Genomic DNA, 114,907 nt, shown 5'->3' on the forward strand with positions numbered 1-114,907 from the left:
AATCTACGTCGAAGCTAGATAGCCCTGGGCAGATCGCTCCATTCCTTTGAGCCTCAGGTCCTTGTCTGTAAAATCGGGTTGGTATTAGTACCACCCTCATAAGATTGCTATTGCTGTGAGGATTAAAAGAGATACCAAAAGGCAAATGCCCCATAATGGTGGCTGCCTTGCCTGTGCCCTTGCTGGGACTGGCCTTGGGTCCACTCTGCTTCCACCCTTCTTCTCCTGCCCACATTGGACCTTCTCCTCTCCCCTGAGCCCAGCAGGCCTCCTGGGTGAGTTCACCTAAATTCTGACAAGCACTCCAGTCTGTGTATTTATTATTATTATTATTATTATTATTTTGGCTGTGTTGGGTCTTCGTTGCTGTGCGCGGGCTTTCTCTAGTTGCGGTGAGCGGGGGCTACTCTTCGTTGCGGTGTGCGGGCTTCTCACTGCGGTGGCTTCTCTTGTTGCGGAGCACAGGCTCTAGACGTGTGGGCTCAGTAGTTGTGGCTCGCAGGCTCTAGAGCACAGGCTCAATAGTTGTAGTGCACGGGCTTAGTTGCTCCGCGGCATGTGGGATCTTCCCGGACCAGGGCTCGAACCCGTATCCGTTGCATTGGCAGGCGGATTCTTAACCACTGTGCCACCAGGGAAGCCCTGTATTTATTATTCATTGGATGAATGTGCCATCTTTTACTTAGGTAGTCTCCTCTGATGGAAATGTTGGTTGTTTTCCAATTTTTTATTGTTTCCAATATTGATGTAATAAGTATCTTAATGTATATGGCTTACTCCATCCTTTAAAAAAAGTATTCCTTAAGAACAATCCCCAGGAAAAGGATCACTAGAACAGAGGTTAGAAACATCTGAACAGCTTCTGACGTATATTTCCAAGTTGATTTTCCAGAAGGTTTGTACCTGTTATTCCGCCACCAGCTCGAGAGAGAGGACCACTTGGACTACATTACAGGCTCTTGGATTCTGGCCACAGACTCTCGTTACTGCTCATTTTTCACCATTTTCTTCCCCAACGTCTTTCTTTCTTTCTCGCCTCCCACACTGCAGCCACACAGGACAACTCAATATCTTCCCTCCAAAATAATGCTTCCATGCTTTTGTGCCTTTGTACTTCCTATTATTTCCCATCACCCTTGCCTGAGAATATCCTTCCCTTAACATACCCTCTCACCACAGAGCTCATCTTTTGTGGAACCGGGAACTTCTATACTATCTTTAAGACCCAGCTCAAATACCCCTTCTTTGTGAACTAGTTCCAATCCTGCTAAGCGGAGTAAGTCACTCTTGCCTTATGTGGTGATTGGAGGGACCCTTGGCATCCAAGTGCTCACCAAGAAACTGTCATCCTCTAATCCCAGCTTACACGCCCAAATCTGTGTGAGTCTCCTCCCTCTCCCCCTCTCTCACTCTTTGCACCAGGCAATTACCAAGTTATGCTAATTCATATCCTAATTATAATTTTGCATCCACTTATCTCTCTCATTGCCATCACCATTGACCATCACCTCTCATCAGGATTCCTGGAATAGTCTCCTAAAAGAAAAAAAAAGTAATATGTACATGGTTCAAAAGTCAAATTTTCTTTAACGCTTATGATAGAAAACAGTAGATTCTTGTCTCATCTCTCTCACACCAAGCCCTTCTCCTCAGAGACAACTAGACACTTTCAACTCTTCCAGCTGTTTCTTTTGGTATTTACTTCTGTTTTCCAAATAATATAGCTCTACTGTTATTTCTTGATTTTTAAGTTCAGACATTATATATTGACTTTGAACAATGGAAGATTTCTCTAACACCACTTCCCTGCCTATCTTCCAATATAATTATATCACAATTTTGGGTTACATCATTCTGTGGTATTTACATATTATGACCAGGAGTACCATTAAAAATATTTGCCATCTGAGATGCCAGCATTCCCTCCAGGACTGCTATCTCTCGGGGGTGAGGTCTGAGCCTGCTGGGGGAAGGCGGAACATTCAGGAATGGGGGTTGATATGTGGGAGGTGGGGCAGGCTGGCCACCGGCTAGTAGCCGGGTGTCTCTGGATGGTTCCTATGCAGGGCTCCCTGGGCCCCGGTAGGTGTAACAAGCAGTGCTGAGTTAAGCCTTCTGGGGAAACCAAAGGCAGTGCCCAGGAGGGGCTGTAGGCTGCTGACTGACACGGACACTTGACGGATCCAAAGAGATGCTGGCCTTTCCAGCAGGGTCTAGAGCCCCAGTCTGTGCCAGGTATTGTCTCTGTAGTTGTGGATCCTGAGAAGGTTCAAGGAGTTTTAAGATGGGGGGCAAGGGCAGCTGGAGCAGTGGCAGTGGGGTACTCAGGGAACTACTATTGATATTTACTAACCAGTATAGAAAAGTGTCAAAACGTTAACAACTTATAAAGTCTAATATAACTAATACAGTTCTGTTGACCCTGATTACAGCTATGTAAATATTATTCATAGTCAAGCTGTGCAGGGCTGTGTGATAGCATTTCCATTTTGCCAAGATTTTTCCTGGAGTTTTTCCAAGAGTTAATAATTGCCTTGTTTTCTTTTGCTTAGTTTCAATATACCCATCACTAATAAATCTTCTCCCAAACTCTTTGGTAGAACAATATGATTACCAAATCCATCAAGTAATTTCTCACTTTCAGCTATATCCCAGGCACTGTGCTAGGCACTGGGAACTCAACTGTGAACAAGAAAGACATGGTCCCTGCTTTCATTGAGTTTAAGTCCAGCAAGGGATCAGATATAAGTAATTACAGTAATTTTAAGTGTCACAATGGGAGAAGTATGGGTTCCTCTTAGAACACATAGCAGAAATACCTCACCCAGCTAGAGAGACAGGAAAGATTTCAGACCTTAAGAATGGATGGAAACTATTCATTTAGACAGTATATATTTACTGAGGGCCTCTTACATGCCGGCCACTGTTCTAAATGCTGAGAACACAGTATCAAACAAGACAGACAAAGCCCCTGCCTTCCTATGGCTTACATTCTAGTGAGAGGAGACATAGTAAACACAGAAGATAATTTTCAATTGAAACAAGGACTATAAAATAAACAGGATGGGCTTCCCTGGTGGCGCAGTGGTTGAGAGTCCGCCTGCCGATGCAGGGGACACATGTTCGTGCCCCAGTCCAGGAGGATCCCACATGCCGCAGAGCGGCTGGGCCCCTGAGCCCCACTGAGCCTGCACGTCCGGAGCCTGTTCTCCGCAGCGGGAGAGGCCACGGCAGTGAGAGGCCCGCGTACCGCAAAAAAAAAAAAATAAAAAATAAAAAAAATAAACAGGATGACTTGATGGCTGGGGCAGGAGGTAGAAGAGCTGAGGCTAGTTTAGACAGATTGGCAAGGTCATGGAAAGTCTCTCTGAGGAAGTGATATCGGACCTAATATCTGAAGGATGGGAATAGCCAGCTATGTGAAGAGCAAGGGAGAGCGTGTTCCAGGCAGAAGGAACAGTATGTGCAGGATCTGAGGAGGAGCAATATCATAAGGTTTCAGGGCAGAACTGAAAGCAGTGCCATGTAGCTGGAACATAAAGGGCAGGGGGCAGTTGCTAGAGATAAAGGAATGGATGTGAGCTACAGGGTGGGATTCCTGGCGTCTCCTAATAATATTATTATTATTGATAAAACCCCTACTCTGCAGTTATTTGTCTGTTTGCTGTAAGATACATTTCCCCCCATCCTTTGCTCTCTTTAGTACTACAAGAAGTATAGGAACTCACAAATTATTTTTTAAGCCTCTCTTGCCAGATGGAAGGTATTGGCAGGAGACCGAAAGGCAGGAGGAAGGAAGAAGGCATCGTTTTGTCCTGCTTTTTGGTGGTGCCCCCAGCAGCGACACCCCTAATAGATCAGTTACCTACTGTGGGCTGGCTTCTCCCAGGGTGGCGGCACCCTCTTCATGTCCCTTTTTCTCTTCTAACCCTCCTAAGCCCTTTCTTCCTTGGTTTACTCCCATATGCTTAACAATTTCCTGTTTTAAATCCCTTTCTGCTTGAAATGATCTGGAGCAGTGCTGTCCCATAGAATGTTCTGTGATGATAGGAATGTCCTAATTGCGCTGACCAGTACAGTATCGACTAGGTGTATGTAGCTACTTGAAATGCGGCTAGTGTGACTGAGGAACTAACTTTTTAATTACTTTTGATTTTAATAATTTAAATGTAAATAACCACATGCGGTTAATGGCTACAGTACTGGACAGCACAGACCTAGAAGGATTTGTTTTTCTGACTGGAAAAACACTGGCTGATACAGTAGTTGATATGGAAAGTGGTTGGGAAACTGACTCTCAGAGATGGGACTCTGGGATTGTTATATGACCTGATTGGGCTTGAATTCAGCTATAAGGTCTTTGTCAGTGGAAAATGGGATACTGGTCAGGGAAGAACCCCAACCTCATGGAAGATGGCAAGCAGTAACAAGACTCCAAGTTGGCTTGCTACACTCCAGAGGTCCCCAAAGTAGACAAGTTCAGTGGATCAGAGAAAGACTGTATTTCACAGCACTGCAAAGAGCAGGAACAACAGCATGGTACAGCTGGTTTCCTTGCCCTCAATTCCCATGGGGCAATGCAATGGGCCCAGATGGCAGCTACACATGCAATGGGGTTGCACTGTCACTGAGGAGCCCTGGACAAGGGCTCAGAACCTTTTACAACAAGCAACCAACAAGCCAGTCTCCTTCCCCAAGGGAGTGAGTGAATAGTTGTACAACAGTCATGCTGTGGTCACCTTGGTCTACTTAATTGCCTTTGAGACTAGTTACAGAAATGACCCAGGGTCCAAGCATGGTTAGGCCTTGCAGTTTGGCACGCTCAACAAGGGTGTAGAGTGGGCTTCCCTGGTGGTGCAGTGGTTAAGAATCTGCCTGGCAATGCAGGGGTCACGGGTTCAAGCCCTGGTCTGGGAAGATCCCACATGCCGCGGAGCAACTAAGCCCCGGCACCACAACTACCGAGCCTGCGCTCTATAGCCCGCGAGCCACAGCTACTGAGCCCGCAGGCCTAGAGCCCGTGCTCCACAACAAGAGAAGCCAGTGCAGTGAGAAGCCCGAGCACCGCAACGAAGAGTAGCCCTTGCTCGCCATAACTAGAGAAAGCCCGCACACAGCAATGAAGACCCAACGAAGACCCAACACAGCAAAAAATAAATAAATAAAAAACAAGGATGTACAGGGACCCTTGGGGCCCGTGGTGGACTGCCTCTTCCAGTAATTAGTAATCCATGACATGTAACAACAAGAGTTACTTAAACTATCACCTGTGAAATTAAACAAAAAAATGAAAAAAAATGATTACCTGTGAATACCTGGGATGAAATGCCTATTCAAGGCCAGTCTTTGGGAGACCAAATTTCTGCTGAAATGACTATTGTGGTGGGAATTGTGACTACAAGGATTTTGAGACAGGTTGGCTGCTTCTGACAGCACCAGAAGGCTTATTGGAAGAAAATCACAAGCTCAGAGTTTACACTCTCAGTTCTAGGCACATTAAGAGAAATGGAGAGCTTCTACTATGGCTTGAAAATAATTTTTTTACCTATTACAACTTCAGGACTAATATAATTGAAAATCAGACTCAAACTTTGATCCTGTGGCTGCCCAATTATAATGTTAGTGGAAGTCACAGGTTCCCCGGGTTTCTTTGATGAAAGTTAGGGCATGAATGAGAAGGAATGGAATCCTGAGACATGGAATGGAGACATTTGGTTTGATTCAGACAAATAGGAGAATCTAAAATGCCTAAATCCTCCTGAGATCCAGAAAAATAAAAAAGCTTATGGGTCTCTTTTCTATCTATCTAATTTCTTGGGTAAGTATGAGAAAGTGATCAAGTTTTTTAAAAAAATCAATCCTTACATATAGATGTGTGTGTGTGTGTGTGTGTGTGTGTGTGTCATGAGACAGAAAGAGAGGGAGAGCAGAGAGAGAGCACACGTGTGCATAAAGGCATCTGTACCCCCCTAAGACCATTTAGGATCCCTGTGTTTGAAGATGGAATGTAGAAACTCAAAGCTGTTTCCAAGTCAGAAGAATCTAGGTCTCCTCTCCTCAAATCACTTTCACTCCAGCCCTGCCTGTTAGCATAATAGAGGCAGGCAAGGTCCACGTGGAAACACAAAATTCCCAATCATAAATCTATCAGACTTAGAAGCATTCACAGCCTCTTGCCAAGTCTGATTTCAATCCTCCTCTTGAGGGCCTACATTTTCCCTCTCCCATTTGTTCTACACTTTTATTGTTTGTTTATTGAAATGCTCCACTTGCTGGAAGGCTCCCAAGGAAGTAAGTCATCATGCTATATTTTGTGGTTGGGATTCTGGGGGTGAAGAGGGAGGGAAGGTGAATGTGGTGCTATGTCGGGCTCCACACGACACCCATGGCAACTTCAGTGGAAACTGCAGAGCTCCCCTTCACTGATAAGACTTCAGTGCAGTGATAACACTTCAACACGCTACTCATCAGAGGGTAGAGCAATGAATAAGTTGGGGAACCCTACCCTCAACTAATGGTCTTACAATCTCGTGGTAAAGATTGAGAAGAAAAAGACAGTTACAAGTTATCAATCCAGGGAGATCAGTGCAATGATAGAAGTAAGTGCAAGGTGCTTCCGGATCACTTGAGTTGTGAGTAGGAGGTAGAGAAAGAGGGGGTGCTTTCCTGAACCTCATCCTGAAGGATGAGGAGGGGTTTTCCAGGCAAGCCTGAGAGTGGGGTTGGCATTGATTCCGGCAGAGGAAGTAGCATGTGCAAAGGCTTGGAGAGGAGAGACAGTGTGTCTGTTCAGGGACGGCAGGTCATCACAAGAGACCAGCGACCAGAATTTGAAGGGAAAGTGATGAAAGATGAGGCTGCGCAGGTGAGCAGGGACACCTGTTCTGAAGGAGTTTTAGGTGTATGAGTGACACGGTCAGCTTTCTCTGTCAGAAATGTCATTCTGGAGAATGGCATGGGGGCCAGAGAGACCAGTCGAGAGGCTGCTGCATTACTCCAGGCCGTATTACTCAGAGAGATGTTGGAGGCTTGAAACAGGGTGGTGGTAGTGGGAAGAGAGAAGCATGTAACGACTTCAGCGTTATTTAAAAGGTAGAATTGACAGACATTAGTAACCTATTAGACATGAAGAGTGAAAGAGAGGGAAGGGTGGAGGGTGAGCCCAGGTTTATGGCCTGGCTAACTGGACGTACTCATAAGTGTGAACCAATGGAAGGTTCAAGCAAGTGCTCTCAGAACTCAGAGGCTAAAGAGACCACTGTGGGGACGGATGTGGAACGTGTGGTTAGTGAGGGTCACTGCCTTCAAATGAGCAGGGTAAGAGGGAAAGATGGGTCAGTGGAAGAGTATGGGGCTTTGGCATCAGAGATACATGGGTTCAAATCCCTGCTCTGCCATTAACTTGCTTTGAGATCCAGACTAAGTCCTTATTCTCTGAGCCTCAGTATCATCATGTATAAAAATTAGGCCCAGGCTAATTTCTACCTCTACTGGGAAAATTTAGTTTGTAAAAGTATAAGCATTGGACTTGGGTTAATTATCACTGTCTTCAAGTGCATATGTGCACGAATTCACCTTCTGTAGTCAATCAGCAAATAGTTATTGAGTACTTACAAGAACACAGGCACCATTTATTAAGCTTCACAATTTGACAAGCATTATGTATAGCTACCATCTAATTTAATCTTTACCATAACTCTAATGGATATTACATGATCATCCCCATTCTACAGATGAGGAAAATGATACTCAAAGAGAAATAAAGAGTTCGGCCTAAGGTCACACTGCTAGTAAGTGATAGAGCTGGGATGGGAATCTGGATCTGACAAAGCTATAGTCCTAAGTGCCGTGGAGAAGATGATTCTTGCCCATCAAGCTCCCCTCCTAAGCTGAGGACTCAAGGCCAAGAAGTGAGATCTACTCTTGGTGGTAAATGGGTTGTTAATCTTAGGCCATCAAACCCTTGAGTAGGGGAGGCCTCTAGTGCCCTCTAGGGGCAAGGGCACCAGCACAGTGGGTCACTTAGCAGAATCATGTCTTACAGGGTCTCCTGACACAAAGGCATACGTAACTGTTCCTGAAGGATTAGGGCTGGCAAATTAACATGCACAATCACAACTATAGAACATTAAATTTGAACTGGTTCTAGTGCTCTAGTGAGGTCATCCCAGGAAACTTTGTTGAAGATGGTCAGCCTGCTGCCCAAGTCCTCTGGCAATAATTATGTACCACTACAATAAACAGCTACATTTACTAAGCACCTAAGGCTTTACATATGCCATCTCATTTAATTTTATAACCATCCAACAAACCAGAAACTTGGCACTCTAGGAGATATGTGACTTGAATAAGTTTGCACAGCTAATAATAATAAATAACAACAATAGCTAACATATATTTAATGCTTACCATGTGCCAGATTCCATGTGGTAACAGACACTGTTGGTTGTCTACATAACAACCATCCCACTCCTTCTCTGCTCACAGAATCCTAGTTTTGTCCAGATATCCATCCCTAAGGAAAGGGGACTCTATCTCCAGTATGACTGGCCAAGCCAATCATGGTGATTCTATCCCTTTTGTCAGTGATTGGATTAAAGGTAGGCTTGTGACCCAGCTCCAGCCAAAGATGTGAGAGGAAGTAGCATATATAGACTTCGAGGAGAGAGACAGTGTGTTCTGTGATAACACCAGGGAAAGGTTTTCTTACTCTTAAAAAGAAAACACAAAAGAGATGATCCTCTTCTACTTTTGCATATTGTAGTGGATGTGATGTCTGGAACTGTGGCAGTCATCTTATGTTCATGAGGAAGGCCAGCCTAGGAAAGCCTACAAGCTGAGGTTGGAAGAGCATAAAGACGGAACAAATCTGAGTCCTTGAAGAATAAACCAATCCTGGAACTTTCCTACTTCTAGACTTCTTGTTTTGTGAGATAATACATTTTCCTAATTGTTTCAGCAATTTTGAGTTTTTATTTGTTACTTGCAGCTGAAGACATTCTAGCTGATACACATGTACTTTATCATTTGTCACCAAAAATCAATGAGGCTGGTGTTATTGTCCCTATTTTACGTATTAGAAAATGAAGGCTCAGAGAAGTTGAGTAATTTGTCCTTAGTCACAGAGATGGGAAATGGTAGAATAGTATCTGAACCTAGCTCTGCCTAACTCCAGAGCCAGAGTTCTTAACCACATCATACTATGCAAGACAATGAAAACCCAACGTGGTCTGGCTGGCTCCAAAGACCAGGATTGTTCCTCCACATTTCATTGCTTCCCAGTCTCTGGGATGAAATTCTCAGAAACTTGAATCCATGATGTGTGGTGCTTAAGATATGCTGGCACCCATTAGGAAGAGGAGGGGCAGCCACAGGATGCAAGGCAGTATGGTTGCAATTGAAAGGGACCCAGACACATGTATTGGTTTGGTCTGAGTCCCCTGTTACCAGCAGACTGGGCCTTTTCTGCCACTGTGGCTTGAGAACATCTGTTGTAAGGGATAGCCTGGCCTCCAATAAGACACAACTGGACTAACTCTAATGCTTTTGTATATAAAATCTCTCTCTTGCCCCAGGTTTAGTTCTACCTGGATGGACCTAACCACTTTCCAACTCCCCCAACAGGAAATTACCTTGCATCGTCCCCTGGCAGTGAAGCCGGGATGTCACAAAGAGATTCTTATCATCAAATTCAGGATTAGACAAAATAACAGCTAAGGTCCATTCCTTTGCTGAAGAGTCTAGGATTACCTGAGAGGTACCAAGAAGCCTAGAAAAACATTTGGGATCATCCTGAGAAAGTTCCAGCATGCCAGGGCAAATGACTTGGTTCGAATTTGGTAGGAAATGAGCCAATGAAGGCTTTTGATCAGAAACATAACATCCTCATGGGAATACCCTAGTGGTCCAGTGGTTAGGACTCCATGCCCTCAGTGCCGAGGGCGAGGGTTCGATCCCTGGTCGGCGAACTAAGATCCCACAAGCCACGTTGCATGGCCAAACAAACAAACAAACAATACCACACACGAGCATGCTCAGCATTAGGCTTTAGTGTTAAGTTAATTCAGCAGGTACAAGCAGAATTGATGTGGGAAAAGATGGGGAATCGGGGAGATCAATTTGAAGATTTAAGGGATCCCTTCTCCCTTACCACCTAATGAAGGCACTCCTTTCCTACTAGCAGAGACCAAGTGTCTTGCATACCACGGAAAGGCAGCTTCAATGGCCTGGGAAGAAACTCACACTTCGCTCTGAGGGTTCCCTCCCAGCTCAAGGCTCACACACGTCACGGTGCACTCAGCAGAGGTGCTGACAGAGCCAGAGGACCAGGATCAGTTACACAGGGAGAGGAGGTAAGACTGCCAGAGCCAAGCTGCAGAGAATTATCACTGAAGACAGGAGGTCTCAAAGGAGCTCAAGGCAGCCTCTCAGCCAGCTGTGAGGAGCCCAGAGGAGGAGTTCCAGGCTCTGGGAAAGCTGGAGGCCTTAGATAGTACTTGGAAGTGCAGCGCCGTCAGTCCCAGGATGTGAGGACTAGGGGGGTTTCTGAAGGATCCAGTAACCCTGTTACTGAGAAGCTGGGCCAGTTCTGCATGATTACTGCGAGCAGCTTGGTTTTCTGGCCCTGGATCTGGAAGCAGGGGTTGCACAGCATTTCCTCCACGCTGTCACCAGCTGCAGAGAACCCCTGCCATTAGCTGCCTCTGGGCCATGGACAAGCACTTTTCTGGGCCCTCTCAATCTCTTCCTACTTGATTCATCACCTATTTGAGGCTCTGAAAGTCAGTGTTGGCTTCTCTTCGACAGGCTCTGGCCAGACATGCACATGTCTCCTACACCTTCTTTAAGACTAGCACTCCTGGCACATTCCTTCTTGATGGCCTGTGAACATTGCAAAGTTTTATGAAAAGTAAGGCAGCCCCATGAAGTCATCGCTCCTTATATAGCAAACCCTGCAGGTAACATAAATGAGTGAGGGACCCGGGTTTAAGAGAAAGTTGCAGTTCTCCAACAGATACACATTTCTTCACGTCCACAAAGAAACATGCTATTCCTCGTTGCTTTTTTTTTTTTTTTATTGCCTGCCCCTTGTGATCTAACCTCCATTTCCCCACTTTTCACAGAGACATGGGTACTAAGAAATATTTCTTCCCTTAAAGAAAAACAAGAGTGCAAGTGTGATGATAAAACGGTGTGGTAGAGACTTGCAAGTTATAAAACACCCCTGGCATCTAAGAAGGACAAACAATACTCAGCTAACGTGAGAATGAGAGCCTGGTGTGGCCAGATCTTCTGATTTTTCAACAGAAGCTGGAAATCCAGGATTTTATGTGAAATCTCTGAATTTTAAAACATTGGCTCATTTCCCTCCACTTCCCAACTGTGCTTCCAAGCCCTTCCCACCACACCAACCCGCCTGCAGCCCCCCCAGAACTTGATCTCTCCTGTCTTCACACCTCTGCATTGTTGGTCTCAGTCTGCAATGCATGTCCTCCCTTTTCTCTGCCTGGGAATTTCTTAAGCAATTTCTTAAGACCCAGATCAAACTATACTTCCTTCTAACAGCTACCCTTCTCTTTGTAAGATTAGGTGCTCGTCATTCTCTCTCTGCTCCCACAGTACCCTGCACATACTTCAACCAGACCTCTTACTACACTGTCCCGGAATTGCTGGTTTCCTTGTCTTTTGTTCGCCAGCCTGAGAACTCCTTGAGGGCAGGAACTTTTGTAGTCTTTGACCTGAGAATCTAGGGTTCGGAGGGTGAGAAATATGTCAAGAAAGTAGAAATAGTTTAATCAGAGGGGAAAACAAGATAGAGAGCCAAAGCCCTGAACATTTCAAGTAAAAGTCCAAGAGGTGATTGCAGGTAGTAAAGAGAAGACAAGCCCAGGAGCTAGGAATCGGGATGATTAAAACAGGCTGGGAAGTGGAATGGTTTAAGATAGAAGCTATGGATGAAGTAAGGGTATCTGGAGCCTGTTTTTACAGTGTGCTGAGAGCATGATAGGGACAGAGAAGGGTACACTTCCTTAATGTCTTTGTGCCGGACTCCACTATTAGCTTGACAGTCTGATGAGTTTCTCTTCTCCATTTCAAGGATTCATTCTCAGCAAGCATCTGTGGAGCATCTATTCTGTGCCAGGTTCTGTTAGGTACCATAACTATAGAGCAGAATCAGATATGATCCCCGTGCTTGAGCTTGTGGTCTGGTGGAGGAAATGGAGGCATAAATAGATAATGACAAGAAAGTGAAGTAAATGCTACAACAGAGAGAAGCAGAGAGCTATGGTAGCACAGAGCAAGGGCTCCTGATCCATTCAGGTCCAGAAATGTAATTTACCTGAGAACATACAGCTAGGGAGGATTAGAACTCAGGTCCTGTTAGACTTAAAAGGACACTCTTTTTCCATTGTAGAAAATTGGGAAAAGACAGAAATGACTTTGTGATGATGGAGGCAATTTATGTGTGTCCGCTTGCTTAAGCTGCAACTGTATGATTCTAGGTTAAACTTGGTTTAAAAAGAACAGTTGCTTGAGATTTGGGAAGCAGAAGTGAATCAGCAGCCATTGCTCTCTGAAGTCATGGGTCTGACAGCAGACATGGAGGTGCCGGCAGGTGCCAGCTTGTCTTCACTCTCCTCCACTCCACATCCAGCTCCTCCCACTGCTGACTCTGCTGGCCCATCATAGCTCCAAGCCCACCACCAGACACTTGGCTGAGCACCCACAGACTTCCCCCTTAGACTTCTCCAGGAGCTCCCCCATCACAGCCCCATTCTGCAGCTGGGTGTGCTTGCTTTCTTCTGGTTGGTGACTTCACTGATCCCCGCCCCCCTCCACTTTCAGAGCTACACTGCCCCAGCTTCTCCCACAATTGTGCAAGTTCCAATTCCTATAATAAACCCCTTATCCCATAATTCATAAGAGTTCTGCTTCCTTAGGTGAACACTGACTGAAATACTGTGTTTTTCCCAAGGATGAAAATAATTGAGTGAATAGAAGAACAGACTAAGGTTAAAAGTCTATCTTCACCATTATCTCCATAAATCCAATGCCCTTGCACTTAGCAGTTCAGTAAATATTTGTTGAATTGGACTCAATTTTTAGGTTGCTTCCAGTTCACTGGTATAGATATCACTGCAAAGAATAGCTTCTGGGGAAGAGATTTTTAAATTTTTTTGCTTTTGCTTCTGTTTAATTCTTTTCCTAGGATCAGTGCAAAGGTATGGAGTCCTTTATGGCTCAGGCTCTGAAGTTTTGACCCAGGACAGTATCTGATGTGTTGACTGTATGTGTTCATCTCCTGGGTTACAACAGATTTTCCTCTGGCTTCAATTTTCCTCTTTCTCCCTCACCTTCTATCCCTTGTGAAAAAGAAGAAAACCTCACTCTTGTGCATTTTCTCCAAAGAAAATATTTCACACTCTAATCAGATCAGCAAAAAAAAAAAACAACAACAAACAACCACCATATATTGAGTTACCCTTATGGGAATGCTCCTCTGGCCGGGCTGAGTTGGAAGTGAGAGAAACAAAGACATCTGGAAGTGGAGGCTCTGCTCACTTGGGCTGGATGGACAGCAATCAACTCTGAACCACTTAATTGCAGGGGAATTTCCTCCTTGCTACTTAGACCATTCAACGCTGGTTGAGAGAAGACATGTTACATGCTCACTTTGCCTCCTGGAAAGCTGGGTTAAATGTTGTTTCAATTAGATAACCATTTATGAAATGTCTGTCCTAAGCTAGTCCCTAATGTAGTTGCTGGAGATACTGCCCTTGAGGCATTTTCAGCCAAAGTGGGAGGGAAACACAATGAGTTACAGCACACGTCAGTTTATACTAAGTGCTAGAAAACAGGCATAAACAAAGCACTACAGAACAGAGGAGGGAGCAGTTATTCTTGATGAGGGAGTTGGGGTTGGGGAGGGGGAAGAAGTCTAATGGAAACCTAAAGAATGTATGGGCAGCGGGACCTAACATTTTTAAAGAACTGAGCTGGGTTTCAGAGAGCTAACACTTACTGATAATCTATCCTGTGCTGGTCACTGACCCAGGCACCGTACATACGTTTTCACATTAAATCTTCCCCAAAGCCCATCTGGAGGAAACAGAGGCACAAGGACATGAGGTAACTTGTTCAAGAATTTGAATGAGGTAGAACTGGATTCAAACCCAAATCTTTCTGACTTTCAAGAACATGCCCTGCTCCTATCTGTGCTTGGAGAATTATTTTCAAAAGACATTTTGAGATGGACTATAAAGAATAAGAAGGATTTTGATAGGCTTCAAAAGGCAAGGGGGTGGATGAAGGGACAGGGTAAAAGCATTCCAGGCAGAGGAAGAATGGAAGGAGAACAGCCCTAGGGCAGAGCATGAAGGTGTAACGCCTGCCTGGGGAAACTTAGGCAGTCTGGGTGACTGTGGGAAGACATTGCCACATGCCCACACCACTGTACTTTTGGGTTCAACACACCATTCAGTAATTCAGTCAACAGTGCTGGGGACTCAGAAGCCAAAAACCTCAGTCCTTGCTCTCAAGGAGTCTCCAATCTAATGAGAGTCTGGTGAGATAACTGTTATCAGCACTGATTGCCTTGTACACTTCAGCTCAGGGTGTGTGTGTGTGTGTGTGTGTGTGTGTGTGTGTGCACACATGCGTGCGCACATGAGCACACTCACACAAGCGTTATTTGGACCATTTCCTTCCCACAATCATTTCTCAACACATATATTCCTCAGGCTCTTCATAAGCATGTGTTCCTTTATTATCTCTCTGCCTTTAGCAAGGCTTGGATTTGAACTGCTGGCCTTGATGTGGTTAAGTTTGTGGGGTTTTTTTTCATGTGATAAGTTTAAAGCCCATAGCATCTCAATAAGTGCCCTTTCACCCGTGAGAGACCTGACTTGGTCTTCCACTAGCTCACCTAGAAAATAATGATCAATCCTAGGGTTACAGGAAAAAAACCTTCACTGGAACTGACAAGAAAGCAGACACTTTCTACCATTTCTCTGAAGACTTCACAAGTGCTCAACACTTTTTGAAAGAGACTATGGCTCCAAGGCTTTCATTCTGCTGGCTGGAGCAGAGTTTTAAAAAATGCATTTCATCTCTGGCAAATCACAGCAAATGTCATAAACAGCTGGAAACTCTCTGAGATGAAGACAAGTTGAATATTATGTTTGGATTTATAGCCCCCTCCCCCATGATAGCTGATTTCCATTTCCGACAGGGTTATTATTTCCATCTTCATGAAATATTTTGGATCTCACCTTGGATAATCACTGATTATAATCAGCTCCTCACCTGAGGCACCTTAGCACTTGGGTGAACCTGAATTTTTTTTTTCAAAAATGAACTAGGGAAAACTTAATGTGTGAGATTATGTCTTTATTTCTATTTTCATTTGCAATTCCCTTTGGCTTTCTAATGATCAAGTCATTAATCAGTGTCAAATCACCGTCCAGAGCAGACAGTATTTTTGCCACTTGGGTTCCAACGAGGATTAAATGGCAATAACTTGTGTTATTAGGTCTGGTGCTCTCTTGTGAGGTACTGTGGTAATTATTTAGGGTACGGACAAGATCTCAGTGGCCACCTAAGGCTTTTAGCCAAGAGTGTACATCACAATCTTCTGAAATTTGATAGAGCTCCCCAAGTTGTTGTGACAGGTACTCCCAGTTGAGGACCACTAAGAATCCAACATCTCTCATTTCACTTCTATGTGTCCTTTTATGCTTCCATGCCTTTGCTTCTCCTATTTTCTCTGCCATGACACCCTTGATACCCTCTCCTTACTTCTCTGCCTGGTAAAATCCTGTTACTTTGTGAGGCCCAGCTCAAATGCTACCTCTCCTTAGAAGCCTTCTGTGATGGAAACAATCCTTTTCTCCCTGATCCCATAGCACTCCTTAAATGCTTCTGTGAACGTTCTGTGTTACCACAGTCTCCTATGGTATATAGAGCTATCGGCATGTGTCTAACTTCCCCACTCAACTGTGAGCTCCAGGAGGATAACTGTTGTATCTTATTCATCTTCATAATTTCATGGCCTGACATTCATTGAATGAATAAGTTGATACCCAAAAGAAGTAAACATTGGCCCATTAAATTTAGCCAGATCTGGGCTTCCTTTGTATTTATTCACTAAGTTGTTTACAAAGAAAGAGTGCAAGGATGTGAAAGGGAAGGACCTAAAGGGCCATGATGTTAGTTTTTAATATTCTTTTAAGAACACCACTTTCCCAACAAACACGGTAACTGCTTTAATTTGAATTAGGAAGGCTAGATATCAACTTGAACTTGAGGATGGGTTTTCAGAAAAGCAGACAATCTCACCAAAATCCAAATCTTAATTGATTGGTTCAATCTACCTCTCTGGGTCTCAGACACCTCTCCTGTAAAATGGGGGGGGGGGGTTTAAACTGAGTATCTCTGAGGTTTCTTCTAACTCTGAGGATCTATGACCTTAACCACAATCACTAGCCAACTGATGTAGCAGTTTGTTTATTCTGGCTCTACTCCATACTTAAGAGAAAGAAATATTCTTGGTAAGACACTAAGGAGTTTTACAAGATACATTAAATCATAACAATAATATAAATACTAAAAGAAGACTTGGAAATACAGTGAAGGGAAAAGGATCGTCCATGGTTCTATCACTCTAGTATGCTATTGTTTTGGTGTGTTTTTCTTCCATTATTTTTTTGATGTTTATATGTACATGGTTTTACCACTTATCATAAGCATATTCCTTGATGTTAATTATTTGTAATTTTCATCTTAAATGACTACATACTGAAACAGATGTATGGGGTATGTAAATACTCTCCTATTGTAAGATAATTAAGTTGTCAATCTTTTTAGATAGCATTGAAATTAAAATCTTTGTATATGTAAGTGTTCCCATATTTTGGATTATTCCCACAGATGGGAATCCTATATCTAAGGGTAGGAACATTTTTATGACTCTTATCACATTGCCATCTTTTACTTTAGTAAGCATCTGTGATTTTGCTGTGCGGCATTCTTTTATTTTCCTCTGATTATAGTACTCTAACTTTCCTAAGGGAAGCCAAGCCCACGCTCACACCCACTCCCTGTGCTTTGGGAATAACTGACTTTACCCACACCCTTCCTCCTTTCCCAGAGAGTAACATGTGGTTCAGGCCTGGCAAATCAGGGCATTACATTCCCCTGGCCACAGTTCAGGGATTGGCATGTGACTCAGATGGAGTCAACAGCAACAGAGCAAGAAGACTTTTGTTAAGACTGCTGGAAGAAATGACATGTGCTCTTTTCTTCTGAGCCTATAAGCAGGCGGATCATATTAGCTTGGAACTGCTGGGAGCCAACACATGTAGCCTGAGAATGAAGCCAACACAGTAGAAGACAGAGCTGAGGGATGGAGAGATACTAAGACTGGCCCTGTTAGAATCCTAGATTCAGTAATGCCTGAAGCCAGAACTACCCCAGCACTCACTTTTAAGTGAACCAAAAATTTCCATTGTTCCTTAAATCATTTTACTCATTCACCCATCCATGTATTCATTCATCTATCATTTGTCTCTCGCTCTCTCTCTCTCTCTCTCTCTCTCTCTCACACACACACACACACACACACACACACACACACACACACGGCCCCTAACTGGCACAGATACGTTTTTTTCAATCCTTTTAACTTACGGCTTTTAAAAAAATTTATTATTAATTAATTATTTTTTAGAGCAGTTTTATGTTCACAGCAAAATTGAGTGGAAAATTCTCATTTGCCTCCTAACCTCCCTCACTATCAACATCCCACACCAGAGTGGTACATTTGTTACAATCGATGAACCTACACATCGATTATGATATGATAATGACACATCATTATCACCCAAAGTCCACAGTTTACATTAGGGTTCACTCTTTGTGTTGTACGTTCCACAGGTTTTGACAAATGTGTAATGGCTTGTATCTACCACTGTAGTGCCCTTTTACTTTTTATTGAGGTATAATCTACAGAAAGGACACAATTTACATGTGCACTTGGTAAACATGTACAGCTTGGTAAACTTTTACATGTGCATATCTATTTATATAATTCCTACCCAGATCAAGATATAGAACATTTATAGCACCCTGGTACATTCCTACAAGCTCCATTCAAGTAGTTGCTCCGCTAAAGGTATTTATTCTTCAACTTCTATAACTACAGATTTTATTGCTTTTGAACTTTATATAAATGGAATTTCACAGTATGACTGCAACCTCCTAGTCTCTGAACAGCCCAGGTCTGCTGTCATAATGGGAAGAGACTTTGGGTTTTGCAGGGAAGGAATGAGTGTGTTTTGCATGTGAGAGGGATTATTGTGGACAGAGGACATTTTCCAAAAATGGCCACAGCAACATTTCTGTTCCCACATGTTCTTTCAGAACGCTACCACTCTTCTATCTAGCAATGGAATCTATTTCCCTTCCCCTTGAACCCGGGTGGGCTTGACTGTTCCAATCAGGAGTATGGCAGAAATAATGCTATGACTTCCATAGCTTGATTATGAAGATGATATAGTTTCCTTCTCTCCAGTCACTCACCCTTGGAATCTGGCCACATGTTGTAAGGAAGCCTAGGCCACATGGATATGCCACATACAGATGTTCCCGTTGATAATCCCAGCAAAGATTCCAGGCAACAGCCAACATCAATTGCTAATCATATGAACGAATGAGCACTCAGATGATTCCAGCTCTTAGTCTTCAAGTTGCCCAGAGGAGTAGAGATGAGCTGTCCCCACTAAACCCTACCCAAACTGGAGATTTGAGAGCAAAATAAATCGTTTAAGCCACAGCAATGGTTTGTTATGCAACAATAGATAACTAGGACTCTGTAGTATCTGTGTGTTCTTGGGAAGTCTTCTGGGGATATCAGACTTTGGATAATTTCTTCTCTCTAGGCCTTGGTTTCCTCAGTTGTAAAATGGAACAATAATTACTACATCATGGGAATGTTGTGAGGTTTAAATGAGATAATACACACAAGGTGCTCTTTTTATAATGGGACTTAAACAAATGCTACCTAATATTATTTCCACTTACTTCTGTCAAGTTGTTCTAGATTTACTGCTTTGTACAATTCCCTTTCATGGTATGTGTCATATACACACAACTATAAAACCTGATTTTGTATATACACACACAGGCACATCACAATACTGCAGTTTCTACATTGCTCTCTTGGAACACTTGTTCTAGGGGACGCCAGCTACCATTTCATAAGGATGCTCAAGCCGCCTTATAAGGAGATCCATATAGTGAGAAACAGACCTCTTGACTCACTAACTTGCCAACCATGTGAGTGACCTACCTGGAAGCTGATCCTCTAGCCCTAGTCAGCCTTCAGATGACTGCAACCTTTTAGAGATCCCAAGCCAGAACCACCCTCCTAAGCCACTCTCGATTCCCATAGAAACTGCAAAAACTGTATGAAATTAAAAAAAAAAATTATTGGTTTACGTCACTAAGGTTTGGGATAACGTATTATGCACTAATAGTTAACTAATAGATCAGTCATCATGAGGAGGGATGCAGGGAAGAAACTGATTCAAGGTTGAGGGCTGTTTCAGGGTCAATGTGGAAGGGCAGAGATGGCTGAATGGACTTGAAAGTGTTGATGAGACTGAGTTTGAAATAAATCATCATGGAGTCCAGGGTAGAAAGGGAAGAAAGCAAAACCAGATGAGGGAACAGATTTGGAACTGGGAGACTGTAAACTGCAGATTTCACTGAAGCTGAAGAGCAGGTTTGGTGAGGGTAAAGGAGTAAGAATATGCAAAAAAAGAAAGTTTTGTTTTGAATGTGGAATACCTTGCTTACTGATTCAAAGGTGGAACGGGACTTCCCTGGTGGCGCAGTGGTTAAGAATCCACCTGCCAACGCAGGGGACATGGGTTCGAGCCCTGGTCCTGGAAGATTCCACATGCCGTGGAGCAACTAAGCCCTTGCACCACAACTACTAAGCCTGCCCTCTAGGGCCTGCAAGCCACAACTACTGAAGCCCACGTGCCTAGAGGCCGTGCTCTGCAACAAGAGAAGCTACTGCAATAAGCCCGCGCACTGCAACCAAGAGTAGCCCCTGCTCACCACAACTAGAGAAAGCCCGCACACAGCACTGAAGACCCAACGCAGCCAAAATAAATAAGTTTATTAAAAAAAATCTTCTCCTTAAGATCCTTTCATCCCTAGAGTGATGGAATGAGGGTGAAAGGGAGTTTGAATGGCTTAATGGTGAAAGCCATAAAACAGGGGTAGACGACCTTAATACAGATGTAGTGACAAGTTAGGAGAATGCCAGCCTTTATTTCTGGTTCAGGATATTGAAGATGGGGGGGGAAGGAAGAACTCCATTTGAAAGGGCTTCAAGGGAAGCAGTGAACTTAAGGAAAACATTAGATTTTAGACTAGATTAAAAGGTGACAGCAGTGCTCTAGGAAAAGGTTAGATGTGTAAGGATGTTTCTTTGAATTAGCATGGGTTTGCTTATAAAAAAGCTAAAACTTTATTCTGTTAGCATCTGGGAGCCTCCCAAGTTTTATGCAGGGGACTGACAAGTGCTTTGAAGTTCAGAAAACTCACCCTGACAGTAGTGGCAGTATGGTAGATGTACTGGCAAGGAGTATAGAGAGGTTCCTTTGGAGAAAAACTGTTGGTATAAAGGTCCATCTCACACAGGTGATGAGGCCTCATCATCAGCCTACTAAAACAATGGGGTCAGCTACCTAGGAAGTAGAGACTAGAGAACTGAATGGACAGTGGGGGAGAGTAAGGGACAGTGGACAAGGCAGTGGCCAGATCTTTTACCTTTCTGAACCTGTTCTAGATTATTCCAAGCACTTCTAATCCTCTATTGAGCCTGGATATGTAATTGTCAGTTATCTCCAGTTTACTTTCCTTCTTTCTTTTCTGTCCCCCAAATCCACTTATTTTGATCTACTATTTGATATTCTACTTGTATATTTTTAAAAAATTTTGGTCTTGCTATTCCCTTTTAGTACACCTTCTGGCTATACCAGTGTGGTAATAAAACTTTCTGATGGTAAGAATCTAACGGCAGTGTGATACAGTGGAAAGAGCAGCAGCCTATAAGTCAAAAGGGCTGCTTCCCAGTCCCAATCCTGCCATGAAATTCTTGTATGACTTTGGTTAACTCATTTCTTCTTTGGACCTCACTTTTTTTAATTTAGAAAATGAATCTCTAAGGTCTTATCCATTTCAATTTGCCTACCTGTACAATACCATAGGAGCTATTTTCAGATATTTTCATGATAATGGTGAAATCCACCTTCTCCAACAGAGTACTACAAAATTAGAATGGTGGATGGTAGGCATCTTGAAGTTTGTTCCAAGAAACCTGCTTAATCTGCTTTGTGAATAGAAGAATAAAGTTTGAGATAGGCACTATATTCCAATGCATTTTCTCAGACCAGAGGTAGAGGAGAGTGGTTCTTACTTTATTTACCATACATTTCCTGGAGTCAAAGTGCCTTCACTTGAATTCATGGCTCTGCTACTTACTAGCTTGTTACACTGGGCAAACTACTTGAAATCTGTGCCTTAGTTTCTTCATCCATAAAATGGGGGTCATAATATATCTCATAAGGCTATTGTGGAGATTAAACAAGTTTATTAGGTGTGTAAAAGCATCTGGAACAGAGAAAGCCGTCGATAAGTATTAGCTATTATTCTTATGTGCTAGGCACAAGAGTGTACAGACTCTTGTGCCTCCTTAAAGAGCTCACTGCCTGGTCAGAAATATTTTCAAGCAAATGACCATAACTCAGTGTTCTGAGTTCTGTAACAAGATGTATAATAAGTGGTGTAGGAGCAGAGGCAAGAATGCCTGTCTCATCCCAGAGAGAAAGGCAGGGGCAGGACAATATTCTTGAGGGTAAAGTTTGAGTCTGATTCTTAAAGAAGAGAATTCAATGTTGGGAACATTTGGGAATATGGAGCAGTAACCGACAGCATGGGGAAGGCAGTTTCTTGCTGCAAAAGACAAATCTGGTTCCAAGGAAAGGGAGGATGTGTGGTAGATCAGAGGTAGTAGTTGATGCCAGAGCATCAGCAGTTGAGAGCTTGATAGAAATACAGGCTCTTAGGCGCTACCCAGACCTACTCAATTAAAATTTGTATTTTAACAAGATACTCAGGTGATTCTTTGAACATTGAAATTTAAGAACCACTAGGCCAGAGCACACGCTGGAGCCAAGCTGCTTAGGTTTCAATCCTGGCTTTACCATTTACTTATTATCATTATTATTATCATTATTTGGTCATGCCACTGCAGCATGGGGGATCTTAGTTTCTCGACCAGGGATGGAACCCATGCCCCCTGAAGCGGAAGCGAGGAGTCTTAACCACTGGATCACCAGGGAAGTCCCACCACTTACTTATTCACTTATTTAAACATCTTTATTGGAGTATAACCACCATTTACTTATAATGTGTAACTTTAGGCAAGCTATTTCACCTTCCTATGCCTCAGTTTCCTCATTTGTAATTAGATAATAGTTTCTACCTCATAAAGTTGTTTTAAGGATGGAATAAATATTTTAAATGCTTAGAACAGTACTTGGCACCTACCAAGGCCAAGCATAAGCGGAAGGACTATAAGATATTCGGGGGACTACAAGAAGAGAATTCAGCCAAATCTATAGGATTTGGGTGAATTCCAGTCGAAGATCTGGAGTTATAAAGCCCAACTCCCTTCAATTGGGTGAGTTCTTGAACATGTTTTTCTCACTCCTAGTGGGGGGTAATCTTAATTATACCTGCCTCACTAAGATACTCAAATCAAAAAATATATGTTCAACTACAAAATCTTCTATTAAAGTTTCATTTATCATCTTTCCAAGAGTTAAGTATCTGGCCAGAAAGCGGTGGTACCTCAATTCAGTAGGAAATAGATGGAAAAGAATGCATTGGAAGATCAGGGAGGGAGTGGTGGGAAAGCCGGGAGACTATTTGTCCCACTTCCTGACTTTCTGAAGGGGCAGACTTGGGTTTCAACAATAATTTTCCTGGGCCTCAGAGAGGATTTTTAGCTAATGGGCAAATAGTACACAAATGCCGTTATTTATTTTTTCTTCCTAGCCTAACCTACAATGGAGATTCAAGAACATGAACAATCTCACACGTTTGTATAGTGGTCCAAAATTTACAAATAACTTTTCTTTACTTTGTGTATCACAACATCCCTATAGGGTAATATTAACCTAACATTTTATAAGAAAACTTTGTTAATATCATAAAGCACATTAAAAACTCCTTTCCATTTGAGTATTTTTACCATATCCGATGTCTCCCAAAGTACAAAATTTAAAAGGGAGAGCAATCACAAAACTTGATTGGATCTTCAACAGTAGCAGTTACTGGCTTCCATCTTATGGCCGCGATTATTTGTATATTGGGCCCCTTTTCTCATCCGTAAAACAGGGGCAACAATACCCTCTTCACACAACTGTTTTGTGATTAAACACGAACAAAGGCTGAAGGGTGAACCTACCACGTCGCAGGGCCTCAAACACACCCCTTCTCCGTCTTGCCTTTGACAGATATAGCACTATCATTCCTACTTCACACGCGGAGAAACCCAAAGTCGAGAACGCTTGGGTTCCTCTTCTCTACTTGCAACTCCGCAACCCCCAGATCGGGTACGCGCAACTGCGAGGTCCACTGTGTCAGGTGTCGTAGCGTGTATTCTCTCTCCTCGAGCTGCGTCTGACGGGGCTGGAGGCCGCTGATAATTGCTCCCAAGACTCTTGAGGAATCCGATCCTAATACTCAACGGCGCTTCAGGGACTAACGTGCTTTCCCACCGTCCCTCACCCGCCCCCCCCCCCCCCAGAATAAAGGTCGCGGGGAACCTTCAGCTCCAGCTACCAACGCCATCTTGACCACTACGTGTGACGCCGCACGTAGCGGAGAGCGCAGCCCATTGGCTGGGAGGCTGCAGGCGGAGGCGAGGCGCGCGAAGCCGGAGAGGAAGGTGTAGAGGACAAGCCAAGGAAACTACAATCCCAGCCTTCCTTGCGCGTGCACACCAAGAGCGAAAGAGGAGGGAGTTTGGGTTCGGACCACAACTCCCAGCACCCCTCGCGATGTCTCTCCTTTCCTTTCAAAACGTGCAGGAAAAGAGGGACAGAAGAATGGAGGCCTTCTGGTGTCCGTTCTCCGAAAGGCGGGAAAGGCGAACTACACCTCCCGACTGCCAGCGCGCGGCTGCGCCTGCGCCTTGATACCTGTCGCCATCTTGCCCCTTCTGAGGCACAGCAAACAAACCCAATTCCTGGTGTCCCCTAGTCTTGGCGGAGGAGCCTTTTAGATGAGCCCAGAAAGGCCGGGCAGGTGGGTGATTCTTAGACAGGGTGCTGGGAAGAACTGGCAGGATAGCCAGTCTGGAAGAGCGCCGGGCCAAGCATTCGGAGCCCGGCTTGGGGCGCCCAACCCCATCCTCCGTTGTCTCCTAACGGGATCGTGGGGCTCCCGAGGTGGGCTGAGGGGGACTCTGGCAGGCCTCTGAGATTGCTGGGGTCCAGCTTTGGGGGCCTCCCAGTGAGTCTCGGTCGTCTGCCTGGCTGTCCGAGCGTCTACTCTTTCTCTCCGTTGTCCTCTCCGCTGAGGAGGGAGAGAATCGCTGATGCCTGCCGGAGCCCCTGACTCCGGCTACTGGTCTTGAGAGGGCTTGGGTCGTGAGCTTGACATTGGGGTGAGCGCTGAGCGGCACCGGTGAGGAGGGTGGGCGGGCTGCTCTTGTTGTGGTGCTGCGAGAGAGTGCGTGTTTGGGGAGGGGGCGGGGCGGGCTTGCCTCCTTGATACTTGAGTGGGGGAAGGATTAGACAGGATTCCGGTTCTCGGAGCGGGCTCCGGCAACCTCTGCCCAGGTTTCCAGTGCGATGCGGCCCCGCAATGGGGTCCGCCGGTGGGGACGCGTCGGGATGCTGTGACGTGGTGCTTGATTCCGGCTGCCGCCGGCCGCCTCCAAGATCCTGTCGGGAGGCGGGGACTGGCTTGTGGAGGGAGCGGATTCCTTTGGCTCTGCCCCTTCTTCCTCCCCACCCCTTTTCTTTATGTCATTCTGCCGGCTGGGGCGCGCACTCCAGTTCTCCTTGCTCTGGGTTGGTTCTTAGATGAGAGGACTATGGGAAGTAGGGGGAGGGGGTTCAACTTCAGGCGTGGAGTTGGAGTTAGCAGTCCCAGCTCTTGGAACGGGAGATAGCAGTTATTACGGGTCGATGCCTGACTCCTAGACGAGACACTGAGCTCGCTTATTCATACGTTCACTCGCTCATTCATTCATTCATTCATATTACTTGCTCTTCTCAGTCATTTATCTGTTTATTTAACAGATATTTACAGCGGATCTGCTGTGTGCTAAGCAGGTATAGTGCAAGGGCCCAGCGCTGTTGTCTTTTTCTCTAGACCAGGGAATTCCCAGTACCAAGTTCCTGACATCTAAACTTTTGGTAAATGTTTTTTTGAGGACTGCTGGGTGTAAATTCATGTTTCATTGTTAAGACTCGAGGAGAAAGTACTATATTAAGTTCCATTAACCCACTTAACGTCCTAGGAACTTTACGTATTTTATTTCATGTAGCTCATAATGAGAAAGCCGGCAGAAGTCAAGTGACTTGCCCAAGGTTACACAGGTAGTGGCATCTATTTATGAAATAATGTGTCAGCCACTAGGATAAGAACTTCACATACACTGTTATTTAATCCTCATAACAAACTGATTCATAAAATCCCTGTTTCACAGATGTGTAAAGTTTATGTTCAGATAGGCCAATCTACCCAGGATCACACAGCCAGTAAGTTGAAAGATTGAATTAGAACCTATATGTGTCCAACGCCTATGCTCTTTCCACTATGATAGGCTGGAATAGTAAGCTCGCATATGGTTAAATTCTTCATTTGTCAGAAGTTGGAAAGCATGGAGGTGAAATAGGATTGTGAGATATTCTTACTGGTTTTGCTTCTTAGCGTGTGGATCTCCACGTGAGTGGGCTTTTGAATGTACTTTCGTAATTTGAGTTTTTGGTTTTTGTTTTCGTAGGGAAGACAAGCTCTTTGGGGCTACCAAAAAGAAGCAGCAATGCCTGTTGTGTGGCCAACGCTTTTGGATCTCAGCAGGGATGAATGCAAAAGGATTCTTCGAAAATTGGGTATGATTTTCATTTTTGATGTTTCATGCCTCCCTGTGATCCTTTTCCCTTTCTGTTTGGGTCATGGCTGTTTGCATGGATATCATATTTCATGATGGTTAGAAATTCTTTAGAGGTATAGTTCTTGTCTTACTCTGTTATTTCTCTACTGCTTTGTATAGTGCTTTGTACACAGTAGATGCATGAATCATATTAATAATAATAGCAGCTAAAAGTTCTTCAGGGCTACTGGGCTATTCTGAGTCCTTTACATTCAGCACCTCATTTAATCCTCATTCAAACCAAAAAGATAGGTATGTTTCTTCTTTTGTCCCCGTTTTACAGATGACAGACCTGAAGCTTAGAACCCGAAGTAATGCTGATAGTAAGTCATGGGGTCAGAATTTCAACCCAGGGAATAGGATTCCAGTCTCATGTTAACATACTTTTAACCTTCATGAATGTATGTGTGAATTACATACTGTTTCTGAATTCTAAGTTAATGTAAGCTATGCTGACTTTAACAAATTATATTTTACTTTCAGTAATAAAACACCATTTACGCCTGTAATGAATTATTTAGTGCTTCTTTTCCTTTAGAGCAGCCTTTCTCAACTAGCATTTAGGGAGAGAATTAAGCCCTAATACTAAGTTATCCATTGTATGTAATGAACTAACTTTTCTTCATGCATCTAGAATGGTATGTATTATCCTTGGGAAAATTGAGAAAAAAAGAGTTATTCAAATCATTTTCTTTATTCTGTGCTTTACATGAGTATCCTTGGTTGAGAAATGCAGCCTTAGACTGTAAGGTCCAGGAAGGAACCTTTTTGTCTTATTTACCACTGTAGTCTCAGGCCAGCACATAGTAGGGACTCAGTAAATGAAAAAGTAATTTGAAAAAGAATATTAGATGTTTTGGCAGTGGATAGGAATTATTTAGATATCTCTGACTTTGAAAGGGAAAGTGTGGACCTTGAATTCAGATAGACCTGGGGTCTTGGTCCTGTTACTAATGACCGACATGATCCAAGGACAAGTTGTTTAATCTCCCTAAATTTATTGACACTTTTGTAAATGAAGGACAATAGTATCTGCCTCATAAGTTTAAGTGGATTAAGTGTATATAAAAAGGGCCTATCACAGTGCCTGACATATGAGTATATAGCGTTTTAAAGCAGTTGCTTTCAGACATTTATTTATTTGCAGGTGAATCTTTTCTTCAAAGGAAATCTTTGTTGGGAATTCCTATGCATAAATCTGAATCATAGCAAATATGGCCCTGCCTGCTAATAACCTTTGCCCTTTTATTTCCCCTTAGGCCACTATGAGGATTTCTATATTTTAAACTACTTCTTAGCATTGTATTTTGGCACCTCTAGAGAGGTTTTTGTTTTGTTTTGGGGTGGGTTGTTTTTTTGGGGGGTCAATTATTCTTTTTTTTTTTTAACCTTATATCCAAACTTTTAGTAATTCGAGGGTGATTTTCTACACACTTATATGCAATTGCTCTAACTTGCTAGCTACCAGTTATAAAGTTGGATTTTTATTTATTTCATAGCTGAAATAATTGCAGATCACAACTGAAGTTGATTGCATTAGAGTTTCTGGGCTTTTGGGACCTTGAATCAAGAGATTATGTTTGAATATAAAAATTGTAACCTTTAAGTCTAAATTTATCCTTAATTTTAGTCAGAGTTGTGTGGGTAATATTGCTGAAGAGCTGCTTCTATACAAAAGAAAACAGCCTTCCTAGAGGGTAACATCATCATCTTTTGGGAGGTGAGCCTTGAGAGTGATTTGCGGAAAGACTTCCTCCCCACCCGTTGGCTCATTATCATAACAGTGAAACCTTTGAATAGCTTTCAAACACTAGCTCTAGGTCCGAAGTTTAGAGAAGGTACTGCATTTAAAAATTAGCTTAAAATATTTTAAGAATTAGCTTTAAGGGGCTTCCCTGGCGGTGCAGTGGTTGAGAGTCCTCCTGCCGATGCAGGAGACACGGGTTCGTGCCCCGGTCCGGGAAGATCCCACATGCCGTGGAGCGGCTGGGCCCGTGAGCCATGGCCGCTGAGCCTGTGCGTCCGGAGCCTGTGCTCTGCAACGGGAGAGGCCACAACGGTGAGAGGCCCGCGTACCGCAAAAAAAAAAAAAAAAAAAAAAAAAAAACATTTTAAAACAATTCTTTTTAAAAATGTTATAAATTATTTTAACATCAGATGCTAAACATTACATTTTACTTAAGTGTAGAGAAATTGGGATAGAGAATTTCTTTATGACACACTGAACATACCAGTGATAGATAAATGCTTCCTTCCTTCTATCCTGCCTCTCCCCTGCCCTATTTTTTTATGACCATTCCTGAACTGTAACTCTTACATGAGGCTTTATGAACTGTAGTATAATTGAATGGCTGGTTTTTTTAAATGGAACGGGTTGAGGGCTTTATAAAAATAGTTTGGCAAATCTTTTGTTTTCTGTGTTTTTTCGTGTGTTATTTTGTTATACTTATGCGTCATTAGAGTTAACACTGTAATAGAATGGTACCAAAAATAATACCAGAAATTCAACTGAGTTTGATATTTGTCAGAATCTTAGGATTCTCATCAAATGAAATCCACAAATGTGAATGAGGTTGGGAAGCTAGTAAAAGTTCTTTACAATGAGTGAGTTTCTCATTGAATGAAGGGAGGAGGTATGCATTGGATTGTGTAGCTATGAGAACTGTGTTCTGAGTTACAGTTTTGTGTGAGGTTGCCACCTCTTTTGTGCATGACTTTTTAGTTGGACTTGGAATGAGACTTGAGATGTCAAGAATCTTTGTCTTTCTTTAGTTAATTTCACTTTTTTTGAAATATTGTGAAATAGTGAAATTTTGATCATCATAAATTCCACAGGCCAAAAGTGAAGATTTTCCTCAAACCACTTCCTCTCTCTGACCTCTCCATTTCTTTTTATGGTATTGCCATTCTACTAAATATCTTGGAAACTGAAAAACCTGATTCTTTTCCTTCTGCCATTCCTTCCACATTTAATCAATCACTGAGTTCTATCAAAAACTTTTTAGACTGGAAATGGTGGCTTTTCTTAGTCTGGCCCCAAACAGTTTTTCCATTTTTATCCTTGTTGGATTTTAATCACCTTGAGGATAAGGACTTTGTTTTGTTCATATAAAGATTCTCCATGGTACCTCGTAGTAGTAGTGTTCAATTAGTAGTTTGGTTTGAATTAGCAACTAACCAAGTATGGACATATTTTTACTTTCCCTAGTGTAAAACTCTCAAAATAGTCACTATTACTGGAAGTTTAATGTCTCTGTGAAACATTATATGCTCTTTTACTCTCTCTGTTCCTTTTGCACATTTGCATTTCCCCCACTGCCTGCCTAGAGCACAGTTCTCTTTCTGATTAAAGCTTATGCTTCCAGACTAGATGATGTGTTTTTCTTCTGTGCCTTTACCACTGTATTAGAATTGTCTGATGACTCGTTTCACTGTAGCTTTATTCTAGAGTTAACTTCTTAAGGGCAGGATTTAGCATACTATCTGGTATATATAATAGGACTCAATACTGATTTGTTGAATAAAATATTCCATAAATGGGGCATAAACATTTAGATATAGTGGTTTCTTAGTTATCCCCAGTGTCTTTCTGAACTCTACTTTAGGTCCTAATAAAAGCTGAAATATGTGTTTCCTGGAACAAAGTATTTCCTTCACTACTCCAGAGAAGCAGAGTTTGGCCTTCCAGAGAGACCACATGAAACATCTATGTAATATCCAGCCTAGATTGAACATGCAGGATGTTTACACATGGGATAATTCAGTTGGACCAGACATTTCTATTTAAGCTCACTCTTCTATATAAAGTCTTTTCCTTTGATAGAACTGTGAATAATATGAACTGAATGAGGCTGCTGTTTTATTGTTGGTGTAGTACCTTGGATGCAGGTATGCATGCCTTAATTATTTGGCTAATATTCAGTATCTGTTGTATGTAAGGCGTTGGCAAATACGGTAGCAACTTGAATTGAGTAAGAAGATAACTGTAGTCTGGACACTTATTTCCCATCATTTTGTTTTGCTCAGGTATACTTGTCTCATAGTGTTAATGGTTTGAAACAACTATTTTATTATTTCTCATGATTCTGTGGGTTACTTGTCTTGCCTGAGCTCTCTCATGTGGCTCTATTCAGCTGGTAGCTTAGCTGGTTAATTGGGCTCAGCTGAGGTGGCTGGGCCTCTCTCTCCATGTGACCTTTCATCCTGGGCTTCTTCATAGCTTGGTGATCTCAAGCTTACAAGAGAGCAAGGTCCTGTGTCCAAGGTTGCTATTTGCCTCATGTATGCTGATGTTCCATTGGCCAAATCAAGTCACATGCCAAGCCCAGAGTCAGTGTGGGAGGGACTATTGGAAGGTGGTACACGAGGAAGTACACTGAGAGGCAGGCATGGTTCATTGGGAGCCATTGAGGGCTTTTTGGTTTTATATTTTAACCACTACTAGGGACTGACAGTTTCATTAAATAACAGTTGTTGCTGTGGAAAGTTAGTGAAATGAAACTGTCTGGCATTAGGGTTCAGTGTATTATGTCCTGATTGCTGTAAGAGCAATTCATGTATGCTAATCTGCCTTAGTCATTTTGCTGGTGGTTTTTATAGATGCAGAGGATCATAGAAATGGAAGGTACCTTCAAAGTGTCTTCTAGATAAAGAAACTGAGGATCAGAGATGAGAAAGGACTTGTCCAAGGTCACACAACTAGTGTCAGTGCTGGAGCCAGAATCTGGTCATTTGACTCTTGATCCAGTAGTTTTTCACTTGCACACTATTCACAGATAGAATATAGGTCAAATTCTTAGGCAAGCCTAAGGAATTATTTCAAAGTTTGGCCAGTAAAGGTACCTATCAATAATGCTAAAAACTTCTCTCATCAGCCTTATTATATCACTTGGAACCTGTTCCCAGGTGTTGGTAGCATCTGAGTTGAATGTTCTTCAGGATGATGCATAAGACGAAATATTTACCATTAGATTTTTCTACCTAAACTTTTTATATACATGACTTCTGTAAGGCAGTAAAAAAGAAAATAAGATTATAAAAGCCACATTTTAACCTATGGTTTTAGATAAAATTTTTGAGAGGACATTAATGAAATATTTGCATATTGATTTTTAGGTTTCCTGCCCTGAAGTTTCACTCTATGTAGCCATAGTACTTAAATATTGATGGCCTATCTTGATAAAATAATTTTCTTCTTCTAGAATTGGAGGCATATGCTGGAGTTATCAGTGCACTTCGGGCACAGGGAGATCTCACCAAGGAAAAGAAAGATCTTCTTGGAGAACTCTCAAAAGTTCTTAGGTAAATTATCATAAAAGTTTGTGAGAGATGAGTCTAGAAATTTCATTTTGAGGTGTTTCAATACTTTTCACTCTTAAGGTGAAGACAGAGGTGTCAAGTTGTTGGTGTTTAGAGATCCCATCCCAGTTGTGTGCTTTGTTACAGAAAATTTTGTAATTTACCATTTATTATGTAATCTAATCAGAAAAGGTTTAAGGCAGGTTATCTTAGGTTTGGGCCGCTTGGAAAAGGAAGGTATTTTTGACCTGGGTGAAGGAAAGAAGAGCTGGCAGTGACTGGATAGGAAGATCTAGAGTGGCCCAGTGGCATTTGTTAGGGGGTAGAAGGAGACACTAGGAAGTTGTTGTCTTAATTTATAGAAATGGGTGGTGATTAATAGTCATAGCCTTAGGGATAGTTTATCCCTTCAGCTTCCCACTAGAGTTAAAAAAATTCATTAAAAAAATTCTGGTGAAAGGGATTCTTTGATACTTTGCCTTGATCCATTCTTAACATCTTGAGCTTTCTCAGTAAATTCAGTTCTAACTGAAGTTTCCTTTCTACATTTAAGACCATTTTGTCCTATTCTTTTTTTAAGTGAAAATAGGGAAGAGATTTTATTCCTGCATTTAATTAACATTAAAATAGGGATGTTATAAGCCAAATCATCAGTCTTATTGCCTCCATACTTAACAATTTATATTTTTTGTTTGTTGTTTACATTGCCTCGTAAATTTCTGCTTTCCAGCCCCTTAAATATTTTAGTCCGTGGTATAGATTTAACTTAGCAATAAAGATTACACTTTTAAGGGTGCTATTCATTTTATTGAGTATTTATGAATGGAATGGGTATAGCCTTTTTTCAGTTGTTTAGATTTAACTTTACAAGTATTTAATCAGGATCAACATAAGTACATTTTTACTATAGTGGTAACATGATACAATGTAGAAGACACACAGCTCAAGTGTTGAGTAATAAAGGAGTAATATCCTAGTGTCAAGTTTCATAGCGTATATCTACAGGAAACATTATCTTGCCACTTTCATTTCTTTATTATATTCACTAAACATAAAATTATAGACTCTTAAGCTTTAGAAAGGACTTTAGAAGACTTTCTTCCAAGTGCCAAAATCCTCTTCTCAGTAACCATGTTAGGGGTCATTCAGTGGCTTTTTACATTTAGATAACAGGAACCTCTGCTAATCTTGAACATGGTCTGATATTTCTGAGTTTTGGATGTAATGACTTGATATCAAGCTGAATTTGTCTTCCTGTGATTTCTAATTTGTAACTAATTCTCTCTGCAATTACACAGAATCATTCTGAATCCTTTTCTATGACTTTAATTAAAGCATTTGAAGATATATATTAGGCCCCTATCTATATCTTTTTACAAATCAATTTTGCCCCCCCCACAAGCAAAATGTTGACTTAAACATTAATAAAAGTATAGAAAAGAGCTGCCTGCTTGGCAGAGTTCTATAATGGCTATTTTTTTTCATAGCATCTCAACAGAGCGCCACCGTGCTGAAGTTCGGAGAGCAGTAAACGATGAACGGTTAACAACAATTGCACATAAGTAAGCCATTAGTCATACCACCCCTGATTTTTCATGACGTAGTATACCGTAGTTTTGAAAGTCTTCCTATTGTGTAGCAGATTCCTGAGTCTTTTATCTTGATAGTAATATCTCTGTACTCAGGGATCCTGACCATAGCTGTGTTAACTATTTATTCAATTGGTTATGTTTTTGCATTTGGTTAGGCAAGCTTTAAGTACTCAGGTCAAATCCTGTTGCAATGTAATCTCTGTATAACTAAAGGCCTCCACAGTTTAGCAGATGATTCCTTTACTCGAAGCAAAGTTCAAGAAGAAAGTAGTGTGCTCCCCAAATTTGACAGCCCCTTAGAGTTACTTTGTAATAGTATTTGATATGTATATTGCTTTATAAATAGGCATTATAAATTTTTTAACTGACTAATATTTCATGTATTTTGAGATTCAGCAAAAAGATTGTAAAATATATGTTCTGCTTTTAAGAAATATGACTACAGTATACCTTAATTTACTTTGAAAAGCCAAAAAAATAAAATTGTAAAGGATTCTTATCAAACTGTTTTCAGATCATTATAACTATTTGATAGATGGGGTGGAGGGTGGTGGAAGACACAGACTGAGCATTAACAGTATGTATGGAGACAGTGCCTCCTGAAAAACAGAAAAGAACAGAAATTATCCTTTAAATGTTAATGCAAGATGGTAGGAACATTTTATAAAATAAGGTATGTTATAGAATATTCATCTGTTTTTTATTTTTATGTTTTAATGTGAAATAAAACTAAAGGAAAAAATTCAGTACATTTCCATAATGTAATAAATAATGCTTTTAACCCAATTGGCAGTATTGTATTGACCCTGAAGATCCATTAGCTTCATGTGGTGCTTTAATGTTACTGATTTTACTTGACTGATAAAATGGGGTGCTACCTTTTTAACTGTGTAGTTTGAAAGTTAAGCTGTTTGAATTTGGAGATTTTTCAGTGGTTGGTATGTATGCACTGTAGAAATTTGAAAATTTTCCTCTAGCATCATTAAGTATTTACTTGTTAGGCCAACATGGCTAAAACATTCACATATTGTGTTCCTTCTTTAAATGCTCTAAACTTTTAAATTGGGATACTCTAAAAACAGTAACTGAGCCTAGATTCTAATTTGAGAACTTGTAATAGGAAACTTATGTGCTAGGTAATAAAGAAGTAGATAATAGTTTGCATTCAGAGGCACTTAGAGACAAAATTAGTACCTTAAAAGCATTGGAACAGTATTGTGGGGCAGTTAGTTGTAAGTTGATGCATCAGTTTCATACTTAAAGATAACACTTATTTAGTCTCCTTTTCCTTTTTTCCCCTTTAAAGAATGAATTTATCCTTATATTTGGGTGAAAGACCAAGTTACAGGTATGCAAATAGGTTATTATTATTTCAGGCTTTTTCTTGTATTTATTTCAAAATTGAAGCTCTCAATTATTCAGGGGCACATATTCCATTTATGAATTAACTGTGCCCCTTGCTTTTACTTCTCTTCCCCTCCTCCCCTTCCTTCCTACTACTGCCTACCCTTTAGCTATTTTGCTGCTTGAAAGTACCTCTAGTCAGAGGGTGGGAAGGGAGAGGAGGTGAAAATTTTAATCACTCATTTTACTACTTGTTAGTTGTCCTGGGAGAGGTTTGATGGAAGAACTTACAAGTATTTGCCAAAGTATTTTTGGATAATATGTTAGTTTCTTTGATCTGTTTGACCTCTCCCTTTCCCTCCTCTCTCTGTTAGCATGGATAATTGAGAGTTGGCTTCTATCTACCTGTTTCCTCTTTTTTCCTCTCCTTTCTGATTTCTTTAACACATAAATTTAATTTTTTGAAAACCGTTTACTTCAGTGTATAATTTTAAGCTACTTAGGTCTTTCTATACTCCTGTTTTAATATTTTATATTGTGGTTTTAGTTCGACCAGACGTCGTATTTACTTGTTGAGCCCAAGGGTCAATGAGTGGGGAATGGTGAGGAAGACATAGATCCCTCATTCTGTCCGTCTCCTCTGCCCTCTTTCCCTCAGAAGTAGTAACAGAACCTAGTTCTAAAGATTATCTATAGGAGGGCTTCAAACTCTGAGCCTGAAAAAAGTAACTTGAGCCAAGGAGGAATGCATCTGAACTGACTGCATTCCCTTTCTCCTCTCCCTTCCCTCCCCCACTCAAAACAGCAGCTTAGGCCAGAAGGAATGTGGTTGAAAGGTAAAGAGAAAGCCAAGAAGGTTGAGCACAAAGGAGATGGAAACAAAAGGAGTGGAGTGTCTGGGATCAAAGAAAAGCCTTGCTTGAACCATAACACGTGTTTATTATTTGGCATGAGACCATTTATTAAGTTTGATACTCTAATTCAGTTTTGAAACATGTCAGAATATTATAGTATTAAAGCCTGGAATGTCAAGGGGCTTCACAGTTTTTAATTGGGCCACTCTTGCCAGCATTGTATCTAAATAAAGTGGCTATCCAGAATTACTATTCTCTTAACTCCTTTTCCATCAGCCAGACATTCATGGGATGCTGTTTAAGTTTCTATGTGAGGATGAGGATTTCATGCTGGTGCGCTGCATACCAAAGGATGAGAGGGCCAAGGTAGTTCCACTAGTATCTTGTTAGACTTCTCAGAAAAGGGGCTGGAGCCAGGTTTCCACCCTCCCTTGCTATATTTAGTATAAATAGAGAGGAGTTCTTTGAAACTTAGGAATCTCAGGAAAGCCCTGGAATAAGATGTTTACAGAAACCTGTAAAATTCTATCTAGATGATTTGTGCAACTAATGCATATATACAACCTCATTAGTAAGCAAAATAGGAATTTTGATCTAATTCTAACATGATGTTTAATTTTTCATTCACTTAAAAAAAGTTTGAGTATGTTTGCCTGAGTAGAAATTTGGAAGATTTATAGATCTTTCTAAAGGTTGCAGTTGTATCTTTTGCACTGCAAATTCTGTCCTTTAAATAGCATATATATTCATGTATTTTAAATTATTAATCTTCCATAATTTCTGCCACCATTTAACAATGTACCAGGTAAGTGTAGACATCACTTTATTTGTATGGTAAACTCTCACCAAGCAAATTTAGTAGTGATATTCTAATAAAATGATAGCAAACTAGGAGTAAGCCAAGAAAATGCTGAATAGCTTTTAGAATTTTTTCCTTTGACAATTAGCAATAGGTCTGTTTCTGTCTCTCTTTCTTGTTTGTACGAATTTTGTTTCAGAACTAGCATCAATTGGAGATTATGTGATAACAAATTTGTGAGGGTTATTGGGGTCTTAAGAATCCCTCTTTCCCATGTCTTAGGTAGGACTATGTTATACCATGAAGGAATTTGCAGATTTCCCACTGTAACTCTATTGAATTCATCAACTCCTAGAAATTCCTTTCTTGACTGAGTGTAAATTCTTCTCAAGTTGTAAAGTAATTTATTTGTTCCATTCAGTGAAAGTTACTAGTGATTAGACAGCAGTGCCCACTTAGTATAATTCAAAGGCAAAAGTTAGACAAAACACATCTGAAAATTTTTATACCTTCCACTTGTGATGTGGCAGTTGTTTTCAGTAGCATGATGTATGCTTGTTGAAGGAGACATTTAGTAGCTGTGTGACCATAAGCAAGTTATTTAACCTCTTGGTAATTCAGTTTTCCCATCTTAAAAATGGAGATAATAATATTACCAATTTCATAAGATTGAAAGAATTGTATGAGTTAATACATGTAAAATGTTTAGAACAATGCCCCACATATACTAAGTGCTAATTGATGTTAATTTTCATCATTACCATCATCATCCTTATTCCACTATCCACTAACAAGGGCTTTTGTGTACTCTATCTAAATTTGACGAATCAGTGGACCTACAGAATCTTAAACTCTAGGTTGGGTTGTAGAATCTTTGGTTTTGAAAAAGATGCAGAAATACTTCTGACTTAGTGAAGAGGTAGGTTGATTGATTGATTCTGGGTGAATTTTAAACCTCGACACTAATCATTAGTCAGGAAAAATGATACCACTACCTTTTGTGGAGCCAAGCCAAGGGAAGTGAACAACTGTCTTTTCATATTTCAACCTCTGTTTGGATTCCTAGGATAAAATTTGCTCAAGAAATTGAGTAAAACTGATAATAATGTCTGCTTAGGGGTAGAGTTCAATTGCCTCAAACATTCCTTAGAGTGAAGAATGGTATAAATAAGTAAAATTAAAGTAGTGGCAGGTTTCTTGCAGTGTCCTCACATCTAGTATACTTTTTTTAACAGGAAGGATAGTAATATAACACATTGTCAGTGACACATGCAGTGATATATACAGCTCCCTTCTATCCCCCAGTACCTAGTCTCCCTCGTTTACTGCCTCAGTTTCCCTTGTTTGTAAGCCTTAGAACCTCTGGCCATGCAGGCAGTTAGGATAATTTTACAAAAGTTCAATGAATTCCATCCTTAATTATTCAGGAAAATCTGATTTTTGAAATAATGAGTACTTTTTACCTTTTTAGCTTAATTATAACATTAAGTTCTAAAAGTTAGTAGAAATACTAGTTTTCATTAGCAATACCAGATTTAAACTAATGAAAATAATGTTGATATTTATTTAAAAGGCATGGGACAGTTTTTCATAGTTTCAATTATGTTCATTATAAGATTCAGATTATGGAATAAAATGTGTAAAAATCTAAGTGTGTGTGAAATTCCTTGAATTCTGATTATTATTCATAATTTTGATCTTGCTTGCTTAAAATAAAGCCTCTCCTGTTCACTCAGGGCACTTTTTCTAATTTAAAAAGTTATATTTGAGTGTATATATTTGCTTCATTTTTAGCAATTGAGAACTCTTGTAGCAGTGTTTTCTTTTTTGTTTAGTATGTCTGGACCTAATAGCTCTTCAGAATGGTCCATTGAAGGTCGTCGATTGGTACCCCTGATGCCTCGGCTGGTTCCCCAAACTGCCTTCACTGTAACAGCTAATGCTGTTGCCAATGCAGCTATCCAGCACAATGCATCTCTTCCAGTGCCTGCAGAAACAGGAAGCAAGGAAGGTGAGTAGAGAAATAGTTCTGTGTGTAGAAATGACTTTTCTCAGATTCTTCAAGAAAAGTTGTCTTATTTTTCATCTGTTTTTGTCCAGTGTTTAAAAGTTGTGAAACATAATGAGCAACACTTGTTCTGAAACGAGAAACTGCCAAGTTTTTAGTCTCAGCCAAAATTAAATATCCCTTTTGTTCAAAGTGTGAATTATATTAATCACAAAATTGCAAAAAGCCTTCTTGGAATGAATTTTTTCATATGAGCGTGTCTTGTTAGAAGTGGATAAGAGGCCTTAACAGGTGACATGGAAAATTAATAAGATGATAGAAGTCATCTATCTGCTGAAGAAAGATGCTGAACTGATTCTTTAGAAAATAAAGCTCTTTGTCTTCTGGAATCAGTGGTATATGCTGCTTCTCTGTTCCAGTCAATGTGCTGAATCTGTTAGGGGTTACGTGGCCGATGGGGATGGCTTTCTTATTGTTATTTAATCTAATAATTGATACATGCTTTAAAAATCCTTGGAGTCTCCTGAGGTCACCAAGAGTAATATTAAATTTGAGAGCGCATGTTTGGGTTGACTTCAGTAGCTTAGTTTGGTGTTACATGAAAATGACCCTGAAAATAATGCAGTTGTCAGATTACTTTGCAGAATTGTCTTTTCTTGACTAGCAATGGGTTGTGGAGCAGAATGAGACATTCCTTTCATACGTGCCAGACTCTGTTTTACACGGAAGGAAGCTATATTTAGGGAGAGACAGTTATCAGTGTGCAAACTTGGCCTCCACTGAGTTCCTGTTTTCTTTGTTGCAGGAGAGCTATCTTTCTTCTCTTCCGACTTTTGTCTTTTCTATTTACCACCTCTCTGGTTCACTGGAAAGAATATAGAATTTTCAATAGTCTAATCTATGTTTGAATCCTAGTTTGCCATTTCTTTGCTTTGTGACCTCCAGCAAGTCTTTTTAGCTTCTGTGAGCCTTGGGTTCCTCATCTTTAAAATGAGGATGTAGTGTTGTGAGAATTAGTGATAATATATGGAAAGGATTTAGCATAATGTATGGTACTCAGTAAATAGTGCCTATGAGCTACTTCTGCTTGTTGTTATTCAATAAATTGAAATATGATGTTGTCATTACCTTAGTTATTATTGCACTGCTTAGATGGCAAGTGACTAGTGAGTTGTTTATGATAAAAGAAACTTACCTTGTTTCTCTCCAGGAGCCAAGTTGGAAATTGCTATGGTTAGGGAAAAATTATCCATCACTCCATCACTGATGCTACTATTAGTATTAAAAAAGAATACAAGTATATGCTTTTTGTCCAACTCCTGCCATGAAGGAAAAATGATTTTCATTTTTCTCAGTTTTAAACTTGGTTTCTTTGTAACTGTCCTCTTCTCCATTGTCAGTGTCACCTGTAGACAGCTGCGAAATACTTGGGGGAAACCTAGTTAAGTGATGATTTTCAGGAAAGCTTATTAATACGTTTTAACCTAGTACTGGCCTCTAACTTCTGATTATATAAAAGTGTTAAAATTGGCCTGCAGAAAAAAAATAATTTTACTGTATGCATGGACAGTTTTGGTGAAAGTTAACAGCAGACTTTTTTATCGTTCCTTCAGTAGTGGTTTGCTATTCCTACACAAGTACCACGTCAACCCCAACCTCTACCCCTGTTCCAAGTGGCAGCATAGCAACGGTTAAGTCTCCAAGACCTGCCAGTCCTGCCTCCAATGTAGTTGTCTTGCCAAGTGGAAGTACTGTTTATGTCAAAAGTAAGTGATACTCGCGGTGTTATCAGGGCCATCTTGACTAAAAGCTGCAGCATAGGCTCTGATTAGATCTGCCTTCCTGATTAATTCATTGGTCCACTGGCTATTAGCAGTGGTTAGTTTTTGAAGGTTGTAAAGAATTCCTTTCTTTACATGTAACTAGGTATATATTGCTTTTTAATCAGTTCTGGGGGTTGAGAAATTACTTCTTTTTTGTTTTCTATGGGGAATCTGCCTTGAACAGTGCTATACTCTAAGATTCACTTGTTTTGGTTTTCATGGAATAGAAATGTGAATAGAAACTAAAGGAATGTGCTTATGTCATTTATGTAGTGTTTACTCCTATAATGTAATCTTTGTAGTGTTTTAAAAAATTATTTATGTACCATATCATTCAACTGTTAAATTCAGTGAAGCATTCTAGAGAGTCCTTTCATATTTCTAGTTGACTGTAATTTTTTGAAATTTATTTGCAATTTTTAAGCCCTTTGATTCTACGCTGTGAAGCAGTTTAATGTCCAGTTCATTTTTTTTTTTAATGTCTGTTATGTCAGTATTGATTTGCTTTTGGTATCAACTGGAGATCATTAATATTTGACTTTCATTTTTCTCAGTATAGTTATAAACTTGATTTCTTTGTAGCTTTTAGAGGTGGACTTAGCTGTTTTAGACAAATGATTTTAGGTCATTTTCAGTCTTGCTTAGGGTTTAAAAATTGAGGGTATAAGGAGTTATGTTTTATTACCAATTCCATGAGTCATGCTGTATGCTTTTTTAAATGTCTGCTTTATAGAGATTTCCTATGTATATTGCAAGGTTTTATGTTTCTCACTTGATTTTTTAAAGAAGTACAAAAACAGTTGAGGCTTTAGTGCATTAAGAAAAAACTAAGAATCTGGGAATATTAAGTTTATATCAGATTTCTGTGGATTTAGCCAAGATGATCTTTTAAAATAACCATAGAGGTCTATTTTTTAATTGTTTTTTTAAATGTTGAAAGTGAATCCCAAACATGAAGAAACCATTTCACACAATATATAGTTTGAAGTAACAGGAAGTTTATTGTTTCATTCTCAGAAGTCACACAGGCAACATTAGCTTGAGATATAATCATACATTCACCTAACTTCATATGTGCAAGACACTATACCAGGGAAACAAACCGATAAGACTTAGTCGTTGTCCTTTGGGAGCCCCTTAATAACAGGAGATGTGCAGACTGACAGCCACATTACCATGGGGTAAGTGATACAGAAGAGAATGTACAAAGTGCTTTATAAGCTCAGAGGAGACATGAATTCGCTTTGCTTAGAGGAGTAAGGGAAAGCTTCACCGAGGAGATGGCTTGCAGGATCATGATTGCTGGATGATGAAGAGGTCATTGAATGTATGTGGTGTTCCCCAAAGAACAGTAGTATATAGAGACTCCAGATGGATAGAATATGTGATAAGGTGGCTTTGGGGAATGGTGAGCAGTTTAGTGTGCCAGGATAAGGTGGGTGGAATAGGGTATTGTGTTCTTAGAAAGATATGGGACTTTGAATGATAAAGAAATGATTTTTGTGCCTCATCTTGTAGGGAGATAAAAACTACTAAAGGATTTGAGGCAGGGCATTGGCTTTATTAGATGTGTGAGATTTTTATAGCTGGTAGTAGGATGAAGGGTAGAATGGAAGTGGAGAGATTAGAAGCACGTACACCTTTTAGGAGGTTGTCGATAAAATACAGGCAGAAGATAAGAAGGCCTGACATGGCCATAGGGTTAAAGAAAAAAGGGAAGGCATTCAGAGACAGCTTCCCTGAGGGAGGATTGATAGAACTTACTGTCTGATTGGGCATGAGGCAAAGGGAGAGGTCAAGGATGACTGATGATGCAATGATTTAAAAATAAAGTATAAAATACAAGGTTATATTGCTATAAATGTAGCAATATTGTCACTGCCTTACAGGTGTTAGCTGTTCAGATGAAGATGAAAAACCCAGAAAACGAAGGCGAACAAACTCTTCTAGCTCCTCCCCCGTTGTCCTAAAGGAAGTTCCAAAGGCTGTTGTTCCGGTCTCAAAGACGATCACTGTACCTGTGAGTGGCAGTCCTAAGATGAGCAACATCATGCAGAGCATTGCCAACTCCTTACCACCCCACATGTCTCCTGTGAAAATAACCTTCACCAAGCCATCAACACAGACAACAAACACAACAACACAGAAGGTACGTGGTGGAGGGAGTCTGTCTGCCAATTGCTGTTTTTATCTCTTTCAGTCAATATGATTCAGATTTAACAAACATGCACTGAGTGCTTACTATGTGCTTGGCATTATGGTGGGAATGTTCACATCTCTTTCTTTAATTCTGCACATAAAGCTTTGGGTTAGGTATTATTATTTCACTTTTTGTGTATATTTTTGTATATGAGGCTCAGAGATGCCAAATGACTTGCCTAATATGACACAGCTAGCAGATCTTCTAAGACTTTCATTATATTTTACCATTGTGATTCCATTTGGGAAATAATTAAAATATAAAGGATTCTTTCAGCCTGTATTTGGATAACTTTACCTTTAGGAACTTAGTTCTTATATTGCCAGAGTAATGAAGTTGTCAGAGTTAGGTGTTTCATAGATGAAAGGAAGGATATGATTAAGTGAATAATTGTTATCTTCTTTTTAATTCTTAAATGCTATCATTAATTCATTTCTAAACTCTTCTGTCAGTATGTTCAAATCATCAGTATTCTGTCAATTTTGTTATTAGAGCCCTCTACTTGCCACACTGATCTGGATGCTGATGGTACCCTAGGCTTGTTATATACCTCTGTGTCCGAGATCTCCCTTCACTTTCATTCTGATCTTCCTCTTTCTTGGTTTATTTACTGATTTACTGGAGCATATCTTCCAGTAGCTTCTTGGTATATGGGTGGGATGGAAAGTAAAGTTTTTAAGACCTTGTATGGTAGACTGAAAATTTCTTTATTCTACCCTCCTACTGTTTTGATGTAAGTTTAACTAGGTAAGTATTCTAGGTGAGAAGTCATTTTCCTTGAGAATTTTGAAGGTATTGCTTCATGGGCTGTTGGCTTCCAGTATTGCTTTTGAGAAGCCCAGTAATGCCATTCTAATTCCAGATCCTCTTTTTCTCTTGGAAGAAGTCAGAGTTCTGAAAGTTCAAGGTAATTTTCCTTGGTGTGGGTCTTTATTTTATCCATTGGGTTACATACTCAGTGGCCCCTGTTATTCTAGAATAACACTCATAGAATAACCCTCATATCCTTCCATTCTGGGAAATTTCTTGAATTATTTCTTTGATTTTTCTCTGTCCTCTCTTTTTGGATCACCTGTTATTCTGGATGTTGAATGACTAGATTGATCCTTTAATTTTTCAGTCTTTCTCACCCCCAATTTCCATTTGTTTGCTTTTTCTACTGTAGTATAGTAGTTAAAAGCCTGGATTTTAGAACTAGACTTCCTGAATTTGAATCCCATTTTATGCTACTTACTAGCTATGTGACTTTGGGAAAACTAAACTCTAGACCTAAGTTTTTCTCTTGTAAAATAGGGAAAATAATATATCTATTTTATAGGGTTTTGGGGTGTAAATAAATGAGATAATAAATACAAACCAGTAGAACAGAGCCTAGCACATAGTAAATGCTCTGTAAGTATTATTTTCTTTATCTTTTAACTTTATCCTTCATTACTTCTCTGGAATTTTTCATTTTTGCTATCCTATTTTAAATTTCTAGTAACTCTGTCTGGTTTTCTGAAAGTTTCTTTCTTTCTTTTTTTTTAAAATAGCATCCTGCTCTTTCATAGTCACTATGTTCTCTTTTCTGATGATATTCATGATAATTTTTTTTGATGTTTTCTTCTTTCATGTTTTCTCTCTTACCTGTAAATTTCTTTTATTTTTTCATTTTATCTCTTCCATTTCAGTTTCCTTAAATGCTGGTTGTGGAAACGGACACTAAAAGCTGACAGAAGGCTCTGTGTGTAGGGTGGGACATGCTGACTTTCATTGTAGGTTGAGCTAGCTGGGCTGTTTTGTTGATGAACACCCGCCACCCCTTTACCTCCACCAGTTGTCATTCTCATTAGGGCTTTTTCATGGACTGGACAGTTTCCTCAGAGAAGAATCTTCCAGTCTTTTGCCTACAGTAGTAAGCCTGTCTGCTAGTATTTTGGGAGTAAAGGCAAGGAGTGGGCTGGATAGTCTCATCATTCAGTATATAGACTTTACCTAACCTCTCTGTTTTCAGCATAGCACCTACCTGCCTCTGCCTGGTATCATCAGATTCCTTTGGATTCAATCTCTCCCTCAAGAGAATAAGTTTTAAGTCTTCCTTGAGGATAAGGGAGGATAGCTGGGGATCTTAATGCTGCTTAAACAGATTTTCAACTAATTTACATCTTTTTAGTCCCACTTTTATCCCCACTTCAGAAGTATCTGGTGTTCTCAAATTACTGAGTCTTTCTGTGGTTCTCTGAAAGCTGTCTTGTTTTTTCTTCTGTTTGCTGTCTTAGGTTTCCACTTTCTTGAGTATGCTTGATCAGTTACTACTTGTCTGTTTGTTTTCCACTTTCCAGAAGTTGATAGCTATTGTCTCCTTTCCATTTTGACCTTATGGGTTTATGTGCCTCTTCTAAAAAATCCCTTCATACTGTTTTAGAGGGATTTTGGGGAAGGAGTAGAGATGAATTCTTGTTTTCAATAGACGGTCTTTCCTACTTTTAAATCTTCAGGTTCATGATAATTTTCATTTAAAGAAACTCCTTGAGTTTCTTGGAAATATGTCATTATATAATATATAAAAAAATTACAATTTTCTTAACAAACTAGAAATGACAGTGAGTTGATCTGTGTAATATAATTCTAGCTTCAGTCTTAGGATGAGGCATTATAGTTTAGTGTTAAAATCAAGTAAGAATTTTTTTAGTCAAAGAGGCCTGGATTAGAACCTCAGTTCTTCCAGTATGACCTGAGATAAATTAGTCTTTCTAAATCTGTTTACCCATCTGTGAGATGAGAGTAATGCCAATTTTATAAGGCTGTCGTGAGGATTAAATGGGATTGGGTATTTTAAAGTACAGCATAATGTATGTACTCAGAAAATGTTAGGTCCCTTCCCTTGCAGGTATTTTATGGAAAGCAGTGTTACCTAACTTTATGAACTTTCCAGTCTTCTTTGGTAGGCCTATATAAAAATATTTTAATAGAAGGGGTAAACCTATAAGTGAAGTCAGTGAACTTTAAAAATAAAAATTAATTGCAGTGTTGAGAATGTGCTGTTCCAAATAATGAATTTATCAGTTCACTGAAGCTTACCCCTTAATATATAGAAATTGACTATTTTTGGTGATTTCTTAAATGTTACACTGAACATAATTTTTGTATTTAATGGCTCCAAGGTAATCTTTCTGAATATCAATTTTTATATATTATTATAATATTGCTTTCTGGGCAAGCTGTATATTAGGTGTCTTCAGCCTGCTATACTCTAAGAATTTTTAAATCTACTTTTGTAATTTTTTACTACCTTTGCTGGATCTATTTTATCAGTAATTCTTCTCTCTTCTCCCCCTTCTCATCTTCTCTTTTAATTTGATATTTGAGAAAATAATGCAGCAAAGTTATAGCTAAAAGAGTACCCATCTCAAATCCATGTCCTTTTATTTCCTTATTCTGTTTTGCTTATAACTAGTTGACATTATATTTATTTATTTCCTATTTCTCCCATAGAGTATAAATTACTGAAGGTAGAGACTTTGTCTTATTCATTACTATTCCGTAATGTTTAGAACAGTGCCTGACATGCAATAGGTGTTGACTAATATTTGTTGAATGAATGAATGAATAAATGAATAAGTATATCTGGTTCCAGTACTGGCTGTCCATCTCTCTTGAGCCTCAGCTTCCTTATAAAACAAAGATAATAATAGTGCTTACTAGATAATTAAATGAGATGATTCATGGAAAGTGCTTAACATAGTGCTTATGATGAGTGTTCAGTAAATGTCACCTAACATTATTAACTTTCCAATCTTCTTAGCTGACCTATGTAAAAATACTTGTAGTAGATGGGGGCTCACCTGTAAGTGAAATTGGTGAACTTTTTTTTTTGATTCACTGACGTTACCATATTTTAATTTTTTCTTTTCTTCTGAATTGTCAGTTGAGAGTGGATGGTTGAGATTGTCAGACTTGTAATGCTCATAAGAGGACATATTTATCTCCAAAGTCATATATGAGTCATACCATGAGATTCCAGGCTCAGAACCTTAGATTTGTCCTACTGTGTTTAAAAAATAAACATTTAAAACAAATTAAATTAAAAATAAGACTCATTCAGGGCTTCCCTGGTGGCGCAGTGGTTGAGAGTCCGCCTGCCGATGCAGGGGACACAGGTTCGTGCCCCGGTCCGGGAAGATCCCACATGCCGCGGAGCGGCTGGGCCCGTGAGCCATGGCCGCTGAGCCTGCGCATCCGGAGCCTGTGCTCCACAACGGGAGAGGCCACAACAGTGAGAGGCCCGCATACCGCAAAAAAGAAAAAAAAAAAAAAAAAGACTCATTCATTCCACAAATATTTGCTAAGTATCTATTATGTTCTAGATGTAAAACTGTACTCTTACTTCATGTGTACTCAGTGCCATTACTTTTGTTATTTCTTGGACAAACTGAGTGTGGGTAGGACTAATAGATATTCTTTGGGATTTTTTGTGTGTTTTTTGTTTTCCTTTTGCTGGATAATTGGATTTTTTTTGAAATCTCTGTAAGGCTGTTGCCATTATACATTCACCTTGGATTTCTCACAAATCATATGGAAGTCAACTTAGGAAATTACTTTAGTTAAAGTTACTTTTACATTAAGTATAATTACTTATTGTGGACTTGATTCAAATTCAAGTAGGTCATATATTTTCAGGGTAGACAAATTTCCACCTGTGTTAATGTGGTGCCTTCATTTTGAGTATAACATTGGTACAACACTTATATAAACAAAGCAACAGAATATAGCTTTATGCTTTCACATGCTTGATTGATATTTTTCATTTTATCCTTAGGGTGCAAGTCCCAGCACTCTTAAGGAGTTTTTGTGAGTGCTAGAAGGTCAGTAATTTGAATTATGGCCTGAATAAACACTGTTTGGTTCACTTGGTTTCAAAATCCCTTTGTTTCCCTTGTTGTAACATGTAACTAAAGTGCAAGTAAATTTTCTTCAAGGTGGATCTCTAATTTTGGATAACCCCTTTTCAGATCAGAAATTAGTTTGTAGACTGAAATCTCAAAATATGTTTTATCATTTGTACCTGTAACCTAAAACATGCTCTCAAAGACTCTAGATTTATTTTGCTGAAGTTATTGTCTTAATGTTAGAAGTCTACATGCATACTCTAGTTCTAAAATTGCAAATGTTTGACCCAAGTGTGAATGCTTCCCCTTCCCTACCCATGACAGAGATTGTTTATTAACTGTGGCCTACTTTCCTGCCAAGCCTTGGTGAATCCTCAGCTGTGTCACAGAGTCCTTATAAAAACTGTACTCTAGGAAGGCACTACTATTAGTTCAGAATTGGCAAATATGAAACCTACTTGCTATTATTACTCTTAATTGGCTTGGCTGTGCTAGTAACTGTGAGCTCTTTGGATTCTCAAGGGTATCAGAATTTGGGAAAAAGATATATAAAATTTTTTAATGAAACAAAAATAGAGTACATTAAAATAAATTTCCAGTTTGATTTGATCTATAACACCTTTACTGATATCCTTCTAACATTTATTAAGTAGTAATAACAAGATACTAATAAGTACCATTTGTGAACTGCCAAATATTGACCACCTGCTATGTGCCTAGCACTATGTTAGATGCTTCACATCATTATCTCATTTAATCCTTATAATGATTTGCAAGGTAGGTATTATTATCCCTATTTTATAGATGAAAATTGGAACCCAGAGATTTTAACATGTCCAGGGCCCTGCCATTTGTTAGTGGCAGAGGCAGGATTCAGCTCAGGTTCATTTGACTCTTAACTTCTGGTCTTTTTGCCAGATTAGTCTACTTCTCGGTTTATATGATGGCTGATGGTTGTGTTTGTAATAGTGCTATATATGTGTTTACTGGTTGAGTCTATGTAGAAGTATGCTGGTCAACTCTATAGAGATGTTTGCTGGTCAAGACTTGTATGTCTCTCTTGACTCCTCAGATAATCAACAAACTCCTTAAAGTAATGGACACATACTTAGAATTCTCTAACACTGAAATATATAATTATAATGATATAATCAAAGCTTCTTTGAGATGTCAATACTGAGTACAGACATACTCAGTAAGTTTGACTGACTGATTTAATTTCAGAACTTCTTTAGGACTGATACAAAAATGCAAAAGAATTTCCCCCTTAAATTGTTTGGATTTTTCAAAACAATTTTCTCTCCTAGGTAGGTGAAAATAATTTTGGTGAAAGAGGAAGAAGACACTCTGTGTTGTTTGGGGGTATCATTAAACTACCATTATACTTGCCCAGAATAAAACTGATACTACAGATTTATAAGTAATTTTTGTGTTCTCAGCTGTAAAATGGGGATAATAATAGTATCTCTGTCATAGGATTGTTGGGAGATTTAAATAGGCCAATGTGTATTAGCTCTAGGAGCTAATCTTGTTTCTGTTCTTTTCCTCAACCCTGCCATTTCCATACATCAAGTCCTGTTGACTCTACCTCTTAAGATAATCTGAATCTGATCACTTCTCTTTATTTTGACTACTAACACCCCAGTCCAACCAGCCTCTACCATTTCTTGCCTAGTCTACTGCAGTGGCTTCTTTACTAGTTTCACTGCTTCTGCTCTTACCTCTTACCACGTAGCAGCTAGAATGATCTTTTAAAATATAAATCAAGTTTTGTTGTTTCCTTACTTAAAATCCTCTCATGGCTTCCCATTATACTTAGTATAAAACTTAGATTCTTTACTCTGGTTTACAAATTTGATCTGGACTCTGCTTACTTTTGCAACCCCTCTTTACCCTATATGCTTTTGCTACACTGGTTCTCTTTTCTGTTTTTAAATACATCAAGCTAATTCCTACCTTAGGTCCTTTGCCCCATCCTGTTCTCTCCGTCTGAAATGCTTTGTCCCGTATCATCTACACTTTTCTAGTCATACTGGCTAACCTTGAAGTCTCTTTCCTGCCGCTTTTTTCCTCCATTCTGTGTATCTATGAGCAAATCCTGTTGGTTTTACCTTTAAATATATTCAGAATCTGTTCACTTTTCATCAGTTCTACCACAAACATTTTGGTCATTGAAAGAGCCTCCTAATTTGTCTGCCTGTTTCTACTGTCTCTGCCCTGCTGTACTTTTCACCTAGCAGATCAAGTAATGCTTTTTTAAAAGTACTTTATTTTTTAGAACAGTTTTGGATTTATAGGAAAATTGAAAAGATAGTACAGAGAGTTCTCATATACCCTGTATTCAGTGTCCCCTGTTCTAAACAATTTATATTAGTATGGTACATTTGTTACAATTAATGAACCGATATTGATGCATTAATATTAACTAAAGTCCATGGTTTATTCAGATTTGTTTAGTTTTTACCTATTGTCTTTCTCTGTTCCAGGATACTACATTATATTTTCTCGTCATGTCTCCTTAGGCTCCTCTTGGCTGTGAAAGTTTCTCAAACTTCCTTGTGTTTGATGACCTTGACAGTTTTGAGGATTACTAGTCAAGTATTTTGTAGGATGCCCCACTACTGCAATTTATCTCATGTTTTTCTCATGATTAGACTAAGGTTATAGGTTTTTGGAAGGAAGACCACAGAGATAAAGTGCCATTTTCGTCATAACATGTTGATATGCTATCAACAAGATCTTACACCACCTAGTCCCCCATTACTTTGCTAAATCTGTCTCCTACTGCTCTCTACCTTATAAATTTCAATCCCGTTCATTAGGGTCCTAGAGGTTTCTTGAACATACCAAGCTTGCTTCTGCCTCAGGGGCTTTGTATTTGCTACTCCTGCTTCCATTGGATGCTCTTCCTCTAGGTAGCAACATGGATCAACCCCTACTTCTAGTTTCTGCTTAGTTGTCACCTTATCAGAGAGATCTTCATTGAATGCTTTATAAAAAATCATGCACCACTTCCATTTTCTTTTATTTCCTGCCCTGCTTTATTGTCTCTTCCATTTGTCTCTACATGACATATATTTACTTTTTTATTTGTTTATTGTTTTTCTCCCCTTACTGGAATGTAGCTCCATGAAAATAAGAACTTTGTCTGTTTTGTTCATTCCACTATCCTCAGCCTCTAGAACCATGCCTGGCACATAGTAGATGCTCAACAAATATTTATAAATGAATGACTATCCAAATTATTTTCTAGAAAAATTGTGCCAATTTATACTCCCTAAGCAGTATATTGAAATGCTTACTTTACTTGATCTTGTACAGCATTGAATATTGTCTTTTAAAATGTTTGGTTGGTAAAAATTGTTTCTTTTAAATACATTTTGATGATTACTAGTAAAGGAGAGCTTTTGTATATTTTTAGTTGTAAATTTCTTTTTCTTGAATTGCTTCATCACGTTTCATAAGCTATTTTTAAATTGTATGTAACTGTGAGTCTAGATACATTAGTAGTATGGTAGGTACATGAAAATAACTTATTTTATCTTCCTTAGGTTATTATAGTGACCACATCACCAAGTTCAACCTTCGTGCCCAACATTCTCTCCAAATCCCATAACTATGCAGCAGTCACTAAGCTTGTACCAACATCAGTCATTGCTTCCACAACTCAGAAGCCGCCAGTGGTTATAACTGCTTCACAGTCCTCTCTGGTCAGTAGTAGCAGCAGTGGCAGCAGCAGTTCTACACCATCACCTATTCCTAATACAGTTGCAGTAACAGCTGTGGTTTCTTCCACACCATCTGTGGTCATGTCAACAGTAGCACAAGGTAAGTGGTAATTCATCAGGTAATTCTGTCCCTGTGTTTATGGGAATTTCTTTCTTTTTAAATATTTTAATTTTATTGGAGTATAGTTGATTTACAGTGTTGTGTTAGTTTCAGGTATAGAGCAAAGTGATTCAGTTATACATATGTATATATTCATTCATTTTTAGATTCTTTTCTCATATAGGTTATCACAGAATATCACAGAGTTCCCTGTGCTATACAGTAGGTCCTTGCTGGTTACCTATTTTATATATAGTAGTTTGTGTATGTTCATCCCAAGCTCCTGATTTATCCCTGCCCGCAACGTTTCCCCTTCGGTAACCATAAGTTTGTTTTCGGTATCTGTAAGTCTCTTTCTGTTTTGTAAATAAGTTCATTTGTATTTTTTTTTTTTAAATTAGATTCCACATGAGTGATATCATATGATATTTGTCTTTCTCTGCCTGACTTACTTCACTCAGTATGAAAATCTCTAGATCCATCCATGTTGCTGCAAATGGCATTATTTCATTCTTCTTTATGGCTGAGTAATATTCCATTGTATATATGTACCACATCTTCTTTATCCATTCCTCTGTTGACGAATTTAGGTTGCATTTAGGTTGCTTCCATGTCTTGGCTATTGTAAACAATGCTGCAATGAACATTAGGGTGTGGGAATTTTGAAGAAGACTTTGTGGGTGTGTTTGTATGCTTTGGGTGTGAAGGTACCATATGTTATATCAGAGATTACCACTTTCCCTCCCCTAGTTTGAGAATGTCAAGATAGTGGGTTACTCAGTTTCCTTACATTAATATCCTTACTTTGAGTTTTTTTTTTCAAATGCACAGTACCTAGTCACCTAGGCAATTATGTAGGTTAAATCTTGTCACCACAAATTTCAAAGGCATATACAAATATCTGTAATATAATGAAATTTTTAAGTGAGGAACTTGAAATTATTTTACTATAGGTTTTTTCAGAAGAAACATTAAATATACAACCTACAACCTCTTCAAAGTAAGTTACCCAATGATAAGAAGTAGGGGGAAGAGGAGGATTTCAAGGACATGCCATTCACCTTTTCTTCAGGCTTCTAAATTTTTCTGTATGGGAGGATAATGGAAAGTATTGAGAGGAACTGAGGCTGAACTGAAGGACAATTGCTGCTTAATAGCAGAGGAAAGGAAATGTGGAAACCTCAGTTCCATGTTAGCTTAAATCACTTGAGCTCTCTTCCAAATCTTTGTTTTCCTCTCATATAAAGAGCAGATAGCACACTGTCAGAATTTTCTTTTTATAGTGTTGGTAAGTCTTAAGATGGGAATCAGAGGGAGCCATTTATAATACAGAATTCATAGCCATGGTTGTAGTCTTTCAAAGGGAGCACAGAAGCAATATAGAACAGTATTTAGTGTTCGTTTTCATTGAATTTTACTTGCACAATATATAGCTTAAGATAGGCTGAGACTTGGAAATATCCTAGTTTATGAACTAGTGGTGATGCAGGCACTCAAATAGGCAAACAGTGTTTTTCATAATTGCTTTAGTAATTTTAGTGTGTTCCATATAACTGTTAGCAAGGAAGAGGTTACATAGATGCAGATGCAGTCAGTATTCATTCATTCTGCAGGTCTAACTGGTAGGATGTGAGAGCATCTGTCCTTTTCTGTCTCCAATACCCATTTAATGTCTCAGTCAATGATAGGAAATAGTAGGCTTGAAATTTTCTTTTATTTGTTACCTTAAGTAATTTAAATAAACCATTCCAGCCTTTCTGTTTGTACAGCAGTAAACTACAACATAGTATTATTAAAAATAGAAATAATTTTTATATAGAAAATCTGTATAAATGTTGGTTGCAAACATGATCCAAATTCACCATTTCAAAATTTCAAGGTGATGAGAGAAGGAAAGACCACCTGTTTCCTCACCTGACTGACCCCTGTATCAAAGTTATCATCCATTGATAGTTGTTCCCTTCTAGTGCTCATCACACAGTTTGCCAAAGTGTTGCTGTAGTAGAAGGATTACTGTTCTTCCAAGGAAATTGTTATTATTTGAGATAAGAGGGGTATCTCTCTTAGTTACTATCGAAATATTTTTAAGCAAAATGAATATTCCATGCTTCTGTTTTTCATTCTTATATTTCTCCAACTATCTTCTGAATCTCTTGGGAACTTATGACTTCCCTATTTTCTCCTTTGTTTCTTAGCATCCTATATCTCTTTGAGTCCTACGTCATTTTAGGGGAGCTAGACATCTCAAAGATTTCTCATAAATTCAATACAGCATGAAAGATGTAAAAGTAAACTATCTGAATGTAGATACTCAAGGAAACTATATGATTATTTTGGGGTTTTGTTTGAGATATTTAATTTAGATATAAGTGCTAAGGAAATTAAGCCATTTTCTTTTAAAAAGGTAAATGTTAGTGGAAGTGGTAATACATAAACTGCAGTTGTGATTCTGACTGCAGGGCTTCTTTAGCAGCTCTTGTGTGGGTACCTAGGGGACAAGGGCATTCAGTGTCTGCTTCTGTTGGGGACTAGAGACAGACTGTTTTAGAGCTGATGTATCTGTCTCTGGTTAGTCTTATAGGGGCAGCTGGTCATAGAGGGGGAAGAGTCTTAGTAGCAATAACTTCGTGGCTAACTCCATGTTTATAAGTGTAGAGATGGTTCCAGAGGTAGGGAGTAGGGGGATTGTGTATGGTTGGCTCATACAGGAAGTCTTAAGTTCTACCAATTAGAATGCTTATTCTGAATTAGTCATCCACGAAACAGGATAACTGAAATTTTCTTTTTTATTATGGAAAATTCCAAACACATAAGTGGATAGAATAGTAAAATGAACCCTCATTGTACCCATTACCCAGCTTCAAGGATGAGCAACACATCATCAGTCTTGTTTCATCTGTACCTGCTATTTTCCTCTACACATCAGTGACCCGGAATATTTTGAAGCAAATCCCAAATATCATATAATTTCAGTTATAAATACTTCAGTATGTATCAAAACTCACAATACCACTATCACATCTAGAATTTTTAACAGTTTCTTCATATAATAAAATATTTAGTTAGTATCCAAATTTCCTTGATTATGTCATAAAAGAATTTTTTAAAAGTAAGATCTAAATAAGGTCCACACATATATATGGTTATATCTTTTTTAACTCATGGGTCCCTCTTCTGTTTTTTTCTTTTCTTTTCAAATTATTTGTTGAAGAAATCAGTCATTTTTCCTGAGAGTTTCCCGTAGTCTGGGTTTTGCTGATTTTAATTCCCATGGTTTAACAAGTTCTCCTATTTATTATTATTTTATTAAATTTATTTATTTTATTTTATTTATTTTATTTTTGGCTGCATTGGGTCTTTGTTGCTGCACACGGGCTTTTCTCTGGTTGTGGCGAGCGGGGGCTACTCTTCCTTGAGGTGCGCAGGCTTCTCTTGTTGTGGAGCACGGGCTCTAGGCATGTGGGCTTCAGTAGTTGTGGCTCACGGGCTCTAGAGCGCAGGCTCAGTAGTTGTGGCGCACGGGCTTAGTTGCTCCACGGCATGTGGGATCTTCCCGGACCAGGGCGCAAACCCATGTCCCCTGTATTAGCAGACGGATTCTTAACCGCTGTGCTACCAGGGAAGCCCCTCTCCTGTTTATATTTCCATAAAACTGGTAGTTAAATCAAGAAACTTGATCAGATTCAAGTCTGATTGTTTTTGGAGATATGGGGAATGAACGTTCGATAAGTGGTATTCCTGATGTGTACCTATAAGTGTATTTAAGTGTACTTCCTGTGCATCATTTTAGGAGGCACATGTCTGGTCTCTAATGATATTAACATTAATCGGTAGATATAAGTATTACCAAATGTTTTTATAGCTATTGGTAATCTTTCCCTAGATCATTATTTTATTGGTAGTTGCAAAATGAATTTTATCTTCATTTTCTTCATTTATTAGCTGGAATTCTTAAAGAACTTTAACTTACTACCATGGGTTATCCTGAGGTACAGTTCATACAGGAATTATTTCTGTTTATTTATATGTTTTCAGATAATGAGATGGTTCAGTGACCAATAAGATTTTTGTTCCCCATATCATTAAGATTTCTGATGTCTGTCAATCCATCACAAATATTCTTTTGGTGCTCAAATTGTCCAATCTGTTGCAGTGGGAGCCTCTTCAAGTTGGCTTCTAAATTCTTTTGACACAACCACAAAAGACAAATTGATCAAATTTTCCTTTTTTGGGCGGCGTCTATTTGTAGTATCAGTTATTGAGAGGAGTGTAAAAACCTCCAGCTGTAATTGTGGGTTTGTACATTTTTCCCTTTGTCGGTTGTTGTCACATGTATTTTGAGCTCTGTTATTAGGTGTATGCACGTTTAGGATTGTTGTATATTCTTGATGAGTTGACTTCCTTTTTATTATGAAACATTGTTTTATATTCTTGATGAATTGATTTCCTTTTTATTATGAAACATTGCTCTTTTTCTCTCAGTACTCCTTATTTTGGTGTTTACCTTTTCTGATATTAATGTAGCTACTCCAACTTTCTTGTAATTAGGGTTTGCATCATATTTTTCATCTGTTTACTTTTAACCCATCTGTGCCTTTGTATTTAAAATACATCTCTTATGAACATTGTGTAGTCAGGGCTTACTTTTTTATCCATTCTGACCATCTTTGCCTTTTAATTGAAGTGTTTAGTCCATTTATATTCGATATAATTATCAATATGATTGAGTTTAGGTCTACTATCTTAATAATTGTTTTTTATTTGTTTTCTGTATTCTTTGCTTTCTTTTCTCCCATTTTACTGTCTTCTTTTGGATTTATTGAGTTTTTTAAGAAAAAGGATTCTATTTTATCTCTTACACATTGGCTTACTAGCTCTACTTTTTTGTTCTTTTTTAATAATTGCTTAGGGTAGGGTTCTCAACCTCCACATATGGACATTTTGGACCAGATAATTTTTTGTTATGAGGGGCTGACTTGTGCATTATAGGATGTTCAGCAGCATTCCTGGCTTTTACCTACTAGATACCAGTAGCACACCCTCCTGTCATAACAATAAAAAATGTCTCTAGTGATTACCAAATATCCAGGGGCAAAAGGGAGAGCACAATTGCCCTGGTTAAGAACTCAGCTCTAGAGCTTACATTATACATTGTAAATTGTAACAGTCTGTCTTCAACTTCCCATATTGTGTTAGAATCTTCGAATAATACACTTCTATTTCTATTTCTGCTCTCTCATCCTTGCACTCTGGTTATCATACATTTTAATTATATATATCATAAACCCCACATTGCATTGTTACTACTTTTGCTTTAAACAGTCAATTTTCTTTTAAAGAAATTACGGAAAGGTGGGGGGGGAGTCTTTTATATTTACCAACCTCATGTACTTTTCCTACTCTAGTCCTTGGTTTAGCCATTTCTCTAAGGAGCCCTGGTTCATTTTAGTGGAAAGTGATAATTAGAAGAAAATTTGGGTGCTAGATATGCTCATTGCTAAGGGGGGTGTGTGTGTGTGTGTGTGTGTCTGCATGTAGATTTATACACACACGTATATACATCTATATTTATTTCTATATGTTGAAAACTTTGGGTCCATACTGATATGTCCAATTTCAAACTCTGCTTGTTAATTCTAGTTTTCTCCCTTCTTCAAAAACCTAGCTTCCATTATCTTTCATATACTTACTTATTTTATCAGTTCCTCACTCTATAACCAATCTGTCATTGTTGCTGCTGTTGCCTCTACCTTCATGCAGATACCTTCCTCATTCCACTCAGGTTCTGACATCTTGCAGACTTCTACTTCACTCTACCTGAGTTCTGACACTTTCCCCATGTCACCCTTTTGCATGATGTCTTTCTCACCCTGCTCAATTTTGACACCTGTGCCAGGCCACCCTCCTACCCAGAAGTCTTCTTCACCCAGTTTGGACTCTGATCCCACCCCTTCCTGTGGACATCCTGCTCAAGCTTTGAGAACCTGTGCTAGGTGGCTCACATTCATGGAACCCCTGTTTATCCTACTTGAGTTCTAACTCTATATGTGGCACTGTACCCTGAGCTCCCACAGCATGTACTCCCTCCTCAACCTACTTGGACTCTGACTCCCATGCTCAGTCAGTCTCTGCAGTGGGTTCTAACACCCCATGCTTAGCCATTATTCTGCTTAGCCATCTAGTTGTCCATCGTGCTTTGCAGCATCTGATGGCTTTAGCACTAAATTTTTGTGAATCGAAGAGCAAAAGGAAGAGGAAGGGGGCTTTTTATTTGTTAAAACAAAAATAACATTTATTACAATTTGTAATGATAGATTTGTGTGATCATTTGATTGTCTTCTCTAACCTTCCTGAAGGTAGAGGCTGTTTCATGGATACAAAAGAGTTTCCCAAGGATATAGCATAAAGTATATGCTCAGTAAGTTTTTATTGAATGAATAAATATCTAAAGGAATTAAATACTTTAATAAGATCACACAGCTATTATGAGTTTATGTGTTGAAGACATAATTTTTTTTTTTTTTTTGCGGTACGCGGGCCTCTCACTGTTGCGGCCTCTCCCGTTGCGGAGCACAGGCTCCGGACGTGCAGGCTCAGCGGCCATGGCTCACGGGCCTAGCCGCTCCGCGGCATGTGGGATCTTCCCGGACCAGGGCACGAACCCATGTCCCTTGCATCGGCAGGTGGACTCTCAACCACTGCGCCACCAGGGAAGCCCTGAAGACATAATTTGAATACAGTTCTCTGATTCTGAAGTCACCCTGACTGCCTTTACATTAGATACTTTTCCTATATAATAGGATATAGAGAACGTAGATTAGTTAGGGAGTTACTCATGTGCACAGTTTACCTCAATTAATACAAGAGTTCATTATGAATGCAATATAAAGGTTAAAGTTTTCACATAGTTTAAAAATAGTGTTTTACTTGAATAGCACTTTATATTCATTAAGTTTTAAAATGTTGGTACTGAAAAGGGCTCCAGAGATAATCTAGTTCAGTACAACTAAGCAGTATAACATACACATGTCACCAAGATCCTAGCATTCAGGGAGGGATGGGAGTGGGCAAGGCAGGAGAATGTGTAAGTAATGTGAGTCAGCCCTCCAGGTGATTCTGACTACATCTTTCTTTTGTCTTCTCTCAAACTATTCCTCAATCTATGATTTTTACCTGATCCATATAGCAACCCTTAGAGAATTATAGGGCAAGGAAAATTCAACATATGGGGAACCTGAGAGGGTCAGAGTGACTTCTCAAGGCTTCTTCTTCATTTTTATTATTCTCCAGAAACATTTTACATAAAAATGTGATATTATTTAAATTTTTTTCTGTAATACAATGTAAATGTCATAGTGGGGCTGTGGTGGAGGAAGGAGTGAAATAGCCTGTTTGATAATTGGAACTTGGTAATTAGGCCATCAAATTATCAGTTTCTTTTCATTGTTTTATCAGTGCTCAAAAAGTTGATACGGAGAGTTATATTCTATCTAGTTTCTTTCTGTGAGGAGTATTAATTTACTTACAGATAATAGTCCTATTGTGTTGTTGATGAATTACAAGATTACTGATGAAAAATCTTGGAGAGGGAAGAATTTCTGTCAGACTCACACATCTTTACTGAAAATTGTTGGTATTTGCTACCTACGCATGGTTGCTAATATTAGTATTGCATTGAAAAGAAGTGTCTTAAAACCTTGTATCACGAGAATTTTTTTGCTGTGGATATATTGAGTAGTATGCCCACTTGTAACTTTTCACATGATTATTTAATGACCCAGTTCTCAAGAAATGATTTTATTTATAGATAATTGGAAATGAGACATAGAAAAGCTGTTGTACTTTGCCAGGCTGAATAATTCGAAAGGTGAATGTTTCAGTGTGAATTATTTTGTCTAATGCTATGTTTAAATTGACTCATTAGAACCTGAAAAATAATATTCGAAAAACTGTACTACAAATAAGATTCAAAACCTAGTTTGCTTTGTCCTTTTTTTAAAAAAAAACATCTTTATTGGAGCATAATTGCTTTACATTGTTGTTAGTTGCTGCTGTGTAACAAGGTGAATCAGCTATACGTATACATATATCCCCATATCCCCTCCCTCTTGCGTCTCCCTCCCACCCTCCCTGTCCGACCCGTGTTCTTTTATTCACATTGAGAACCTATGTTTTTTAAGAGAAAAACCTATTGAGAAACATGTGTGAGAACATCCTGCCTGATACTTTGTTTCTTTTGTTTTGACTCTTCACCAAGGGAAAATCAGTTTTTTGAGTGTTAGAGCAATGATGCCTCCCTTGCAAAGTTTGAGGACTAGGTATAAAATATGTAAAATACCATAGACATTATATCTGACACTAGGTGCTTAATAATCATTATTTTTGTTGATTTACCTAGTTTTAAGCTATTACTTCCTACAATAACCAGAAGTAGCTTTAATTATGTTTTACTATTAAATGTTCTAATCCTTACTCTTCTATAGGTGTATCTACATCAGCAATCAAAATGGCATCAACCAGACTTCCTTCTCCCAAAAGCTTAGTGGGTGCCCCAACTCAGATTCTTGCACAGTTTCCTAAACAGCATCAACAGTCTCCTAAGCAGCAGTTACATCAAGTACAGCAACAGACACAGCAACAGGTGGCCCAGCCTTCTCCGGTATCTCATCAGCAACAGCCTCAGCAGTCTCCTTTGCCACCTGGTATCAAGCCTACCATTCAAATCAAACAGGAGTCAGGTAAATGGAAAATGTTTCAGGAGATGGTAATTCTTCCCCAGTCACCAGTTCTCTGAAGATTGCAATATATATGGATTCACTTCCACATACAGTTTCCTCAAGCATTAGAGTTTTAATTCCAAAATATATTTTGAGACCCTCCTGTTGGAAATACTTACATAGAGAGAACTGGTGCTTGGGAATAGAGAAGGGAGAAAAAAGCTGTTTGCACAGCAGGAAGAGGTTTTTTTCAGTGAACTCTCAGAAGAGATAAAGGAAGCCGAGGAAACAAACCCGGACTTTAGAACTATACTTTGGAGCCCACTGGGGTTATGGGAAGTGAGCAGTGGAAAAATTAGTCTGGGGAGTCTTGTGTTAGAGGCCGTATTGTGAATGTGGCATAAATTTGTCATGGGCAGAGGTGCTAAGATTAAAAGACATTGTGTACAGTGAAGAAGTTTGTGGTATAACAATTTAGCAGTTTATTGAAAGCATCTCTAGCACAGTGGGAACGCAGGGGTAGGAGGCAATTACTGTTAAGTTATCGAATCATAAAAGTATTGAATAGAAAGGCAGGTAGGATGGAGGCTTAGATACAGGGAGACGAAGAAGCATCTTAACGTACTTAATATCTTTAAGAAAAGAAAATGGATTTTTTTCCTCCACTGAAGCTGGATTTTATTTGGTGGTAGAAAAGGACTTTGGGAGATGCTGACATTTTCAGTTTTTTGTTTGTTTTATTTTATTTTATTTATTTATTTATGGCTGCGTTGGATCTTTGTTGCTGTGCGCAGGCTTTCTCTAGTTGTGTCGAGTGGGGTCTGCTCTTTGTTGTGGTGTGTGGGCTTCTTATTGCGGTGGCTGCTTTTTGTTGTGGAGCATGGGCTCTAGGTGCACGGGCTTCAGTAGTTGTGGCATGTGGGCTCAGTAGTTGTGGCACACAGGCTTAGTTGCTCCACGGAATGTGGGAGCTTCCTGGACCAGGGATCGAACCCATGTCCCCTGCGTTGGTAGGTGGATTCTTAACCATTGCACCACTAAGGAAGTCCCTTGTTTTATTTTTTGATAGGAACATTTTATTATTAGTTTTTGAGATGTAATTGACACATAACTTTGTATTAGTTTTAGGTGTAACATAATGATTCGATATATGTATCTATTGCAAAATGACTATCACAATAGGTTAGCATCTATTACCACACATAGTTACAATTTTTTTTCTTGTGATGAGAACTTTTAAGATTTACTCTCTTAGCAACTTTCAAATATACAATGCAGTATTGTTAACTATAGTCATCATGCTGTACATTATTATATCCCCAGCACTTATTTATCTCATAACTGGAAGTTTGTACCATTTCACCTCTGCCTCATACCTAGTATAAGGTATGGATAGTAATGCATTGATAGACATAGGGAAATTGGTCTGTAGTTTTCTCTTTGCCTGCAGTCTCTGTCAGGCTTTAGTTTCAATGGTATGTGTGCTTCCAAGAAAGAATTGTAAAGTTTTCCTTTTTAAAACGCTCTGGAACTTTTTCTATTAAAGGACAGCTTTATTGAGATATAATTCACATACCATTCAATTAACTGATTTAAAGTGTACAGTTCAGTGGTAGGTAGTATATTCACAGATATGTGCAACCATCACTACCGTTGATTTTAGAACATTTTCATCAATTCCAAAAGAAACCCTGTACCATTTAGCTATCACTCCCTACTCACCGTGACAACCTCTCCAGCCCTAAGCAACCACTAATCTACTTTCTGTCTATAGATTTCTATATTCTGGATTTTTATGTGAATGGAATCATATAATATGTGATCTTTTGTGACTGGCTTCTTTTACTTAACAATGTTTAAGGTTCATCCATGAAGTAGCATGTATTAGTACTTCATTCCTCCTTATGGCCAAATAATAATTCACATTTTGTTTATCCACTTGTCCATTGATAACACTTGCTAGTCTGTGACTTTTTGGTTCTAGCCATCCCAGTTTGTGTGAAGTGGTATTTCATTGTGGTTTTGATTTGCATTTCTCTGATGACTAATGGTGTTGACCATCTTTTCATATGCTTATTGGCCCTTTATATACCTTCCTTGGAGAAATACCTATTTATATCCTTTGCCACTTTTTAATTGAGTTATTTGTCTTTTTATCATTGAATTGTATGAGTTTTTTTTTTTTTACTATACATATTTTAGATATTAAACCTTTATCAGGTACATGAATTACAAATATTTCCTCCCATTCTGTGGGTTGTCTTTTCACTTTCTTGATGATGTCCTTTGAAACACAAACATGTTTAATTTTGGTAATGTACAGTTTATTTTTTCTTTTGTTGCTTGTGCTTTTGGTATTGTATTTAAGAATCTTTTGCCAAATCCCAGGTTATAAAGATTTATCCTTATTTTTTCCCCTAAGAGATTGATAATTTTGCCTCTTAAATTTAGATCTTTGATCTATTTTGATTAATTTTGTTAAGGTGTGAAATAAGGATCCCACTTCATTCTTTCATGCATGGCTCTTCGATTGTCCCAATACCATTTGTTAAAAAGACTGTCTTCCCCCCCATTGAATGGTCTCAACACCCTTGTTGAAAATCCACTGAGCACATGTATGACTTTATTTCTGGATTCTCAATTCTGTTCCATTATATGTCTATTTGTATGCTGATTTGATTACATTGATTTACATTGTTTTGATGAGGAAGTGTGAGTATTCCTGTTTTGTTCTTTTTTAAAAGATAGTTTTGGCTATTCTGGGTCCCTTGCAATTCTGTATGAATTTTGGAATCAGCTTGTCAATTTCTACAAAGAAATCAGCTGAGAATCTCATGGGGTTTGCATTGAATCTGTAGATCAATTGAAGAGTATTACCATCTTTATAATGTTAAATCTTCTGATCCATGAACATGGGATGTTTTTGTGTTTATTTAGATCTTTAATTTCTTTCAACGTGTTGAAATGTGTGGTTCTTAGTGTATAAATTTTACACTTCTTTTGTTAATTTATTTCTAAGTATTTTATTTTTGTAGCTGTTGTAAGTGGAACTGTTAACTTCATCTTTTGGATTACTCATTGCTAATGTATAGAGATGCAAGTGATTTTTTGTTGATTTTGTACCTGCAACTTAGCTGAACTCACTTTTTAGTTCTAGTAGTTTATAGTGAATTCCTTAGGATTTTCTATATAAAAGATCAAATCATCTGCAAAGAGAGAGAATTTCTGTTACCGTCTGGATGCCTTGTATTTCTTTTTCTTGCCTAATTTCCCTAACTAGAACCTCTGGTAAAATGTTGAATATAGCTGGCAAGAGTGGATATCATTGTTTTGTTTCTTGTTCCTTCTATTCATAGAACTTCCTTGAGTGTCTGTTGTAAGGTGGTCTGCTAGCAACAAACTCTCTCCGTTTTTGTTTATCTGGTAAAGACTATTTCATCTGCATTTTTTGAAAGATAGCTTTGCTGGATATCAAATTCTTGGTTGACAGGTTTTCTTTGAGCACTTTGAATACGTTATTCTGCTGCCTACTGGTCTCCATTGTTTCCACTGAAAAGTCAGTTGCTAACCTTAATGAAATCCCATTGTAAATGGAAATTGTTGTTCTCTTGATGGTCTCAGGATTTTCTCCTTGTCTTTGACTTTCAGCATTTTTAGTGTGATGTGCCTGTTTGTGGTTCTCTTTATATTTATCTTCTTCAGTGTTTGTCTAGCTTCCTGGATGTGTAAGTTATTGCTTTTCAATAAATATGGAACATTTTCAGCCATTACTTCTTTGAATACTTCTTTTTCTCTTTTCTCTCTGTTCCTTCCTTTTTGTAGTTACATTGCATATGTTGTGCACTTAATGGTGTTCCACATTTCTGTTCATTTTTTTCATTCTTTTTTCTTTCCATTCTTCAGCTTGCATAATCTCTAATTGATCTGTCTTTAAATTTGCTAATTCTTTCTTCTGCCAGTTCAAATCTATTCTTGAGCCCTTCTAGTGAATTTTTTATTTCAGTTATTGTACTTTTCAACTCTGCATTTTCCATTTGGTTCTTTCTTCTAATTTCTATTGCTTAATTAATATTCTCTATTTGATGCAACTTTGTCATCATACCCTCTTTTACTTTTGTAATCATGCTTCCCTCTACTTCTGTGAACGTATGTGTAATGGCTATTTTGAAGTGTTTTTGTTGTTGTTAAGTCTGACATCTGGTTGCTCTCACAGTTTCTGTTGCCTGCTTTTTTTCCACTGTGTGAGTCATACTTTCATGTTTCTTTGCAAGTTTTTGTTGGAAACTGGACATTTTAGATATTTACATTGATATTTTAGATATTAGATATATAAATATTAGACATTATATATTGTAGCTGGGTACTGATCTTCCCCTACCCCCACCCCTGATTTATTATTGTTATTGGCATGGTTCTTTGTTGTTTAGTGACTAGATCAATTATGTTGCTGAAGTTAAGTCTCTGCTGTTGTTCCTCAGGGAGGTACAGCTCTGGGTATGCCCAGTCATTCTGAGGTGACAGTGATATTGGTATGGCTTTTTCCTCTTTTCCTGACCACACCCAGCTGTTAAACTCCCCTAACTGATTGCTCTATTTTTTTCAACAATTCCTGGAGCATAAGTTGCTCTGCGAACTCATCCAAATTGTGGCTTCTTTGAAGAAATAATCTCAAAGGTCCATTTTTGATATTTGTTCTGACCATAGGAGCGTTCCTCTCAGCTTCCTTACTATTCAGTTCTGTCCTGCAAACTGGCCTATAGTCTAAAAGGTATCTTAATTAAATCCATGATTCTCCTTCTAGTTGCCTTTCATCACATCCTCCACTGTTTTTGAGAGCACCCTTAGGCTTGAACTTCTTCATGCTCTGTTACATATGAAGTCAGTTCCTCTGGGAAGAGGCTAGGAGCTATATGTTTTAGGACATGTTTCTATCCTCAGGCAGCTCTGGAGCTCTGGGGGTAGGGTCAATGGCAGACTTCTCTCTGAATGATACCCCTGCTCTAGGAGCTGAGCACTCAGTGAAGGCAAGTGTGGGAGGTTGGGCAAGCAGCCTGAGATCCTCTCAGCTTGCTTCCCCTGGTTGGTGGAGCCACTCCCTCACAAGCCAGGGCAGTGGTGGTCAGGACCCCAGTATTCTCAGTGGCTCTGTGCCCAAGATAGAGCCTTTGTTCCATGAATTGGGGGCTGGGCAGAAGCAGGGAGTACCCACCTATTGACTGCAGTTGCCTGGGACTTAAAACAGGTGCCTGGGAGCAGAAAGAGATAAGCTGAAGTCCTTCTGCTCCTCAGAAGAAAGCCCGCCAACTGAGAGCTGGGGTAGGAGGAAACCCTGTGTTCTTGACTGCAGCAGTCTGGAGAGCAGTCCTTGCTTCACCTATAGGGAGGGAGGAGGAACAGGTGTTAGTTTAAATGTCATAGATTTCACTGTTCTTAGCAAATATTTCTGTGTTTTCTTTTTTAAAAATTTTTATTTATTTATTTATTTATGTTTGGCTGTGTTGGGTCTTCATATCTGTGCGTGGGCTTTCTCTAGTTGCAGCGAGCGGGGGCCACTCTTCATTGTGGTATGCAGGCCTCTCACTGTCACGGCCTATCTTGTTGCGGAGCACAAGCTCCAGACGCGCAGGCTCAGTAGTTGTGGCTCACGGGCCTAGTTGCTCCACGGCATGTGGGATCCTCCCAGACCAGGGCTCAAACCCACGTCCCCCGCATTGGCAGGCAGACCCTCAACCACTGCGCCACCAGGGAAGCCCTTTGTGTATTCTTGAATAGATGTTTCTTCATTTGGTCTTAGGACCGTTTCCAGAGCTTTTCATTGGTTGTTTTTTTAAATCATTTTTGCCAGTTTCATTGGGTTAGCAGGTTAGCAGAGCTCCTTATGCTCTCTTGTCAGAAATCACTCTCTGGAATGGTTTTTGTTGTTGGTTTATTTTAAGTGGAGATATAATTCACATATAACATTGTATTAGTTTGAGGTGTACAGCATAATGATTTGATATATGCGTATAGTATGAAATGATTACCCCAATAAGTTTAATTAATATCCATCACCACATAGTTACATATTTTTTTTCTTGTGATGAGAGGAATGGTTTTAAATACATTGGAGTTATTTTCTTTTTAAAGGACCATAGAATTGTCCTGTGAAACTATCTGGGCCTTCTATGTTGGGGGGAAAGGGGGAGGAGCTCTTAAAATTTTGTTTCAAGGAAACTTGTCTATTTATATATCTTTTTTGAGGTCAATTTTTGATAAATACTGTTTTTCTAGAAAATTATCCATTTGATCCAAATTTTCAACTTGTTTGTGTAGGACTAAGCAAAGTAGTGTCTTATGATTTCCTTAATTTTTATCTCTGTGGTTATTTCTTTGGGGGTTTCTTTTTATGTACCTTAAGCATTATTGTAATTCATTAATAAGATAATATTAGAAATCATTTTTTCCCTACAACTTCACAGTTTATGATTTATTGTAATCAGAATTTATTTATACAATAATAATACTTTATTTATTGAACTCTTGCTATGTATTAGGTACTTCACAACTGTGATGTAATTAATCTTCACATAGCCCTAGAAGGTATATACTAATAGCATCTTTATTTTATAAATGAGAAAACTGAGTCATAGAGATTATTAAGTAATTTGCCTAATTATGCCTGGATGTCATAATTTTAACTTCTTTGTTGGCTACAAGTATTTTGAAATTATTTAAGGCTATTAAATAAATAAATTTGTTTGCTTCCTAATGTCTTAACCTAAATCACCATCCAAAAAAGTAATAAAAATTTTAGTTGTCTGTTGAAATGTATTCTATCCCATGAATTATTTCAGTGAAGTTTAGTGGGGAAAAAGTGTTACCAAAAATTTCCTTCCTTGGTTAACAATTATTAGTACTTAAATTTGTAGTTAAGATGAGAGATTTCTTTTAAATGGACATCTTACATTTGAAAAGGCAGTGTAACACTTGTAACATTTAAATTAAAAAGTTGAAAAATGTAAAAAATACCATAACATCACCACCCTAACATTTTAATTTTATTTTTATATACTGCCTTCAAGTTCTTGTTCACATGCATATTTTATGTAGGTGCAATAATAGTGCGTTCTTTACTTTTGACAAAGTGAGCTATTTAAATACTTTTAAAAGAAGTCAATTTAAAAATAAATGTTCAAAAACAAAATGTTCTTGCTCTTTACAGTCTTAAGAGGTTAGAGAAATCTTTGGTAGAGTTGAGAATATATAAAAGCTACATTAAATTTTTTTATTGGAGTATAATTGCTTCATAATATCGTGTTAGTTTCTGCTATACAACGAAGTGAATCAGCTATATGTATACATATATCCCCTCCCTTTTGGACCTCCTTCCCACCCCTCACCCCCACGCCCCAATCCTGCCCACCTAGGTCATCACAGAGCACCGAGCTGAGCTCCCTGTGCTATACAGCAGGTTCCCACCGGCTATCTATTTTACACATGGTAGTGTATATATGTCAATCCTAATCTCCCAATTCATCCCACCCTCCCCTTCTCACCCTGTGTCCACACGTCCGTTCTCTATGTCTGCATCAGTATTCCTGCCCTGCTTTTATTTTTGACTTCTTATCCTAGTCCTTTCATCCCAAGTATTTGCATGGAACACAGATTGTTTGTAAAAGTTCAGATCAATGGCTAATTTGGTTTGAAAGCTCTTATATGATGTGATCATAGACAAAAGAAAAATTGTTTTTCATTAAAACTTGTTAATAGCTTTTGTGGTATTTTAATTATATTTCTGAATGAGAGAAATTTGGGAAGATAGGAATTTGAGGAATAAAAGTTAAAAGAATATCTTTCATCAGTATGAACAAAAGCCTCTTTTTAGGCAAGACTCAGGAAATGTGTGTAACTGCTGCCCTCTTGGGTTGATACAAAGCACATGTTATTAAAAATAATTTGTACTGAGATTTATCTTTCTTCTTTCAAAGGTGTTAAAATCATCACACAACAAGTTCAACCAAGTAAAATCTTACCCAAACCAGTGACAGCAACTCTGCCCACCAGTAGCAATTCCCCTATTATGGTGGTTAGCAGTAATGGTGCAATTATGACAACTAAACTTGTAACCACTCCTACTGGTAAGTTTTCTTGAGCGTCAGTCCATTCATTCATCATACTTATTGAGTAATTTCTCTGTACTAGCAATACACTTGACATTGGGAATATAGAAATTAATGAGACAGTTCTTCAAAGAGGTCTTTCTTGACTCGTTCCTCCTCCCAACTGAAATTAGCTCTCTGCTATTGTCATGGTCCTCTTCTTTTCCTTTATAACACATACTATAATTTCTAATTACTTAGCTACTTTTTGTCGATTTGTTTAATGTTATTCACCTTATTAGACCATGAACTCCATGAGGATAAGGGACCTTGTCTGTTTTATTCACCATATATATGTAGAGCTAGTCGGTAAGTAGGTGTTTAGTCAGGATTTGTTGAGTGAATGAAAACACAGTCCCCGCCTGCAAGGATCTCACACTGATGAGGTTGAGAATCTATATAACATTACAGTGTAGTAAGCATTACTCAGACTGAGAAAAGCATAGGATGCCATTTTATCCAGTTATGAGAGCATCCAGGCTATGCCCAAGGAAGTGACAGTATAGAACATTTTAAATAGTACCACCTTTTGTGACCTTGAGCAGTTTACTTTAATTCCTCTCAGTCTTTTCCATTGTCTATTTCAATGTGATCATAAAGTTATTGTAAGTGTTAAATCAGGTATGGAAAGTCCCCAGCAGAGTGCTCAATAGCCATTACGATTAATTAATGTTAGAATTAGCCAGTACCATTATTTTAAATTTGTATAACTCTTACCAGACTTTTTGAAGAGGGCCAGATTTAGATAATAGAATCTAGAGTGTAAAATGATTCCTTTCTCAAGTTTATAAGCTATCATCTATTGGCCATTATATAAAAGTATGTATAAGCATTACCCTTAATCTCCCTTAGGCTTTAATATCTTCATTTTCAGAGACGAAACAGAGGCTTATGTTAAGCAATATGCACAAGGCCACACAGCCAATAAAAGACAAGACTGGGATTTGAATCCAGATCTGTTTGACTCCCAAAACTGCTTTAAAAAAAAAAAAACTGTGGTAAAATGTAGATAACATGAAATTTACCATTTTCACCATTTTTAAGTGTACAGTTCATTGGCATTAAGTACATTCACATTGTTTTACAACCATTACAACCGTCTAGCTCCAGAACCTTTTTTTTTTTTTTTTTTTTGCGGCACGTGGGCCTCTCATTGTTGTGGCCTCTCCCGTTGTGGAGCACAGGCTCTGGACGTGCAGGCTCAGCGGCCATGGCTCACGGGCCTAGCCGCTCTGCGGCATGTGGGATCTTCCTGGACCAGGGCACTAACCCGTGTCCCCTGCATCGGCAGGCGGACTCTGAACCACTGCGCCACCAGGAAAGCCCGCTCCAGAACTTTTTACATCTTCCCAAACTGAAACTCTGTGCCCATTAAACAATAACTCTGCATTCCCACCTTTCCCCAGTCCCTGGTAACTGCCATTCTAACTTTCTGTCTCTTTGCAAAGCCTATGCTTTAAAAACACTGTTATTCTTGCATTAAATCTATCATTCTTCACCCAAAACTTTTCTCCATTTAGTACAAAGATAGTAGTGTTATGTAGATATGATTCCTCATGTTAGGGAAAGGTAGTGAAAAATAATATTGTGTCTGTGCTTATGTATATATATTAGAATAAGTGTTTCTAATTTTAAAACAAAAGCTTAAGTTGAAATATTTTCCAGCTATAATTAACTAATTCTAACTATATATCTTCATAGCATAATTATTTTGCACTAGATTTTTTTTCTGATTTAGATGTATGTTTGTAATCAATTTAAAGTAATTCTACTTAATGTTCTTCCACTTCTCCCTTTTTTGGGTAGTGATTATATTTTAAAACGGTAAATACTAACTGAGTAAAACCATTTTTGGGAGGGGGTTGTTGAAATAGTTATCACAGTGACCCCTGAATCTAATTATCATGAAAAAATTTTTTTCAGTTGAAGAATGTGTTTATCTGAGTTATCTTCATTCTCCCCAAAACTAACGGCTCTTAGGAACAGTGTTAGGAATTTAGGAACAGTGCTTAGGAATAGTGTTTCTGAGTTACCAGATTTGTGACAAACTACAACAGGCTTATCTGGTTAATTTTTAATTCCTGTTTGGGGAAAGGAAAAAGTTCTAGAAATAGTGGGGAAGAATGTAAAGTCCTTTGAGAGATATGAAGAAAAATATTCTAATGGGTCAGTTAAGAGGAAATATGTAAATAGTGAACTTTTTAGGCTAAGAAGAAATATTCCTGGTAACTCTTGGCAGCTTCAATTTTAATCTCTAGTAAAATGATGGAATAACTCTTTAAAAGATTGAAATATATTTAGAGGGTAGCAGAGTACAAAACAGTAAAAATTTATAAAATTTTTTTTTTTTTTTGTGGTTCGCGGGCCTCTCACTGCCGGGGCCCCTCCCGCCGCGGAGCACAGGCCCCGGACGCGTAGGCCCAGCGGCCACGGCTCACGGGCCCAGCCGCTCCGCGGCATGCGGGATCCTCCCGGACCGGGGCACGAACCCGCGTCCCCTGCATCGGCAGGCGGACCCCCAACCACTGTGCCACCAGGGAAGCCCTAAAAATTTATAAAATTTTAGTCAAACAATATACTGCCTTATTTGCTGAGTGCTGCCGTTGGGTTTGGCACTGAGACGGCATAAAACAGATGCAGAGACCTTGAAATCTATAACAGAAATATCTAAAATGCTCTGGCAGGAAAGATGATTAAATTTAAGTTTTTTTTGGCATCAAACTAGTGGAAGAAGGGTAATGGAAGAAGGGAACAGACTTGGTTATACTTTTTCTTGGGGTTAGTAATTTGATGCAACACATCACAAAATTTTACATGTAAAATTAATTCAAATTGAGTTGGCTATAGTTCTTGCTATGTGCATTGAAAACTGGCTATAAATTGTTACTTAATGGCTTGACACCTTGAAATTCCATTTTCAAGTTAAAGCAATGTAGATTATGTTGAACTATAGTTAAACTGTATAAATCGTCATTCTTCTAAAAGTTATGACAAGTTTTTCTCTTGGCTTTTCCCTTTTATAGGCACACAGGCAACCTATACTCGGCCAACAGTGAGCCCATCTATAGGTCGGATGGCTGCAACCCCTGGAGCTGCAACCTACGTGAAAACTACCAGTGGTAGCATTATTACAGTAGTACCCAAATCATTAGCTACCTTGGGGGGCAAGATAATTAGCAGTAATATAGTTTCTGGTAGGTATATCTGAAGTACATTAAAGGTATAGGTGACCAATAAGAGGAAAAAACATTTCACTGTTGGAAGGATTCTGTTTGATCGCAGTTTTGTGCTTAGAAATCTAGAGCTTTGTTTTTAGTCCTGATGTTTTAGCGATTAAGTATAGTTTTTTAGTTCTAGTATTAAATCTTCATATGTTAAGCTTTTGAGAGTTTTAGAACATTTAGTTGCATTTAATCAGAATGGAAGGATTATGGTTTACATTTGCGTAGAGATTTTTCATTTACAAAGTATTGCCCCATTTATCAATTCATACCTCATAACTCTGAAATAGTTGGTATCAGCCCCAGTCTACAGGTATAGACATATTTAAGTTTAGAGGATGAACTTGACCTGTCCAAAACCATACAAGCTAGATAGAGGAAGAACTAGTATTTATTAGTCTAAATATGTTTGAGGGATCATATCTCATAATTTCAATTACTAATGTCACTTTAGCATATTAAAAATAAAAATACTTGAATATTTTTATTTGCTTTTCACCATTTATATTGGCTATTTACTTTTTAAAAATGTTTTACTCAGATAGTGAAGGCTAATATTTATTGGTATTTTGGAACCTTACCTGGTTTTTATTGGCTCATTTATTCCTGCAATATTTGCATTGTGTATCCTGAAGTGGAATGTTAACATGGTATCCATTTTCATTGATTATTATTCTTTAATTAAAATGATGTGAATAATCTCTGACCAAGCAAGCCCTGTGGACTTTAACTGTCTACCATTTTTGTAGACTAGCCATATTTTGTATGCCCCAGGTGAATTGTTCTAACATTTTAAAGTGAAGGGATTGAAGTTCCTGGCAGTAATATGATGTTGCTGATAACTCAAGGAGTGAAAAAAAAAGCAGGGCATGGTATTGGCATAAAGCACTACATTTAAAGCTGGTAAATTTGGCTCTACTTTTTAAGTGTAAGTTTCAATGTTTGCCAAACTGAGGAGGGTGAAATCAGTAGGGAAAGAATCATCATACTCCAACTTTTAAGAGGATATTTTAAATAACACAGTTAAAACTCAAATTATAATTTATTACCTGACAATATCTTTAAATAGTATAGAGCGCATACTTAAACATTTTTCAAAAAGTAATCATGTTTCTTATTAGTGTATAGCTTTTTATGACCATAAGGGTTTTTCTTTACTTACATATGAATTCTTAATACCATATAGCTTGGAGGAATGTCTACATGTCATAAAGCTTCTGTTTTCAAACCTTATTTATGATTTAGCTGCTTTGTATGAGGTTAGAGCAATACAGGCAAGCACATTGCCCTAGAAGCAAAGAGGCGGTGAGATATATACCCTACACATGTATACATTTCATCCACCTTTGTTTTTAAATATGAAGTAACTCATGGTTAGTCACTATTTCAAGTGTATGGGTGTACAGAGGAAGAGTTCTTAAACTTTTTCAGCACTATAGGATGTACTGGGCTCACAGCTGAAATAGCTTTATTCATTGCATGGAGCTCATTTTGCCTCAACCTTTGCTTCACTATTTGACACTTTAATTCTAAAGAACTTCTCTCATTTCTGACTGCTTTAAACTGATCCTTATGTTACATATCAGTATTCTTTATAAAGATAGTTTTCTTATTTTATAATACTCTTGTTGCTCTATGATACTGGGATTATCGGTTAGTTTATTAGTAGTTTTCAATCCCTGTCTTTTCACAGTAAACCGATAAGCCTGGTTGGATGAATTTAGATAGTTTTCTGCCTTCATCCATGATCAGATGCTGGATACTAGAGTCCATGCCCCCACCAACCCACAACCATAAAGAAATGCTTTTCTTAAAACATACTCAAACACCTGGTTGTAAGCATAGAAGGCTTTAAAAAAATGATATTTTCCCCTTTATTGTGGGGAATTTGGAAAATACAGAAAGGTATACAAAGAAAATTAAAAACCTGTAATTTTCGCCATCTAGAGAAATATGTTAAAATTTAAGTGTATATATTTCTGTTTATTCCTTTTTCTATTTAGATTTTTGTATAAATGTTTTTGTGTATATATGTATATTTTTAAAATTAAATTTAGATCTAATACAATCAGTTTTAATCTTTTTTCATATAATAATATCATTTTCCCATTCCATTAAATGTATTTTGACACCCCACCCCCGCCCCAGATTAATTACTATACAGTGTTCTCTCATACGATGCACCATGATTTACCTGTTTATTCATTGTTGAATGTTTTAGGTTACTTAACAATTTTTTTTGTCATAAATAATCCTGTGACAAACATCATTATACATAAATTATTATGTGAAGTTCTTATTTTCTTTGTATAATATCTTGGAAGGCAAGTTCATGCTTTCAAAGTGCTTTCTAGAAAGGTCAAGTTTTTATTAGAATAAGCAATTAAGTGGAAGGCATGACTATTTTTGCAGTTATTTAATTCATGTCTTACGGAATCAAATATTTACTTATATGTGTATATATAGAGAGAACTATTAGATATGTAAGTCTTTTGGAGAGCTTTGTTGAAAAATCATGCCTATTTTATGCAGAAGATGGGTTCCTTCAGAACCCAGAGGTAAACTCATTATCTTGACTCTAAGGACATTATGAGAACCTTTGACAATGGCAGGACTTGATTTTGATTCCCTTGATCTTTAGTACAATGTCCAGGCAAGGCTTGCGTCTATATACTTGTCCATTTGTTCATTCATTTGCTCATTCTTTGAGCAAAGTAACACATAAAACATTATCCAAAAAACCAAGATTGTCAGAGTGATTTAAGAATCTGTGAATAGTAAAATCTGGGCCAATAAATTTGTGTTCTTTAAGCCTACCTACCATAATGCTCAAACTTTTACAGGCATCTTATTTTTGAATAGGAATCTCTGGAATGCGTCAGTATCATGGCCCATGATCCAAATGTGATTCACATTTACTTGCACCCATTGTATCTTGACTCCTTATAAGTAAAGACTATGTATAGGTGAGTTCTCTAATACGCTATGAACTAGATATGTGGTCGGATGCTGTGATACACCGTGATGTACATGAGGTGCATTCTCTGCCCTAAAGAATGCTAAACAGGTGAACTTGTATAGTCTCTTGTAACATGAGAACTATACACTGAATACTGTGAAAACATAGAGGAAGACTTTATTTATTTATTTGTTTATTTTTGGCTGTGTTGGGTCTTTGTTGCTGCGTGTGGGCTTTCTCTAGTTGGGGTGAGCAGGGACTACTCTTCGTTGCAGTTCACAGGCTTCTCATTGCAGTGGCTCCTCTTGTTGTGGAGCGCGGGCTCTAGGCATGTGGGCTTCAGTAGTTGTGGCACATGGGCTCAGTAGTTGTGGCTTGCGGGGTCTAGAGCACAGGCTCAGTAGTTGTGGTACACGAGCTCAGGTGCTCCGCGGCATGTAGGATCCTCCTGGACCAGGAATTGAGCCCATGTCCCCTGCATTGGCAGGCTAATTCTTAACGGCTGCGCCACCAGGGAAGTCCGAGGAAGACATTTTTTTAAATGAGTAATACTTCTTTCTTCAATATAATGTAGATGTCACTTGAGATATAGAAACATGCTATTGAAATTTTAAACTTTTATAATTTGATAATTCTAGTCATAAATTGTATTCTTAATTTATTCATAATTGTAATATAATGCTGTACTTGCTTTTCCTTATGCTATGCCTTTTTCTTCTGTTTTCTAACATTGCCCCCACCTCCCATTTTGTTAAGCTGGTGAACTTGGTTTGCAACTGTCTCATAAGTTGACACACCCGTAATGGAAAGGATTTGACATTTTCATAGTTATAAATATAATTCATTTGTTAAGCAAGTTTTGTCAAAAAAGTGATCCTTGTACTTTGGTATGGAGTTAAATCTTGGTTTACATTTCCTTGAGATAGTTCTTAATGCTTACTTTCTAAGAACACTTTTTTATTAACCAATTATTTGGTGAGGGAGCATTGTCAGAGGAGGCATCATAATCACATATGAGGGACTGGAATTAATTAAGAGTTAAAGTTGATGTAAGTGGATAAGAGGCAGCTTGGTTTTTGTGGCTCTTAACAGTTCACTATTCAGAGACTGCAGGTAAAGGGAAAAACATTTGTGAAACTGGCCCACGGATAAAAGTGCTTTTTTATGTTACCTGAGCATGTTACCTTGGACTGATGAGGCATTAGATGATGGCAAGTGTATTATAAAGATATTGTAACAAGATGGCCAAAAACTGACATATAACCAGAATATTCTTATTCTTGTGCAATCTTATTTCTAAAACTAGTAAGGAATGCTAAGGTTTCTCAGTAGAAAAGATTAAATTTTAACTTTTATTCTTGAGAGTATATTAATCAGTTGTGTTTTTAATGTGTACCCATTCTGTGCTTAGTCATTTGATAAATGATATGCAGGCCTATAGCAGAAAAATATGACTTGCCTGTTTTCATAGGCAGAGAAAATTATAGGTGCAGAAGTAGCACTGGGATTGGTGTGCTCAAGGACCAGTGTGGAAACCAGCACATTGAAGGAGAGGTATATATTGGATAATCCTGAAAATTAAGGTCTGATGGAACCTGGAGGGCTAAGCAGAGCAGTTTGGTCTTTGTGTGGTAGGTAATAGGAAGCCATAGTAAAAGGAGTTACTTGTTAAACTAGAGTTTATGGTGTGTATTTTGGAGTAGGAACAAATAAGATCTAACTGGTGGATTTAAGGCCAGATTATAAAGGATTCTGAAACCCAAGACAGGAAGTTGGAACTAAATACAATGGGGATTTGGAAGGTTTTTGACCAATTTCACATGTTGTTGGTTCTTGATATGGTGAAATGAGGTTTTTTTGTTTTTTTAGGATGTTTGCTATGGCAGGATGCATCAGAGCTATTTGAATGATAGAGAAACTTGAAATAGGGAGAAAATATGGGAAGCCAAAAGAGATGTGGGCCTGTCTATTGAGCTGGCATTGATAACATTTTGAAAGAAGACATATGTTGGTGACAAATTTAGTTCATTCACATACTCGTTGAATGATTACTTGAGTAATTGCCATACAGTGTGTGCTAAGCACTGAGGACTCAGTGGCGTGAAAAGATACAGTGTGGAGCCAAGGGGCTTTCATTTTGTTAGAGGGTACAGGGAGTGAAGACAAGGCAAGAAGCAAAGATTGACACCAGGATTTCCAACTTGAACGATCAGAAGAATATAGGGTATAAATTTGATAGGTAGATAGATTTGATAGGTGGAAGAGAAGCAGTTTGTGGAAGGATGTGGGGGAGAGGGTAAGATAATAATATGTTTGGATCAGTAGACATAAATCTACTACATAGATGTTAGTGATGGAAAATATAAGTTTATATATATAAGTATATAAATTAGGGTTTCATCCTCTGACTTTTCAGAGTGTTGCAGGTGATGAGTATACGTTTCATCTGACTTGGTCTGTGACTGTGTTTATTTTGTGTTTTTCTTGTCACATAAAAATAAATGACATTTCATCAATTTTCTCTATAGTCTAGTGTTACATGAGAATTTTGATACATATTTACCTCTTTTCTATGTTATTTTTTGAAGAGTTTTCCTATCACACTAGTCACATAGGTAATACCATTGAGTTTGGGAGAAATGTTTGTCATGGAATAGAGCTTCTAATTTGTTTCAGTTAACTAGTCAGGAGAGGAATATTGATGGGGAAGCAGATAGTGATATTTTTAGATTCTGAGTTTGGTGTGTAGGCCCTCAGATTCCAAAAAGATGAATGCTGTAAGAGTCAATTCTTAATATTCTCTCATTCTAGGACAACTTGTAATTTATTATTCCAGGCCTTCATTTTCATCCTCATGACAGCCTTCACGTCATCTAGGGATGTCATCAACTACATGTATTAATTGTATACAACATAAACAGAAGTAACCAAATATCACTAGTCCTTAACTCGGGCCTCCTTTTCTCCCCCCCTTCTCTAAGGAACGACTACCAAAATCACTACAATCCCAATGACTTCCAAGCCCAATGTGATTGTTGTGCAAAAGACTACAGGAAAAGGAACCACCATTCAAGGCCTCCCGGGCAAAAACGTTGTCACAACATTGCTAAATGCTGGAGTAAGTAAGAGCTTGAACTGCAGACTCAGCAATCCACTAAGGATTTTAAAGACCAGCTCTACAAATATTTGTCTAAGGACTTCAGAACCCACAATGGCCAGAATGGCTTGATTTACCCCTGCTGTGATGTAATAACTGTTAAAAAACACCACCTACTGATGCCATTTTTTATAGTAATTTCTAAAACATGTTGTTCATAGCTAAGTTGCTTATGACCATGATTTAGATGCTTAGCTTGGTCCAGATGGAAGATTCCACTGGGTTAACTACAGAGGGACTTCTGTCAGAGGACAGTTTATTCCTGCTTTTGGCCAATAGATACCAGTCTAGTATTTCGCCTAGGCTAGGCAAAGAGAAATATTTGGGACTAAGACTAAATTAATGACAATGATTTGTTACTTTCATTTTTACGTCTTTGAGCTAGTGAAAAAAAATCAAATAAATAACAGATTCATTTATAGTTCTGAAGGCAGTTGTTAAGAGGTTAAGAGATTTGGAGTTAGCCAAACCTAGGCTTTGTCTCTGAGTATCATAATTGTTTGACTTTGGCTAACTTATTCGACTTCTCTCATCCTTAATTTCCTCATTTGTACGTTGGGGATGATGATCTCTACCAGTGAATTTGTTGAGTAACTAACTGGTAGCTGTTGAAAGTGCTTAGAACAGTGCCTGGCACATAGGAAGTCCTCAATAATTTTTTTTTCTTACTGTTATTACTCTTTGTACTTAACTATCTAGGTTTGGTAGTGTCCCTACTTTGCTAGAAAAAAAATGCTATACTTCATTGTAGGTTGATCTCTAGTAGCTTCCTAGGCATCACAGTCTTTACAATGTTGGTAGGGGTCTAGTATTAGATTTTTTCATCACGTGGGAAAACATAGATTGTTCCTTGCCTTAGTTCACATAGTAAGCCAAAAGTAAAGCCAGGATTAGAATTCAGATTTTCAGAATGCTTTATCTTTTGGTTTGTAATTTCATGGAACTTGATATTAAAAGAGGGGAGTGCCATGTACTCTAGGTCCTATGGTCACATAGATCTAAGAATAGTGTGTGTGAGTACTAGCTGCTATATACATCTAATAGCAACAGTTTGACACAGGAAATGATAGTCAAACAAGCAGATCAGAGTATAAGACCATCGGCTTAACCACATATGTACATGTACCTGTACTCATAACTTGCTTACCTGTGTATGCGTAAACACACACACCAGAAGAGCTTTTTCAAAAAATAGCCTGCTAGTTGGTTTTGATTGGTTTTGAATGGTCTTTAATTATACTTGGACAGGCCCCATTGAGCTACTTAATAGAAGGGCATGCCCACTTGCAAACTAGCAGCTCTTGGCAAATGAACTAGAGCTGTTTCCAGAGATGCTGCTGTGAAGGGTGTACATGTATTAAAATAAGTAATCACATGATTGGCAGACACTCCATGTTTCCCTTAGATAACTGCGGCAGATATTTAAACATGTGAATTTTGTAATCATTTAGCTCTAAATTCACAGAGTGATTACCTTTTTGCCAGCTCACCTGGGTGCTTTGTTTTTACTGGCTGCTAAGTTTAGATGGCCACACATTTAGGTGATGATGACTAAAAAGAAAAACTGATAAGGTGAAAAAATTTCAGATCCTTTACTTTTTATGGATTTTAATTTTTTAAATTTTAATAGTTTAGTAAAATGACTGTATTTGAATTTAATTTAGTTAAGCTCAAGTATTGACTCCATAACTGACCAGAAAATGGTACTTAAGAATAAAGCAGATGAAAATGGTGAAAAGTTAATGGGCTTAAACTATCTAGTTAATAGACTAAAGTGATATTAGTAACATGCTGACGTGGGAGAAGTCCTATGTTTTTTCTTTGTATTTTCCCATGTAACCTCAGAAAGAATGTTAATATCTCTGCTGATTTCATCTTTTGCCCATACTGTTTCACAGAGGCCTTCTGCTATATATCCTTATAATTTCATGTTTGGGGAACTGAGGTAGTTTATTTTGTATGTGAACATTTAGCTATTGGTAAAATGCACAGTAATTTTTTTATTACACATATGTTCATTTCAGATAAACGTCAATAAAGATGAATGTTGGGGGGACAAGACCTATAGTCCCAACACTTAGAGATAACCATTGTTAGCATTTTAGTATATATTCTTCTATAATTTTTGACTCTTATTTTATGTACATATTCTATGAATGAGACAGTATAATAAGTATTCTTACATAAGGTGATTTTTTAAATTCACTCACCAAGAAGTATTTAATGCCTTCATAGGACAGAAGGTTGGTCAGAGGACTTCTGAGATCATTTCAACTAGATCTAAGATTTTTGATCACCTGGAAACATTGTACTTCGTTGCAGAGTTTACAGCCCTTTGCCCATCATCCTGGTAAAACCTTTCTGTGATTTTCAGTGAAAAAATGCATATAAATCTCATATATTTACTGACTTCAATTTAGGGAGAAAAGACTATTCAGACGGTACCAACAGGAGCAAAGCCAGCTATTATCACTGCTACAAGACCCATCACCAAAATGATTGTAACTCAGCCAAAAGGAATAGGTTCCACAGTTCAACCAGCAGCTAAAATCATCCCAACAAAAATTGTTTATGGGCAGCAAGGGAAAACACAGGTATGCTAAGATATGGTGATTTTTCTTGACTCTGGTATATTTCAAATTCCTAGAAAAGATCAGTAATATTTAAAGAATCAGATTATTAAAAGTTATGATTGAATGTGTATAATCATCTGTTTTCAAAATAGTACTTTTCAGTACTTAAAAAAATATACATCTTAAATATTTGTGTCATGTCATGAGCAAAGCTTAGAGAACAGAATCCCCTTGGAGGACTTCCCTGGTGGCGCGGTAGATGAGAATCCGCCTGCCAACGCAGGGGACACGGGTTTGATCCCTGGTCTGGGAAGATCCCACAGGCTGCAGAGCAACTAAGCCTGTGTGCCACAACTACTGAGCCTGCGCTCTAGAGCCCGTGAGCCACAACTACTGAAGCCGGTGCCCCACAATAAGAGAAGCTATTGCAAGTAGAAGCCCACGCACCATAACGAAAGTGGCCTCCGCTCGCCACAACCAGAGAAAGCCTGTGCACAACAGCGAAGACGCAACACAGCCAAAAAAATAAATAAAATTAAATCTTTGAAAAAAAAAAAAAAGAATCCCCTTGGAATAAAATTTGCTGAAGGTATATATTGTTTTTTTTGAGAAGAAGATGGTTGAGGGATGATGGTTATTCATAATCTCTCAAAAGTATTTTTTATAAGCTTATATGGCCTTTGAAAGCACTTTGGATATTATAAAATTTGATTTACTTGAAACCTAAATAATGGAGAAGCTGAAGATCCATTCATTTTTCAACAAGTAAACGATAAGGGAGCTTTTCTGGAGATTTGTCTGGGAAATTGAGGCTCAGGATTTAATCCTGTGTTGCTGGGCTACTGTTTATTTTGCAGGTACTTTACTTTTCTGAGAATATCAAAGGAATCGATGTCAGCTTTGGTTGAGAAATGCTATCCTAGAATTTTTGTAAAAGCTACTAATTTACCTATAAACTAATAATTTGCCTTTAGAATCACTTCCCTCAGTATTATAGCCAAATAGTTTACATATCTAAACAATAAGTTTTGTGATTTTCTAATAAGTTCAAATTGCCTTTAAATTTCAACTGTAACAGTTTCATTTGCTCTATCATCTAAGTCATAACCCATGTTTTCATTCTTGAATTTTTGGAAATGGTGACTTAAAGAGTCTGAAAAGGTTTAGAAACTTATATATGGGAGAAATAAAAAATAATTGTGGTGAAATAATATTTTTATTCCATGTACCCAATTGAAGTTAACTCCCAGAGTCCAGATTTTGAAGTGGAATGGTTCACTGTGAAACTTTTCTCCCATTTCACTTGTTGTAGTGTCTGTGGTTTTGACCTTTGCCAAGAGTTGATCTATCGCATGTTCCTTATCGATTGTAATAGTTGTCTAAATTAGTGTTCCTCTGGGGATTTCTTCAAAGATGACTTAGGTCCTTAGCAATTTTACTTTGTGCAGTTGTGTTAATTAGGAATTTCATTTGGTTGCTAAAGAAAAGAAACCTGAAGAACAGTGGCTTAAACAAATTAGGGTTTTATTTTTATTATGTTGATAAATATTCAGAGGAAGGAAATCCTGGACTGTTATTGTGACTCAAAAATTCCCCTGGGAATCTAGGCTCCTTGTGTCTTTCTGTTCTGCCATCCTTAGTTTGTGACTATCTTTCTACTGTATAGCCTACAGACTGTAAAATGACTCCTGAAGTCATTACAGGCAAGAAAAAACAGGGTCAAAGGCTCTTGTTAGAATCATAGCTGTTGTAATGTAGCATGTACCGCTTGAAATTTTGTATGTGGCCTGCTATAATTTGTTCATAGATTGAATTAGTCTTTGATGAACAGTGCTGTGCCCAAAGTATAATAAATGTACAGAGCACCGTTTTCTGTGTCAGGAAAATATTTGTTTCATCATGACCTAGAAGTTAAGCATTTTTTAAATGCTCTAAATTTATACTGGTTGTATTTTTGCTTGTGTTCTAGGTTCTTATTAAACCTAAACCAGTGACGTTTCAAGCTACAGTTGTTAGTGAACAAACAAGGCAGCTGGTCACGGAAACATTACAGCAAGCATCCAGGGTGGCAGAGGCTGGTAATTCATCTATTCAGGAGGGAAAAGAAGAACCGCAGAGTTATACAGATAGTAGTTCCTCTTCTACAGAGTCCTCCCAAAGTTCCCAAGGTAAGATCCATTTTACTTCTGATTTATGTAATTACTGCTGACATAGTGCCCTAGTCCTAAAATAGTTGAATCTAGGGATCTCAAACAAACATGTATGCTTTGACTTGTTAGTTCTTTTGATTTTATTGTCTTTTGTTTGATATGTAATCAGTGAGCTGAAGTTTTGTTTTTGGTAAGGCTTATTACCATTCTTTCCTGCCTGGCATATGTTCATCAAGTAATTGGTAAATTTTAGATGATGATTTTGGCAGGTAGGTATTATCAAACTGGATAGAGCTGTGATTCCTTCTGTTTGCTTTGAGTAAGTAGGAGAAGTATGCAAGAAAGTGAATATACCTTTTGAAATGGTTGTTGCTGAATCTTGAGAAAGGATCAAGGTGGTCAGAGATGGGGCCATAAGTGGGCTGTAAGTGGGTGATCATACATTGCAGTTTGCATGGGACAAGTCTTAGTTTATTTCTGTTCTAGAATAATTATTAATAGCATTCGCTTTCACTCTCAAAAGTGTTCCAGTTTAGTGATAATTATATGGTTGTCCTAATTATAAGGAAGGTGCTATGAAGCCAGACTCCATAATAGGGAAAATCATTATCCTTAGTGCTATTTTAATTATGTTGTTCTAGGAAGTCATTTGAAATAGACTCATGATCATAAGCTTTGAGACTTTCTACAAATCTAGTACCCATGTCTGTCAGTTACCTTAACCACCCATATTGTCAGGTAGTATATTTATACCTGTACTTAGAAGCTCTGATATATCCAAACAAAACTGTTTATCTTCTCTTGATCATTCCTCACTCACTCCATTTCCTCTCCTCACCTCTCCATTATTGTCTCTGGAATGCTTTCTTGGCACCTTCACTTTTCTAATACAGCTTCTTCATATTGTGCAGGAATTATTATTTTAACTCTTCAGTGGAATCTTCCTAGATTAGTCTTACTAATGGTTCACATTGCTGATTATTCCATTAATTCAATTTGACATTTATTTATTAGTTTATATTATGTATTAAACTTCATGAGAAAACTTCATGAAGGAGGTAGCATTTGAAATGGTCTTTGAAAACTCATCAGTTAAAAATTAAAATGTTGATTTTAACCAACAGACAATATGGCACTCATTTTAGAAAATGGATAATTTTCTTCTGCATATTATCAATAATAGTAATATTTTCTGAATCAATTTGCTAAGATTTAATTTATTCTGTATTGATTATGAATCAGTTTATGTCTAGTTATAGTAAGATGATGCTTATTCTCTATTTCTTTTAGACTTACTGATTTGATATGTATAGATTCCATTCTTAGTTTAACTCATCAGATGTTTTTTTTCCTCTTTTATTTTTAAGTCTGTAGTTATTTGAATAATACCAGCCTTTTTTTTCCCTTGAGAAATATTTTCATAGTGGGCCAGTAAAATGTTTAGGTTATGAATTGGTGCTGAAATGGGGACCTGAACAGTAGATGTCTGTGTATACATAATCTCAGGTTATCTTTTGAAATTGCTAGTTTTTTCCCAAGAGAGCTATAAGCCAATCATTACTTCCCTAACATGCCATTTCATTAGTGAGCCTTCAATTTTCATTCTAAGAAAGGGACAAAAATTTGGCTATTTTTGGAACTGATTGAGTGTAAAGTTTTCTGCTCTTTGATCTGTTATTATATATGGCCTCATTTATTTTTGTTGTTTATCTTTCATTGCATATTACTTCTTTTTAAAGTATTCTGTAATACAGAAAAAATTCACCATTCAAAGTAGGTATATGTAATATAGTTGCCTATAAAGCCAGTTTTTATAGTCTGCATTTACTCCTCTCACCATATCCTTGTATAGTTCCTTAGTACATTCTCACAAAGACAAGGGACTGGGAATACATATGCTATGATTTAAGAGAAAGGGATAAAGGGCTTTTTTGGGTTTTTGGGGGGTTTTTTTGGCCACACCTCAGGGCATTGTGGGATCTTAGCTCCTCGACCAGGGATCAAACCCACGCCCCCTGCCGTGGAAATGCAGAATCTTAACCACTGGACCGCCAGGGAAAGGGATAAAGGTTTTGATCAGTCTAAGACTTATGTTTGGTTTTCAAGGTATAAGAGGGTCATACTTAACGGGGAATAGAAGCACTATATAAGAGTCCATTCTTTCTTTATATCGCTTTTGTAGTTTTTAGTGCACCTCTTTTTAGTAACTTTTAATGTAATTTCAAACTTACAAAAAGTTGCAAGAAGATTAAAAAGAACTCCTGTGGGCTTCCCTGGTGGCGCAGTGGTTGAGAGTCCGCCTGCCAATGCAGGGGACACGGGTTCGTGCCCCGGTCTGGGAGGATCCCACATGCCGCGGAGCGGCTGGGCCCGTGAGCCATGGCCGCTGAGCCTGTGCGTCTGGAGCCTGTGCTCCGCAATGGGAGAGGCCACAACAGTGAGAGGCCCATGTACCGAAAAAAAAAAAAAAACTCCTGTGTATATTCTTTACCTAGATTCACCACTTATTTATATTTTGCCCTATTTGCTTTGTTGTTGATTCTCTTTCTGTCCTCCCTGTGTCTATAATTTTTAAATTTTTTAACCATTTGAGAGCAAGTTGTAGATATTATGTCCTTTACCTCTAAATACTTACATTTGTAGGTTTATATTTCTTAAGGGTTAGTCTGTTCATAACTAAAATACAGTTATCAAAATCAAGACATATGAAGTTACAGTTCTATAATCTACAATCCACTCAAATGTCATCAGCTGTCCAATCATGTTCTTTGAAGTTTTACCACCACCCGCCCCCCCCACCAGTCCACAATCCAAATTAGGATCATGCATTACATTTAGTTGCATTTAATTGTCATGGCTCTTTTTTCCCCTTAAATTTGGATAATCCTCCAGCCTTTCTTTGTGTTTCTTGATCTTGACATTTTTGAAGGAAATAATCAGTTACTTTGTAGAATAGTCTTCAATTTGGTATTGTCTGATGTTTCTTTATCGTTTGATTCAGCAGGAATTCCACAGATGTGATATATCCTTAGCTTTGCCTTATCAGGAGGCACTGATGTCAGTTTGTCCCAATATTGATGACGTTAATGTCGATCTCTCGGTTAATTAAGATGATGTCTTCCCGTTTTTTTTGCATTATGAAGTTACCATATTTCCCTCTGAGATTAATGGTAATTTATGGGAGATGCTTTGAGACTATATAAATATCATATTCCTCATAAAACATTTATCTACTAGTTTAAGCATCCATTGATAATTTTCTAAAGCCCATTATTTGTTAGATAGTTGGCATTCTACTGTAATAATGAATCAACTTTGCTTGACTTCATATCCTTTTTCTGGTGACTTCCTTTACACAAGTCGTAGAATAAGGATGTCTTTTATGCCAAGGAATTTCTTGATTCTACTTGTGGTTTCGAAACTTTCCCCACCATTCCCCACCCGCAAGGAGGAGCAATTTAGGCCTTATACCTTATTTCTTTCTTCTTTTTTTTTTTTATACCTTATTTCTGAACTATCTCCTCACAGTCTAGAATAGAGACCTTCACCTTCACCTTGTTGTGGCACTTTCCTTGATCACCCTAGGAGGGTTCATCACTCCTTCTATATACTACGCTTCCGAAGTTGCTTTGTACTACCAGCTATTTTATCATTGATCATTTTATTTTGTACTTTTTTTTGTTTGTTTAATATAATTATTTTCCTTTCCACTAGGCTACTAGCTTCTCAAAGGCAAGGATCATATTCATCTCTATATATTCAATAATTAGCGAAGAGGTTAGCTAGCTCTAAGTAGACACCCAGTAAAAGTTCCTGAATGAACAAACAGCAGAACAGCAACCATAATAACTGTGATACGGAGTTAAACTTCAGCCTTATAAACTAATTTCTGTTGCCTGAGTCCAAAACATTTTTTCCTTTTTGGCGTTTCCCCTAACCTAGTGGGTGGGCCTTTTAAGCTGTATACCCCTGAAGTATTTTTACATACTGATAGCTAGATGACCAACCCTAATAGTTCAAGGTCATACTTGCCTAGATCACTTACTGAAGATTGGACCGTATGCCTTCCACAGCGCCTGAGCTTTCCTTCCTATTTGGATCTTCTTATTTTCCCTTTCTCACTTGGGAATAGGGTTATTGGGCTTATTGGGTTATAGATTTTTTTTAATAAAGAAAGAAAAAATGTTAAAAGTTTTCTTTATTTATATTCTCTTTATTTCCAAAAGGTTTTAAGGTAGATTAGCTAGAATATAAGATTATGTGAAGTAAAATGGAAGAGAAAAAGGAGACAAAACCAAGAGTAAGGATTTAAGATGGAACATGGCATGAGGCAAATATAAAAATGCATCCTGTAAAGACATTGCTTTAAGTAGGCCACAACTTGGTTTCTAGGATGGTTTTTCCAGAAGCTTCATGATCTTGGTAGGTCATGGTGAGGGTGAGGAATAAATCGAGGTTAAGCAAAACATACTTATTGCAGAACTTTTCAGAGCCATTATATGCTAATATATGTTGTGAAAGATGAAGGATATAATGTAAAATGCCCCCAACTTTTTTGACCATGGAACCCTTCTTTTGCAGAACATCTTCTTTAAAAAAAATTATTTATTTACTTTTGGCTGTGTTGGGTCTGTTGCTGCTCACGGGCTTTCTCTAGTTGCGATGAGTGGGAGCTACTCTTCATTGTGGTGCGCACGCTTCTCATCGTAGTGGCTTTTCTTGTGGCGGAGTACGGGCTGTAGGCATGTGGGTTCAGTAGTTGTGGCTCGTGGGCTCTAGAGCACAGGGTCAGCAGTTGTGGCGCAGGGGCTTAGTTGCTCTGCGACATGTGGGATCTTCCCGGACCAGGGCTCGAACCCGTGTCCCCTGCATCGGCAGGCAGATTCTTAACCACTGCGCCACCAGGGAAGTCCCTTTTGCAGAACATCTTGAGGAATTAATGTTCTCTGGAACATGTGGGGCAAAGCTGTATAAGCAGTTAAATACTGTGAAGACCTTGGGCTTTATGACAGTACTTCAGAGGGAAGGTACCTATTACATCATGGAAGGGATATAGACATCTTGGGTTTAGTTTAGAAGAGATGGTTTAGATGCATAAGGCATCTGGGAATCATTTTATATGAAGAATGGTAGGTGGAGAAAGGACATTTATCATGGAGAAGAGAAGATGAAAATTGGGTGGGGTTGTGGGGGACACGGAACTGTTGTCAGTTATCTTGAGGACTGTGACATGGAAGAGGGAAAAGAATTGGTCTTTGGTAGGTACATGGACAGAACTAGAACCATTGAGTAGCAATCAGAAGACCTGTTTCCACTCTATATAAGAAAATTTTCTAATTGTCCTAACAGTGCAAAGATGGAAAGAAACTATCTTAGAAAACAGTGAGTTCTGTGGTGTGGGATTCCTAGATTGTTAGGGATATTTTGAAGATTTTAGCATAGGATTGATGATAGTATTACTTGATGATAGTTGATGATATCATCATCTATCAATGATCATACTATCATTGATGATAGTATACTTTTAGATTGTCTTTTCTAGCTGAGAGATCTTATGATTCTTTGCAAATGTGATATAGGCTTTTTATTGTAAAGACATAGGAGACATTCTTCCATAGAGATGCCTGAATCTGCCTTTGAATATAGCAATACAGTGTTTATCTCTAGTACCTAACATGTAGTAGATGCCCAATAAATATTTGTTAAATGACCTGTGGGGAAAGATATCTGAGGGTCAGTAGGCCATCATCCTCAAGAGACATAGGAAAGTCTAGATGGATGCACACTGCATAATCAAATGGAACTGTTAGATCAGGCTCCTGGTGTCTCAGTCATTGCACTCTGACCCCAGCATCAGACTTGGTAGGCAGTAGATTTATCTAGTCTAAGCATAAGCCAAAAGTAGAGAGGTAAATCACTCAAGGAATGTTTTTCACATTTAGGTTCACACCCTCATTCTGTGTCACAGCATTTGGGGTTGCTGCATTGGTGCTTTGTATGGTCAGCTACACTTCCTGAGTATGGGCAGAAAGAGAAAGACCAATCTCCCCAGTCCCTATGGGATGATGTTATGTGGGGTGATGTCTCTGACAGGTGGTCCCATGTGGAAATTTGTTCTCCTTTTCCAGTCTTATTCTACCTTATCTCTCTACCGGTGCAGTTTTTGCTTTCTTCTGTGTATTCAGTGTGTGTATTTTACAGAGTTGGGTTGCAAAGTCATTCTTTGCCTATAGGTCCTCTCACCTAGCCAGGGGTACTTATAGCATCATGAGAAATTCTTAAAATTGAGAAATTAGTTTATATAAAACTAATGATTCCCTAATATAATCAGTTCTCTTAAGTTTAAATTCTATATATCAACTTAGAATGAGTAAAGAAAAACTGTTATATGCCTCATGTGGCATTTGATATTACTACGGGATATTGTCCTTCAGTCATCTAGATTTTTTTTGAAAGTTTAATGGAAATTATACATCCCTGGTGTGGTATATATTCTACCTAGTGTTTAGAGGCTAGGGTGGGGAGCGGAAATACAATTTGTTAATGGTAAATAAAAATTCCAGATATTTTGTATATTGATTTTGTTTTCTTTAGGAAGACAGTTTTTTTGTTTTTGTTTTTTTAAGAGTCATTCCCCCCCCCCCCCCGCTTTACCTTTTTGGACAACTTTGTGGTTTTTGAAAATACAAAGTTCATAGAAGGTTGAACTTAAGTTGTTTATTCTTGGTTTTAGGGCTGCATGAATTCTTTTCTGTGATGCTTTCACTGACCATTCCAATTCACAATAGTCTTTTTCTTTCTATATAGTTGCCCTATTTGCCCTAATCATTTGACTTTATCCCAAAATACAAAGCTATATGTATATCTTTATTTTATGTCTCCTCCATTATAATCTAAACTTGGGAGTAAGAGTCATGCTTTTATAGCCTGTATAATTTCCTGTGTGGTATCTTGGACCAAGGAGTTTAGGAACTTAACAATAGTCTAACACAACCTACTTATTCTGTAGACGGAAAACTCAATAAATAATTTGTTGTTTGATTTGATGTGTATTTAGTATTTACATGCATACTTATATAGCATGAATATAATACGCCTTGAGTTAGGGCTATAATTTATTTGGAAACTAACAAAAAGGCTTAGAACTTTTCAACCCACAACAACAAAATAAAACACTTCTATTGTCCTTCATAGTCTATAAAGCTCTTTTATGTACGTCATTTCATTATATCCTTAGAAATCCTGTGAGGTAGAGAGGTAATTTTAGTGTTGCCATTTTAGAAATAATGATACTAAGACCCAGAGAGTTAACTTGCTGATAATTGGTAGAGCTAGGACTGTAACATAAGCCTTTGAACTCCAAATGTTATACGTGTCATATCATGCTACTTCTAGATCATTTATCCATTCTTGTTGTCATGGACAGGATTTCTTTTCAGTAACTCAGCCATCCAATAAGTGTTCACTGAATGCTCAGGTTATAATACAGAACACATTTTTAGGTGCACTGGGGAAAACAAGACTCATACAGCGTTTTGTTCTTACTGTACACAAACATGCACCCACCCACACAAACGCACACCTATTTGTTATAGCAATTATAACATTGAATTGTAATTTGTCTCTTTACATGTCTGTCTCTCCAACCAGATTGTGTGCTTCTTGAGCATCCTTTGATTATTCTGTGAGCTCCTTTATATCCTCAGTGCCAAATGCTGACTCAGGCACATGGGTGCCTAGTCTGTTGAATCAGTGAGTGAATGAATAAGTGAATACAGACATGAAAGACATTATGCCCTCTGGGGGCTTACAGTCTTCTTGGGGAGATAAAGCATGAAGTTTATAGTAAAACAAAGATTAAAAAAAAAACAAATTGTTTTTTTTTAAGAGAAACTTTGTTTATAGGGTTTTTTTTTTTTAACTAATATAAAACAGATTCCCAGCCTGTAGTTCATGTAATTGCTTCCCGGCGTCAGGATTGGTCAGAACATGAGATTGCAATGGAGACTAGCCCCACCATAATTTATCAGGATGTATCCAGTGAATCACAATCAGCTACTTCAACAATCAAAGCTCTGTTAGAACTCCAACAGACAACAGGTATGAATTCACATGCTCAATTGAATGAAGCATGTTTTCTCTAGAGATGGGTTGTGCTAAAATACTACTACTGTTATATTTTCTTTGTTATTATTTGAGCACATTTCCCCCCTCTGGACTTGTCTATAATCATTGGTGCAGTCTGTTTACTTGTCAGTTCATTAAGGTGTTCACAGGAGTACTGAAGGATAGACAGACTATAATCAGTAGAAAGAAGAAAAAAATGGCAGAGCTCTTTCTTCTCTGTCTCCTGCTTAAAATGGACAATCCTGTTGCCTTTTGTCACCAGAAAGGAGTAGGTCTATCAGTTCTAAGCACGGAGATAAATGCAGTACAGTTGCCAGTTCTATTCAAGAATAGTAGTAGGCAGATTGGAGGGCCCCTGCCATCCTCCTTGATGTTGATGGGGCAGTTTTGTGGTCCTAAAACACCATTAATGGCCTTGCTAGCATTCTAATTTGTTTTTTTATCTTCATACTTCTTTGTGTAATTTAACAACTTGAGCTTCCATGCAAAGCTATTCTTATTTAACAAGATCCAATCAGTATTTCTAGTTACTAAATATCTTTGATAAGCTCTAGGCAAAACTGTGTTAGTTATACTGACTTTTATTATAATAGGTCAAATATTGTCAGAGTATTTAAGGGACCTTAGCGATGATCTCATCCAACCCTTTCATTATGGATAAATAAACCGAGACCTAGAGAGGTTACCCAGTTGGTTAGTGGCAGAGTGAGAGTCCATGTCTTTTGATTCCTAGTTCAATGTCCTCTCTATTTGTGGGATGACTTTTGTATTCCTTTGGTTTTGTTTTGCTTTCTTTGTTTAAATGATTATCTTGATTTTGTTACATTATATGCTTGGTGAGAATAATCTGAATGATCATTCAGTGTACTTAATTACTGGTTACTATTTGTTTGTAACATCCACTCTACACTACCCAAAGAATACTAGCTTTTATTGTAAGTCTTTGGTTAATCTTTCTATTGGTGTTATTTTTGGCTTTAGGCATTTCCTCAGCTCCTTATCTTTTACATACTCAGCTATTTCCATTAAAGCCTTATAGAGGGTAGAAACCAAATGATTTTGTAGAAAAAGTGATAATATAGAAAGTTATTCTATCCATGGAAACCATTCTTGACTCCAGACCATTCCATTGACATTTTTGCAGTAACAGAGAGGCCATATTTTCCTGACACTGAAAATTTTTATTCTTTAAGAGTCACTAAAAATATTGTAACATTTCTTTGGAGATTATCTTGAATTTTTAATAGATCAAATTAAACTGGTCACTATTCACTGTGTTGTGCTCTTCTGGGCAGGTGTGCCCTAGAGCAAATCATGCTGTGTACTGCTTACTCACCCTTTGTTTTCAGGTTGGTGAACTCCACAATACCAGGTACTGCCTTGAAGAAGGGTAAAGGAAATGTTCTAAGGGGAGTATGTACAGGGGAAACAGATGCAATTGTTTGGCCTAGTGATAATAGGGGCGGATTTTAGTCTGATTGCATATGAGTTCTTGCTAGGCTACTGGGTATGGTTGCACAAGTTGTGCACTCTACAGCCATACATAGCAGTCTGCTTTTTTGTTTTCAATTCACTGACTCCTTAGTTACTGCCCATGTGGCACCCCAGAGGTCTTGTTCATTATTCCCGAGAACAACTCTGGTTTTAGTACTTGTTTGTAATAAAAGTTAATTTTTCCCCTGACTTTTTTATACACAGTAAAGGAAAAATTGGAATCTAAACCAAGACAACCCACTATTGACTTGAGTCAAATGGCAGTGCCTATTCAGATGACCCAGGAAAAGAGACATTCTCCTGAGAGTCCGTCAATTGCCGTGGTAGAGTCCGAACTAGTTGCTGAATACATCACTACTGGTAGGTGTCCTCTTAAAAAGCAGTATTAAGGTAGGAGAGCTACATTTCTGGATTTCATGAGATGGTTGTTTTGGGGAGAATATATTTTTTATATTTCTGGATCTCTTCCAGTTTTCTCTGAGAGCAAATTCACATTGTCCTTGGGATTTACCCTGTCTTTAATGACCAGGGGGAAAAAATCAATAGGTTGTTAGAAAGTTTGCTAGTAATATAAAACTGCAAGTTGGCCATAAATAACATCTGTGAACATAGGGCAATAGTTGCAGTGAGAGGATAGAATATCTTTTATATAAGAATAAATATTCATATGCATCTGGATTTTTTAGTTTTGGGGAAGGGGAGGTGGGTCAAGGGAGAAATAAGGTATAAAAGCCTCTTTCTTTTTTTAAATGTAAAGAAAATGTAAAGAAAAAAATGTGGAAAATTAAAATAATTTTTTTAAAATATAAAGAAAAAAATGTGGAAAATTTTAAATCCCTGTAAATACTTAGGAGTTCTGGTGGAAAGCACATTCGGTATTTGTTTAAAATGTGGTCTGGCAGCAAAACACTATTGAGGTTTTTGGATGGCATATGTAGAGAAGTGGAGCAAGAAGGATAATAGATTCTTTCATATTCTGGTGAGACCACACCTGGAATACTGCTTTCTGTTTTGGACACTTCATTACCTTGAGATTTGAAATAGTTCAGAGAGTAGCAATGTGAATAATTAGGGGTTAGGAGAGATAATTTATGAGGCAGTATGTGAAGAACACCTGTCTTACGTTTTCTTTAGCAGTGATTAAAAAAGAACATAAAGTTACAAATATTTGAAGGATGTAAATAACAAAGTGGAAGAGGAATTCTTTGGTATCATTTTAGGAGATATTGTTAAGATTAATGGGTTAAAATTGCCTAAAGGGAAAATCCAATTAAAGATTATGGAAAGCCATCTAGTATCTTTCTTTAGAGCTATTTAGCAAAAAGCAGAGCATAGTATGTTGGGGAAATCAATAATAACCTCTGGGGATAGACTAGATTATCAAACAGTAAATAGATGAAAAGACCTATGATTTCTTCCCTTACTTATCCTTTTCAGAACGCACTGATGAGGGGACAGAGGTTGCTTTTCCCCTTCTAGGTAAGTGGTGTGCATCCATTTGTAGTATAACCTAAGGTAAAATATGATTGTTTGAGGGGGAACCACTTAAATGGATGCGCTCTACTCTGATCTGGTAGAGGAAAGGTAAGCTCTACTCAGTGAAAGGGAGAGAGACTTTCCTTTTGCAGAATACTAGGATTCTTTCTCAGAAATGAGCAGTTTGACATTGGAAAAATGAGTTGTTTAAAGAAATAAGTGACTGTTTTATGGTGTTTACATGGCCCAGTTAAGGTCACTTCAGCTGTTTTCCAAATATGCACTCTGTGACCTCCCTTCCATAATCTCCTCCCATCATATATATCCTCAGCCTCACTGAGTTTTTTCTTTGACTTCAAAGCCAGCTTCCTGGCCCTGGCCTCTTGTATCATCCTGCAGTGGATATTATTTTTCTCTAACTTTTCTGCACTCTGGGGAATTACTATGAAGAGATTTATAGTGTCTTGAATGAGGATTATTTTTAAATGGTTTTAGCTGATCATCTATTAAATCCATTTCATTTCTTAATAAATTTAATGTAATAATTATGAAGATTAGTGTGGGCAACAGAAATCTGCCATATAATCTGATAATTTCATCAGAAATTATATTTATGTACTATTTATTTTTCAAATGTCATTCATTTCTGATGATGCTTACATCAGTAAAAAACTTCATTAATTTGCTTGCTTAATTTTAATATTATTAGTATGATTTGTTTTTTCTCTTTTTCAGTTATAAATGATTCAATACTTATTTTAATATAAACCTTTTTTCAGTTTGATTGAACACATATGAAAGATTTTATTAACACATATAATTTAAAATGTACATATAAAGCATATTGTGAAATACAGTAAGATACTGTAGTACATTTATAAAAGAATACTTCTGGTGCTACCTATAACCTCATATCACATGTAGGCATATGTATAGCAACAATAGAAAAACTGCATTTGTGAATTTAGATAGAATATGTTATAAAAATAAAGCTTGTTTATATTTCACTGGCTAGTTTTAAAGTTCTGTACTGTAACACATAAATGGCACTTTTACACTGATTTTTGTAGTGTTCATCTTACCCTGGGTCACTCCACTATGACTTTTTAAAGTATGGAACCACTACTACTTGAAATTGTAGATCAAGATATATGAGAATTAGAACCACGGATTATTGAGAGAGTTTTGATACTCTCAAAATCCTTAGCTAATTTTACAGATTTGTTTTAATCTGTTCCTGATTCAAAAAGTTGGTTTCCTAGTGACCATAAGCATTTTTAAAGGTCTGTAGAATAAGAAGTGATAATTGTTTATACTGTTTAAAAAGTTGAAATTGAGAAGACTTCCCTGGTGGCACAGTGGTTGAGAATCCGCCTGCCAATGCAGGGGACACGGGTTCGAGCCCTGGACCAGGAAGATCCCACGTCGTGGAGCAACTAAGGCCGTGCGCCAGAACTACTGAGCCCGCACGCCACAACTACTGAAGCCTGCATGCCTAGAGCCCGTGCTCCGTGACAAGAGAAGCCATAGCAATGAGAAGCCCACGCACTTCAACAGAGTAGCCCCCGCTCGTCACAACTAGAGAAAGCCTGCATACAGCAACCAAGACCCAACGCAGCCAAAAATAAATACATTTAAAAAAGAAAAAAAAAGTTGAAATTGAGGCTGATTAAAAATGGTAGTTTGGCATCAACATAGATGTATCGTTTTACATCTATATATAAATGTAAATATAAATGTATAGTTTACTCCATGGGACCTTGTAGCAAGAGACTAAGAGGTGGGGTTGTTTCCTAAACTATACTCTCACTCATTTGTGTCAGATGAGCTAAATTTGAATAGATGAAAGAAAGAACACTGACTTTTCTGTTATTTTGTTAACTTTATATTTTAGTACTTAACAATTTAAGGACAATTTTCAATTCATTACTTCATTTGGTCCTTTTCTAAAAAATAAGTTTTTATCCCAATAAAAAAACAAAAATAAAACAAACACAAATAAAACCTCTAAATTTTAGAGGTTAATAACATAGAGTTTAAGTGACCTCTTCAAATTCACATAGCTGGTTGGTGGCAGAGCGGGACAGAATCCAGTTGTGACTCTTGGTCCAGTTCTCTTTCTGCAGTATCACCTTGACCTCTTACATCTTTAGGATATGAGACAGTGTCACTTTATATATAAAGGAGTGAATGCTTCTGGTTTTTGTATTGCATCTGGAACGGGGACCAAGAGATTAAAGAACTTGTACTGTCTCACTGTCCTTAAAGATATTCGTGTGGGATTTGATTGCAGAAACTGATTGTTGTTTTGTTACCTTAATGGGGTAAAGGTCACTGGAGAAAGAGTACAACTCACAAGAGGATATAACTTTAAGGGATTTGTTCCTCCTTTGTGATAATAGTTTTCACAGTGCTTCCACATACATTTCTCATCTCATCCTTCTAATAGCTCTGTTATTCCCGTTTTACAGATGAGGACACAGAGTCTCAGAGAAGCTAAGTGACTTTTTCAGAGTCACACAGCTCATAAGTGGGCAGACTCTGGTCTTCTGCCTCCTAGTACCACACTTTCTCTCTGTGATGCAGTCTCACAGACGTTTGTTTCAAATGACTGCTGGTTACAGATGCTGTGGTGATTTCTAGAGAAATATCATCACCTTCTCTATTTTCAGTCAGCCATCGCTCCCAGCCCCAGCAGCCCTCCCAGCCTCAGCGGACCCTCCTCCAACACGTGGCTCAGTCACAGACTGCAACACAGACTTCGGTGGTGGTGAAGTCCATCCCAGCATCTTCCCCTGGAGCAATCACCCACATCATGCAGCAGGTTGTATCTCTTCTTTTTCCTCCTACCTTCTGTAACTGCCTCCTTCCTGAAATAAGGTTTAGTTTCATCTCCTTTTATAAGAGGGGAAATAACTGAGTTGAGGAGTGTTTGTATATAGTTCTTTCATCTGTGAGGAGTGAGTAAGGGAAATGAACTGAGAGTCTTAACACCAGAAAGTAATTAAGAAATAGTATTCTTGGATCTTCTGTGAACTCTTAACATTTCAAAAGGGTGAGGCTATCTAGATGAATCTATGACATCAGAATTGGTCACTGTTTCTATGTATTTTATTGTTATGGAAGGATTTATCACTGAGGTAAGATTTTCAGATGAAACAGAATTTGGCTTGTTTAGCTGTTTGTTGCTGTTGCTGGGTTTTTCATTTGTTTTACTCTTTGCTTTTATAATGAATCCTTATGGAAACATTAAGTAGGTAAATAAATATTTGACTTCTTTCATTTTTTAACATATTTATTGAATATTTTACTTCTTTTACTGTATGTGATCAGTTGAGGAAGAGACTCACAGGAAGGAGAATGAATTAGTATGAAACAGAAAATCTGGTACCAAGGGTAATGGGGAAAAGGAAAAAATATATTGATGACATTGATTTTGTGCCAGATACTGTGCTTTGAGCTTTAAATACTTTAACTTGTTTAATTCTTGGTATGATCCTGCAAGGTGGGTGAATTATCTCTCTTACAAATGAGGAAACTCATGCTCATAGAAATTAAATAACCTATTCTGGGTGGCAGAGCCAGGATTTAAACCCAAAGCATCCTGCCTCTATTATAAAGTTATATCATAAATATCAGATTTAAGCATGACTTATTATTAGTAGCCACATAAATTATCATTACTCAGCTGGTAGAGGTTGACCCTAATTACAGGCAAACTACCGGAAAGGCAGTGAAGAAATCGTTGAATTAAAAACCTATATGCGTAAGGTCATTATGAGATAGGGCAGGGTTTCAGTTGAATCTCAAAGTTTTAAAGTTTAGAGTAGACGTGTAGCCTTTGACAAGGCAGTGGGAAGGATGGGGTTGGGGTGGATCTTCTGTCAGTGAGGGAAGCCAGATGGCCAGAGGTTTTGCTGGGTGTCTGCTCTCAGCCTGGAGTCTGGCCCTTGTCTGGCTGTCCTGACATTGACCTTCCTCAAGACACCCAGAGAGGTCGGACAGCTGACCCTAACCATGTCACTCAAGATCGCTGCCTCCTCCCAACACTGTTATAACTGACACCAGGCCATCTCCCTTTCTACTGATAGGAACACTCTTGTCCCCTCCCCGGTCTCCTTCCCTCCTGGGAGCCAGGTCTCTGGGGAGCCATTGCCCGGTGGGCCTAGAACCCAAGCAAAGAGCGAGGAGGGCTGGGGCAGCGAGCAGTTCATGCAGACCTTGGCATGAAGCCTGACGAACCGTCTCCACTCGGAGCCGAGAGGCCCTCTGTGGGGACTGGGATGGGCACGGCCTTCAGATAACGCCTACCTCTGGACCGTGCTGGATGGATGGGCACACGGCCAAAGTGGGCTTCTCTGAACCTTGGCTTTTCTCTGGCTGCCTCACTCCTGGGTTGCTGCGTTCTTCCTTTGGACAGGTGAAGAGCTCTGATGACCAGGCTGGAGAGCTGTGTCCTGAGCCAGGGAGCCTTTTCTTTTTCTGTGTCGTGCTGTGCTTGCAGGGCATCCTTATTTCTCTTACCTATAAGTTCTGGGCCCTCTAGGACTTTGCTTATTGCAGTGAGTTTGGCCAGTCTTTGCAGTACTTAATGTTGAAGTACTAAGAGTTGAAATTATAAGAGTCTCAATCTAAGGCCCCCTTTAGGTTTAGAAACCTTGGGGTTTTTTGGTCTTTTTAGGTTCTCCCTTCTGAAAGTTTTTTGAATGATTCTTGTAATCAAGTCTTTTCCAATTTGAGGAAAATGTAGCAATATAGGTGTTTTTCTTATTTCATTCTTACTTTGTGCCTTTTTTACTTAGGCATTAAGCAGTCACACTGCTTTTACCAAACACAGCGAGGAACTTGGAACTGAGGAGGGCGAGGTTGAAGAGATGGACACTTTAGACCCTCAGACAGGTCTGTTTTATCGATCTGCCCTGACTCAGTCACAGTCAGCTAAACAGCAGAAACTTAGCCAGCCACAGCTGGAACAGACTCAGCTGCAAGTGAAAACTCTGCAGTGCTTCCAGACTAAACAGAAGCAGACCATCCACCTGCAGGCAGACCAGCTCCAGCACAAACTCCCGCAAATGCCCCAGCTTTCCATCAGGCATCAAAAACTCACCCCTCTCCAGCAAGAACAAGCACAGCCCAAGCCAGATGTACAGCACACACAGCATCCCATGGTGGCCAAAGACAGGCAGCTTCCTACCTTAATGGCACAGCCCCCACAAACTGTAGTACAGGTGCTTGCAGTGAAAACCACGCAGCAGCTCCCCAAACTGCAGCAGGCTCCGAACCAACCAAAAATCTACGTGCAGCCCCAAACCCCCCAGAGCCAAATGCCGCTCCCAGCCTCGTCAGAGAAACAGCCGGCAAGCCAGGTAACGGAATATTGATAGCATGCAAAGTTAAACTTCTCTGTTCACGGAAAAAATGAGAACATCACGGCCCTATCGTGATTAGCAGTGCATTCTCCTGGCAAGAGGAAACTCAAAAGCCTCATTACACTGGTATTACTTTACCCCATCAGAAGGTTGACATTAGGGAAGAAATGCACGCGTTAATATAGGAAGAAAAAAAAGCATAGCTCTCAGAACTTGATTTTCCAGGCAGTTTTTAATGAAATAACTTCAGCATTGATCAACAGTGCCTAGAAGCGATATCCCTAAATTATTTTTAATTTTTAGGTATAAAATATTTATTTCCATGCCTGTAAACTCTATTTCTGTGGCAATAATGCTAAGTAAAATATAGTCTTTTAAGGAGCTTCATTGACCATCTTCCTTTGTAGTTTTACATTATCACGATTTGGTTAATAAATTTATCTTCTAGATTTATCTTCTAGATTTTGGAAGAATTATCTGTGAATATTGAAAAAAAATTATATTATGGAAAATCAGTGGCTTTGAAGTGATGTATGTGTGTATTATAAATACATATATATAGAATATGTTTGTATAAATGTATTTTGAAGCAGAAGATTGAAAAAAAACCCTACTTTTTATTTTAAAAAGCTGAAGATTATATGAAATAACTTGAGATCGGTTGAAGGTATACTGTGTGGGGATGTAAATCCCAAAGGAAAACAAGGCTGCTGTGACTTTTTTTTCCTTTACTGTTATGAACCTTGGCTGGCTGAACAAAGGTTCTTTTGACCCCTCCTCTTTTACTAGGTTTCTGACAAGTAATCAGATACTTTCCCATCAGCCCTCTTCTTAAAACACCGAGCTTCAAAATATCTTCCTAGTATACCGCACGAATGTTTCTTTTGCCATATTGTCTGGGGTGTTTGATAGGTTTTCTCAAAGATATGTAGCTGTAACACACACAACCCCAATTTGTTTTCAGGTGGAGCAGCCAGTTATAACCCAAGGATCCTCTGTTACAAAGATAACTTTTGAGGGGCGCCAGCCTCCCACAGTTACAAAGATAACTGGTGGCAGTTCTGTGCCTAAGTTGACATCACCAGTTACAAGCATATCTCCCATTCAGGCCTCTGAGAAGACAGCAGTGTCAGACATTTTGAAAATGTCTTTGATGGAAGCTCAGATTGATACAAATGTAGAGCATATGGTAGTGGATCCCCCAAAGAAGGCTCTTGCCACTAGTATGCTCACTGGTGAAGCAGGATCATTACCCTCCACCCATGTGGTGGTGGCAGGGATGGCGAATTCCACTCCCCAGCAACAGAAATGTAGAGAGTCCTGTTCAAGTCCATCTGCTGTTGGCCCTCCCCTAACGACAAGGAAAATCGATGCACCAGGAGTGCCTACGACAGGCCAGTTCATGCGTATTCAGAATGTAGTCCAAAAGAAAGCTGAAGAGAGCCCAGCAGAAATTATCATCCAGGTAAGAATCGGAAGGAACACCAGAAATCTTGAGCATATTGGGGGTTGTGGGTTTGGTGTGTTTTGGGATGTCACAGGAAAAGTCAAGCCAAAATGGGAAAGAGATTTATCTTTGAGATGGCATATGACAAACTTGGTTTACTACCTGTTACAAATTTATACTTATTTTCTGAAACAAAGTCCTAGAAAATTGATGGATATTGTCACAACAGCACACCTTAGAGGCAGTCAAGGGCCCTGGGCCCATGTGTCTGCTTGATTCATAGATGCAAGCCACACTTGCCAGTGTTGACTCAGCAAGTCAACCTACAAGATCAGCAACTTCCCAGGTCAAACTTTGGGCTCCCCAGTCTTTGCCCAAAGAATATAAGTAGTTTGTACTTCTGGGATATAACTGGATTGTACTCCTATTTCAAGTTAGTTTCAGGGACCCTTTCCTTGCAGAAACACAGTTCTTGATCCAAATTTATGGTTTACAGGACAATAAAACCTTAATTAACTGAAATGTCTGGAGAAACATGTTGTAAGAGAATGTTTCTTAGTAATTTAATTTTATGTCTAACCTGGGATTAACCGTAAAGCTTTGCTTTTTATTTCAATCATTGTGTTATTGAAAAATCTTATTATGGTTACTGTCCTGCCCTGGTAAGTACAGGCTAGTGAACATGATGGATTATTCATTGACAGTAGATCTAACTATGCCTCACATTCCCTTCATTTTAAAACTCATCTGTCATCTTGTATAACAGGTCCAGACTGAAAAGTTACACTGGGTCCAGAGTAGCTTTTAGAAGTTGTGTTTTATTTCCCTCTCTCCTTGCAAGGTATCAGGTTGTTCTCTTGACATTTATCGTTTTTGCTTGGAAGGTGTCAGAGCAGCACATTTTAGTTAATTGAGAATTTGGATGTATTGAAACGTGGATAGTCTAGTATTTACCGTAGACTCACTATTGTGTGACTTAGGTGTTCCTATAGTAAATTTTGCCTTTCCTGCGATGCCAAGCCATGAGAGAATGCAAATTGACCAATATTAATCCAAATATGATTTAACTTAATATGGGGGAAATGCTTAAATGCAAATAGATCTGGCCATTAAATTATTCAAATAATTTGTTCCTTCCTGTCAGAACAAATGTTAGTGAACTAAATAATCCTTGACCAAAGGATTTGTTACGTTTTCTTTCCACCTGCAGAGGTAGGGTTTGGTGAAAAACGAAGTTTCCTGGCTTTGCCATTCACTGTGTGACTTTGGGCAAGACTACTTAACCTCACTGTGCCTTCGTTTCCTCATCAGTAAAATGGGAGTAAGGAATGCCTACTTTACACGATTGACATAAGGATTACACAAAATTGAGATGAAGCACCTAGCACAGTACCTGGCTTGTAGTGATTGCCCAATAAATGGTAGCTATTACTATTTTTACTAAAATTTACTGTGGCTCCTGGGAGTTTAAATTGGTATACTCACTAAACTGAAAATAATTTTGAATAACTTATTTAGAAATTATTTTCTGTACTTTGTGAAAAGGGGTGAAAATGTAATTTGCTTCATGTATCAAGGATGACAGCTAATGAGTGGGTTCTCTACAAGAATATCAACTAACTTTTAGCATGTACCATATGCTGGGTTGCTGTGCCAGAGGGAAGAGCAGCATAGTGATTAAGAACCAAGCTTTTGGAGTCAGAAATGCCTAGATTTGAATCTCACCTGTACTCCTTAACCACATTGTGGCTTGGAGCAACAGAGTTAACCTCTGTCCCTATGATGAAATGGAAACAATAACACTTAACTCACAGGGTTGTTTTGAGGATTGAGAAAATGTATATAAAGCAGCTGGTTAAGTGTCTGATACAGAGTAATACTCAATAAGGATAGCTTCTGTTATTATAATCATCACTAATATACGGTTAGAACATTTTCAGGTCTCACTAGTTATGCTTAGCTTTGACCCAAAGTATTGATTTTTACTGATTTAGTAAAGAACCTATTGACATGAGTGAAGGAAGTCTGCAGAAGTTCTTTGATTCCTTAAAAACTATTCTGTAAAAATTCAGCATGTTTAATATTAAACGCTTTGTAGACAGATAATCTGTATTTCATTTATTCATTCATTCATTCATTCCACATGTATTATTTAACCTCTGTCTTCCAGGCACTGTGCTAGTTGTGAGGATAGAGGAGTAAACAAAAGGAATGTATCTTCTGTTCTGAAGGAGTCTATATATGTGGAATTGATAGAATTTTAGAACTGCAATGATCTTTAGAGCATATCTTCTCTAATTATCTTATTTTACACAAGATTAAACTAAAGCTCAAGGAAGTGAAGTGACTTTTTCAGAGGTCCACAGCAAGTCAAAGCCAGAGCTGAACTAAAATTCTGACCCTACCTGAGACTTTTTCACAATGATTAGCTATATGGAACAGGGGCAGGAGGGTGAGGGAGGAAAAACAAAAAACTTCAGCACCCTAGAATCAATGCCTAGGCATCTTACACTATTTTCTTGATAGTATTAAACTTAAATTTGCATCTTCCCTCAGTAGATGGTTGTTTTGGTTAGGTATATTTTCAAAGTGCTGATATTCAGCTTTGCTCTGGGGTTTTTATGTTAAAGATACATTATTCATTTGGAAAGTATTTATTGAGCATCTAATGTGTGCTGGGCCCTGTTTTAAGTTATGGGCATCTAACACTGAAAAAGATAGTCGAGTTCTGTGCTCTGGTCCGTACTGTCTTGGATCTTACATTCTAAGGGTGAGAAGAAAACAAAGAGATGATAAATGCAATGAAGAAAATGTAACAGAACATAATAGGAGTGGGGGGTGGGATCGAGCCAGTACTCTGGTTTCCTTTCATAGAAGAAAGGCTTTTCAAAGCCTTTTACTCTAACCATTTGAGCTAAGATGCAGATGACAAGATGGAACCAACCATGTAAGGATTTGGAGGAGGAGTATTCCAGGAAGAAGGGAAGAACTAGTGCAAACACCCTATGGTACCAGTGAGTTTGGCATAAGGCTGGAGCCATCCATGGTAAGGCTTTTGATTTCATAGCAAGTACAATAGGAAACAATTGTAGAGTTTTAAGTAGGGGTATGATATGAACTGATATACCTTTTAAGAAGGTATATAATAAAGTTGAGAAAAAAGAATCTGACAAGGCAATATGGCCTAATATGTGTTTATCTATTGGTATTTTTATTGTTCAAAAGACAGTTTTGTCCTCCCTAGTCTTATTTTCAATAAAGATTGTTATTATGTGACCCAAACAAATAACTTCCCCTTTGAACTACCAAAGGGCTTAAAATATATTATGGTTTCAGCAGATTAATCATTCATCTTACAGATAATAATAAGCAAAATCTGATTACATTTACATTTAAAATATGCTTAATGACCAAATAAAAATGTCCTTCAAAGTCTGTCTCTTGAATTAGGCCCAGACTTCAGCCTCCTTTGTTAGAAGAGACACCATTAAGGAGTAGAAAGATCACTTTGAGTTGTAGAGGACTTGGGTTTGAATCATGGCATCCTGGCATTAACACTGACCAACTGTGTGACCTTGATTAAGTCGCTTACTATCTTAGTTTCCTCATTTGTAAAATGGGAATAATATTAAGCATCTAGCACAGTGCCTGGCATCTAGCAGTTGTCCAATTAATGTCAGTTTCCTTTTTTCCTTCCTTATTGTTGAGGAAATCCTTCTGTCACCTTTTTTTTTTTTTTTAAACCGTAAAGCTCTCCTGTGTCTTCTCTTTCAGGCCATTCCCCAGTATGCTATTCCTTGCCACTCCAGCTCCAATGTGGTAGTAGAGCCCAGCGGGCTCCTTGAGCTAAACAACTTCACCAGTCAGCAGTTGGATGACGATGAGACGGCAATGGAGCAGGACATAGACAGTAGCACAGAAGAGGGAACCGAACCCAGCCCCTCTCAGAGTTCTGCTGAACGGTCCTAGTGTTTTGGACACAGGAGTGCACTTTAAAACCTACTTGGTTACCAAGTGTCCAGGGAAGCCCTTGTATTTTGATGTCTAAAGAGAGCACTTTGCCCATGCTTAGACTGTGGACCCTGAAACAGCAGTGTTTGAACAAGGATTGCTGCAGGAGTAGCATTTTAAAACAAGATAAAATTCACAGGGGAATGTACTTCTTTTTGAAAAAAGAAAAAGATGCACATCTACAGTGACGTGAGACATGATATTCTTTCTCTGTCGGACCATGGCTAATGGAAAAGTTTGTCTTGCAGTGGAAAGCGACTTTTCCTGTGAATGTTCCTCAGCTGGTTTCTACTGAGCAAAACACCATCAAAAAAGGAGAATGTGAATAGTTTGTATTTTGAAACAGTGTGTCAGGAACAGTTTTTTTTTAAATCTTGTATGTTTTTGCAAATCCCTGCAAGTGCTGAATTGGTTAATATTTTACATCTGCTCAGTTCATATTTTATAAAATAACTAGTTCTTTAATACTGGCATTAAAGAAACCTTGTTAGATGGTAGAAATCAGGTCCCTAACCCGTGGGAAATACTTTTTGGGTGGCTTGTACATTCTCACCAATTGTATGCTAATTTATTGTGTTGTTGTTCCTTTGTGCTCTAGGCAGCACACTTGCCTTCTATTTATTTAAATGTAAACATTTCAAAGCAGGCCATATTCCTTCTGACAAATTTCCTGTACGCTGGGATTGCCTGCCTTTTCCATCTCCAAACCTCCCTCTTCTCCTTTAAGAAAACTTAATGAGAAAATGTTTCATTGTGAAACAGAGGAAAAGAAACATTTTCTGATCCAAAGGAAATGTTCAGTTATGTTCAGGAAAACAAATTATTCATATGATGCTATCTTAACATTGAAATTGCACATTCATGTTGGACTGAGACTTTGAAAATAACTTTTACATAATTTTGTTTACCCCCCTTTGAAATGTATAAAAAGTTCATTTACAGTTCTAAATGTAATGGTTTTAAACATTCTACCTTTTTAGGACACGATTTGTTAAAGCAATATGTTTGGTCTTGTGATCACTGTCTGTCACAAGTAGAGTGAGGGGTAAGAGGGTGGGAGGGTAAGAGTCAGTTTTGACAAGTTGTGGCAAAGGAAACTATACTTTTCATTTTTTTTAAATGTAAATAGAAAAATTTTTAACGGTTTTATATAGATTTCGCTATAAATAAGCGTTTTAAGACTGACAAATGTTGAACTGTACATACATATATCAGCATAACTGCCCAATTTTTTGGTGCTGAAGTACTGTAAGTAGAATTCATCAATGGTCTCCGAATTTTTACATCTATATCTGGAAAAAAAAAACTGTGATCCTGTAGTTAATAAATTCCCACTGAAGTGACACTGAAGATTTAAACACAAGCATTCACAAGATGCACTGATCTCTGGTAGTTGTCATTATTTCTGCTACGTGATAAGGACTTATACCCATAGATGGAGCTCTTGGTTATTATTTTGTTGTACAAATTCACGTTGAAAAGACTTTGTGACTGTTTCTAGTTAAGTAATTTTTTTTAACCTCTTGGGTCATAGACTTCTTTGAAAATCTAATTATACTATGAACTCTCTCACCAAAAAGATACACATGCCAATATACACGTTAGGTTTTGCATACATTTTTAGGGGTTCATGGGCCCCTAAGCCTATCCATGTATTCCAGGTTAAGTCCTCTGTTATGGTCAGTCCATTACTTACAGATGTAAGTTTTTATAAAATATCTTTTAAATATTCATGCATCAGGTAACAAGAGCAAACTTGAATAAAGTCATTATGTTCTACTTCTACATATTCTGGCACCATAGCATACCTGTGTCCCTTTGAGAATTTAGCCTTAATATGTTTCAGCAACTGAAATGGCAAATGAAATTTCCATAGTCTTCATTTTTAAAAATTAGTATATATTTTAACAAACTATCAAGTGTGGGATATAATCTTTTTTCTTTTAAAGTTGTTAATTTCAAGGAGAGCATGAATTTCAGTTTATTCGACAAATATTAATTAAGCATCTTCTGTGTGCCAGGTGCCATTCTAAGCACCAGGAATATACCGTAGTGAATAAACAGAAAATCCTACCCTAATGGAGTTGATAAACAAGGTTACCTGCTGATGAAATGGATACGAAGGCTAAAGGAAAGAGGTAACAAGAGTGGCTCTTAGATTTCTTGATTAGGTAGGTGGGTGGTGATGCCATCTCCAGGCATACTTTTATTGAAAGTCTTAACATTAGATCTATTAGTATTTCATATGTTTAAGTCCATAAGTTAAATGTAAATTTAAGTCATCCACGTGAAAGATATTCAGAGATTACAATGCAAATGCTACAAAATTAATAAACCCTAACTGTTAAAGACAGTGATAAGAAAAATCCATTTGGTTTAAAGTAAACGTTGATAAATACTTTGTACTGCAGATGCAGTTTATGGTGAACTTAGAGAACTTAAAAAAAAAGTAGTTTTATTGAGATTAATTCACATGTCATACAATTCACCCATTTAAAGTATACAGTTCAGTGGTTTTTTAGTATATTCACAGAGTTCGGCAGTCATCACAACAGTCAATTTTAGAGCATTTGCGTAACCCCAAAAGAAACCCTGTACCCCTGAAACCACCACCACCCTAGCCCTAGGCATCCGCTAAACTAATTGCTGTCTCTATGGATTTGCCTATTCTGGACATTTCACATAAATGGAATCATACAATATGTGGTCTTTTGTGACTGGCTTCTTTCACCTAGTGTAGTGTTTTCAAGGTTGATGTTGTAGCATGTATCAGTGCTCCCTTACTTTTTGTGGCTCAGTAATAGTCCATTGTGTGGATATACCACATTTTATCCATTCATCAGTTGATGGGCATTTGGGTTGTTTCCACTTTTGCGCTCTTATGAATAATGCTGTTACGAACATTTGTGTACAAGTTTTACATAAATTTTCAATTCTCTTGGGTAAATATCTAGGAGTGCAATTGCTGGGTCATATGGTAAGTATTTTTAACAATGTGAGGAACTGCCAAACTCTTTTCCACAGTGACTACACATTTTACATCCTTGCCAGCAGTGTAGGAGAGTTCCAATTTCTCTGCATCTTAACCAACACTTGCTATAATTTGCCTTTTTAATTATAGCCATGCTAGTGTATGAAGTGGTACCTCATTGTGGTTCTGATTTACATTTCCCTGATGGCTAATGATGAGCATTTTTTTCATGTGCTTATTGGCTGTTCATACATCTATGGAGAAATGTCCTTTGCCAATTTCTCAATTGAATTATTTTCTATTTTATTATTTAAATTGAGAGCTTTTGAAGTACAGAAATATTACTACTCTTAAAGAGAAAAGTAAGCTGTTTTCTGGAAATTAATTCATCACCCTTAAAATCTTAATCAGGTTCTCGTTCTTCCTCTAATGTAACAAATTGCTTAACATCCTTAAAACTGTACAGAGCTTTATAGTTGAAAATGCCTTTAAATACATTTCTTTGTGAGGTTCTGTCAATAGCCTGCTGGGCTAGGAGACCTCAGTAGCACCTGGGATAGTGCAAAGGAAATAGTGGTCAGGTGGTCTGTATTTGAGTCCCAGGCTCCTCTGTTTATTGGTCATGTGAACTTGAGGAAGTCACATTCCCCATAATACAAAGTGAATGTTTCTGACCCCATAGGATTATTGTGAAGACTAAATGAAATAGTTTATGTAAAATTTCAGGCATTTTTTAAAAAGCAGATTCATCTCAAAAAAATGCCAGGCACAGAGTTACGAGCTGTATTTTTTTAAGTCTAGTATTTATACCACTCCTCTATAAATAGAAAACTGAGGGCTTGGAGAAAAATGATGTACCAAAACTCACAAATTATGAGCTAATAGGTATCGTGCCAAGTCACACAAGTTGCTGCTTTCTCTAGAGGAGTGTGTGCCACCAGACACAGGACTGGCCTTTGGAAGGACAGAGGAACTTGGTGTTGGTCTATAACACGATCTTTTTGCCAGCCTTACTTGCCTTCACACAGAAGGACAGAGGAAGGACAGAAGCCTTTGGAAGGACAGAGGAACTTGGCGTTTGTCTATAACACTATCTTTTCACCAGCCTTACGTGCCTCAAACAGAGGTGCTCAATTCAGTTTGAGTTTAATTATGTGTCACAAGCTCCTGATAAGAGAAAGTGGAGTAAAAAAGCACCATATAAGCAAGGCCTTTCCAAGAAAGGATAGTGAAAAAAGTCTTCTGCCTCTGCTTGCAGGTTTGTAAGCCTTTAAGTAAGTGAGGTTTGACGACCTATATATATATTGAAAAAAGAAACACTGTAGATTTTGTACTTGTGAGAAGGCTCACTCTGCCTTTTTCTCTCTTCCTTGCTTATGTATACACTGTAACTGAAAACATGTGCTTGCTTTGAAAACAAAACAAAAAACCCAACAAGCCTTGGTTTGAATCCTGACAAGCCATGTGAGTTTGGACAAGCTCTAAGAGGCTTAAAACAGCAGAAGATGGAATGAATTATAATTCCTACTTTTAAAAAAGACATGAGTAATATTCCTCCCAAGTGGTTCTTTCTGACTTTTCTTTCTCTTCCTTCAAATAAATAGTTACTGGGTACTTTCTTTGGGCTGACATCGGGGATACAATTGTCAGCCAGGGGGAGAAGCCCCTGTCCTCATGGAGCTTCAGCCTAGCAAAGGAGATATGTTCATCAAAGATCACACCTAAATGTATTCAGTGCTAAATGCCATGACAGGGAAATAGTGCCATGATAGCATATAAATGGGAAGTTGGGGAGTTTCCCTCAGGAAGGATTGTTTAAAGTGTAATCTTAAGGAAGAGGATTGAACTAGGCATAGAGGAGGGGGACAGCTGTCCAGTAGATGGACAGCAGATAAAAACCCTTGTGGTGGAAGGGGAACTTAGGCCAGTGTGACAGCAGCATGGAGAGCAAGGGCAGTGAGCGTGGTGGGAGCGGAAGGTGGAGACCAAACTATATGGATCTTGCAGCTTATTAGAAAGGTTTGGGTCTTTTTTCTAAGAACAATGAGAAGTCATTAAGTTTTAAGCCATTAGAGCTGGTAAAATGAATTAATACATTTACAAAATATTTGGAGTTATGTTGGTCCATTGGAGCAGAAAAATATATTTAACATTTATTTTCTGATGCTAGTCTCATCTCCTTATGTCCTTTTTCTCTAACATCTTCAGTGGTTCCCCAGTACTGTAGTATGAAGCTGGCATTCAAGGGTCTTAGCCAAAGCTTCAACCTACATTTCTAGATTCTTAACTCATTTCACTACCCTGGCCTACTGCCTATCTCCCCCACCGCACACACATTATGCTCTGCATTAGAAAGTCTCACTCATTTCTCAAAGCCCAGCTTGAATTTCACCTCCTTCACTAGGACTGTCCAGATCTCTTCAAGGAGGATTCATTCCTCCCCCACCCCCTCCCCCACTGCTAGGTTCCTCTAGCATTTTGGGAGAAACGTGTTTACTAAGCACTTATTATTAGTTACCTACTGTAAACTATATTGCATAAGGATCTTTATAGGTTTTTTTTTTTTTTTGTCAGTACTTAACGCGTTGCCAGTTTTCTCTTCCAATAACTGACTTTTGGCTTCATTGATTCTATTGTTTTTCTATTCTCTGTTTAATTTATCTCCATTCTATTCTTTATTATTTCCTTTCTTTTGCTAGCTTTGGTCTTAGCTTTTCTTCTTTTTCTAGTCCCTCAAGATGTAAAGTTAGGTTATTGATTTGAGAGCTTTCTTTTTAATGTAGGTATTTACAGCTATAAATTTCCCTGTGCATTGCTTTTGCTATATTCCCTACACTTTGGTATGTTGGGTTTTTTTTTTTTCATTAATTCAGATATTTTCTAGTTTTTCTTGTGATTTCTTCAACTGTTGGTTATATGAGTGTGTTGTTTAATTTCTACATATTTGTGAATTTTTCAGTTTTACTTCTTTTATTGATTTCTAGCTTCATTCCCATAGATGTTCTATCCATGATTGAAAGTGGTGTACTGAAGTCTCCACAAGTCTCTATTGTGGAACTATTTCTCCCTTCAGTTTTATTAATACTTGCCTCATGTATTCTGGAACTCTGTTTGGTGTATATATCCTTATAATTGTTTTGTGTTTTTGATGAATCAACCCTTTTATCAGTGTACATTGTGCTTCTTTGTCTCTTAACAGTTTTTACTTAAAGTCTATTTTGTCTGATATTTAGTTTAGTCACCTCAGCTCTCTTTTGGTCACCATTTGCATGGAGTATATTTTTCTATCCTTTCACTTACAATCTATTTGTGTCTTTGGATCTAAAATGAGTCTCTTGTGTATAGCAGATTTGATCTTTTTTTAATTCAATCTGCCAATATTTTTGAATGGAGAGTTTAATCCATTTACATTTAATGTAATTATTAATAAGGAAGGACTTACTTTTGCCATATGGTGTTTGTTTTCCATATGTCTTATACCTTTTTTATCCTCCATTTCCTCCATTACAGCCTTCTTTTGTGTTTAGTTCATTATTTGTAGTGAAATGTTTTGATTCCCTTCTCAATTCCTTTGAGTATATTTTTTAGATATTTAGATATTTCCTTTGTGGTTACCATGTGGTTACCATGGGGATTACATTGAATATCCTAAAATTATAGCAATCTAGTTTGAATTGATACTGACTTAACTTTGATAGCATACAAAACTCTGCCCCTATAAAACTTCATCCCTTCTTTATGTTGTAATCACAAATTACATCTTTATACATTGTGTGCTCAATAACATTTATAATTTTTTAATGCATTTGTCTTTTATGTAAGAAGTAAAAAGTAGAGTTGCAAACCAAAATTATAATAATAATAGCTTTTGTATTTGCCTATGTATATCTTTATCTTTATTTCTTTATTTCTTCATATGGCTTCAAGTTACTGTTGAGAGGCCTTTTGTTTTAACCCGAAGGACTCCCTTTAGCATTTCTTTTAGGGAAGAACTAGTGGTAATTAAGTCCCTTAGCTTTTGTTTGTCTGGAAATGTCTTAATTTCTCCCTTATTTTTGACAGTTTTGCCAGATATTGAATTCCTGATTGACAGGTTTTTTTTTTTTTTTCTTTCAGCACTTTAAATATGTCATCCCACTGCCTTCTGGGCTCCATGGTTTCTGGTGAGAAATTGGCTGTTAATCTTATTGAAGAGTCTTTGTACATGACAAGTTGCTGCCCTCTTGCTTCTTTCAAGGTTGTCTCTTTGTCTTTTGACAGTTTGATTATGATGTGTCTTAGTGTGGATCTGTAACTTTATCTACTTGGAGTTCATTGAACTTCTTGAATGTGTAGATTCATGTGTTTGTCATTAGACTTGGGGAGTTTTCAGTTATTATTTATTCAAATATTCCTTCTGCCCTTCCCTCTCTTTCTTCTCCTTCTGGGACTCCCATAATGCATATATTGATCTGTTTGCTAGTGTTCCACCAGCCTTTTAGGCTCTGCTCATTTTTCTTCATTCTTTTCTCTTTCTGCTCCTCAGACTGGATAATGTCAGTTGTCTTATCTTCAAGTTCACTGATTCCATCTTCTGCATTCTCAGATTCGCTGTTGAGCCCCTCTAGTGAAGTTTTAAAAAAACTTATTTACCAACATCTCCCCCATTTTCCTAGCCCCTGGCAACCACCATTCTACTCTGCTTTCATGAGTTCTCCTGTTTTAGACTCCACATATAAGTGAGATCATGCAATGTTTTTCTTTCTGTGTCTTACTTATTTCACTTAGCATAATGTCCTCCAGATTCAACCATGTTGTTGAAAATGACAGAATTTCCTTATTTTTAAAAGCTGAATAATATTCCATTGTATATATATATATATATATATATAACACACATACACACACATTTTCTTTATCCCTTCATTTGTTGATGGACAAATGTCTTAGCTATTGGGAATAATGCTGCAATGAACATGGAGTACAAATATCTCTTAGAGATACTGATTTTATTCCCTTTGGATATATACCCAGAAGTGGGATTGCTGGACCATATGGTAGCTTTATTTTTAATTTTTTAGGAACCTTTATACTTTTTCCATGAGGTTTTCATTTTAATAATTGTATATTTCATCTCCAGAATTTCTGTTGGTTCCTTTTTCTAATTTGTCTTTATTGATATTCTCATTTTGTTTAGACATCACTTTCCTTATTTCTTTGTCCATGTTATCCTTAGTTCTTTGTCCATGTTATCCTTTAGCTCTTTGAGCATATTTAAGACAGTTATTTTATTTTTTTTATTTTTTATTTTTTTTTGTGGTACGCGGGCCTCTCACTGCCGTGGCCCCTCCCACCATGGAGTACAGGCTCCGGATGCACAGGCTCAGCCGGCCATGGCTCACGGGCCCAGCCGCTCCGCAGCATGTGGGATCCTCCTGAACCGGAGCATGAACCCTTGTCCCCTGTATCGGCAGGCGGACTCTCAACCACTGCGCCACCAGGGAAGCCCAAGACAGTTATTTTAAAGGCTTTGTGTAGTAAGTCCAATGTCTGAGTTTTCTGGGTGGCTTTCAGTTAATTTTGTTTCTCTGAATGGGTTGTACTCTATTTTTTATTTGTATACTTTGTGTTTTTTTTTGTTGAAAAGTGAAGATCTGAATATTATGATGTGGTAACTCTGGACATCAGATTTTCCCTTTCCCCCTGGGGTTTGCAGGGTTTTTTGTTTGTTTGTTTTGGTGTTTCTTTGTTTTTGATTTTGATTGTTAAAAGCTATCGTTCACTTGTCTAATGACTTCTCCTAACTATTTTTTTTTCAGAAACTGTTTTCCTTTTCATGTGTGGTCACTGAAGTCTCTATTCCTCAGCATGTATTCAACTAGTGTTTGACAGAGATTTCCTTGGACCCCAGGAGCTAAGCAAACACACACACACACACACACACACACACACACACACACACACACACACACACACACACACACACACACACACACACACACACACACCCTTGTATTTGCAGATTGGCTTTGTGCTGTGGCCCTTCAACACTTACCCAGACTTCCACTGAGCTTAGAGACCATCCTGAGGTGAAAGCTTGAGGTCTTCTCAGTTTTTTTCCTAAGTATATGCATGGCTTTCTAAATTTCTCCTTATATATACAGGTGCTTTTGAATGCCCTAATTTCAAAAAACCAAGACAACAACAACAAAAAAACACACCCCCAAAAAAACACTTCCCCAGCTTTTCTTCCCAGTCCTTAGGTGGTTTATTGATGTCTCAACCATAATCTTTTGCTTCAGGTGTCTACAGGTTGTTTGTCAGCCTTACCATGTTTTCAACCAATGTATGCTGCTTTTTCAGCCTGAGTGAGTTCTGATTTAAGTGAAACAGCAATGAGTGCCTTGCGTCGGTCCTTCAAATAGCCCTGAGGTAGGTTAGACCAGATGTACACAATAATTTGCAGATAAGATTTGCTGTGCTCCTTCCAGAACCAGGAACCAGGGTCCTACACTGATAACATGGACATCTTTAAGACTACTACCAAGCCCGGGAGAGGATAGGGTGAAGGCTAGTAAAATGCCATAAAGCTTTCCTATGTTTTTTTTCTGTCTCATTTTTTTTATTGTGGTAAAATATACATAACATAAAGTTTACCATTTTAACCATTTTAAGTGCATAGTTCATTGGCATTATGTACACTCAGATTGTTGTGCAACCATTACCACTGTCTCCAGAACTTTTTCCTCATCCCCAACTGAAACTCAGTACCCATTATATAATAACTTCTATTCCTGCCCCCCCCCCCAGCCCCTAGTGACCATCCCGCACTTTTCAAGTTGCCTTTTGCTTGATTCAGCATTTGGTTATTGCTGTAAACCTTTGTCTATATTCCAGAGTCTGACAAAGTTGGTTCTGACAGTTTCTGCTTGTTTTTCAATGTTTCTGTGGGACGATGGGAGCTTGGAGCTGACTACTCCACCATTTTGCTGGCATCATCATCAACACAAGATTTTGTCATGAGCTATTTGGAAGAGTAGAATAGCCATTAACTGAAGTAGGAAAGACTATGGGAAGATCTAATGTTTAAAAAATTAAGTTTTATTGGAGTATAGTTGCTTTACAATGTTGTGAAGATCTAATTTTGAAGGAGAATATCAAAGGCTCAGTTTAGGATAAACTAAATTCAAGATACCTGCTAGACGTCAAGTGGAAAAGTCAAGTAGATAGGTAGGGAAGAAAAGAGGTCCAAGGGCTGATCCCTGGGCAGTCCAGCACACAGGGGTCAGGAAGATGAGGCAGAACCAGAAAAGAGACTGAGAAGGAGTGGCCAGAAGGATGGGAGGTAAAGCTGGAGATTGAGGTGGTAGTTTCTTGGAAACAGCTGAAGAAAGCTGCTAAGTCAAATAAAATGAGAACTCACAGAGTTAGCCATGTGAAGTCATTGGTGACTTTGGGAAGAGCAGTTATGGCGGAGATAGGGATAAAAGCTAGAGGAGAATGTGAGGAGGAAACTGGTGACTGAGAATATAGATAATTCAATGAGTTGCTGTAAAGGAGCAATTTCTAGAAAGGCAAGTGGGGTCAAGAAGTTTGTTTTTTATTTTAGTTTTGTAACTTAAGGAAATGGGATTCCTGATGGGATTGATCCGATGGAGAGGAGAAAGTTTATAATGCAGGAGAGAGGAGAATTGCTCGTGCACTGTTCTTTATTGTTTTTTTATAATATAAATTTATTTATTTATTTATTTTTGGCTGCGTTGGGTCTAAGTTGCTGCGCGCAGGCTTTCTTATTTGCGGAGAGCGGGGGCTACCTTTCATTGCGGTGCGCAGGCTTCTCATTGCGGTGAGTGGGCTTTGCGTTGCGGTGAGCAGGCTTCGCGCTGCGGTGAGTGGGCTTTGCATTGCAGTGGCTTCTCTTGTTGCGGAGCACAGTCTCTAGACGCATGGGTTTCAGTAGTTGTGACTCGCGGGCTCTAGAGTGCAGGCTCAGTAGTTGTGGTGCACGGGCGTAGTTGCTCTGTGGCATGTGGGATCTTCCCAGACCAGGGCTTGAACCCGTGTCCCCAGCACTGGCAGGCAGATTCTTAACCACTGCACCACCATGGAAGCCCTCGTGCACTGTACTTGAATAGTGGGAAGGGAAGGGATTTGCGGACGTGCTGGGTTCATCCATTACAACAGAAGAGAAAGAAGATATTCAGGAACAGAAGCAGGTAGGTGGGTAGGTAACATTTGCTTCAATTTTTTGTTGCGTCT

At 38.3% G+C, this 114,907-nt stretch overlaps 1 protein-coding gene across 11 annotated transcripts; it reads left to right on the forward strand.

The window, feature by feature from the left end:
• Positions 1-24,273: 24,273 nt before the first annotated feature.
• Positions 24,274-106,624, forward strand: EMSY (EMSY transcriptional repressor, BRCA2 interacting). 11 transcript variants are annotated; one of them, XM_049713055.1, is made up of 22 exons: positions 24,275-24,387; positions 26,096-26,204; positions 31,447-31,546; positions 33,031-33,105; positions 34,442-34,483; positions 37,968-38,143; positions 39,754-39,906; positions 41,853-42,112; positions 50,583-50,859; positions 59,343-59,597; positions 67,544-67,693; positions 70,738-70,908; positions 76,876-77,012; positions 79,472-79,645; positions 81,594-81,792; positions 89,710-89,874; positions 91,600-91,755; positions 92,833-92,874; positions 95,544-95,695; positions 97,674-98,237; positions 99,205-99,705; positions 100,898-100,918. In XM_049713055.1, the coding sequence occupies exons 2-22, from the start codon at positions 26,135-26,137 to the stop codon at positions 100,901-100,903; spliced, it is 3,825 nt and encodes a 1,274-aa protein (XP_049569012.1). In that variant the 5' UTR covers positions 24,275-24,387; positions 26,096-26,134; the 3' UTR covers positions 100,904-100,918. The 11 variants fall into 11 exon arrangements, with proteins under 11 accessions (XP_033261657.1, XP_049569012.1, XP_033261656.1 ...); XM_033405761.2 differs by lacking the exon at positions 100,898-100,918 and adding an exon at positions 103,462-106,398 and having other exon boundaries at positions 24,276-24,387; positions 39,757-39,906; XM_004279816.4 differs by lacking the exon at positions 100,898-100,918 and adding an exon at positions 103,462-106,398 and having other exon boundaries at positions 24,277-24,387.
• The last annotated feature ends 8,283 nt before the right edge of the window (positions 106,625-114,907 follow it).

This window comes from Orcinus orca, chromosome 8 (assembly GCF_937001465.1).
Source record: "Orcinus orca chromosome 8, mOrcOrc1.1, whole genome shotgun sequence".
Lineage (NCBI taxonomy): Eukaryota > Metazoa > Chordata > Mammalia > Artiodactyla > Delphinidae > Orcinus > Orcinus orca.

Coding starts and splice junctions, on each gene's coding strand:
- EMSY (XM_004279816.4), top strand. CDS start 26,135: ATGCCTGTTGTGTGGCCAACGCTTTTGGATCTCAGCAGGGATGAATGC. Junction 33,106..34,441: donor TTAACAACAATTGCACATAA/GTAAGCCATTAG, acceptor TCCCCTTTAAAG/AATGAATTTATCCTTATATT. Junction 99,706..103,461: donor CAGCAGAAATTATCATCCAG/GTAAGAATCGGA, acceptor CTTCTCTTTCAG/GCCATTCCCCAGTATGCTAT.